The sequence below is a fragment of the Oncorhynchus tshawytscha genome, linkage group LG25, assembly GCF_018296145.1.
Source record: "Oncorhynchus tshawytscha isolate Ot180627B linkage group LG25, Otsh_v2.0, whole genome shotgun sequence".
In the NCBI taxonomy this organism is placed as follows: domain Eukaryota; kingdom Metazoa; phylum Chordata; class Actinopteri; order Salmoniformes; family Salmonidae; genus Oncorhynchus; species Oncorhynchus tshawytscha.
This window is the reverse complement of record NC_056453.1, coordinates 6,262,502-6,373,313: the sequence shown is the minus strand read 5'-3', so window position 1 is coordinate 6,373,313 and position 110,812 is coordinate 6,262,502. Positions and strand designations below refer to the sequence as shown.

The following is a 110,812-nucleotide window of genomic DNA, read 5'->3' as shown; positions in this document are numbered from 1 at the left end:
TGTTATTACTCAAACCTTGTGAAATTGACAAACTGAAAGGTATTAATTTTTGTCAAAAACAACTTTATATCAAAGGTGTGCCTTTGATTTGACAGCCTACACATACACAGCTTGGCACGAGACGACTGGTCGAGCCGATGACATGAGCTTTGCTAGCCAACGTCGGCATGATATCGCCTACAAGTGTGATCGGGGATTTCTAACGGAGAAGCAATTTTAGCCTCATAATGTACTTTCTTTGATTATATTGACCAGACACCAAGGGGCCGCTCTAAAAATGGAAGGCAGTCAGGAGGAGGCAACATAAAGTGGGATCATTCTAGCCAATGAGAGAGCAGATAAGAGTGTGACCCTTTCAGCCCTAGCAATAGCCACTTTCCTTTGGGGAAATCCCAGTCGAAACCGGATGCAGTTTAATTCCTACCATAAATGGAGGTCCAATTCACGAACGTTGCCCCACGGTCCTCGATTTAGCTTGAAGGAGCGAGTGAAGAACTTTGATCACTTGTGTGGTTGACGTGACCCACAATTGTGTCACAATCAACAAAGCTTAATTTTTGGCACATTAGACACATTTATGATGCTAGTTTGCTAAAATATATATACTAAAATATATATACTGTATATATATATATATATATATATCTACAGTTGAAGTCAGAAGTTTACATACACCTTAGCCAACTACATTTAAACTCAGTTTTTCACAATTCCTGACGTTTAATCAGAGTATACATTCCCTGTGGAAGGTCAGTTAGGATCACCACTTTATTTTAAAAATGTGAAATGTCAGAATAATAGTAGACAGTGATTTATTTCAGCTTTTATTTCTTTCATCACATTCCCAGTGGGTCAGAAGTTTACATACACTCAATTAGTATTTGGTAGCATTGCCTTTAAATTCTATAACTTAGGTCCAATGTTACGGGTAGCCTTCCACAAGCTTCTCACAATAAGTTGGGTGAATTTTGGCCCATTCCTCCTGACAGAGCTGGTGTAATTGAGTCAGGTTTGTAGGCCTCCTTGCTCACACACGCTTTTTCGGTTCTGCCCACAAATTTTCTATAGGATTGAGGTCAGGGCTTTGTGATGGCCACTCCAATACCTTGACTTTGTTTTCCTTAAGCCATTTTGCCACAACTTTGGAAGAATGCTTGGGGTCATTGCTCATTTGGAAGACCCATTTGCGACCAAGCTTTAACTTCTTGACTGATGTCTTGAGATGTTGCTTCAATATATCCACCTAATTTTCTTGCCCCATGATGCCATCTATTTTGTGAAGTGCACAAGTCCCTCCTGCAGCAAGCACCCCAACAACATGATGCTGCCACCCCCATGCTTCACAGTTAGGATGGTGTTCTACTGCTTGCAAGCTTCCCCCTTTTTCCTCCAAACATAACGATGGCCATTATGGCCAAACAGTTCTATTTTTGTTTCATCAGACCAGAGGACATTTCTCCAAAAAGTACGAGCTTTGTCCCCATGTGCAGTTGCAAACCGTAATCTGGCTTTTTTTATGTCGGTTTTGGAGCAGTGGCTTCTTCCTTGCTGAGCGACCTTTCAGGTTTTGTCGATATAGGACTCGTTTTACTGTGGATATAGATACTTTTGTACCAGTTTCCACCAGCATCTTCACAAGGTCCTTTGCTGTTGTTCTGGGATTGATTTGCACTTTTCGCATCAAAGTACGTTAATCTCTAGGAGACCGAATGCGTCTCCCTCCTGAGCTGTATGATGGCTGCGTGGTCCCATGGTGTTTATACCTGCGTACTATTATTTGTACAGATGAACGTGGTACCTTCAGGCATTTGGAAATTGCTCCCAAGGATGAACCAGACTAGTGGAGGTCTACAATTTTTTTTCGGAGGTCTTGCCTGATTTCTTTTAATTTTCCCATGATGTCAAGCAAAGATGGACTGAGTTTGAAGGTAGGCCTTGAAATACATCCACAGGTACACCTCAAATTGACTCAAATGATGTCAATTAGTCTATCAGAAGCTTCTAAAGCCATGACATCATTTTCTGAAAATTTCCAAGCAGTTTAAAGGCACAGTCAACTTAGTGTATGTAAACTTCTGACTCATTGGAACTGTGATACAGTGAATTATAAGTGAAATAATCTGTCTGTAAACAATTGTTGGAAAAATTACTTGTGTCATGCACAAAGTAGATGTCCTAACTGTTTTGCCAAAACTATAGTTTGTTAAAAATACATTTTTGGAGTTGTTGAAAAAATAGCTTTAATGACTCCAACCTAAGTGGATGTAAACTTCCGACTTCAACTGTATGTATGGCATTGATTTTAGAGTTGGAAAATTGGCTTAGTCTCGGAGCTAGCTTCATAAACATTTTTTTATTTTTTATTCTGAAATTGATTGGAATAAATTACCGAAATATAAAACTAGCTAGCCAGCTAGTATGTGTAATTGTTGCAAGCTTGCTACATTAGCTTTCTAGGTATATTAATAGCTTTAGGTTGGTTGTTTCTAATTTCAACTTTAAGATTTCCACCAAGAACGTTGCCTCTCCGATCATCACTCCCCCTTGCTTGGGCAAGGACATTAACATTGACTTTGAGTTTCCCTGTGCAATAATTTTTCCACAACAACCAATCCCAAGAAAGGATAAGTGGGACCTAAAGAGACCGTAGTGACAAGGACTCCCATTGTTAGGGCAGAGAGACATGTAGGCAATTTTATCAGTATTTTGCGTTCAAAACAACTGGGAATTCTGAAAAATAAAGGTCAAATCATGAAATCAGTGACCTTCAGGTCGGAAAGTCGGACCTCTAGAAAGAGGCCTGAGTTCCCGAGTTGGAATTCTGAGTTGGACGACCTTTCAAATTGATTTTTCCCAACCCGAGCAAATTGCTTTTAGAGTTCCCAGTTGTTTTGAACACGGCATAGGCTATATCCATAATCTTTGGCGCAGTTCACCTTTAATCCAGTCAAAAGATACGCTGTGTGTTAAAAAGGTGGATTTTGTGGCGTTCATTGCCACAGTTAGCAACTGTACGGCACAAGTCTCAAAGAAATCTAAGAAACTGGACAGCAGAAAAGTTTTTGTGACTCAAGGATTTTACACCTGAAGACTTACAAGAGGTACTGGCGTTGGAAGACCGACCCTAACAGGTTCCCCTTGAGCCTGTGTAGGGATCAGATCTGTTTAATTTTGTTTTATACAGAAAAGGTGTTTGATTTAGTTTTGTTTATTAATTTATTTATTGGTAGTTCTTATGTCTCAGGATCTGCCTCTTTTTTTCAATTTTTGCCCAAAGTGACATACCCAAATCTTTATTTTTTTGTATCAGACACACCTGCAGTAAGCTAGCTAATCAGACAGGTAGCTGGGGATTGGCTGTATTTTCCTTTAAAAGCCCTGTGTTTTGTGGTGTTTGGTGCTGATTCCTGTAAATCCACCATGGCTACTCCCGCCTCCAGTAGTTGATCCAGAAGTGTTGGAGAGACTACAGAAATATATGGAGGGTGTTGATCCATCTGATTGGTTTAAGAGACGTCTGGAAACTGTGTATCAGGAATTTATGGCCTTTTACACAGATGGTTCAAAAGATCCAAGGACAGGATGTACTGGGTCAGTATTTGAAGTGGAGGAACGTGGGTTCGCAATCAGGAAACGTATTACAGATCATCTGGCTGTATATAGGGCGAAAATTATGTCCATACTGTTGGACGTTAAGCCAGAAAGAGTAGTTATTTGCTCTGATTCATGTGCAGTGTTAAGGAGTCTCCAGTCCTTTATATCACGTAGCAGACAAGACCTGCTTTATGAGGTGCTACAAACCCATGGCAGGAGTAAACAAATGGGTATACAGATAATATTTACATTGGTCCCAGCTCATGTGGGAGTGGAGGGGAACGAGGCAGTTGATGTACTGGCTAAACAAGCACTTAGTAGTGGGGATGTGGTAGTTTTGATGAGCAAGGCAGAGGCAAAAAGAATGATATGGACAGTGATGGGGGAGAAATGGTAGGAGCAACTGGAATAGAGATACTAAGGGCAGGCATTTATTTCAAGTTCAGAGGAAAGTTGGGGAGGGGAGAACAACAGGAAGGGACAGAAGAGAGGTTATTTTTTACAAGATTAAGGGTGTGACAGAGCCAGTTGAACAAGACCTTAAATGTGATAGGAAAGCATCCAACAGGAAACAGAGACCGTGGAACATGTGTTGTCACAGTGTGAGCAATATCAGAGGGAAAGAGAGAGGCTGAGATCTAGTATGAGGGAGAAGGGGATACAGGAAATTAGTTTAAAGATGATGTTGAGTACAACGTCATTAGATGTAGTCTAAAATATTCATTACATTAGGTGGCGGTAACACACCATAACGTTGAATGCCAACCGCCGATAAACCACACCGAAGAAGACAGGCTCTCTTTCCATTTCCCCTGAGAACTGGGTGCAACTGGTTGCCATTGCCCCCCACAGGGTGCATTTCACGATAGGGCCAGTCAAAGGTGGTTTACGCAGGTGATGTTGTATTGACACTTCTTGATTAAACACACACACGGACAGAAGTAGCATCTAAAGTAGAATAAATAATTAATTCAACCCGCTAATTGAAATAAATGAGACAATTCTTTATTTATGAGCTGGAATAGGAATGGTGACAGCTGACACTACTAGCTAGCTAGTACTGTCTGAGAGAATACCAATGAATACATGTTGTAGCCAGTAACGTTACGTAGCTAACATACTATGGCTAGATTAGCTATGCCAACGTTAATTTTTTGCAGGTAGCTAGCTAGCTAGGAGTTTTGGTAGCTTGACCAATGCATAGGCGTTCAATGGATCGTCTCACGAAATTAACTCGCTATATTGACATGGATGAGTAATTTAGTCAAATATAGTAGTTCATTGTTTACAGATTGAATCCAGAGCCATATGGAGTCAGGGTGAATAGCTAGAATGAAATACTGGAATTCTGCCACAGGATATAAACAGTGCGTGTTAGGTCATGGGTTAAGCATATTATTGTTCTGTTAAAAATTTTCTGAAGGAAAACTTGAAAAGGTTTGGAGTGAGATGGCTGGAGTCCCACAGGCAGCCCTGAATAGCTTTGGTACTGTGTCAAAAATAAGGGCAGTGCAGGTTTGTGTCCTTTTCTCTAACCCCTAGACCACATTTGCTCTATGTTTAGGTCTGTTTGAGCAGTGATGCATTGCTGAGGAGATGATGGAGCCAACAGAAGCCGACCCTCTGAAGAGGGAGGCGGTTGAGGGTGGTGGAGCGGCACCATCAGCTCAGACCAAGAAGAGTTTGGGTCTTAGCAGTTGACCCACTGGAGGACGGCTGTCTTCTTCCTCTCCCTCTTCCTCTGCCTCATCATCTTCTTCACCTTCTCTTTCATCATCCCCTGTCCAGTCCGGCCGCAATATCTCACCTTCTGAACCAGCACCTTCCTTCAAGCAGGTGAAGAAGAGATACAGTAACACATTATACTTGAGAAGGCAAGTTAATAGGTGTCTTAACGCTGAACCTTTTTTTTCACTATGGGACGGTTTCCCAGACACTGATTAAGCTTTGTCCTGAACTAAAAAGTCTCTAAAGAGTTCAATTGACATAGGTTAAGCCTGGTCCTATACTAAAAAGCTGTGTCTGGGAAAACAGCCCAAGATGTAATGTTTGTAGATGTAAAATGTACTTCCTTTCTCTCCATCACAGCCACTTATGATTTCTTGGCTATAGAGGATACAAGCAAATACAAAGTGATGGATGTGCTGTTTGTCCTGAAGGGCAGTCAGAACATCAGCTGTTTTGGCGCAGGTACTAGGAAGCAGGTCTTACAGCAAAAGCTTCACGCTTTACCTTGTTAAAAGCATAATAATGAAGTGTATGTACAGTGCCTTCAGAAAGTATTCACACTGTTTTATTTTTCCACATATTGTTGTTACAGCCTGAATTTAAAATAGGACTAAACTGGCCTTAACACAATACCCCATAATGTCAGTGGAAATGAAAAGCTGAAATCTAATTGAGTCAATAAGTATTCAACCCCTTTGTTATGCAAGCCTAAATAAGTTCAGGAGTAAAAATGTGCTTAACAAGTCATGTAAGTTGAATGAACTCTGTGTGCAGTAATAGTGCTTAACATGGTTTTTGAATGACTACCTCATCTCTGTACCTCACACATACAATTATCTGTAAGATCCCTAAGTTGAGGAGTGAATTTCAAGCACAGATACAACCACAAAGACCAGGGAGGTTTTCCAATGCCTGTACAGAATAAAAATATTCCGAAACACGTATCCTGTTTGCAATAAGGCACTAAAGTCAAACTGCCAAAAATGTTGCAAAGAAATTAACTTTATGTTCTGAATACAAAGTGTTGTTTGGGGTTAAGCACATCACTGAGTACCACTCTTCATATTTTCAAGCATGGTGGTGGCTGCATCATGTTATGGGTAGTCGGCAAGGACTAGGGAGTTTTTTAGGATAAAAATACATGGAATAAAGCTAAGCACAGGCAAAATCCATAGAGGTAAACCTGCTTCAGTCTGGTTTCCAACAGACACTGGGAGACAAATTCACCTTCCAGCAGGACAATAACTTAAAACACAAGACCAAACATACTCTGGAGTTGCAAGGGGTTGTACCCCCCCCCCGACGCACGGCGCCTCTCAAGACCCTCAAGAGGGAAGGATCTTGAATAAGTGGGAGAACTTGCACAATTGATGGCTGACTAAATACTTTTTTGCCCCACTGTATGTTGCATAGTGTGAGATACCTTATCTACAGTAATTTACCATCCCTAAGAACTGCAATTGATTTATTTTCATAAATAATTTTTATGTGTATAAAATCACTTTTTTTCACATGAATTTTCCTGCCCTATTGGCTTAAACTATGTCCTGCCCAAACCTCAAAGGACCATATCCTCCCCCATTTATGATCGATGATAAATATGATTTCTGTTCCTGTTGTAATACTAAATCAATAGTAGCCAATTTGAAACCTTCACAGCCAATGTTTAAAACAGAATCCTGAACCTCTTCCTCTTCCTCACTAGAATTTATTCCCCCGCTCCCCATAATTTGTCTTGCCTCAATTCCACTTTCTCCTCTATGGTTCAAACTATAATTATGTCCAAGAGCTATAAACTCCATTACAATTAATTTACCTTTAAAACCAGGTATCGCCAATGACCACAAATTCATTATCCAAATGGCCCTCCCCTGTGGCTGATCAGACCACAAGGGAAAGCCATGATAGAGGTCAAAGGTTATACCACCCTTTTACAGCCGTGTTCCATGCTATATTAGACATTAAAAAAACCTTTATCTAAAGAGTTAACGTGTTTCGTGAAAAACTCAGAAAACCAAACTTCTAATATTCTATATGTGAGGGTATCCCTTTAAGATATCTTGTCGCTGGGCTGTACTAATGAAATACCCTCAAACCCAAACGTTTACTACAAACAAAACCTAATAATTATATTGTACTCTCTCAAATCATTTGTTTTAAATTTCCTTAATGGTCATATCTAAAACCCATTCAGTCTCTCTTCAAACAGTCTCCCCAAAATGCTTGATAGGAATACCCTGCCATTAGACACACACAACTGCGATAAACGTGCACTGTCCCTTTAACACAAAATAAACTCAGCCTGCAATCCACTTTGCGGACCTTTCATTGTTCCCAATAAGGAAAACAGATTCTAATGTTAGTATACCTTAACCTCCTGTTTAATTTCACTGGTGTTATCTGAACAATCAAACCAAAATCAATAACCGGGAACTATTACAAAACTTTTACGATACAACTATTCAGGCCTCCCTCTCTTATAGCCAAATATAGCCCAGTGTACGCCATCAATCAGTGATGGCCACCTAGCAATTTTGTTGCTAGTTTTAACATCTTTTCAGACTACCCTGACGATATTCAACTACTTTTAAAAATGTATTAGGAACTTTAAGCAGCTTTTGAAAAGTGACTCAAAGCTATGTTCCCTCTAAATGACACAAACAATTTTCTCGGAACAGGTCTTTTCCATTTTTCGTTCCAGCATTTCTAATATTCTACCGGGCTCCCCGTCGACTGGGAGTCTGTTGGGTGCAGTAATACTACCTTCCTCTATCCACTCCCTATACCACTTCTTTCCTCTCTTCCTCCATTCCTTTCTGTCTTTACCTTCGTTAGTTTCTAGTGTTGATTTCAATGTTTTCAACACCTTCTCAGCCTTCTGACTAGTCATTTCTACTGCGTTCTATTTTATTTAATTTAAACAAAATTAGGGTTAAATTGTAAGGTGAATTTAGGGTAAATTCCAATTTAAAATCGTCACTCTAATCTATGTTAATAGTCCCTGACTTATTAACTTCAAACAAACTTGATAACCAGTATTTAGTACATTACATTTACCGTCATATCACAAATTATCTGATCAGTTTCAAAATTGCATTCATCATCGTATACTTCACACGTGTTGTCTGTATTCCAAACTTTAAATCAACATAATTTGGTAACTTGCATTAAACAGGTGTCTCACAAAACTAAATTTGGATAATGCCAATATGCAGAACTTTAGTTATTCACAATAGGTGTCTGCTTACGTTTTTTAGTTGACCGGTCAGGATTTGTGAGGCACACCATCCGACGACAAGCAATGGCCAATCGGCCAGACAATTTTTCACCAATTGTTAGCGTTGCGTCAATCGAATCTGGCATCAGGACAGAAGGTGACACGGAGTTACCGAGAATCTTCTATGTTTTTATTATTAGTCAAGCAATAAATGGTAAATGCAATTTTCGTCTATACGGGTTCACTGTAACACCACGCAGGGCAGAACAGAGAACTGACTAGTTCCTGATAAAGTTCTTCTAATGTACTCTGATAGAAGTAGTTCCCGCTTCTGAGCTGGCCTATCAGAGTAGAGACTGGGCGTGGTTTAGACTCACTCAGCCTATCGTTGGCGCACAGGCTGGTCCCAGCCCCAGGCGCTCCCGTTAGCAGGTGTAGTTGTTGCTGTGCAGAATATCTAAGCGCTCATACCCTAGATACAGTTATCACACATCTGGCTCCTGCTATTGTCTAACAAAATGCAGTTTGTTTTCACAACACTATGCTCTGTATGTCTCCCCCACAACTCATGATAACTGCCTACACCCAAGGTTAGCCATAGCCTTCCCGCTAGTCACACCATATGTTGCAAAATGTTACTTCCAGCACACACAGACACCCTCCTGATAGGCCAAGTATATTTTCAACCCTCACATCACTCACTACTGTTTGACAATTGTGACGACCCTCCCACTCTGTCTGCCGTATTTTCTCTTTGTTCTTGTTTCCTTATTAGGATGCCCGTGGGCGGAGTTGGGAGGGTCGTCAGCTACATGGGAAACACCTGGGCCAGGTGTGTCCCAGGATAAATAGACCTCTTCCACATTCATGGAGGAGACTCTCCATGCAGACACCTTTCTAGATTTTGTTGTGTATCTTGGTGGCCTTTTGGTTGTTTGCTTTGGCACCTTTCAACACCCTGCATTATCACATTCATGCATGCAAAACACTCACTTACACTACTGATTACTGATTACACACACCATTGTATATTGTACTTAGTTTACTGTATTTAATAAATATATGTTTTGTTACTCCTTATCTCCACGTTGTCTCCCTTTTGTTACGGGCTTTGAGCCGGTTCGTGACACAATGTAGAGAAAAATGTGGCAATTCAAGAGGGTGCTACAAAATTAATGTCAAAACGTAGATTTCGCTGCCCTACAGTATGTCATAAATGACATAATTAATCATTATCTGGATTGTTCTCTACAATAATATAACCTTGATATTCTTGCCTAACACTGTAAGGTCATATTTTATAACTTAGCTAGCAGTGGAGGCTGCTGAGAGGAGAACGGTTCATAACATTGGCCGGAATGCCCCCCCCCAACTGTGGGTAGATTTAGGTATTGGCATATAAGAATGTCTATTTCACCAGGTGGTCAATTTACAGGGCTCTACAGTATGAGCATTTACATTTGCATTTGCAAATAAAAGTAGAGTAAAAAGTGAAGTATCAGCACATGTGCTAGTTTTTATTTCTGCCATTTTGTTTCATGTCTGCTAATCGCACAAAGAAATACAAATCATTTTTTTCCTTTTGTTTTACAGTGCCTTGCAAATGTATTCATCCTCCTTTGCGTTTTTCCTATTTTGTTGCATTACAGCCTGTAATTTAAATAGATTTTTATGTGGATTTCATGTAATGGACATACACAAAATAGTCCAAATTGGTGAAGTGAAATGAAAAAAATTACTTTATTCAAAAAACGATTTTAAAAAAACTGAAAAGTGGTGTGTGCATATGTATTCACCCCCTTTGCTATGAAGCCCCTAAATAAGATCTGGCGCAACCGATTGCCTTCAGAAGTCACATAATTAGTTAGATTGCACACAGGTGGACTTTATTTAAGTGTCACATGATCTCAGTATATATACATCTGTTCTGAAAGGCTCCAGAATCTGCAACACCACTAAGCAAGTGGCCAGAAAAAAAGGCATTGCTAAAGAAGAAAAATAAGCAAACGCGTTTGGTGTCCACCAAAAGGCATGTGGGAGACTCCCCACAAATATGGAAGAAGGTGCTCTGGTCAGATGAGACTAAAATGTAGCTTTTTTGCCATCAAGGAAAACACTATGTCTGGCAAAAACCCAACACCTCTCATCCCCACAGTGAAGCATGGTGGTGGCAGCATCATGCTGTGGGGATGTTTTTCATCGGCAGGGACTGGGAAACTGGTCAGAATTGAAGGAATGATGGGCTGCGCTAAATACAGGAATATTCTTGAGAGAAACCTGTTTCAGTCTTCCAGAGATTTGAGACTGGGACGGGGGTTCACCTTCCAGCAGGACAATGACCCAAAGCGTTCTGCTAAAGCAACAATCAAGTGGTTTAATGGGAAACATTTAAATGTCTTTCAATGGCCTACTCAAAACCCAGAACTCAATCCATTTGAGAATATGTGGTATGACTTAAAGATTGCTGTACATCAGCAGAACCCATCCAACTTGAAGGAGCTGGAGCAGTTTTGCCTTGCAGAATGGGCAAATATCCCAGTGACTAGATGTTCCAAGCTTATAGAGACATACCCCAAGAGACTTGCAGCTGTAATTGCTGCAGAATGTGGCTCTACAAAGTATTGACTTTGGGGGGGATGAATAGTTATGCATGCTCAAGTTTTCAGTTTTTTTGTGTGTCTTATTTCTTGTTTGTTTCACAATAAAAAATATTTAGCATTTTCAAAGTGTTGTGTAAATGAAATGATACAAATCCCCCAAAAATCTATTTTAGGTTGTAAGGCAACAAAATAGGAAAAAGGAGGGTGAATACTTTCGCAAGCCACTACCTCTAGAATGAAGCATCGATATGCAGTGGTGGAAACAGAATTTGAAGGAGTGAAATAACCCCAAAAAACAAACTGTGAACGACCTGACAAGAAATGGAAAATGCAACGGGACATAATTCTGGAGACCACAGGTAAAGTGAATACGTTTTGAGAGGGATAGTAGTATACAGTGCATTCGGAAAGTATTCAGACCCCTGACTTTATCCACATTTTGTTATGTCACAGCCTTATTCTAAAATGGATTAAATATCCCCCCCCTCCCCAATCTACACACAATAACCCATAACGACAAAGCAAAAACAGGTTTTTAGAAATTTTAGCAAATTTACCAAAAACAAAAAACTGATATCACATTTACATAAGTTTCAGACCCTTTACTCAGTACTTTGTTGAAGCACCTTTGGCAGCGATTACAGCCTCGAGTCTTAGATATGACGCTACAAGCTTTGCACACCTGTATTTGGGGAGTTTCTCCCGTTCTTCTCTGTAGATCCTCTCAGGCTCTGTCAAGTTGGATGGGTAGTCGCTGCACAGCTATTTTCAAGTCTCTCCAACGATGTTCGGGTTCAAGTCCGGGCTGTGGCTGGGCCACTTAAGGACATTAAAGAGGCTTGTCCCGAAGCCACTCCTGTGTTGTCTGGACTGTGTGCTTAGGGTCGTTGTCCTGTTGGAAGGGGAATCTTCGTCCCGGTCTGAAGTTCTGAGCGCTCTGGAGCAGGTTTCATCAAGGATCTCTCTGTACTTTGCTCCGCACATCTTTCCCTTGATCTTGACTAGTCTCCCAGTCCCTGCCTCTGGAGCTCTGTCAGAGTGACCATCAGGTTCTCTGTCACTTTCCTTACTAGGGCGCTTCTTCCCCAATTGCTCAGTTTGGCCGGGCGGCCAACTCTAGGAAGAGTCTTGGTGGTTCCAAACATCTTCCATTTAAGAATGATGGAGGCCACTGTGTTCTTGGGGACACAGGATGCACCTGAGCTCAATTTAGAGTCTCATAGCAAACTGTTAAAATTTTTATACATTTGCAAAAATGTCTTAACCTGTTTTTGCTTTGTCATTATGGGGTATTGTGTGGAGATTGATTTAACGATGTGGGAAAAGTCAAAGGGTCTGAATACTTTGCGAATGCACTGTATATGAAATCTGGATTCAGCATGACAATCTAATAGGGCACATTCAGTACGGGACTTTACATTGGGGTTTGGCCTATCATTTCAAACAGATAACCATTGCAGAATTATTTGTAACCAGATTATATATTTTTTAGTATCATATGACAGCCAAGAAAGCAAACTGGGTAGATTTAGCCACAGAACATTTCCCAAAAAATAAAAACCTTCCACTTTCGAGACTATCAAAGTCATGGTAATACCGGTAATCTAGCAGTTAACATTACAGTGCCCTAGCAGGCCCCGTTTAATTTATGTCTGTTACCATTGCATTGATTGTTTGTAACTTACATGTGCTTCGGTCAAAAAGGCAAAGAGGCAGAGCAGAGAAAGGAGATAGACAGTGAAAGTAAGCACAAGTGTAGGCTGTTTCTTGATATATACTGAAAAACACCTGTTTTATTCAATTATGGTGTGGACATTGAAAAAGCAATACATGTTTGATTCTCACTTTTATTTAATTGCATATTAAAGATGTATTACATACATTTTTTTTATTTTTTATAGATTTACACTTTTTTCCCCTAACATCTTCATTGTTGTTGCTATATTTATAGATTATCATTGGTGGCAAAAATCCATGGATGCTAAAGGAGTCGACACTGACCCATGTGACTGGTATAAGAGGATCTAAAAATCACTGTGCCACATTTCCTAAAAATCCTGAAACTAATTGGAAAGATTTCTGAAGTATTGATAACACAAATTTACCGTGGGTTTGTTTACTGGTTCACTGGTTTTGTACAGTATAAGGTGATGTGTCCACTGTTCAACCATACTGTTACACATTTTTCAGCATTCAAAAAGCAAAACCACAGGATATTATGTTACATAATGTGATTTGCTCACATGTACACAACTGAATTTCAAGTATGACATTTTTTTCTTAAAGGGGTCACTGGGTTCAAAGTGTTAAAGACATAATTTAGAGGGGGGTTTGTTTTCAACCAACTTTCAACTATTGCTGGTACAATACAGTACGTAAGCATTAGTGGAGAAATATTTGCCGTATTCTCAGCTAAACATGACTTTGGCCTTATTTAGTCAAGCAAATAAACCATCGTGGCAATACAAAGGCAAACTCATTAGTCAGCAGAGTTAATATTCAAACATCAGATTTCTCTTAGAGATTATTGACCTAGTTTGACCCATTACGAAATGAGTTATTAGTATTTGACAAAGTATTAGATATTGTACATAATCCAAATTCAAATCCTGCAAGATAATTGGCCTGTTATAACTACAACATTTTTCTTTTTTTTCCCCCTTCAGGCACTACTATGGTCTGTCAAGTAAATGTTTATTTTACGTGTTTGCCCCCAGATTCAGAAATGGGAAGACCAGAGGGAGGAATGGACTTTCCCGGGGAAATCTGAGGCATCTCCAAAGAACTCATCTTCATGGCAATGTTTGCATGAGTTGTAGAAATCTAGGTTGGTCCTCCACCACCTTTTCTCCAAGTACTGCTCCTCTAGAATGTGAGCAGAGTATAACTCAATACCATAGTCATTCCTTATCAAAAGAGAATAATTGTATTGTCTGACATCATGACACCAAGACCAACTCTGTCACTTGGTTTCTCAATTATTTAATTTATTAAAATGTACCTACATGAAATATACATGTATTTGAACAAGATTAAAAAAATAAAATATTTCAAAACAGAATGTCACACATCAAGTAATAGCCATCATCACTCAGGTGCAGTGTGAATACCTGTAGACTGACATTTTAAAATCAAATACATAAAACAGCATTTCAAAAAAACAATGCAACTCCTCTGTCATATTCAGTACAAGGGTATAAAGTAAGAAATAGGCTATATTGTGGCTCAACCGTGGTAACTTGTCCATGCAACAAATACTACTGGGTATAGGAATAAAACTGCAACTGGATTATACTCAAACATTTACTCAAACATTCAAGATAAAAACAAGATTTCATCAAATAGCCATCCCTTTTAAAGATCACATCTTCCCTATTTGAGGTATGGTTTCAGTGTTTGCATATTAAATATTAAGTTGTTTCTGGTTACATATTCTTAGGTGTTTTTCAACCAAAAGCAAACAAGATGTTCACACAACAATGTATATATTGGTAATATATCTCCAATAAACTTTTGGTATTAATTATATTTGACAACTTTCACAAACAAATGGGTCTCAAAAAATATTTTCACATAAAACAACTTCAATAAAGGTCACTTATTTTTCAAATAAGTTTTTCTAATAACTGTGGGTGTGTGTATATATACACACGTTCACTAATATATTCATTAATCCAAAATATTATAGATGAATATATTCAGTGCTGTAAAATATACATCTAAGAAGCAAGTGTACTGTTTCTGTGTTAAAGGACCAGTGCAGTCACAATTTTTTCCCCCTGTGTTTTCTATCATATTGTACAACAGTTGATGAAACTAACACTGTAAAAGTATGAAAAAATGTGATCAGTGTTATTTCCTGATAGGTCCTTCTAATCAGCAGGTCTGCATGGGCGGGATTTTCGGCTTTCCATGGTGATATCACCATGCGGTAAATTGTTTAATAGACCAATAACAAAGAGAGTTCCAAACCACTCTGCCAATAACAGCTAGTTTTCAGTTTCCTCCTCCCTACTCAACCCACTCCCATACAGTCCTAGGAACATTCTTGCTTGAGAAATAGTTATTTGCTAAAAAATGACTTTTTCCCATTTTAACAGAATTCTATTACAGTAAGGTACTTAATTGTTACCTAGAAATTATTTAAAATTGATATAAAACATCTGCATTGGGCCTTTAGGCAAATGGAGTGGTCTTGCATGGCTCAACTGTATCAGACCTATTGCTTCAATGTGACCAATATTCTGCTTGATTCTACTTTATGGAAAAGGCAGTCATATTCTCCACCCTTTGTATTAAAACCCCATCTGCCACCAAATGCACCTAGATAAAACAGACATGAGAAAACCTTAACAGGTTTACTGCATAGCATTCATGTGTGTTGGTGCAGATTGCAGGTCCATTACTACATTTCCATGTGTTATGCCACTAGGCTAGAGGCTAGGGGCTATCAAATCTATAGCCCACTAGGCTTTTCATGAATACAACTCATTTATAAATATAGGATCTAGATCCCATCTACTAAGAGTGTACTTGTTGCCACTGAATTCATATTTGAGTATCTGTGCATCAGTGGCAGCAGGAGAATGCAGCACAACATCACGAGAAGCAGCGACAGATAGGAGCTGTAATAGAACTAGGCACGAAGATGGCCGACATAGCAGCCTTATATAGGTTCACCCTGACACTGTGAAAAGGGCAGTCAAAACAGGTGCAACAACAAAGGTTCTATACATGTGATGTAGTACTGACATAGTATTACACAGGTACCGTACTCTTCATCTGATGTAGTACTACACAGGTATTATGTGATGTAGTAATACTACACAGGTACTATTAATCTGATGAAACGTAGGAGTCTAGAGAGAACGAGTGGCAAGAAAACCAATCCAATGAGACAATGGAAGGCTGATCCTGTGGCCAGATGGATACAAACAAAATGTGTTCTGTACAAGCTCTGTCCTCTTCTAAAGTAGACCCAACTTACACACAAGGGCTGTCACTAGGCAACACTTCCCTACAGTGTAATTACTGATGGAGGGCAATGGAAATGGTTCTTTTCAGCTGGTCAAGGCTTTGTATTAAAAGTCCCCCCGAGTGGGATAGTGCAGATTGTCAGTAAACCGTCATCCTTTCATTTCTGTTCCCTCCATTTGACCAGTGGGACTCCATCAACGTCCGTCTGTCCATCTGTCAGTACCTCCTTTTCCCGAGCTTCCCAGTGTCTGTCATGCAGGTTTTAGGCCGAAGCGCTGCAAGATTAGAAAGCAAATATGGTTTTGTTTCATTAGTGTCCAAAAAATGAAGGCTGCTTCACACACAAAAATAGACAAAACATCAGAAATTCAAATGTTCTGTTTTTTAATGTTTTCAGCAGGCAGGGGGGGAATTCAAACGTTTGTGCCTTTGATATGTTTGTATACAGTATATACTGAACAAAGACATTCTGGCTGAATTACTTACCTGGATCAGCTGTTTGTTTCTTCTTGTGGTGATGGACTATCTCGTTCTCATTGGTCATCTTCACATCTTGGTCCTCCACATAATTGCTGAAAAACAACACAAGGAGGGGATAACACACCAGTTTCACTTGAGTCTCTGCATAATCTGGCCAGGTATATGAAAGGCTGGAGCATGGGAGCTGCGGATAACACAAAAACTAAGGACGGACTGACTGACGGCAACAAAGCTTGACGCGAGCAGGTTCAAGTCGTGTCTTACAATGAAGTTACAGAAAGTTGGAGAGACAAGATACATGAGTGACAAGGGACTAGGAGGTCTGTTTGGAACTACTATAGAAGGACATGGCATCACAAGCCAAGCTGTGGGTTGGAGGTGACTTGGGAACATGAACACAACTTTTTATAACTGACTGACAAGGCTAATGAGGGACTCTGTTACTCACTGTTTCAGATCGCGATGTCTGCTACCGCGGGGGCTGGAGTAGAGAGAGCACATCTTCGTTGAACACGAGTCACAAAGGAGGTAGACTTCAGTGCCAATTACACACTGTTATAACTGATAGGAACATCTGTCCTTGAAAATACAGAGTTTGTCCCACTATGGTAGCCACGGTCTCCTGCCATTTGAAAAAACTCACATCATGTGGATATGGTAAATGATTTTGCATTCTCATGTTGACAGCGGCTAGACAGAAGAACCAATAAGCATGTGTGCATGTTGATGGACAAGCAGCCAAACATATCCGCACATGCGTGAATTTCGATGGACAGGGAAATAATTTGCTTTTATCAGGCTGCTGCAGCAGCCAATCCCATGCTGGGTTACCTGATGACAGTGTTCCTTTCACGGTGGGCAATGTGGGCGTTGTCGGTGAAGAGAATGGTGTGGTAGGGAACCGCCGGGTCACAGGTGGGCAGGATGCCCCGCGCCGCCTGGCTCACACTGTCCAAGATGCCGTTATACACCAGGAGGTCATCTACTAGCAGCTACACAAGGAAGGCTTACTGTAGTCATTCATTTTTTACCCCTTATTTAAGCCCAGAAAGTTTAACAGAGAACAGACTCTTGTTTACAGCAATGTGTATATAGATGTGTATATGTAGATATGTATTGATGTGTATGTAGAGTGCATTTGGAAAATATTCAGACCCTGTGACTTTTTCCACATTTTGTTACGTTACTGCCTTATTAGAAAACTGATTAAATTGTTTTTTTTTCATCAATCTACACACAATCCACATAATGACATACCAAAAATTAGAACGTTTTGCTAATTTATAAAAAATACAAAACTGAAATATCACATTTACATAAGTATGCATACCCTTTATTAAGTACTTTGTTGAAGCACCTTTGGCATGGATTACAGCCTCGAGTCTTCTTACCACTCTGCATCCCACTGCTGGCTTGCTTCTGAAGCTAAGCAGGGTTGGTCCTGGTTGGGAGACCAGATGCTTTTGGGTAAAACATTTTTTTGCTTGGTTGGCACACCTGTATTTGGGGAGTTTCTCCCATTCTACTCTGCAGATCCTCTCAAGCTCTGTCAGGTTGGATGAGCGTCACTGCACAGCTATTTTCAGGTCTCTCCAGAGATGTTAGATCGGGTTCAAGTCTGGGCTCTGGCTGAGCCACTCAAGTACATTCAGAAACATGTCCCGAAGCCACTTCTGCGTCGTCTTGGCTGTGTGCTTATGGTCATTTTCCTGTTGGAAGGTGAACCTTCACCCCAGTCAGGTCCTAAACACTCTGGAGCAGGTTTTCATCAAGGATCTTTCTGTACTTTGCGACGTTCATCTTTCCCTCGATGCTGACTAGTCTCCCAGTCCCTGCCACTGAAAAATATCCCCACAGCATGATACTGCCACCACCACACTTCATCATAGGGATGGTGCCAGGTTTCCTCCAGACGTGAAGCTTGGCATTCAGAACAAAGAGTTCAACTTGGTTTCAACAGACCAGAGAATCTTGTTTCTCATGGTCTTAGAGTCTTTAGGTGCCTTTTGGCAAACTCCAAGTGCGATTTCATGTGCCTTTAGCTGACGAGTGGCTTCCGTCTGGCCACTACCATAAAGGCCTGATTGGTGGAGTGCTGCAGAGATGGTTGTACTTCAGCAAATGTCTCCCATCTCCACAGAGGAACTCTGGATCTCTGTCAGAGTGACTATCGGGTTCTTGGTCACCTCCCTGACCAAGGCCCTTCTACCCCGATTGCTGAGTTTGGCCGGAAATATTTTGGTACCCTTCCACAGATCTGTGCCTAGAAAAAAATCCTGTCTCTGAGCTCTACGGACAATTCCTTCGACCTCGTGGCTTGGTTTTTGCTCTGACATGCACTGTCAACTGCAGGACCTTATATAGACAGGTGTGTGCCTTGCTAAAGCATGTCCAATCAATTGAATTTATAACAGGTGGACTCCAATCAAGTTGTAGAAGCATCTCAAGGATGCATATGAGCTTAATTTCAAGTCTCATAGAAAAGGGTCTGAATGGTGTATTATTGTGTAAATAAGGTATTTCTGTTGAATTATTTTGATACATTTGCAAAAACCTGTTTTCGCTTTTTCATTATGGGGTTGTGTGTGTAGACTGATGAGGACTTAAAATAAAAAAATCTATTTTAGAATAAGGCTGTAACGTAACAAAATGTGGAAAGTCAAGGGGTCTGAATACTTTCCGAATGCACTGTAGATATGTATAGATGTGTGTATTTATAATCTATAATGTAATTGTTCTTTATTGATGTTTGACAGGTCATCATTGTAAATAAGATTTTTTTTCTTAATTTAATTACCTGTGTAAATAAAAGGTGAAATAAAACTCTAGGGAAGAATTCCTAATATTAGTACTTTATTAGACCATTATAGTCTGAAATGATCCTTATTCTGCTTTGCTCCCAAGTCCTAAGATCTGGGTGGGTCTCTCTGATGAATATAGTCTGTGTTACTGTGCTGAGGAGAGAGAACAGAAGACTGACTTACCCCAAACTCCTTTACCCCCCTCTGTGGTGTCTTGGAGTAGTTCCACAGTTTGATCATGGACACGGTCACTGGCTGGTCAAATATGAGATACACGCGATTCACCAGTCCGGGGAGTACCGGTGCTAGCCACATGTGTATGCCATCATGAGAGTTGTTCACTCCATCCACCAGCTTATCTGGAGTCCTCACGTCACCGTTCACACTGTCCAGGACATTCACACTGTCTGGGAACGCAGCGACATCTAGAAGCATTGTTTAAAGAATGGACTCAGCCAAACTGTGTTGACTACTGTGTCATTACTCCTGCCATTTCCATTTCCTCTACTGGAAGCCACCCTTTTACTATTTCAGGGTACATTTATAGTTTGGGAGTTCACCAAACTTGGTCCAGGGATGGTACATGAGATTCCCACTATATGAACAAGCTACAAAATTGGCTATATCGAAATTCCATTAAAAAAAAAATGAAAACAAAAACTAGTGTGGTTAAGGTTAGGGTTAGGTTTAAAAACAGATTAGAAGAAGAGATTGTAGAACTAGGCGGTGCTTCCGACTTTGCAACTTGGCCAGATATTGACAACCGGTACAGGGAGAGCAGGCTTTCGTTCCACACCAGCACTAAAGACACCTGATTCAACTAATCATCACAACCTTGATTGACTGAATAAGGTGTTTTAATGCTTGGCTAAAACTAAAGCCGGTACACCCTGTGGATTTCTAGGACCAGGGTTTATGACCAGTCTTAGGCCAGACTTGAAGTCTCACGCTAGCTAGCTCAGCCAGTCAGGTCAAGTGAGACACTGGTTGTAAGTGTAGATTGCAGCAGTTCTCAGTGTGTGTGTGTATGTGTTTGTGGTGTTAACATTGTAGGTAGGATACTGTTGTCACTGAGGGGTATCTTCTTGTCATTTTGGTCATAGATCTCCAAGCCGTTCATGCCAATGTAGTAGGGGTCACCCCAGGTGGTCAGTAGCTGCAGCTGGAAGATGACTGGTGGGTCAAGGGTTAAGGAAGAGACGTGGAGCCGTGTACACACTTAGGACTTTTACAGTCAAGTCATTTAGTGATCACAGTATCTCAAGCAGGCAAAACTGGTTGTAATGACATTGAATATGTACAGTATGTATTTTATGAAAGGCAACATATATACTGTATATTGTCAATTCTATCTACTAAAAGGTGAAATATTTTGTTTGTAAATTTGATGCACTGGTCGCAGAATTTCTGTATGTCTATGTATGGTGACATGTTACGTCAGTAAAAGCAGCGGGCCAAATCTGTGATTTCTCAAGATTTGTAAAAATGTATATAACATTTTTGTTGTTGGACATAAAAGACTATACAATCACCAGTAAATCAGCTGAAAGTGATTTTCATTTAGAAAATATTCTAAATTAAAGTATTCTCATGCATAAATAGAGAGAAATATGTGATCTTAGCCCAATGTAATCAGGGTTTGATATGTTTTTGTCAAATACTATATCTGTTTAGGCTTCTTGTGTACAAATGATTTATAATTATGTTCTGGACTCCCGACCATCCGCTTAAGAAAAAAATCATCCAATGGCTGAATGTAGTTGGGGACAATATTCTGTGGGACTATGTCTTGTGTGCAGCAGGAGGAAGGATACATCCACAAGGCATGATGGGGGCCTCGTAGTCCATGCTGGCTTGCTCCTGTCTTCTGGAGCCAGCCCTGAAAACCATCGAAGACACAAACCTTAAAATGACATCCATATTGTATTGCATTACAGTAGTAGAGCATATGAATTATTGTATGAATGATTCATTTGATACATGACTAGGTGTTTGGCACAGTGGAGATAATAGCCAGAATGCTATTTTATGAGAGGCTAAAACAATTAGCCTGGTCCCAGATCTGTTTGTCCCATCTTGCCAACTCGTATGGTCATTAGTAAGACGGGCGGCAGGGTAGCCTAGTGGTTAGAGCATTGGACTAGTAACCGGAAGGTTGCAAGTTCAAACCCCAGAGCTGACAAGGTACAAATCTGTCGTTCTGCCCTGAACATGCAGTTAACCCACTGTTCCTAGGCCGTCAATGAAAATAAGAATTTGTTCTGACTTGCCTAGTTAAATAAAGGTAAAATAAAATAAAAAAATCCCAAACCGATATGGGACCAGACTAGCCTACAAGTAAGTAGTCACTTGAGTGTGTAGGCCGAGTCCTCTCCTGTACTCTTGCTGTTGACCAGGCCAGTGGTGGGGGTCTGGAGAAAGTCGATGAAGAGGATCTCCTGAGCAAAGTCAAAGTGACAGTTCCCTGGTCCCTTCCTGATGAGGAAGCCCTCTGCTGGAGAGATGAGCGTATCGTCCAGAGACACATGGATCACCTTCACCTGGAGCACACATGAATAGGGTTAATAAGAAATGGTTATCTTAACAAATGTGTTTTCGTAAGGAATAGGGATTCACCCCGTAACAATTTTTTTTTATCAGTCAATATTTAAATATCTTTAAGGATCTATGGCAGAGGATCTATGGCATTACTAATGTATAGTAATTCCATATATGTATAGTAATTGCGTATATATTTGTACAACTACAATGCACTGCACCTTTAATGACAAGACTCATAAATGCAAAAGCAACCTACAGGGCCCAGATATTTCATTTTGAATTGACACTTCCACCAGGCTACTAAAGCCAGTCCCAGTGACTCTCTCTCTCACCCCCCTGTAGGAGTCCTCTGGGGTCTTGTTGTAGTTCCAGATGCGGAGGCCAGCCACCGTCTGGGCCTTGTCAAAGTTCACCGTCAGGGTGTGGTGCTGGCCACAGGAGAATGGAATCAGCCACATGTGCTGGTCCTCAGTGGTGATGTTGTGGCCATCAATGAGTCTGGACAGAGGAGAGAGAGAGACACCTCACTGATTCAGGAATATGTTGGAAATTAAAACTTACAGTTATGAATATAACTACTGTTCCCTGAAGGAGGGAATAAGGTAGAAAAATATTACGGGGAGAGTCAATACCAATCACATTCACCTCACCGTAAGAACTGAAATCACACCCAATGGGTCAATGGATGCAGAGCCAGCCCTCGGAGACCCCGCCTTCCTTGCTATAATACCGGGGCTTGCATTCATTTCCTAAATTCAGTACCGCTCTTCAGCAAGCCCAAAACCCCTGACGGTGCAGGGCAAAAATATTTTACACCTCGTTCCTTCCTTCAGGGAACAGTAGTTATTCATAACTGTACGTTCCCATTTAGTCGGTCACTCAGTATAACATACTATGGAGACATACAATCACACCCTAAGCCAGCTTAGAGGGTACCAAAATAGCAGGCACACGGCAGTCCAAGCACACAGGTTTAACCGGCTCCAAAAAGGGGTTACAGAAGCCACCTTTCCCCTAATACTTATCTGAGAAGACTGAATTGTCAGAGCCTCATGAGGCCTGAACTGTCAGAGACCTATATAGGGAACCATAACCTTCTTTAACTTGGTTATGCTCACTGACACGCTGCCACTGCAGCCCAAGTCCATAGACCCCATGGTTCCAAGTAGAAGTCGACCGATTAATCGGCATGGCCGATTACATTGCACTGCACGAGGAGACTGCGTGGCTGGCTAACTACCTGTTAAGCGAATGCAGCAAGGAGACATGGTAAGTTGCTAGCTAGCATTAAACTTATCTTTTAAAAAACAATCAATCTTAACATAATCACTAGTTAACTACAGATGGTTGATGATATTACTAGTTTAACTAGCTTGTCCTGCGTTGTATATAATCAATGCGGTGCCTGCTAATTTATCATCGAATCACAGCCTACTTCGCCAAACGGGTGATGATTTAACAAGCGCATTCGCAAAACAAACACTGTAGTTGCACCAATGTACCTAACCATGAACATCAATGCCTTTCATAAAATCAATACACAAGTATATATTTTTAAACCTTCATGTTTAGTTAAAAGAAATTCATGTTAGCAGGCAATATTAACTAGGGAAATTGTGTCACTTCTCTTGCGTTCTGTGCAAGCAGAGTCAGGGTATATGCAGCAGTTTGGGCCACCTGGCTCGTTGCGAACTGTGTGAAGACCATTTCTTCCTAACAAAGACCGTAATTAATTTGCCAGAATTGTACATAATTATGACATAACATTGAAGGTTGTGTAATGTAACAGCAATATTTAGACTTCGGGATGCCACCTCGTTAGATAAAATACGGAATGGTTCCGTATTTCACTGAAAGAATAAATGTTTTGTTTTCGAAATGATAGTTTCCGGATTCGACCATATTAAATTACATAATGTTCATATTTCTGTGTGTTTATAACATTATAATTAAGTCTATGATTTGATAATTGATAGAGCAATCTGACTGGGTGGTGGTAGCCAGCAGCAGGCTGGTAAGCATTCAGTCAAACAACACTTTCCTGTGTTTGCCAGCAGCTCTTCGCAATGTTTGAAGCACAGCGCTGTTTATGACTTCAAGCCTATCAACTCCCGAGATTAGGCTGGCAATACTATAGTGCCTATAAGAACATCCAATAGTCAAAGGTATATGAAATACAAATGGTAGCGAGAGAAATAGTCCTATAATAACTACAACCTTCAACTCCTTAACTGGGAATATTGAAGACTCATGTTAAAAGGAACCACCAGCTTTCATATGTTCTGAGCAAGGAACTTAAACATTAGCTTTTTTACATGGCACATATTACACTTTTACTTTCTTCTCCAACACTGTGTTTTTGCATTATTTAAACCAAATTGAACATGTTTCATTATTTCTTTGAGACTAAATTGATTTTATTATTATATTAAGTTAAAATAAAAGTTTTCATTCAGTATTGTTGTAATTGCCATTATTACAAATATATATACAAAAATGTAAAAAATAATAATGAATACAAATTTGAAAAATTTTCCAATTAATCAGTATCGTTTTTTTTTTGGTCCTCCAATAATCGGTTGACCTCTAATTCCAAGAACAATATTTACACTACATGGCCAAAAATGAACAGCTTATTTCAAATTCATGAGCATTAATATGGAGTTGGTCCCCCCGTTGCTGCTATGACAGCCTCCACTCTTCTGGGAATGCTTTCACTTGATGGTGCAGGGACTTGTTTCCATTCAGCCACAAGAGCATTAGTGAGGTCGGGCACTGATGTTGGGCGATTAGGCCTGGCTTGCAGTTGGTGTTCCAATTCATCGAAAAAGGTGTTCGATGGGGTTGAGGTTAGGGCTCTGTGCAGGCCAGTCAAGATCTTCCACACCGATCTCGACAAACCATTTCTGCATGAACCTCGCTTTGTGCACGGGGGCATTGTCGTGCTGAAAACAGGAAAGGGCTTTCCCCAAACTGTTGGCACAAAGTTGTAAGCACAGAATACAATGTTGTTGATCCATCCTCAGTTTTCTCCTATCACAGCCATTAAACTCTGTAACTGTTTTAAATCGTCATTGGCCTCATGGTGAAATCCCAAAGTGGTTCTGTTCCTCTCCGGCAACTGAGTTAGGAAGGGTGCCTGTATCTTTGTAATGACTGGGTGTATTGATACACCATTAAATAAGAAATGTATAACTTCACCATGCTCAAAGGGATATTCAATGTCAGTTTATTTTTACATACAGTGGGGCAAAAAAGTATTTAGTCAGCCACCAATTGTGCAAGTTCTCCCACTTAAAAAGATGAGAGAGGCCTGTAATTTTCATCATAGGTACACTTGAACTATGACAGACAAAATGAGAAAAAAAAATCCAGAAAATCACATTGTAGGATTTTTTATGAATTTAGTTGCAATTTATGGTGGAAAATAAGTATTTGGTCACCTACAAACAAGCACGATTTCTGGCTCTCACAGACCTGTAACTTCTTCTTTAAGAGGCTCCTCTGTCCTCCACTCGTTACCTGTATTAATGGCACCTGTTTGAACTTGTTATCAGTATAAAAGACACCTGTCCACAACCTCAAACAGTCACACTCCAAACTCCACTATGGCCAAGACCAAAGTGCTGTCAGAGGACACCAGAAACAAAATTGTAGACCTGCACCAGGCTGGGAAGACGGAATCTGCGATAAGTAAGCAGCTTGGTTTGAAGAAATCAACTGTGGGAGCAATTATTAGGAAATGGAAGACATACAAGACCACTGATAATCTCCCTCGATCTGGGGCTCCACGCAAGATCTCACCCTGTGGGGTTAAAATGATCACAAGAACGGTGAGCAAAAATCCCAGAACCACACGGGGGGACCTAGTGAATGACCTGCAGAGAGCTGGGACCAAAGTAACAAAGCCTACCATCAGTAACACACTACGCCGCCAGGGACTCATCCTGCAGTGACAGACGTGTCCCCCTGCTTAAGCCAGTACATGTCCAGGCCCATCTGAAGTTAGCTAGAGAGCATTTGGATGATCCAGAAGAAGATTGGGAGAATGTCATATGGTCAGATGAAACCAAAATATAACTTTTTGGTAAAAACTCAACTCGTCGTGTTTGGAGGACAAAGAATGCAGAGTTGCATCCAAAGAACACCATACCTACTACTGTGAAGAATGGGGGTGGAAACATCATGCTTTGGGGCTATTTTTCTGCAAAGGGACCAGGACGACTGATCCGTGTAAAGGAAAGAATGAATGGGGCCACGTATCGTGAGATTTTGAGTGAAAACCTCCTTCCATCAGCAAGGGCATTGAAGATGAAATGTGGCTGGGTCTTTCAGCATGACAATGATCGCAAACACACCGCCCGGGCAACGAAGGAGTGGCTTCGTAAGAAGCATTTCAAGGTCCTTGAGTGGCCTAGCCAGTCTCCAGATCTCAACCCCATAGAAAATATTTGGAGGGAATTGAAAGTCCGTGTTGCCCAGAAACAGACCCAAAACATCACTGCTCTAGAGGAGATCTGCATGGAGGAATGGGCCAAACCACCAGCAACAGGGTGTGAAAACCTTGTGAAGACTTACAGAAAACGTTTGACCTCTGTCATTGCCAACACAGGGTATATAACAAAGTATTGAGATACACTTTTGTTATTGACCAAATACTTATTTTCCACCATAATTTGCAAATAAATTAATTAAAAATCCTACAATGTGATTTTCTAGATTATTTTCCTCATTTTGTCTGTCATAGTTGAAGTGTGCCTATGATGAAAATTACAGGCCTCTCTCATCTTTTTAAGTGGGAGAACTTGCACAATTGGTGGCTGACTAAATACTTTTTTGCCCCACTGTATCTACCAATAGGTGCCCTTCTTTGCGAGGCATTGTAAAATCACCCTGGTCTATGTGTTTTAAATTCATTGTTTGACTGAGGGACCTGACAGATACTTGTATGTGTGGGGTACAGAGATGAGGTAGTCATTCAAAAATGATGTTTAACACTATTGTTGTACACAGAGTGATACAGAGAAAGGGGAGCAGGCGAGAGAGAGAGAGAGTCAGAACCCTGCACATAGATTATATTTTGGTAATCTAGCAATGCCTCGTAAATCCCCCAAAATGTATATATGAAAGTAGGCTACATATTAGGCTATCAATGAGTATGGCTAAGCTATTATTCATAGTGCCAGTGAATTGAAGTTGAACATAGGCCTAATTAAACAGATGCATTTGGCTATTGTGCAATAAAACATTTGGCCTATAGCTTATTTAATGAAAACCTGGCTAGCTATTGATGTCTTAGGTCACGGGTCTCCAACCCTGTTCCTGGAGAGCTACCAACCATCCTGTAGGTTTCTGGAGTGAAAACCTACAGGATGGTAGCTCTCCACGAACAGGGTTGGAATGCCCTGTTCTTGGCAATAGATCGCAAAGTAGCATCCCTGCTAAACTTTGGAAATGGCAAGTTCACTTTCTCCCTTTCATCCACAAACACAGTCAAGTGCAAATACGGTTCAGCAGCTCAAATCAGCAGGATGTGGGGCATTGTTATTAGGAAGGACGTCTACCATGGATGGATCGCTAAAATAATGATTAGGATCACACTTCATCAATGTAAATTTTATGGGGAGACCTATACATTTGGCAGCCAAGCACGAGTTATCAGTGTAGCCTATTATCGTCTAGATATGACATTGAACTAACTTCACGCCTACAATAAAAACCTCCAGGCTTCCGTCACAAGAGTCAATTCAATAAAACATTTAAATAATTTCAGGGCAGTTTAGGAAAACAAATCCTGTGTGAATCATCCTCTGGAATAATGCACATGCTTGGACAATAATGACAAAACCAGCGTCTCTAGTAATACCCGTCTGAATAGGGATATAACATGGCAAAGAATAGGTTCATCAGCGTAGAGTGCGCCGCATCATCCCATGGGATCCGTCAAGGCTGCACACAGCAGAAATATCATTGAAATATTCTAGTTCTTACACAACACCACCTATATTCAAACAAAATAGGCCTTTTTATAGGCAAATGGGCAGCATTATGCTCATGCCAGTCCTCCTAGTTGAACTGCAACAATGAGAAATCCCAGGAGTCGACTAAAGTGGAAATTCCAACCGGATGCTTCAGGTGTATACTTCCGGTGAAACATTTGGCTCCTTGGGTCCAGTGGTGTAAAAATACTACTTCAGTAGGTTTTTGGGGGGTATCTGTACTTTACTATTTACATTTTTGACAACTTTTACTTCACTACATTCCTAAAGAAAATTATGTACTTTTTACTCCATACATTTTCCCTGCCACCCAAAACTACTCATTACATTTTGAATGCTTAGCAGGACAGGAAAATGGTCTAATTAACACACTTATGAAAAAACATCCCTGGTCATCCCTACTGCCTCTGATCTGTCGGACTCACTAAACACATGCTTCATTTGTAAATTATGTCGGAGTGTTGGAGCGTGCCCATGGCTATCCATAAATAAAAAAAACAAGAAAATGGTGCTGTCTGGTTTTGATACTTAAATAACATCTGGCACAGAATAAGGACTACTGCCAGAAAATAACATTTGTTTTTTTGAAGTTGGTCCAAGTGTGACTTGCTCGGAGATTGAGCTCCTCTGTCCAACTTTCATTACTCAAACTCTCCTGTTGGATTTATCTACAGCTATGCACATGCGCAAATGGGATTTATTTACAAAAGATAGGAGTCAAACAAGTTAAATCGACATCCATTAATGGAAAATGATCTGGCGATTTGAAAAACGTCAAATTATCTATTATCTTGCGACATATGTAAATTCCTTTATTACGTCACGTTAGCTTACAATAAATATTATTTTGATGGAAAACTGAATTTAGCTTCTTACGTCGCTACAAGTTACGTTGACATCCCTTCTTAAATCACTTGATAACATTATGAAGTATGACATGCTCCTTTATTTTCTTAGTCTGCTCATACTGTCTCATGATCCAATTCCTGATTGCTACCCAGTCACCATGGGAAATGTCCAGTCTCTCTCACCCAGCTATCAGGGAGGCCCGAGATGGGCCGGGCAGTGTGGGCCATGACACGGCTGTTCAGAACAGCAGGAACGCCAAAGGCAAGAACCTGAAGCGCTGCTCAATCATCAACATGAAGCGGAAGAAGGGTTCCAAGAAGGTGCAGCCCAACGGGATCAATGAGAACAGCGTGACCCACCTCAACAACAGACACTTGGAGAAGTCTCAGTCCTGCACCAACCTGTCCACTCTCACCCAGGACCAGAGTACCCCAGACCTCACCAAGAGCTCAGAAAATGTCCTCGCCAATTCCAACGTGGCCACCAACATGCCCAAGAGGGTGATAGTCCAGGCCTCAACTGGTGAACTGCTGCACTGGGTGAGTTCCTGTGTCGGCACTGCTACCGACTCCAGAATCTGTCCCCGAACGACCCAGGGCTGTGGCTGCAGAGTGTAGACCGCTTCCTGCTCAACCACGGCTGGGGGAACCAGAGCATCCTCACCCCAGCCAATGTGGTGTTTGTCTACATGCTGTGCCGCAAGGTGGTCTCCTCCGAAGCAGCCACCGAGCACCAGCTGCAGGCCATGGTGATCACCTGCCTCTACCTGACCTGCTCCTACATGGGCAACGAGAACTCCTACCCAGAGACCCTTCCTGGTGGAGAGCTCCAGGGACATCTTCTGGGAGAGCTGCCTGTCTATCATCAACCTGATGCATGGCAACATGCTCCAGATGACCACGGAGCAGCACTATTTCTTCCAACTGTTTGCCAACCAAAAAAACGAAAGCCAGGAGGAGAGGAGCCTCCTCCAGTCTGGCATTTCAAAATGGAGGGAGGAACTTTAATTCAGAGACTAGGAAAGGGGAAGTTTTGATGGGAAATGATGATTCACATATTTTGTGTGCTAAAATGAGGGTACATTTGGCTTAGATGAACCCCAAAAGTTAAAATTGAAAAATTCAAAACAAATAATGAAAAAGATATATAAAAAAGGAACACAAATCTACAGCTATAATTGAATGTGGAGAAGACCAAGGCTGCAGCCCACCAGCCACACGACTGTTTCTCTGGCTTTCTAAGATGTGCACTGCCTACCATAGGAGGGTGATTGAGCACCCTTGTGGGACTGGGCTAGTGCTCACATCACACTGAGACTGCAGCCTACCAACCTACTATCTGACAGTCAGATGTGCACTGCCTATCACAGGTGGGTAGATGAGCACTGCTATACAGCTCATTTGGAAAAGTATTCAGACCCCTTGACTTTATTCACATTTTGTTACGTTACAGCCTTATTCTAAAATTGATTCATTCACCCCCCCTCAATCTACATACATTAGCCCATAATGACAAAAAGATTTAAAAAATAAATAAAATAAAAAACATTTTTGCAAATGTATAAAATAAAGAAACGGAAATATCACATTTTCATAAGTATTCAGACCCTTTACTCAGTACTTTCTTGAAGCACCTTTGGCTGCAATTACAGCCTCAAATCTTCTTGGGTATGACGCTACAAGCTTGGCACACCTGTATTTGGGGAGTTTCTACCATTCTTCTCTGCAGATCCTCTCAAGCTCTGTCAGGTTAGATGGGGAGTGTTGCTGCACAGCTATTTTCAGGTCTCTCCTGAGATGTTCGATTGGGTTCAAGTCAGGGCTCGGGCTGGGCCACTCAAGGACATTGAGACTTGTCCCGAAGCCAGTCCTGCTTGGTCTTGGCTGTGTGCTTGGGGTCATTGTCCTGTTGGAAGGTGAACCATCGCCCCAGTCTAAGGTCCTGAGCGCTCTGCTCTGGAGCAGGTTTTCATCAAGGAACTTTGCTCTGTTCATCTTTCCCTCGATCCTGACTAGTCCTCCAGTCCCTGCTGCTGAAAAACATCCCCACAGCATGATGCTGCCATAACCATGCTTCACCGTAGGGATAGTGCCAGGTTTTCTCCAGACATGATGCTTGGCATTCAGGCCAAAGAGTTCAATCTTGGTTTCATCAGACCAGAGAATCTTGCTTCTCATAGTTTGAGAGTCTTTGGGCTGTCATGTGCCTTTTACTGACAAGTGTGTGTCTTTCCAAATCATGTCCAATCAATTTAATTTACCACAGGTGGACTCCAATTAAGTTGTAGAAACATCTCAAGGATGATCAATGGAAACAGGATGCACCTGAGCTCAATTTCTAGTCTCATAGCAAAGGTTCTGAATACTTATGTAAATAAGGTATTTCTGTTTTTTGAGGTATTGTGTGTAGATTGATGAGCATTTACATTTTTTTTTTTTGAATAAGGCTGTAATGTAACAAAATGTGTAGCTAATGGGGATCCTAATAAACAAAACAATTGGAGGGATGCGACACCATTCTTCCAAGAGAAATTCCATCATTTGGTGTTTTGTTGGTGGAAAACACTGTCTCAGGTGCCGCTCCAGAATCTCCCACAAGTGTTCAATTGGGTTGAGATCTGGTGACTTTCATTCAGTGACCACTCGTGCCCTGTTGGATGGGGACATTGTCCTCCTATGCGGGTATAGCCAAAATAATGGCCGGCCCAGCATTTTTATACATGACCCTAATTATGATGGGATGTTAATTGCTTAATTAAATCATGAACCACACATGTGGAAGCCCCTGCTTTTAATACACTTTATCCCTTTCCATTATTTCCTCACTTACCTGTACATTCTGTGGTCAGAAGTTACGCAGTTAGATCCATCTACATTGTCAGCAGTGTGAGGTCAGAGACACGCATGCACACACACAGACACACACACAGTACTGACTTATCGAGGGTGCGTGCTTCCTGGCTGTACTCAGGCAGGTTGTTGAGGTCCCGTGGCGAGGCATCCACCATGGTCAGGTCCAGATGCAGGCTGTCCCCCTCCTTCCCCACCACCTCTAACCCTGTCAGTCCCAGGTAGTGGGAGTCCCCCCACGTCATGCTCAACTCTATCCTAAGGCCTGAAGATGGGGAGGGGGGAGAGAAGGAGAGAGAGATCTTAGAGAGTCCGTATGAAACAAGCTGAGCTAGCAACATTTTACAGAGAGCAAAATACAGTCCTGTGTTTAAAATGAGGAATTAATCATGAATAACACTAACTTAGAAGAGAGTACTCACACTTTCCGTTGTACATTCCTGGGATCTGCTCCAGGGTCTCCTCAGAATGACCATCAGTAGGGTTCAGATGGAGTTTTAACTGAAAGATGGCAGTGAATAGAAACCAGAAATGTTAGTGCTGGGCTGGAAAAAAACCTGCACGTCTTGTATCAAATCGGGCAGGTAGCCTAGTGGTTAGAGCATTGGACTAGTAACCAAAAGGTTGCAAGATCGAATCCCTGAGCTGACAAGGTAAAAATCTGTCCTTTTGCCCCTGAACAAGGCAGTTAACCCACGGTTCCTAGGCCATCATTGAAAATAATAATTTGTTCTTACCTGACTTGCCTAGTTAAATAAAGGTTAAAAACATAAAAATTAAAAATAAATGTATCCAGGCTTTCCATGTTTTCACTGTACAGTCCCAGTCAGTCATGTTGTACTCACAGCGAGGTCGTCCTCGGGTCTGAAGCCAGCCTGGGTGAAAGGTCGTTCCTCCCCCTCTCCGTCAGCAGTGCGAGGCCTCTGCAGCTCCTCCTCATACCCCACCAGCTCTTTGAAGCCCTCCGCCTCCCCGCAGAACGTCTCGTCGTAGCGCGACATAGCCTCCAGGATCTCATCATCCGTGGTGAACAAGATGGTGTCCCCGAACTGGTCCAGACCTAAGAGGAGAGGGGTGGAGGTATAATTCAAGATGTTAGAGGCAAACATGTTTTAATGCATGGGCAACAAATGACATTAAACCTACACTGAGTGTATAAAACACTTTCCATGACATATACTGACCAGGTGAATCCAGGTGAAAGACATGATCCCTTATTGATGTCACTTGTTAAATCCACTTCAATCAGTGTAGATGAATGGGAGGAGACAGGTTAAATAAGGACTTTTAAGCCTTGAGACAATTGAGACATAGATTGTGTTTGTGTGCCATTCAGAGGGTGAATGAGCAAGACAAAATATTTGAGTGCCTTTGAACGGGCTATGGTAGTAGGTTTGTGTCAAGAACTGCAACGCTGATGAGTTTTTCACACTCATCAGTTTCCCGTGTGTATTAAGAATGGTCCCCCACCCAAAGGACATCCAGCCAAATTGACACAACTGTGGGAAGCATCGGAGCATATGCCAGCATCCCTGTGGAACCTTGTTAGAGTCCATGCCCCGACGAATTGAGGCTGTTCTGAGTGCAAAAGCGGGGGTGTGCAACTCAATATTAGGGAGGCTTTCTTAATGTTTGTACACTCAGTGTATTTTGTCACCAAACAAATGCTGTAGTTCTACGATCTAAATTAATATAATACATGAAGCTCGTAAAATAAGGACCTATTATAGGCCAACTGTGGTAGAACTATAACATGAGATACATTTGGGTGTCTAAGTAGAGAGGCTGCCCCTCACTCATGATCCCCCCTACCTCCAGACAGTGTCCCTGACGCCTTGGCGATCTCTCCCCTGAAGATGCACCTCCCATCCAGCAGCATCTCAGCCTCCTTCACCCCCCTGAACGAGTGGATCCTGGACTTGTTGTAATTCCACACTCTTATCATGGCCACCTGACATGGCCCAGTGAACTCCAGGTAGATCACGTGACTCATCCCCTGGGTGAACGGCGCCAGCCACAGGTGCATGTCGTCCTGCGTGCGGTTGATTCCGTCGATTAGGTTGGCAACCACGCGCGGGTCTTTGCCGTAGGCGGGCAGCACGTTAATATCAGGCGGGTCGGCTTGGATGTGGGCGGGACGGACGGGCTGACCGCTGGAGCTGAAGACTTCCAGACCGTTGAGGCCCACGTAGTGGCGGTCACCCCATGTGGACAGGATGTTAATGACCAGACGTTGACCACGTGGGAGGACCGGAATCTCAAATTCTGGCTCGGCGAAAAGGTCATCCACCGGGTCATCGCAGAAGCCCCCTTGAGGGGCGGGTGAAGACAGGTGGGACGAAGAGGGGAAGGGGCTGCAGGGGGGGCCTGCTGGGTCGGAGGTGATTGTGGCGATACTGGCGGCTCTGGAGGAACGCTGGAGGAACTCGTCAAAGATGTCGCCCTCGAAGTCCATGTTGGAGATGCGACCACGCTGGCACTGGTTGAACTTTGTGAGGGAGTCCCAGGACTCCATGAGGTTGTCATCCTGGGCCTGCAGGCTGTGGAGCGTGGCCCGGGGGGTACGATGCTGTCTCTTGCTGATGCTGCCTGACACTGAACTTGGCTCCTCTGTGGAATCAACACACTCTCATGTTACCTCAAAGACCATGCAGAGTACCTAATACAAGTGTAGTAGCTAAGCAAGCTTATTTTTTGACCGTTTTATACATTGTGGTACTCTATATCATTTTGCGAGTAAGAATTCTCAAACTAAAGTTATGGCCCACAATAATCCTAAAATAATTGTACATATTCCAGTTATGAAGAAGATACAACTATTATGGTAATGATTATGTAATTTTCACACTGAATAGCCCAACTCAGACAGCTGGTGTGATAACTTTCAGCTGACACGCCCACAACAGATATGGTCAGAACCAGCTGGCATGGGGGAAAAACAAGCTATTACTAGAGGGTCTGGGGGGGGAGTCTGTCTGTTGTCATGGAGATAAAGAGAGATTATTATAGGATGCAGGCCTAGATTTGATGTGATGCAGCAATCTGTCTGCTCTATAATCTCATTTAGGAAAAAAAACAAGATACGTCTGGTCTGCCGTTGACAAGAACAACGAGATTTCTCAATACCCTCAACATTGGGAAACCAATGGCAGATCCTGGGGGGAAAACATTCTTGAGTTGTATAATAAAGGCAAGTAGACAAACAGGCTACCACTAGAGATGATTCTGTCTCAAATCACATTAACTTCTCATATCTTGCCTGCACAGCTCAGTATGCAGAGTAGATAAAGGAGCCGCAAAAGTATTGTACAAATGAAATGACTCACACAGGTCTTAGGACCACACGTACACACACACACACACACAGTATATTATCCTACCTGTGGTCAGTCCAATGGCTCCATGCTGGTGCTCCTCTGCTGGTTTTCTGCTACTAGTGTTGTTGTTCATGCCTGAGCTCCTACGTCCACTAACAGGCCGGTCCTGGTGCTGCTGGTCACCTCCCAGGTCCAGAGAATCTGCACACCATTGGCCCTCGTTCACAGTCCTCTCCACCCCCCGACACACCCTCCCCGGGTTACAGCCCAGCTCCGGGAGCACCGAGGTAGAGGTGGATTGGGGGAGGGGAGGTTTGGGCTCCACAGACTGCTGGGGCACTAGCCAGAGGGGTCTCTCCCTTCCGGCCTCGCAGCCCTCGGGGGCGCTCCGGGCCAGGGGCTGTAGCCACTGGGGACTCCTGGAGGAAGAAGGCTGGGTGGTGACTGTGCACTCTGTGGGTTGACCCGACTGCTCCAGCTGCTGTTTCAGAGGGGGTGGGGGAGGGCCAGGTCCGGAGGGTCCATGTCAAAGGAGTCCCTCAGTAGGGGGGGACAGTTTGTAGATGTGGGGGAGGGGGGATTGTAGATTTGATCCTGCATGTCTATCCTGACCTGGGCTAGCCCCTCAGATAGTCTGTGGTTGGGGTCTCGATTCTCCCCTCTGCTTTCCACCCACGCGCCACTCTCGTCATGGCGCTGTGGGCTGGCACCCCGCAGACTGTGGCCGGACCCCACTGGGCTGGGAGAGAAGGATTCTGGGACTTGGAGTGCCTGGAGGTCGATGCTGGTGCTGTAATCAAAGATCTGGTTGCCACAGCCCTTGTCCAGCTCACCTTCAAACACCAGAGTGCTGTTGAGGTAAAGATTCACATGCCGGGCACCAACGTCCAGGTCCTAAAAAAGAACAGCACAGCTATTTCAGGCTCTAAGCAGGGCAATATTTAGATAATGCATGGATTTCGGTAGACCATATAAGAAAAGCAACATCGAAAATGAAAAATGAACAAGGAAAATGTCAAAGAGCTGGAATATTGATGTGAACGTGACATAGATCAACACTGAAACTGATACCATACTGTTAACCAAGGAGCTGCCTAGTTGTAGGCCCCAATATTCTTTCCCAGAGGTATGTAGACAGAGTCAATTAAGCTAACCGTGCAGACGTAGTCAACTGTAAAGCTAATTGTAATTAGTCTCCTTACCAACACACACAGACAGACATGGATGGCTAAATGGCTAAGACCAGCCTCAAATCTCCTCAATCCCTGCTCATTAAATCAGTGTATCCCCACCCCATGGATCCCACAGTATCAAACAGCTCCTTACCTCGCATCCTAAAACACACCACTAGAACCTGAAATAGGACTCAATGAAAAGAGACACTGCTAATATCAACCCATATCATCCACAGTTCCAGACAGACCCCTGGTTGCCTGGGCTTTGTGATTCCCGTCCTTCCCTTTTGTGACAGCAGCAGGGCGAGAGGCGAGAGCAGTAACCTGGGCGTCCCCTCATTAATCCTCCAGGTCTAATCTCTTACTGTTCCACATTTGGACTGACTGGTAGCTCACACAGACACGGCTTGAAGGCTATACCCTCCCTCCCAAAGCCTTCTGCCAATATGGTGGTCACCCTGTAGAATGACAGGGGCTGGCTGAAGCAAGCTGGATTTATGAGCAACTGTTAACAGATGAATGTGTTTATCTTAGTAAACCCTGAACTAGGAATAGTGTGATGAACCAATCAGAGGCTTTATATATGTAAGGGCTGCACATACAGTAAGTGCTAACAACTTAAGTACCATTTCTATCAAAATCCATTTGAATCATTACCTAATGCAACCCTTTTTACTATAACTGGCAACCTCTACTGCAAAGGCTCCAGCCAAAAGCAGTGCACTACAAAATAACGACTAGGGTGCCATTTCAGACTCAATCTGCCAGTTTGGCCCTAAAATGGGCTCTTACACTGAGGCTCCTGTTGTAGTTCCAGATCTTGATCAGGGATATCCCAAAGTCCGGAGAGCGCTCCAAGTTCCTGATGATGAAGTACAGTTGAACCGGGAGATGGAAAGGACAGGTCCACATATGACACTCCTTTGTGGTCTGGTGGTCAAACCAACACACAACAACAGAGATAAGCAGTCAGTTTAAGTAAAAAAATTAAAATCTGCATTTTTTTATTGGTCATATACACATATTTAGCAGATGTTATTGCGGATGAAGCGAAATAGATGAATACATTCACTTACAAAGCCCGTGCAGTCAAAATGTTCATGTATTTTATATACACTGCTCAAAAAAAATAAAGGGAACACTTATACAACACAATGTAACTCCAAGTCAATCACACTTCTGTGAAATCAAACTGTCCACTTAGGAAGCAACACTGATTGACAATAAATTTCACATGCTGTTGTGCAAATAGAATAGACAACAGGTGGAAATTATAGGCAATTAGCAAGACCCCCCCAATAAAGGAGTGGTTCTGCAGGTGATAACCACAGACCACTTCTCAGTTCCTATGCTTCCTGGCTGATGTTTTGGTCACTTTTGAATGCTGGCGGTGCTTTCACTCTAGTGGTAGCATGAGACGGAGTCTACAACCCACACAAGTGGCTCAGGTAGTGCAGCTCATCCAGGATGGCACATCAATGCGAGCTGTGGCAAGAAGGTTTGCTGTGTCTGTCAGCATAGTGTCCAGAGCATGGAGGCGCTACCAGGAGACAGGCCAGTACATCAGGAGACGTGGAGGAGGCCGTAGGAGGGCAACAGCCCAGCAGCAGGACCGCTACCCCCGCCTTTGTGCAAGGAGGAGCAGGAGGAGCACTGCAAAATGACCTCCAGCAGGCCACAAATGTGCATGTGTCTGCTCAAACGGTCAGAAACAGACTCCATGAGGGTGGTATGAGGGCCTGACGTCCACAGGTGGGGGTTGGGCTTACAGCCCAACACCGTGCAGGACGTTTGGCATTTACCAGAGAACACCAAGATTGGCAAATTCGCCACTGGCACCCTGTGCTCTTCACAGATGAAAGCAGGTTCACACTGAGCACATGTGACAGACGTGACAGTCTGGAGACGCGTAGAGAACGTTCTGCTGCCTGCAACATCCTCCAGCATGACCGGTTTGGAGATGGGTCAGTCATGGTGTGGGGTGGCATTTCTTTGGGGGGCCGCACAGCCCTCCATGTGCTCGCCAGAGGTAGCCTGACTGCCATTAGGTACCGAGATGAGATCCTCAGACCCCTTGTGAGACCATATGCTGGTGCGGTTGGCCCTGGGTTCCTCCTAATGCAAGACAGTGCTAGACCTCATGTGGCTGGAGTGTGTCAGCAGTTCCTGCAAGAGGAAGGCATTGATGCTATGGACTGGCCCGCCCGTTCCCCAGACCTGAATCCAATTGAGCACATCTGGGACATAATGTCTTGCTCCATCCACCAACGCCACGTTGCACCACAGACTGTCCAGGAGTTGGCGGATGCATTAGTCCAGGTCTGGGAGGACATCCCTCAGGAGACCATCCACCACCTCATCAGGAGCATGCCCAGGCGTTGTAGGGAGATCATACAGGCACGTGGAGGCCACACACACACTACTGAGCCTCATTTTGACTTGTTTTAAGGACATTACATCAAAGTTGGATCAGCCTGTAGTATGGTTTTCCACTTTAATTTTGAGTGTGACTCCAAATTCAGACCTCCATGGGTTGATAAATTTGATTTCCATTGATAATTTTTGTGTGATTTGTTGTCAGCACATTCAACTATGTAAAGAAAAAAGTATTTAATAAGAATATTTCATTCATTCAGATCTAGGATGTGTTATTTTAGTGTTCCCTTTATTTTTTTGAGCAGTGTATAATTCCACGGTAAGAGGTTGGACAAATACTGTAATATTGCAAAAATGATGATGATTCCCTTTTAAGTGTAAGAGCTGTTTGAAAAGACAGCCTGAAACTTCAGCCTGTTTTGGTGGGATGGAATTTTGGCCTGGCTGATGACATCACCGGGTGATAAATTAGTTAATAGACCAATAAGAAAGAAAGTTCCAAACCACTCTGCAAATAACAACTAGTTTTCAGTTTTTCCCTCCCCACTCAGACCACTAAGACAGCCCTAGCAAAATTGCTAGAGAACTTGCTCTTGCTAAGAAGCTATTATTGTTTATTTTTTATCATTTTAATTGAAAACAATCACAGTAAGGTATTTATCGTGAGTACCAAAGCCACAGAGCCGTGATAGTCCGGCAACCCATTGTGACATAGCTACACGGTTCTGAGACCACTGTCCGCGGGAACTCTGCAGAGTCGTGTTGGTTGGGAATTTGGGGGAGGTGCGCGGTCAGGCTGTGCGTTCCCGCGGACAGTGGTCTCAGAACCGTGTAGCTATGTCACAATGGGTTGCCGGACTATCATGGCTCTGTGGCTTTGGTACTCACGGCTCTATGGTACTCTGAGTGTTACCAGATTACACTATATTGGGTCTCTGGTCATTTTAAAGGCCCAATGCAGCCATTTTTTTTTATCTCAATACAAAATCACGCGTCTTCTCTTCATTTGAAATGGGGTGAAGGTTTGAGAAATTGTTCGAGCCGCACTGAGAAATCGGAAAGCAAACGGTCCAATATTCTAGAAAAGTGCTGTGCGGACCTGTACACCTTTTGGACTATGATAAGCATTTCATGTGTATTAAGCGTATTTACAGTGCTGTGAAAAATAACTTGCCCCCTTTATAATTTCCTCTATTTTTGCATATGTTTGATACTACAGTAAATGTTATCAGATCTTCAACCAAAACCGAATATTAGATAAATGGAAACTGAGTGAACAAATAACACAACAATTACATACTTATTTCAATTATTACATAAACAAAGTTACAGTTGAAGTCAGAAGTTTACATACACCTTTGCCAAATACATTTAAACTCAATTTTTCAACATTACTGATATTTAATCTTAGTAAAAATTCCCTGTCTTAGGTCAGTTAGGATCACCACTTTATTTTAAGAATGTGCAATGTCAGAATAATTGTAGAGAATAATTTATTTCAGCTTTTATTTTTTTCATCGCATTCCCAGTGGGTCAGAAGTTTACATACACTCAATTAGTATTTGATAGCATTGCCTTTACATTGTTTAACTTGGGTCAAACGTTTTGGGTAGCCTTCCACAAGCTTCCCACAATAAGTTGGGTGAATTCCTGACATTCCTCCTGACAGAGCTGGTGTAAATGAGTCAGGTTTGTAGGCCTCCTTGCTCGCATACGCTTTTTCAGTTCTGCCCACAAATTTTCTATAGGATTGAGGTCAGGGCTTTGTGATGGCCACTCCAATACCTTGACTTTGTAGACCCACTCCAAAAGGCTTTCGGAGCCATCATCGACTCAGTGGGTTTTGTCCAACATGTCTCTGGACCCACTCATTGTCACAGTCATACGCTGGACCTAGTTTTGTCCCATGGAATAAATGTTGTGGATCTTAATGTTTTTCCTCATAATCCTGGACTATCGGACCACTATTTTATTACGTTTGCAATTGCAACAAATAATCTGCTCAGACCCCAACCAAGGAACATCAAATGTCGTGCTATAAATTCACAGACAACACAAAGATTCCTTGATGTCCTTCCAGATTCCCTCTGTCTACCCAAGGACGCCAGAGGACAAAAATCAGTTAACCACCTAACTGAGGAACTCAATTTAACCTTGCGCAATACCCTAAAAACTAAAAACATTTCTCATAAGAAACTAGCTCCCTGGTACACAGAAAATACCCGAGCTCTGAAGCAAGCTTCCAGAAAATTGGAACGGAAATGGCGCCACACCAAACTGGAAGTCTTCCGACTAGCTTGGAAAGACAGTACCGTGCAGTACCGTAGAGCCCTTACTGCTGCCCGATCATCCTATTTTTCTAACTTAATTGAGGAAAATAAGAACAATCCGAAATTCCTTTTTGATACTGTCGCAAAGCTAACTAAAAAGCAGCATTCCACAAGAGAGGATGACTTTCACTTTAGCAGTGATAAATTCATGAACTTCTTTGAGGAAAATATTCTGATTATTAGAAAGCAAATTACGGACTCCTCTATAAATCTGCGTATTCCTTCAAAGCTCAGTTGTCCTGAGTCTGCACAACTCTCCCAGGACCTAGGATCAAGAGAGACGCTCAAGTGATTTAGTACTATATCTATTGACACAATGATGAAAATAATCATGGCCTCTAAACCTTCAAGCTGCATACCTGGACCCTAGCTGGACCCTATTCCAACTAAACTACTGAAAGAGCTGCTTCCTGTGCTTGGCCCTCCTATGTTGAACATAATAAACGGCTCTCTATCCACCGGATGTGTACCAAACTCACTAAAAGTGGCAGTAATAAAGCCTCTCTTGAAAAAGCCAAACCTTGACCCAGAAAATATAAAAAACTATAGGCCTATATCGAATCTTCCATTCCTCTCAAAAATTTTAGAAAAGGCTGTTGCGCAGCAACTTACTGCCTTCCTGAAGACAAAAAATGTATACGAAATGCTTCAGTCTGGTTTTAGACCCCATCATAGCACTGAGACGGCACTTGTGAAGGTGGTAAATGACATTTTAATGGCATCGGACCGAGGCTCTGCATCTGTCCTCGTGCTCCTAGACCTTAGTGCTGCTTTTGATACCATCGATCACCACATTGTTTTGGAGAGATTGGAAACCCAAATTGGTCTACACGGACAAGTTCTGGCCTGGTTTAGATCTTATCTGTCGGAAAGATATCAGTTTGTCTCTGTGAACGGTTTGTCCTCTGACAAATCAACTGTAAATTTCGGTGTTCCTCAAGGTTCCGTTTTGGGACCACTATTGTTTTCACTATATATTTTACCTCTTGGGGATGTTATTCGAAAACATAATGTTAACTTTCACTGCTATGCGGATGACACACAGCTGTACATTTCAATGAAACATGGTGAAGCCCCAAAATTGCCCTCGCTAGAAGCATGTGTTTCAGACATAAGGAAGTGGATGGCTGCAAACTTTCTACTTTTAAACTCGGACAAAACAGAGATGCTTGTTCTAGGTCCCAAGAAACAAAGAGATCTTCTGTTGAATCTGACAATTAATCTTAATGGTTGTACAGTCGTCTCAAATAAAACTGTGAAGGACCTCGGCGTTACTCTGGACCCCGATCTCTCTTTTGAAGAACATATCAAGACCATTTCAAGGACAGCTTTTTTCCATCTACGTAACATTGCAAAAATCAGAAACTTTCTGTCCAAAAATGATGCAGAAAAATGTATCCATGCTTTTGTCACTTCTAGGTTAGACTACTGCAATGCTCTACTTTCCGGCTACCCGGATAAAGCACTAAATAAACTTCAGTTAGTACTAAATACGGCTGCTCGAATTCTGACTAGAACCAAAAAATTTGATCATATTACTCCAGTGCTAGCCTCTCTACACTGGCTTCCTGTCAAAGCAAGGGCTGATTTCAAGGTTTTACTGCTAACCTACAAAGCATTACATGGGCTTGCTCCAACCTCTCTCTCTGATTTGGTCCTGCCGTACATACCTACACGTACGCTACGGTCACAAGACGCAGGCCTCCTAATTGTCCCTAGAATTTCTAAGCAAACAGCTGGAGGCAGGCCTTTCTCCTATAGAGCTCCATTTTTATGGAACGGTCTGCCTACCCATGTCAGAGACGCAAACTCGGTCTCAACCTTTAAGTCCTTACTGAAGACTTATCTCTTCAGTGGGTCATATGATTGAGTGTAGTCTGGCCCAGGAGTGGGAAGGTGAACGGAAAGGCTCTGGAGCAACGAACCGCCCTTGCTGTCTCTGCCTGGCCGGTTCCCCTCTTCCCACTGGGATTCTCTGCCTCTAACCCTATTACAGGGGCTGAGTCACTGGCTTACTTGGGCTCTCTCTTGCCGTCCCTGGAAGGGGTGCGTCACCTGAGTGGGTTGATTCACTGATGTGGTCATCCTGTCTGGGATGGCTCCCCCCCCTTGGGTTGTGCCATGGCAGAGTTCTTTGTGGGCTATACTCAGCCTTGTCTCAGGATGGTAAGTTGGTGGTTGAAGATATCCCTCTAGTGGTGTGGGGGCTGTGCTTTGGCAAAGTGGGTGGGGTTATATCCTTCCTGTTTGGCCCTGTCTGGGGGTGCCCTCGGATGGGGCCACAGTGTCTCCTGACCCCTCCTGTCTCAGCCTCCAGTAGTTAATGTGTCGGGGGGATAGGGTCAGTTCTCTCTCTCTCTCTCTCTCTCTCAGCCCCAGGACTACCTGACATGATGACTCCTTGCTGTCCCCAGTCCACCTGACCGTGCTGCTGCTCCAGTTTCAACTGTTCTGCCTTATTATTATTGGACCATGCTGGTCATTTATGAACATTTGAACATCTTGGCCATGTTCTGTTATAATCTCCACCCGGCACAGCCAGAAGAGGACTGGCCACCCCACATAGCCTGGTTCCTCTCTAGGTTTCTTCCTAGGTTTTGGCCTTTCTAGGGAGTTTTTCCTAGCCACCGTGCTTCTACACCTGCATTGCTTGCTGTTTGGGGTTTTAGGCTGGGTTTCTGTACAGCACTTTGAGATATCAGCTGATGTACGAAGGGCTATATAAATACATTTGATTTGATTTAGTCCTTAAGCCATTTTGCCACAACTTTGGAAGTATGCTTGGGTTTCATTGTCCATTTGGAAGACCCATTTGCGACCAAGCTTTAACTTCCTGACTGATGTCTTTTGAGATGTTGCTTCAATATATCCACATCATTTTCCTTCCTCGTGATGCCATCTATTTTGTGAAGTGCACCAGATGCTCCTGCAGCAAAACACCCCCACAACGTGATGCTGCCACCCCTATGCTTCACGGTTGGGATGGTGTTCTTCAGCTTGCAAGCATCCCCCTTTTTCCTCCAAACATAATGATGGTCAATATGGACAAACAGTTTTTATTTTTATTTTATCAGACCAGAGGACATTTCTCAAAAAAGTACAATCTTCGTCTCCATGTGCAGTTGAAAACCATAGTCTGGCCTTTTTATGGCGGTTTTGGAGCAGTGGCTTCTTCCTTGCTTAGCGGCCTTTCAGGTTATTTCGATACTGGACTCGTTTTACTGTGGATATAGATACTTCTGTACATGTTTCCTCCAGAATCTTCACAAGGTCCTTTGCTGTTGTTCTGGGATTGAGTTGCACTTTTCGCACTAAAGTTTGTTCATCTCTAGGAGACAGAACGCGTCTCCTTCCTGAGCGGTATGACAGCTGTGTGGTCCCATGGTGTTTATACTTACATACTATTGTTTGTACAGTTGAACGTGGTATCTTCAGGCGTTTGGAAATTGCTCCCAAGGATTAACCAGACTTGTGGAGGTCCCTTTTTTTCTGAGGTCTTGGCTGATATCTTTTGATTTTTCCATGAGGTCACTGAGTTTGAAGGTAGGCCTTGAAATACATCCACAGGTACACCTCCAAATGACTGAAATAATGTCAATTAGCCTGTCAGAAGCTTCTAAAGCCATTACATAATTTTCTGGAATTTTCCAAGCTGTTTAAAGGCACAGTCAACTTAGTGTATGTAAACTTCTGACCCTCTGGAATTGTGATACAGGGAATTATAAGTGAAATAATCTGTCTGTAAACAATTGTTGGAAAGATGACTTGTGTCATGCACAAAGTAGATGCCCTAACCGACTTGCCAAAACTATAGTTTGTTAACAAGAAATTTGTGGAGTGGTTGAAAAACAAGTTTCAATGACTCCAACCTAAAAGTGTATGTAAACTTCAAACTGCAACTGTATGTAACACCCAATGCCCCTGTGTGAAAAAGTAATTGGCTGCGTTCAGCTGCAATGACTCCAACCATACACTTCCTGTAGTTGTTGATCAGTCTCTCACATCGCTGTGGAGAAATTTTGTCCTACTCTTCCATGCAGAACTTATTTAACTCAGTGACATTTCTGGGATTTCAAGCATGAACTGCTCGTTTCAAGTCCTGCCACAACATTTAATTTGGGATTAGGTCTGGACTAGGCCATTCCAAAATGTCTAATTTGTGTTTTTCTAGACATTTTCATACAGACTTGATTGTGTGTTTTGGATCATTGTCTTGCTGCATGAATCAGCTTCCCCTTCAGCTCATAGATGGATGGCCTGGCATTCTCCTGTATAATTCTCTGATACAGAGCAGTATTCATCGTTCCTTCCATTAAGGCAAGTTGTCCAGGTCCTGAGGCAGCAAAGCATCCCTAAACCATCACACTACCACCACCATGCTTGACCGTTGGTACAAGGTTCTTACTGGGGAATACATGGTTTGGTTTTCACCAGGCATAAATGGGACCCATGTCGCCCAAAAATAAATGCAGTGAATTCGGAAAGTATTCAGACCCCTTGACTTTTTCCACGTTGTGTAACGTTGCAGCCCTATTGCAAAACTGATTTTAAAATACACCTACTCATTCAAGAGGTTTTCTTTATTTGTACTATTTTCTACATTGTAGAATAATAGTGAAGACATCAGAACTATGAAATAACACATATGGAATCATGTAGTAATATTTTAGATTCTTCAAAGTAGCCACCCTTTGCCTTGATGACAGTTGTGCACTCTTGGCAATCTCTCAACCAGCTTAACTTGGAATGCTTTTCCAATAGTCTTGAAGGAGTTCCACATATGCGGAGCACTTGTTGGCTGCTTTTCCTTCCCTCTGCGGTCTAACTCATCCCAAACCTTCTAAATTGGGTTGAGGTTGGGTGATTATGGAGGCCAGGTCAACTGATGCAGCACTCGATCACTCTCCTTCTTGGTCAAATAGCCCTTGCATAGCCTGGAGGTGTGTTGGGTCATTGTCTTGTTGAAAAACAAATGATTGTCCCACTAAGCCCAAACCAGATGGGATGGCATATCGCTGCAGAATGCTGTGGTAGCCATGCTGGTTAAGTGTGCCTTGAATTCTAAATAAATCACTGACAGTGTCACCAGCAAAGCACCCAAACACCTCCTCCACCATGCTTCACGGAGGGAACCACAGATGCAGAGATAATCTGTTCACCTCTGCGTCTCACAAAGACACGACGGTTGGAACCAAAAATCTCAAATTTTGACTAATCAGACCAAAGGACAGATTTCCACCAGTCTAATGTCCAGTGCTTGTGTTTCTCATGCAAGTTTCTTATTATTATTGGTGTCCTTTAGTAGTGGTTTATTTGCAGCAATTTGACCATGAAGGCCTGATTCATACAGTCTCCTCTGAACAGTTGATGTTAAGATGTGTCTGTTACTTGAACTCTGTGAAGTATTTATTGGGCTGCAATTTCTGAGGCTGGTAACTAATGCTCTGCAGCAGAAGTAACTCTGGGTCTTCCTTTCATTGTGGCGGTCCTCATGAGAGACAGCGCTTAATGGTTTTTGCAACTGCACTTGAAGAAACTTTAAAAGTTCTTGACATTTTCCGGATTGACAGACTTTCATGTCTGAAAGTAATGGACTGTTATTTATCTTTGCATATTTGAGCTGTTCTTGCCATACTATGGACTTGGTCTTTTACCGAATAGGGCTATCTTCTTTATACAAACACTACCTTGTCACAACACAAAGGATTGGCTGAAACCCATTAAGGAAACATATTCCACAAACTAACTTTTAACAAGGCACACCTGTTAATTGAAATGCATTCCAGGTGACTACCTCATGAAGCTGGTTGAGAGAATGCCAAGAGTGTGCAAAGCTGTCATCAAGGCAAAGGGTGGCGACCTTAAAGAATATCAAATTGAAAATACATTTAGATTTGTTTAACAGTTTTTTGGTTACTACATGATTCCATTTGTTTTATTTCATAGTTTTGATGTCTTCACTATTATTCTACAATGTAGAAAAAAACAACAACCTTTGACTGGTACTGTATATCTAATCAATCTACATACAATACTCCAATAATGACAAAGTGAAAACAGGTTTTTAGAAATGTTTTCTAATTTGGCCTTACTGAGGAGCTCAGTGACATTCAACGTGACTCTGTCATTGAATGCCACCTTTCCAACAAGTCAGTTTGTCAAACTTTGAGTTTTGGTTCAGATCTGATAACATTCAGTATCAAAAATATGCTAAAATAGAGAAAATCAGAAAGTGGGCAAATACTTTTTCACAGCACTGTATATCACCTTATGTGCTATGTATAATCCTTTATCATGCATGACATTACATTAACAAAAGAATATCTACTCATAGGAAGTGTCACCAAAAATCCCTACAAAATGTATAAATATAATGCACCAAAACCTTGTCAGAAAGGCTTGGGGGGGGGAAGACTTCCAACTCACCTTAGCATTCCCATTGACTAGCACTCCGAGGTTCCCAGGGGAGTCGGCGTTCCGGATGTCCAAGTCGTGAGGCGACACGTACAGCTTCCTGTTCCCTGGGCCGAAGAACTGCATCTCCGTCAGCCCCACCTGGCACCTGTTCCCCCAGTTACTCAGGATCTCCATGGTGACGTACACGGTGGGTGGTGCCTCCACCGAGACCCGCCTCCTCTGCCACCATGACAACGACAGAACTTCACGAGTCAAGCCAACCGTCACTTCATAAAGTACATCATACAAGTGTGTTTGGTGTTTTCGTGTGTGTCTGTCTCTCTCTCACTGTCTGTCTCACCTAGTTACTCACCGGTGGTTTGCTATTATCCGTCTTCACTGTCTGCGGGATTTCAAAGTTTGTGCCTGCCTCTAGTTTCTCCAACGCCTTTAGTAGTCTCTGCTGTTGCCTGAAAGAAAACGATTACTCATCAATTCTTTCACCACATCAATGGTATTTGACCCTGCTCTTGGTGATTATCTATGGAAATGGATGCATGGTCAAAGACAGTTATTGAAGACTCCCTACAGCTTTGTTGACTAAACATGCTTCAAGGTCAGAGAGGTTAGGTTATCACTTACAGGTTTCTGATCGTTAGAGAGCCTCGATCGAAGGTATACAATTACTGGTGCTCTGGCGTCGCCCATCCAAGACATTACCACGAGTTTTGTACTGTACTGCAGTCTGTACATGGTGTTATTCTCCCAGCATAGTACACAAGCATGACGGAGTTAGTAATGCCAGTGTCTTTCTAAACTGTCACCAGTTAAGACTATGTCTGGCCACTTCCCGATACGCAAACTAGCATACCTTATAGATGATTTCATTCTCTGTAGTATGCTATTTGTGGATAATATTGGAACATAGCCATTCAATGTTTTTTTCCTTTGTGACAGTCAAGGATAGAAGAGATTAGTATAGACCCGGATCATGAGATTAGTATAGACCCGGATCATGAGATTAGTATAGACCTGGATCATGAGATTAGTATAGACCCGGATCATGAGATTAGTATAGACCCGGATTTGACACCCCTGGTACAGACTTAGATTTCTGTCCTTATTCCTCTCTATATGCATAGAGTGTAGTGACAGCAGCGTGTAACGTTGCAGTACACTACCTGGGACCCATGAGGATGACTCTCTGCATGGCTCTGGTCACCCCACTTTCATCTTTGTCGTCATCGTAGTCATGCAGCGAGCCGTTCATCATCTGGTATCCCATCACCTGTGGATTTACAATGGAGGAGCACAATGGAGTTAGACTTAGAGAGGATAATAGCCTAACTATATTCAACTAAATGTAGAAAAGATTAGAAAATAAGAGACAGGGATAGGCTAGACTGTAAAACATGAATCACTACAGCAGACAGGTCACAAGAAGATAACACAACCCACTAGTTGACCCAGCACAGCACACTCTGGTTGTGCCCATAGAAATATCATTAAATTCACTCATTCTTTTTCTATGGTTGTTATCTGTCCTACCGGGGTGCGGCTGAAGGCCCTGGGCTCGGGGCTCTGCAGTGGGCTGTTCTCTCTCTGCAGGGCCTGGAGCACCCTGCAAGCCGTCTCCTCCGAGTCGCGCTCCTCTTGGGAGGCCTTCCTTGCTGCAGACAGGGGGCGCTCTACATGTTTCCACGGCACTGAGAGAGCGAGTGGGGTCAGAGAGAGAGGGGGGGGGGGTAAGAGAGAGAGGGAAAGAAAGAGTCATACTCTTGAAACACAGTTCAGGGACCATTGAACACTTGACTGTTGTTTACTATGCAACAGCTATTTTTCTAATAAGGCCTCTTAGGTTTATGAATGACATGAATACAGGGCAGAACATACGTTGAGGATCTCTGCCATCCCTGCACTCTTCTGAAGAGGGCCTGTCCAGAGTTTTGCTCTTCACCAGCAGAGGCTTGGTGGATATGTAGGTCTCCAGGTTGTCTTTCCTCTTGGCCGACAGCGAACTCTCGATCTTACGGCCTGCAACATAATGGAAAAAAGGTAAAGAAAGGTCAAAGAATAGAGACAACCTGAAGCAAATGCCAGGCTCAATAAAATCTCTAAAGTGCCGTCCTCTACTTGTCTCCTTCCTTTCAGCTGCAATGATATAAAAGATCTGGTGGGTAACTCCTCAGTAGGCAGCCACCATATTACTTTCACCAATCCTTTAATTTCAGATCAGTGCAAACGAAGGGGGGGACAAGGAAAGGTAGCCACTATAGTTGATGGTTAAGATGCACTCCTGGCTGAATAACATTAATACAGGATATCGTAATCCATATTGTTGAAGTACCTTTAGGAGAGGGCCCAAAGTCCAGCACTATAAGGTCTGCAGGGTCGTGAAGGCAGCCTTTGGGCCCAGTGGCTCGTGGATGGTTTGTGTTAGTAGATGTTTTGTTGGAGGAGGAAAGAGGCAGACCTAGCTCTTCCAGGCTCTCCGTGCTCTCCTCCCTCTCAATCTGCTCCTCCACCCACTCCTCGTCTGACTCCTCTCCCGCCGACCCCCGGCTGTCGCTGCTCCGCCGCATGCTCACATCCAGGCTCCGTCGAAGCACCTGAGCGCCAAAAAACACCAGGGGTATGTTCAATTGTGTTGAAATTATAATGAAAAGTACATGCATTTCCTCCTCTGTTTCAAAATGTTTTCAACCCGTTTTGTGACCAAATGAACACTACTCAGCTCTCACCCTCACGTCACTGCATTGTATGTAACACTAACCACAAACAAGGTTAACACTGAGCTATAACGCAAGTTGAAGAAACAGGGCAGTTCTAAATTTTACGTGCCATGATTTATATCGCTCTGAAGGGGAGTGCTTGCTTGACATAAAAGGAAATTAAAAATGTTGTAAATTAACACTAAAATCAGCGCACTCCGAATAGAAATCTATGACTTACGGCTACATATAATCTGGTGATGTGTAAATGGTGAAGATTGCTGTATTTCTTGCACTTTGGTTGCCCGGATCAGTGTCTTGGACACTAGCTTAGGGAGAGAAAAGAGGAAAAAGAGGGAGAGAGAGAGAGAAGAGGAAGCAGAGGAGGGAGAGAAAAGGAGAGAGAAAAAAACAGCTGATCTCTCACCTTGACCTCGTTAATGTTGAGTAGGACACGTTCGCTTTGATGTTCAGGCTCCACCTGGCTACCTCCTCGGCCATCACCCCTGGAGCCAAACGAACGTGACACCTTACAGGATTCTCGCCGCGAGTGGGGACTATGAGGAGAGCGTGGACTCGACCGCTGGAGAGGAACAGGGTGAATACAGAGCAGAGTGAGATGCAATCATGCAAACCCAGACTGACAGCTGCATTTGACACATACAGATACTGGCACACACCATGGAAATGTGGCAGAAAGAACAGTAAACGCCCACACACGCATGAGCCTGATGGGCATTGTTTTCTTCCTACTTTACCTCCATCTCTATGCTGTCGTAGGGCTCAAAGTCTTCAGAGTACCGTCTCTCTGGAGATATCCGCAAACAGGGTCCTTGTTCTGTTCGAATATTGATCGAGTTCTGCAAAGATGAAAATAGAAAACACAATATTATTCACAACACAAACAGTACATTCTATTCCATTTGTGTGGAAATGTCTATGATCATTGATTTGTTCGCTAGATCTATCCAACTATACATTAGGGTTAGGCTGTGTAAAGACCATTATAAATAGAATGACTAGATTATATTTCTATGATGTAGACTAGAATGGCTGTACCAGACCCCATTCTCTCCTCTGCACTTTTCCCAGGGCAGTGAGACTCCTCTTCCTGCTGTTCACCTCCAGATTGTGGATTTCCTCCTCTGCTAGCTGCGAACCCCTTCTGGAGGCATCTGGTGATGAGTCAGAGGCAGAGAGCGCAAAGTCACTGCACATGAGCAGTCAAATCCGCCATCAAATGAAGAGCAGAGGTTACATAGCACAGATGGTACCATAGCACACAGAGGGGGAAAAATGGGCACCGGTTATAACTGTCACTATCATTTATTCAACGGCCGAGGGCATAGGATTATATCATGCTAACTGAGGGGTGAGGTGGTGTTCTGCTGGTAATATGGCACAAGGATGCTACGAAGATTAGTTTAGTCATAAAGTATTTATAAACAGGGACATAATCTACAATAGCCTAACAAGGATTTAGTATTGTAGCCATGATGGTTTGTAGTCTATGCTTAGTCATGCATGCTGTGTACCAGCCGTGTGTGTAGTTCTCAGTGCGGGCGGTGGCGAGGTGACAGACTTCTGGTTGGGTCTCTTGGTCTGCTTGTTAGCATTAGCCCCATTCAGATAGATGGAGAAGCCCTGCTCCAGACAATCTAGCTCAATCTCCTTTGGCTCTTTAATTTTCAGTCTCTTTAAGATCCTATGGGTTAAAGGTCAAAGGGTTATCATCACTATGAAAAACACATTTTCATAATAAGTGGTTTATGAATCTTTGAAAATTAGATAAAAAAAAACATGTTTTAAGTCTGTTTTCATGTTTTTTTGTATGCATGTGAGAGAGCATAATATTATATATGCAAGCAGGTCAAACGAGCAGAGCCTAATCCCTAGAAACCAAATTGCCCTCACAGTTTGCGTGTCTGTGTCACTCATACATCATTTGTGTCACTCAATCTCTCAGCACAAGGACCTAATCAAAGTCTACCTTATCTATAAATTTGAGTATTAGACTACTGACATTCAGCTACTGTGTCCTCTAAGTGTACCTGGAACTGCCTCTCCTAATAAGGCATTTGCCCTACACTTCACCTGTTTTTGTGCTGAAGGGCGATTAAATATTCATTCAGTGCTTCTTCGGCAGCCGAGCCAAGCTTCCCTCCTTGGAACCTCTGGCTCTCCTTCATAGATAGGTAAACAACAACAGGAAGCCGTGTCAGAGAGAAAAGTCACGCGTCAGCCATTTCAGGAACACATACAGTATCACAATACACTAGGTCATGCTCCAGTGATCCCAATAGCTCTTTACACTCGTACGGGTCAAAAATGGCAGATTTGGCACTGATAAAACACCTACATTGGAACACAGTGGCTGTACAGTAACATGCTATGCATGACATCAGAGCTTTTGACTGGCAGCAGTTCTGAACTTGAGAACCTGGGCGACAAGAAGTTGCCCCATCCTGCTTATTTTCATAGACTAGATGGACTACTTCATAGCCTAGACTTGTGCAGTGTCCTACACCATGCAATTATCTTGCATCAAATGGGAGTAAAAACAATCCAAGGCTGAGATGAAATGTAAAAATCTTGACAACTTGATACTTCTTATCATCAGCATGCCATTCAATACGAACAGATAGGCCCTATATTTAATTGGTTTATGCTAAGGCTCATGCAATACACAAGAAATGCTAACATGCAGCAATAACCTTGGCATAGACATAACTTTGAAAGACGGAAAGGATGTTCTGGTACGAAATATTGAGTGAACTTTATAGTCTCAGTCTACTGAAGTTAAAATGTGATGAGAAAAACAAAAACAGAAAGTGTCAAATGATGACATAACTTCAAAAAATGTTGAATGGAGCGTTAGCATCAGACATCTTTGAAATTAAGATCATGGATAGGCTATGAGGATTATTCTGGTTTGAGTCCTGACAATAGCAAGACATTCAATATAGCCTAGCTAGAAAATTCACAGGTGCATGCAGGTTGTGAAAAGAGAATGAAATCACTAGCTCTCTTACATAAGTCTAGCAGCCAACTTGGCTTCAAAATATGCAGGAGCACTGGAGGAGCAGGAGGAATGGTGAAGGAAGAAAAGAGGAGAAAAACAATGAAAGAGGGAGAAGACGGGAGAACAGCAGCATAGATGCACTATAATATTATGTTATAGGAGGTGCAATACTGACTTTGGCCGAAGGCCATGTAGGCAACCTATTGAAAATAGTGTAATTCACACTCCTTATGTAATTCCAGATGCAATAAAAAACTAAATATTGCAGAAATAAACTTGTATGCACCAACAATTTTGAATGGAGTGTTAGCATCAGACATCATTGAAATTAAGATAATGGGTAGGCATACTTGTATGCACCAAACATTGAATCCATAGGCTGTTTATTTTCACAATGTACATCCGTAATCCAATCATCCAATCAATTCGTCAGGGACATATGCGGGATGCTATCCTCCACAGCATGGCCTTTGCTCCAGATCAAAACTCCAAACCTACAACCTAATATTGGCCAAAATTAACTGGAGGGATTACTGCTACTAAGGTTTCCTTTTTCCAAACTATACGGAGGGTACTCTGGCAAATGAACAGCAGAGACCTGAGGACACCATCCAACCTGGAACTGAGTGAGTAGTGTTTGGTCTCATGAGATTTCGAAAGCCTAGACTAAAAAGGAAAAATAAAAACAAAGTACGGTCACGGTTGATGAAAGGAGCGGACCAAGGTGCAGCGTGGTGAGCGTACATGTTCTTTAATTAAGAAAAAGACGCCGAACAAAACAATACACACTACAAAACCGTGAAGCTTAAGGCTAAGTGCCATAAAGAAAGTCAACTTCCCACCAAGACAGGTGGGAAAAAAGGCACCTAAGTATGGTTCCCAATCAGAGACAACGGTAGACAGCTGTCCCTGATTGAGAACCATACCTGGCCAAAACATAGAGATAGAAAATCATAGAAACACAACACATAGAAATGCCCAACCCAGCTCACACCCTGACCAAACCAAAATAGAGACATAAAAAGAATCTCAAGGTCAGGGCGTGACAAGTACATTACAATTATACAAACTACGCAAAAAAAGAAATGTCCTCTCACTGTCAACTGCGTTTATTTTCAGCAAACTTAACGTGTGTAAATATTTGTGTGAACATAACAAGATTCAACAACTGAGACATAAACTGAACAAGTTCCACAGACATGTGACTAACAGAAATGGAATAATGTGTCCCTGAACAAAGGGGGGGTCAAACTAACAGTGAATATCTGGTGTGGTCACCAGCTGCATTAAGTACTGCAGTGCATCTCCTCCTCATGGACTGCACCAGATTTGCCAGTTCTTCCTGTGAGATGTTACCCCACTCTTCCACCAAGGCACCTGCAAGATCCCAGAAATTTCTGGGATCCAACAGGTCCCAGACGTGCTCAGTGGGACTGAGATCCGGGCTCTTCACTGGCCATGGCAGAACACTGACATTCCTGTCTTGCAGGAAATCACACACAGAACAAGCATTATGGCTGGTGGCATTGTCATACTGGAGAGTCATGTCAGGAAGGGTACCACTTGAGGGAGGAGGATGTCTTCCCTGTAACACACAGAGTTGAGATTGCCTGCAATGACAACAAGCTCAGTCCGATGATGCTGTGACACACCGACCCAAACCATGATGGACCCTCCACCTCCAAATCGATCCCACTCCAGAGTACAGGCCTCGGTGTAACGCTCATTCCTTCGACGATAAATGCAAATCCGACCATCACCCCTGGTGAGACAAAACCGTGACTCATCAGTGAAGAGCACTTTTTGCCAGTCCTGTCTGGTCCAGCGACGGTGGGTTTGTGCCCATAAGCGACGTTGTTGCCGGTGATGTCTGGTGAGGACCTGCCTTACAACAGGCCTACAAGCCCTCGGTCCAGCCTCTCTCAGCCTATTGAGAACAGTCTGAACACTGATGGAGGGATTGTGTGTTCCTGGTGTAACTCTGGCAGTTGTTGTTACCATCCTGTTCCTGTGCCGCAGGTGTGATGTTCGGATGTACTGATCCTGTGCAGGTGGTGTTGTTACACGTGGACTGCCACTGCGAGGACGATCAGCTGTCCGTCCTGTCTCCCTGTAGCGCTGTCTTAGTTGTCTCACAGTACGGACATTGCAATTTATTGCCCTGGCCATATCTGCAGTGCTCATGCCTCCTTGCAGCATGCCTAAGGCACGTTCACGCAGATGAGCAGGGACCCCGGGAATTTTTCTTTTGGTGTTTTTGACATTTTCATAACTGTGACCTTAATTGCCTACCGTCTGTAAAATGTTAGTGTCTTAATGACCGTTCCACAGGTGCCTGTTCATTAATTGTTTATGGTTCATTGAACAAGCATGGAAACAGTGTTTAAACCCTTTACAATGAAGATCTGTGAAGTTATTTAGATTTTTACGAATCATCTTTGAAAGACAGGGGCCTGAAAAAGTGACGTTTCTTTATTTGCTGAGTTTATTTTACTTTATGGGACTGAATGCTGAGTTAAGGCTGCCAGGCCTGCATGGATAGACCAGATACAACTTCAATTAGCACTGAGGTGTGAAGTGAGAGGTGTCGAGGCCTTTGGGTCCAACAAGTGGCAGGAGTCTTTCAAGCCCCCTCCAGCTGTTCAAAGACCATCCACTGGCATTTTCTACAAGAAATCTGCCTCCAGAAATAAAAGTTTCTCCCAAGTGGGTGTGACGCCTAGTCCCGTTGCCTGCTGCAGTGCTGCTTGGATTTCACCTGGCGATCTGTTCACTGTCTGCCCGGCCCCATCTCCCCTGTCTGGTACAGGTACCCCCCCCACAACCCCCCCTTTCCCGAGCTTTCGCTCACCTCTAGCATACCCGCACTGTTGGGGCGAGTGACTCTGAACTTACAATGGCTATCTCCAAGTCGTTATGTACAGTGCCTTGCGAAAGTATTCGGCCCCCTTGAACTTTGCGACCTTTTGCCACATTTCAGGCTTCAAACTTAAAGATATAAAACTGTATTTTTTTGTGAAGAATCAACAACAAGTGGGACACAATCATGAAGTGGAACGACATTTATTGGATATTTCAAACTTTTTTAACAAATCAAAAACTGAAAAATTGGGCGTGCAAAATTATTCATCCCCCTTAAGTTAATACTTTGTAGCGCCACCTTTTGCTGCGATTACAGCTGTAAGTCGCTTGGGGTATGTCTCTATCAGTTTTGCACATCGAGAGACTGAAGTTTTTTCCCATTCCTCCTTGCAAAACAGCTCAAGCTCAGTGAGGTTGGATGGAGAGCATTTGTGAACAGCAGTTTTCAGTTCTTTCCACAGATTCTCGATTGGATTCAGGTCTGGACTTTGACTTGGCCATTCTAACACCTGGTTATGTTTATTTTTGAACCATTCCATTGTAGATTTTGCTTTATGTTTTGGATCATTGTCTTGTTGGAAGACAAATCTCCGTCCCAGACTCAGGTCTTTTGCAGACTCCATCAGGTTTTCTTCCAGAATGGTCCTGTATTTGGCTCCATCCATCTTCCCATCAATTTTAACCATCTTCCCTGTCCCTGCTGAAGAAAAGCAGGCCCAAACCATGATGCTGCCACCACCATGTTTGACAGTGGGGATGGTGTGTTCAGGGTGATGAGCTGTGTTGCTTTTACGCCAAACATAACGTTTTGCATTGTTGCCAAAAAGTTCAATTTTGGTTTCATCTGACCAGAGCACCTTCTTCCACATGTTTGGTGTGTCTCCCAGGTGGCTTGTGGCAAACTTTAAACAGCACTTTTTATGGATATCTTTAAGAAATGACTTTCTTCTTGCCACTCTTCCATAAAGGCCAGATTTGTGCAATATACGACTGATTGTTGTCCTATGGACAGAGTCTCCCACCTCAGCTGTAGATCTCTGCAGTTCATCCAGAGTGATAAGGGGCCTCTTGGCTGCATCTCTGATCAGTCTTCTCCTTGTATGAGCTGAAAGTTTAGAGGGACGGCCAGGTCTTGGTAGATTTGCAGTGGTCTGATACTCCTTCCATTTCAATATTATCGCTTGCACAGTGCTCCTTGGGATGTTTAAAGCTTGGGAAATCTTTTTGCATCCAAATCCGGCTTTAAACTTTTTCACAACAGTATCTCGGACCTGCCTGGTGTGTTCCTTGTTCTTCATGATGCTCTCTGCGCTTTTAACGGACCTCTGAGACTATCACAGTGCAGGTGCATTTATACGGAGACTTGATTACACACAGGTGGATTGTATTTATCATCATTAGTCATTTAGGTCAACATTGGATCATTCAGAGATCCTCACTGAACTTCTGGAGAGAGTTTGCTGCACTGAAAGTAAAGGGGCTGAATAATTTTGCACGCCCAATTTTTCAGTTTTTGATTTGTTAAAAAAGTTTGAAATATCCAATAAATGTCGTTCCACTTCATGATTGTGTCCCACTTGTTGTTGATTCTTCACAAAAAAATACAGTTTTATATCTTTATGTTTGAAGCCTGAAATGTGGCAAAGTTCAAGGGGGCCGAATACTTTCGCAAGGCACTGTATATATTTTTAAATGATTTTCCATTTTGCTATTTGCCTCATTACTTTTTTATTTCACCTCTATTTAACCAGGTAGGCCAGTTGAGAACAAGTTCTCATTTACAACTGCGACCTGGCCAAGATAAAGTAAAGTAGTGCGACAAAAAACAACAGCAGAGTTACACATAGACAAACGTACAGTCAATAACACAAAAGAAAAATAGAAAAATCTATGTACAGTGTGTGCAAATGTAGAAGAGTAGGGAGGTAGGCAATAAATAGGCTATAGAGGCAAAAATAATTAAAATTTTGCATTAATATTGGAGTGATAGATGTGCAAGTAGAGATACTGGGGTGCAAAAGAGCAAGAGGGTAAGTAGTAATATGGGGATGAGGTAGTCGGGTGTGCTATTTACAGATTGGCTGTGTACAGATACAGTGATTGGTAAGCAGCTCTGACAGCTGATGCTTAAAGTTAGAGAGGGAGATATAAGCTTCAGCTTCAGATATTTTTGCAATTCGTTCCAGTCAATAGCAGCAGAGAACTGTAAGGAAAGGCGGCCGAAGGAAGTGTTGGCTTTGGGGATCACCAGTGCAATATACTGCTGGAGCGCGTGCTACGGGTGGGTGTTGCTATGGTGACCAGTTGAGGCAGGGGGTGCTGAGATGTTGGCCAGGGTAGGGGTAGCCAGGTGGAAAGTATGGCCAGCCGTGGAAAAATGCTTATTGAAATTATCGATTAATGTAGGTTTATCAGTGGTGACAGTGTTTCCTATCCTCAGTGCAGTGGGCAGCTGGGAGGAGGTGCTCTTATTCTCCATGGACTTTGCAGTGTCCCAAAATGTTTTGAAATTAGTGCTACAGGAAGCAAATTTCTGTTTGAAAAAGCTAACCTTAGCTTTCCTAACTGACTGAGTATATTGCTTCCTGACTTTGCATATCGCCGGGGCTATTCGATGCTAATGCAGAACGCCGCAGTCAAGTCTGTGGTGAACCAAGGGCTATATCTGTTCATATCTGTTCTTTGTTCTACATTTTTTGAATGGGGCATGCTTACTTAATTAAGATGGAGAGGAATGCACTTTTGAAGAGAAACTAGGCATCCTCTACTGACTCGATGAGGTCAATATCCTTCCAGGATACCCGGGCCAGATCAATTAGAAAGGCCTGCTCGCTTAAGTGTTTTAGGGAGCATTTGAAAGTGATGAGGGGTGGTCGTTTGACCGCGGACACATTACGTACGCAGGCAATGAGGCAGTGATCGCTGGGGCGATGAAGACAGCAGAGGTGTATTTATCAAATCAAATTTACTTATAAAGCCCTTCTTACATCAGCTGATATCTCAAAGTGCTGTACAGAAACCCAGCATAAAACCCCAAACAGTAAGCAATGCAGGTGTAGAAGCACGGTGGCTAGGAACAATTCCCTAGAAAGGCCAGAACCTAGGAAGAAACCAGGCTATGAGAGGTGGCCAGTCCTCTTCTGGCTGTGCCGGGTGGAGATTATAACAGAACATGGCCAAGATGTTCAAATGTTTATAGATGACCAGCAGGGTCAAATAATAATGATCACAGTGGATGTCGAGGATGCAACAGGACAGCACCTCTAGAATAAATATGAACAGTTTAGGGTTCCATAGCCACAGGCAGAACAGTTGAAACTGGAACAGCAGCAAGGCCAGGTGGACTGGGGACAGCAAGGAGTCATCATGCCAGGTAGTCCTGATGCATGGTCCTAGGTCTCAGGTCCTCCGAGAGAGAGAAAGAGAGAATTAGAGAGAGCATACTTAAATTCACACAGGAGACCGGACAAGACAGAAGAAGTACTCCAGATTTAACAAACTGACCCTAGCCTCCCGACACATAAACTACTGCAGCATAAATACTGGAGGCTGAGACAGGAGGGGTCAGGAGACACTGTGGCCCCATCCGATGAGACCCCCGGACAGGGACAAACAGGAAGGATATAACCCCACCCACTTTGCCAAAGCTCTATTGTGCCATAGCAGTCTCTTTCTGCTGTAAAGTGAGTATCAACAGGTATAATAAACAGATATATGAGTACAGGGAACATAAGGATGAATATATTATTATAGACCTGCTAGATCTACTGTCTCTTTTATATTATGACAGACCAGCTAGATCTGTCTTTATTATATTACAACAGACCAGCTGTATCTACTGTCTCCATTTCACTTTGGCCATTGTTGTGGGCCTGCCCTCCCCTCAACAGCCTCAAATAGGCTATTTCATGTGGGTTGGGGTGGGGCGGCAGACACACGCATCTCACATTTAATTTACATTACATTTTTATATACTGCTTCTAAAAATAAAAATACCTATTTTTTTTTATTATTAATTTCAAACAAGGGCATTAGCATGAGAAGAACTTACCAGCCCAAAACATTTCCTCTCCGTTCAAAAAAATATTCCTCCACTTGGGAATCGCTAAATGAATTGTCCTACAATCTGTCTCACTTTTCCGATCAATTTCTTCTAAAATTGTGTGTACACCTGTATATCTAGAATTCGATTTAGCTTTCCCTGACTCAGTCGCCATACTGATTGATATATAAACAGCTGAATCTGCGCGTTTACCAAACAATGCAGTGCGTAATATGCGTAGCTCCTTCCGGTATAAAACTTCAATAGCGAATGACTCATGGGTTGGTCTTCCAACACATAACCATTGCATATTGCAGTTTACCTCAGCTCATTGGCTATCTACCCAGCTAGATTTCAAGACGATCAGTGGTCATTGGGTTAAAATACAGTCAATCAACGAAACAGTGGTCATATCATTGGTGGACAGTGATGTCATTACTTGTTGTCAAACAACCAGTTGTTTGCAATGAAACCAAACATGACTGGAAAAGTCACGTTTTGTGTGAGTATTTACATCGAATGTGTCGTCGAAAATGGAATGAGATGGAATTCACGACACAAGCGGTTCACAAAATGTTTCGTGTTAGGCTATAAAAACAGATTTTATCAAACAAAAGATAATTCATTGTGTAACAATGAGCATTGGGATTGCAAACAGACGAAGATCTTCAAAGGTAAACAATTTATTTTAATGCAGTTTGTGATTTTGTTAGCCTGTGCTGGTTGAAATAGTTTTTTTTTTATGGGGCTCTATCCTCAGATAATTGCATCGTATTCTTTCCTAGTAAATCCATTTTTAAATCTGACAACGCAGTTGGATTAGCAAGATTCTAGGCGTCGATACATGTGAGACACTTGTATTTTCATGAATGTTTAATATGACTATTTATGTAGCGATCACCGTATGTTGTGGAATTTCAGCCCGCTACCGGGTTCCGTGCGCAGAGAGGTTAATGTTGATGATGTCAGTAATAACCACAGGAAGCTATGGCTGAGCTCTTTAATCACCACTTCATTAAGTCAGGATTCCTATTTGACTCAGCCATGCCTCCAACATTTTCTCATCTCCCACCCCTACTAATGTGACTATCCCAGATACCTCTTTTTCCCCTGCCTGCTACAAAGTTTCTCTCTGCGGGCAGTCACTAAGCCTGAGATGCTAAAGGAGCTCCTGAAACTTGACCCCAAAAAAACCCATCTGGGTCAGATGGTTTAGACCCTTTCTTTTTTAAAGGTGCTGCTCCTATCATCGCCAAGCCTACCTCCGACCTTTTTAACCTGTCTCTCCTTTCTGGGGAGGTTCCCACTGCTTAAAAGCCAGCCATGGTTCGTCCTTTATTTAAAAGGGTGAAAGCTGATCCTAACTGTTACAGGCCTATTTCTATTTTGCTCTGTTTATCAAAAGTGTTGGAATAACTTGTCAATAATCAACTGACTGGCTTTCTTGATGGCTATAGTATTCGCTCTGGTGTGCAATCTGGTTTCCGCTTAGGTTATGGATGTGTCACTGCAACCTTAAAGGTCCTCAATGATGTCACCATTGCTCTTGATTCTAAGCAATGTTGTGCTGCTATTTTTATTGACTTGGCCAAAGCTTTTGATAGGGTAGACCATTCCATTCTTGTGGGTCGGCTAAGGAGAACTGGTGTCTTTGAGGGGTCTTTGGCATGGTTTGCTGACTACCTCTCTCAAAGACTCCAGTGTATAAAGTCAGAACACCTGCTGTCTCAGCCACTGCCTGTCACCAAGGGAGTACCCCAAGGCTCGATCTGAGGCCACACGCTCTTCTCAATTTACATCAACAACATAGCTCAGGCAGTAGGAAGCTCTCTCATTCATTTATATGCAGAAGATACAGACTTCTACTCAGCTGGCCCCTCCCCGGATTTTGTGTTAACCTCTCTAGGGGGTGTGGGACGCTACCGTCCCACCTGGCCAACATCCAGTGAAATTGCAAAAACAGAAATACTCATAAAAATTCATAAAACATACAAGTATTATACATCGGTTTAAAGATTAACTTCTTGTTAATCCAACCACAGTGTCAGATTTCAAAAAGGCTTTACGGCGAAAGCATACCATGAGATTATCTAAGAACAGCGCACAGCAGACAAATCATTACAAACCGTAACCAGCTAAGTAGAGGAGTTACACAAGTCAGAAATAGCGATAAAATTAATCACTTACCTTTGATGATCTTCATATGGTTGCACTCACAAGACTCCCATTTACTCAATAAATGTTTGTTTTGTTCGATAAAGTCCCTCTTTAAATCCAAAAACCTCCATTTTGTTTGCGCGTTTTGTTCAGTAATCCACAGGCTCAAAGGCAGTCACAACAGACAGACGAAAAATCTGAAAAGTATCAGTAAGGTTCGTAGAAACATGTCAAACGATGTTTATAATCAATCCTCAGGTTGTTTTGAGTCATAATAATCAATAACATTTCAACCAGAAAAAAAACCTCACCCTCCTTTTCCACAGCAACCAGTAATCCGGGTCACGGCACCAATGTAACAGTATAGCTTCTGTCCCTCTCCTCGCCCCTACCTGGGCTCGAACCAGGGACCCTCTGCACACAACAACTGACACCCACGAATCATCATTAACCATCGCGCCAGGGAAACAATTACTTCAAGGTCTCAGAGCGTCACCAATTGAAACGCTATTAGCACGCACCACCGCTAACTAGCTAGCCATTTCACATCGGTTACAGATACACTGTCCTTCTCCCAGCACATGTCAAAGCTGCAGGCTAAAGTTAAATCTAGACTTGGTTTCCTCTATCGTAAGCGTTCCTCTTTTCACCCCAGCTGCCAAACTAACCCTGATTCAGATGACCATCCTACCTATGCTAGATTACGGAGACATAATTTATAGAGCGGCAGGTAAGGGTGCTCTCGAGCGGCTAGATGTTCTTTACCATTCGGCCAACAGATTTGCCACCAATGCTCCTTATAGGACACATCACTGCAATCTATACTCCTCTGTAAACTGGTCAACTCCATATTCCCGGTTGCAAGACCCACTGGTTAATGCTTATTTATAAAACCTTCTTAGGCCTCACTCTCCCCTATCTGAGATATCTACTGCAGCCCTCATCCTCCACATACAACACCTGTTCTGCCAGTCACATTCTGTTAAAGGTCCCCAAAGCACACACATCCATGGGTCTCTCGTCCTTCAGTTGCTGCAGCTCACGACTGGAACAAGCTGCAACAAAACACTCAAACTGGACAGTTTTATCTCAATCTCTTCATTCAAAGAATCAATCATGGACACTCTTACTGACTGTTGTGGCTGCTTTAGGAGATGTATTGTTGTCTCTACCTTCTTGCCCTTTGTGCCGTTGTCTGTGCCCAATAATGTTTGCACCATGTTGTGTTGTCATGCGTTGCTGCCTTGCTATGTTGTTGTCTCTCTTTGTGAAGTGTTGTCTCACTTTTCATTATGTGTGTTTTGTCCAATATTTATATATATTTTAACCCCAGTCCCTGCAGGATGCCTTTTGCCAGGCCATCAATGTAAATAAGAATGTTTTTAACAGACTTGCTTAGTTAAATAAAACAGCGTCCTCCACTTGAGCGTGAGGAGTGAGCACGTATATCAGGCTTCATGGCAGGGAGACGCAAAGCCATCCCTTTTTGTAGTGTACGTCCATTCACATGACCTCAGCTACTCAGTGTTCTCCAATTATTTGAATGAGAAAGAATATTATTTAGCTTACCTCTTTACCCATTGTATATCTCAGACACTGTTTTTCACATTGCCCCAATTCCATATGAGAGGATGATGTCATTCCATGATGTCCGAAATCAGCTCTGAAGCAAGAAAAATAGAAACGGACCGAGATAAACTTTTTTATGAGGACCGTCCGTCTGCAGATGTCGGCGCTGCTGGATGTGAGCTTTGCCGCAGCCGGATTCTCTTTTACCCGCATAACGAATAACTCATTTCCGCCATTGTTACAATACCAGTCTTTTACATTTCACATAGTTAAGTTTCAACAATGCACTCCAGACGTTGAAGTTAGCGCACTCGGTGAATGAATCAGTATAGATATTCAGTTGGATTTCTGCTGGATTTCTAGCAAATCGGCGCTAGCTAACTGACGTTGCTGGCTGCACGAGAACCACTGGACGCTGTAGCTGTGTGGCTAAACTAGCCAGCTACACTAACGAATGGCTAGGCTTCTCACCATTTTCCATCAACTTGCTGTTTTTAGACGAAAGATACATTTTCGTTTTATGTTTAAATACTCACAATCCATATCATCTCTATTCACGGGTATTATAGCGCAGTTTATCGTATATCCAGATTAAGTCCGATTCTCATGTGTCCTGTGTGTTGGTAACAGCTGATGCTAGTTACCAGGAGAAACATCCACCAATAGCGAAAGCCCCTTTGTGTTGGACACACCCATGAGGAAGAGCACCATGTTTTGTGTACACTGCCAGTCTAAACAGACCAGGCCTACAACAGCGGGGAAGTATACTTTGCCTACCCTTACTAACTATAATAAATTATATTCTGGCCATATCAGAGCTACAACTTTTTTTTTCAATAAAAATGAGAAATTTAAACAGCTAATATTTAGCTTGAAAAGTAAGAACCAGGGCAGGGAGCAGCCTGGGACATAGAGAACAGAAGGTTTGTTAGATTAGATGCCCAGTTGTGTCCAAATGTCCTCAAAAGCCATACTGCAACCCTGAATCAGAGTGGGAAAATGACACCACAAAAACATAATTAAACTCCCCAAATGCATTTTGTGGAGGACTGTCAAAAGTTGAACACTGTTTTATTTTTTATAAATCAATGCATTTATATAAAAAGGGCAAAGGGATCTGAAATGAAACCATTGTAAATGTAAACCTCACAAGAAGGGCACCACCTGACCTAGTTACAGATACTCAATGAGCCAATACACCTGGTTAACGATCCACTGTCACCAAAAGGCCTGGGCTATGTTCAAGTTCATTCAACAGTTGTGAATGGTTTAGAACCGAGTGCTGCAGACATAAATGAATGAGAGCATTACAAGCATGGCGACTAGGAGGACTATTGTGTTTTGTGCACTTAACACAACAGTCACTAGCAGCCAACACACATTCTTGACATGTTCACAAAACTACAGTGAATAGCTGTCCAATGGTATAAGATTGTTGAGAACTTGGAAAGGTAAACGAGACAAAAGCTTTGTGTAACGCCCCAGTCCTGAATGTAGCCCAGGTACAGCCACCTTCTGTTTGCACAAGACCAGGGCCAACCCATAACACCTACCTACCCTAGGGTGTTCACAGATCTGAAAGAACTAGATGTGAAAGCTATAGGCATAAGTCCACAGGCCAAAACCATATCGCTTAGATGTGTCCAGTCATTTGGGATCTGTGAACACGAAAAGGGACTGGGGCTAGGGACCAACATGGAACCAAGCCCTGGTTGTTAGTTAGAATAAGCTAAGACACGGTTGCAGTCTAGAGCACTCAAAGAGCAGAAGAGAGCATAAAAGAGTGGGATCGTTTTCAAAGAAATCAACTTGACATTTGAAAGGACTTATTGGTACAGTGCATTCAGAAAGTTCAGACCTTCACTTATTCCACATTTTGTTACATTACAGCCTTATTCTGAATTTAATTCAATTGTCCCCCTCTCAATCTACACACAATACCCCAAAATGACAAGGCAAAACCAGAAATGTTTGCTAATTCATAAAAATAAAACTTAAGTATAAAACGTACATAAGTATTCAGACCCCTTACTCTGTACTTTGTTAGAGCACCTTCACTGCAGATGCTCTCATGCTCTGTCAGGTTGGATGGGGTGTGTTGCCACACACAGCTATTTTCAGGTCTCTCCAGAGATGTTCGATCGGTTTCAAGTCCAGGCTCTGGCTGGGCCACTCAAGGACATTCAGAGCCTTGTCCCAGCGCAACTCCTGCGTTGTCGTAGTTGTGTGCTTATGGTCATTGTCCTGTTGGAAGGTGAACCTTCAACCCAATCTGAGGTTCCGAGCGCTCTGGAGCAGGTTTTCATCAAGGATCCCTCTGTACTTTGCTCTGTTCATATTTCCCTTGATCCTAACCTGGCAGTCCCTACCGTTGAAATACATCGCCACAGCGTGATGCTGCCACCACCATGTTTCAACGTAAAGATGGTGCCAGGTTTCCACCAGACCTGACTCTTGGCATTCAGAGAATCTTGTATCTCATGGTCAGAGTCCTTTAAGTACCTTTTGTCAAACTGCAAGCGGGCTGTCATGTCCTTTTTACCAAGGAGTGGCTTCCGTCTGGCCACTCTACCATAGAGGCCTGATTGGTGGAGTGCTGCAGAAGGACAACCATCTCCACAGAGGAACTCTGGAGCTCTGTCAGAGTGACCATCGGGTTCTTGGTCACTTCCCTGATCAAGGCCCTTTTCCCGATTGCTCAGTTTGACCGAGCGGCCAGCAGTAGGAAGAGACTTGGTGGTTCCAAACTTCTTCCATTTAAGAATGGAGGAGGCCACTGTGTTCTTGGGGACCTTCAATGCAGGATACATTTTTTGGTACCCTTCCCCAGATCTGTGACACAGATCTTGACACAAACCTGTCTCGGGGCTCTATGGAAAATTCCTTCGACCTCATGACATGCTCTGACATGCACTGTCAACTGTGGGACGTAACATAGACAGGTGTGTGCCTTTCCAAATCATGTCCAAGCAATTGAATTTACCACAGGTGGACTCCAATCAAGTTGTAGAAACATCTCAAAGATGATCAATGGAACAGGATGCACCTGAGCTCAATTTCGAGTCTCATAGCAAAGGGTCTGAATACTTATGTAAATAAGGCATTTGTTTATTTGTAATCAAATTGCTAAAATTTCTACAACATTTTTTGCTTTGTCATTATGAGGAAATAAATTAACTTAATTCATTTTAGAATAAGGCAAAATGTAACAAAATGTGGAAAAAGTGATGGGGTCTGAATACTTTCAGAATGCACTAAACACTTTAATTTTAGATAAATAAAATAAACATTTTAGGAAGTAATTGGTATTGTCACTGTCAAATAAATGAATAAATAAATTTACTTTAGGACATTACTCAGTCTTAGGACATTACGCACGCTTGAGTACGACCACATCTTTGAACAAATCATGGTTGGCCATCACAACTACAGGCAATAGATAGGCCAAGAATAACCCTTTAAATAGTCCACATTTCAAAACGCAACCCAATTCATCCACACTCAAATATTGTTCCAAAATAAAAACATTATTTAAAATCAAGTTGATTTCACTGACCCCAAAAGGTAAAGCTCAGGCTATGGTAATAAGGTGTTATTTGCAGACAACTAGATTTCCCTTAATGTAATATGAGAATTTAATAGGCCTGCGTCTTTGGGTGAGAGGTCAAATCACCAGTGTTTCCAGGTCAATGTAAGCTGTAAAAATATCAGACTTTGGGGTATGGCTTTCTGGCACCTGGCTTAAAGCAACCTTATATACTGAGCTTGTTTTGTGAGTTTAGGGAGGGTGGGGAAAGATTCAAATGGACCACAAGTCCAAATGACCTAAAACACATATTAAAGAAAAATAAAACAAATAACTTAAATAGAAGTGCTAAAACAATAGTTATTTGAGCCCTTTCATTAACCAGAAATAAAGCAGGGTGGAAGCGAATCCCAGCCCACCCCAACAGAAAAGGAGAGAGAGGAATAACAGTAATACCATTTTGTCATCAAATGATTCATAGATGTACAGTTCACTTAGGTCAGACTCCGCCCACCCCAACCTCCCTTCCCAGAATTCTATAGTCATTGCCCCCCCCAGGTCTGTGAGCCCCGTCCACCCTCTGTTTCAAGTCTGTCTGTACTGGAGGGAGAGCTCTCATCTGTCTCAGTGCATCCCCTGTCCTCCTCCTCTGCCCTCTTTAACTGCTCTTCTTTTCTCCTGCGCTCCATCTCCCACTCTACAAAGGTGTCAAAGAGGCTTGGCCAGGCCTCGTCCTCGCTGTAGTTGCTCAGGTCCGGCCCGATGGCCTGCGTGAAGTTGAGGAACATGTTCCAGGTGTCCCGCGAGATGCCTCGCACACCTGACGGGTTCTCGCCCAGGAACTCCAGCCAGTGCTCGAGGATGGCTGGCGTGTCCTGCGTGAAGACCAAGCGCCACAGCGCAATGGCGATGTCACGCTGCAGCGAGCGCTGGCCTTCATCAGCGTCCAGGCCGAACTGGAAGGTGAAGCGGTACAGCTCCTTGAAGTTCTCCTCACCCTGCGCCTCCAGCAGCATGAAGGGGAACCGGGAGCAGATGCCCTCGAGACTGTCTGCCTTGATCGCCCTGCATCCGTCTACAAACTCCTTCCTATAGACAGGTGGAGGAAAACAGGGCTGCGTTATAGACCACAACACAAGGTTATTATAAAAAAGAAAATTAATCATGAAAAAACTATTTAGACAACTTAAATAAAATAATTAACAACACTGAGACGATATTTGACTTAAACGAAATCAAATCATCATGAATTGTTCAGTTTTATTGTAAACTTTTTGTTTAGTTTTATTGTAAACTTTGGCAAAAAAATCTAACAGGGTTTTCAAGAGATTCAAGCTACAGAATCTGGCTGGTAAATGCTGCCAGAAGATGGTGTTGTTTCAAACTTAGTGCGTCACTATCACTTGCTAACAGGGTGGGAAAAAAATGTAGCTAACTTGACTCTTCTTACATGTACTACCAAAGTTAAAAAGCATTGGATTGGTGTAAGCATGGGGAGAGTTTGCTTCCACCATATTTTTTTGCACCAGTCTTGGTGCTATTCCTTTTGAATCCAAGTCACATTGAGATTTACTTTGTAATTTCAACCTAACCTATGACCTGACCGATCACCTTTAATATTACTGCCTTCTCTGTGGTATTTGTATTTATTAAAGATCCCAATTAGCTGCTGCCTTTCCTGGGGTCTAGCAACATAAAGGCAGTTATATACCCTCAGGCCACTACCCTACCACATATCTAGAATACAAAATCCATGTGTACGTGTGTGTAGAGTGTGTGTCTTATCAGGTGTATGCGTGTGTGTCTGTCTCTTCACAGTCCTCGCTGTTCTATAAGGAGTATTTTTTGTCCGTTTATCCTAATTTCCTACTGCTTGCATCAGTTACCTGATGTGGAATAGTTCCATGAAGCCATGGCACTATGTGGTAACATCCCAAAAAACACAATAACAAACAACTCTGACAAATGGTTCCGAGCCTCCACACATGATTTCTGTCCAACACTAAAACTATAACTGCAACTAAATAATATTAAAAAAACTAAATATAAATATTTTTGCGAAATAAAACTAGCAAATCAGGTCTGAAAACTAACAAACTAAATTTAATAGAAATAAAACTAATATAAAAACACAAAACTTTAACCTTGCTGCAACATAATGTCAACCTTTGAACCAGGCAATAAGCCTTAAATAAGCCTTATGGAGAAAAACCTGTCCGTGACAACCTGGGGCAATTTCAAGCCAATAAGCTCAGTTGAGAAACTCTTACCATCAAACTGATAAAACATCACCTAGGCCTCACCATAAACAAGTCAGGTAAAGTAAGCAAGGAAATAACTGTGCCGTCTTGGTCTCTCAACTCTTTGTCAGTATGATAACGTGCAGCAGGCCCAGACACTTTACAGCACAGGGAGAGAAAGGGCAAGATACCCCTGAGATAAACTTGACCACATCCTGTCAACCTGCCATATTGTGCTTCTGTCGCTTCAGCACATGACACCCTGGCCAGATATGTCCTCTGATATGCCTTTTTTCCCCCACCCCATTTTATACTGCAGACATTAAATCAGACCTGGTCTGAACAGCAAAGCAACAGTAAAACTTTCAAAGTTTAGGTAGCTCAGATGGGAACATTTTGTTTTATGTAAAATGATTGTAATAGGTCAAATTTTCAGACTAGGTACAACATTACATGACAATTGATGAGACAAAATCATCTGAGGAATAGACCATCAGAAAGACACACTGTCCACTCCATACTCATCTCAGCCACTTATTACAGAGTGCAGTGTCAGAGCCAGAGACTGATTCTATTTGTGCCCCCTACCTGTCAACTATAAAGTGTGAGCTACAGAGCTGCTGAAGCGAGTGGGGGGGCAGCCAGAACAATGTTAATTGAAACACTGCACAGTAACAGGAAACTAGCCTAAAACAGACAGTGCATGGCAGCCGTAGACATTTCTGAATTTGATCAGAGTTTAGCATCAGACATTATGAGCTAATATGGTCTCTTTTGAACCAATACTTCTCAGAAGATATTCTCTGAATATCAGCAACAACACATTGATGTAGCGTTTTCTTTGTCTCATGCCTACCCCTTCCCATTCACAACCCATCTCTCACCTTGTAAACTTGCACATGGTGGCAGCCTGAAACTTCCAAGCGAGGACCAGCACACGGAACTCGGCGGGGTCCACGTACAGGTCGTTGCAGAACCTCTCCATGCCCTCCTCCAAGATAGACTCCTCCTGCGGGTCCTTGTAGCAGCAGAAAAGCTCCTCGATGCGCAGCAAGGATGGCCCCTCCCTATCTGCCCCCGAGTGCTCCTCATTCCTCAGGTCCCCAATCATGGCCGATGTGGGGATCATCGTGGTCTCCACGGTAACCTCCAAGGCATTCTTGGTGCCATTGAACATGAGCTCACTGGAGGCCTTGCTGCTCAGGGAGCTGGGCTCCTCCTTGTGTCCTCCTCCCCCACTGCCTCCCGTGCCCCCGCATTTCTTGTGGTGGGACTTGGACCCAGGCTCCTTGTCGCCACTCTTGCTCCCGAGCGAGGACGATGGGTTCTTACACTTGGTGACACACTGGCCCATGTCGCTCGCTTTGGTTCTCACGGTCTGTCCTCCCCTCCTTCAGGCCCTGCCTGCCCCACCTAGACGCCTCTGCTCTGGCCTGGTGAGATGTCTCAACATGCCCTTGGGCCCTGAGACAGAGGAGGAGTCCAACACAGTCACACAGAGTCAACAATAACAGTGACAATGAATCACTGGATCAACAAAGCTGCTAGTCACAAAGGGTCAAAAGCCACAACACTAAGGTGATAATTACTAGAGAAAACAACCACTAAATGCTAGTTAGAAAAACATATGAAGATCATACAGTAGGCTACATCACCACCAACGAAGAAGGGTGGAGGGCCTGGCAGCTTTTTGAAGCCTGGCCCTGGTACCATAGAAGCTGGTACTGTACCATGGAGAGGAGGGGGGGTCCAAATCAAACTGGAGGGCTGTATAAGTACGAAACACTTATAGAGAGGAGCCTTATATAGCATGGATTATCATAGAAACAGACTAAAATACTTAACAACAAGATGTTTTTAACCATAGAAACCACAATATAAAACAATTAGAAGTGGTCTGGCTCATACATACTACTAGCCTACACAATACCCTACCAGAGTAGTTCAGAGATAGAGCAAGAAAAGGGTTGGTGCTGAGAAATACTTACAGACACTTCCTCAGAATGCATTGACCACTCTAGATGAAGGTGTCATCTTTTTCTGCTCCATTGTAGTGACCGCAATGCTGAATGACACACACCATCTTGTCACCATAAGCATATGTCATACAGGGGTGTTGTTCTCCCACATGTAGATTCAGTTTGTTTACTTGCTGTGAATTTGTCATTTGAGATCGAGAAAGCAGTCAGTTACTACGTAGCAGGGTATTCCCACAGCAAACTATAGCAACAAATATGCCTAAACCTTCTCCTTTGTGAGAGCTTTTAATTATATACATTTGAAATATTCTGTGACTCATGAGAAATTCATGATAGCTTCCAGCTGTCTCAAGATTCACAAGCCACCTAGCAATAGTCATGATTTGATGATGAAACACTTAGCTACAAGAGAACCGCCCCTGATCACATTTAGCTATTGAAACTATTCATGAGGAATGGAACCTCCGATCTAGTTCCCCGTGGACATGTACAGGTAAAAGCTTGCAGTGCTTTCAATTATAGAATGGGGTGAACATTATGGCAAATGGAGATGATTGTTTTAGCTAGCTGAATAGGAACACATCTACCATTTCAATACTGACGGGAATATCTAGTTAACATAGCTATCTACGTAACTATTTAGTTAGCAACCCATTTATCAAAATAACACTGCCAGAAATAATCTAAACTAGCTAGTCTAGCTAACGTTAACTCATCTGAACGCGGCGTTGGCAAGTTGCGTCTTTTAGTTTGACCAACTGACAACATGCTGACCTAATCAACATGACTGTCTAACAACTTCAGTAGCTAAATTCCCTTGGCTTGCTATACTTCGCCATCATCATACCCTAGCTAGTGGCTGTCTAACTAGCACGTCATCATGTAGCTAGAGCGCTAACTTTACAGATAACGTTATCTAGCTAGCATGCCAAAGCTAAACACTTGTTTAGATAGTGAACAACAAACGTACCTTTTAAAAAGAAATGATTGTCTAGAAAATCGCGTACATCACTCCAATAACATTAGCTAGTAAAACAAAACGTTAGCTTGCTATCTTGGGACACGACACAAACAAACATCCCCACATAGCTAAAAAGATAGCCAGCTAACGTTAGCTAGTCAGCATCATAAACAAAACCGAGCGTTTCAGTTGACTTTCGCCTGATAAGAACGCACCTGGTTTGCAAACAACCGCCATAAACGACTGACTTCTACTTTAAATTGACTGCTAAATCAAACAACTCAGATGAACCAGTACGAAAGGCTTACAGTTTCTTTGTGTTTCGCCCTTATGTGGACATTAAGGGAATATTCCCTGCATCACTTCCTCCCCGCAGAGCACCCCACCAGCGAGACGTCTAGAAAGCTATGATAACCACTGATCTACATGGATAAGGATGGGCTCCCCTGTTTAGATTTAGTTAAACCTTGAAGTGGCTGGCAAAAAAATCAAACGAACAGGAATCAACATGATGTAATATTAGGTGAAATCTTCTTCCTCTTTTGGTTTGAACTTGAAGGGCTTTGAAAAGCGAATTACATTTGGACTTTTGAGCTCCCGAGTGGCGCAGCGGTCTCAGCCACTACATGTTTGTGATAGAGGCATCACTACAGACCCTGGTTCGATTCCAGGCTGTATCATAACCGGCCGTGATTGGGAGTCCCATAGGGCGGCGTACAATTGGCCCAGCGTAGTCCGGATTGGTCGTCATTGTAAATAAAGGTTAAATAAAAAATTAAATGGTTTCGGAGCGACTTCGCAACCCACTGATTGCTGCGAACACGTTAATAAAATTACGTCAGTGTAATCGTCATCTCTATGCGACATGTTGACTAAAAAGCGCACAGCAGGTAGGTCAAGTAATTCATAATACGACTATTCTGCAAATCAGCATTAGGAATTAATGTTATTCTAATGTTGACATACACCGTTAGATATTCCTGTCCTATATGTTCCAATTACATTAAAGATAAACATGTCATCATTAGCCAGGTATATTGGCTTGTCACCCTGCTAGCTCTTTTTTAAATGTTGAAAAACCAGGATACATACAAGAAGTATACAAATAGATAATGATAACATATGCTAGGGGGTACAACAAATGACATATTATACAACAACCTTAAAAGAAACACATATTGATTGTTTTAACAGCTTTCTTAGAAGGATGCTCAAATGTACTGCTCGAATTACTTATAGAAAACACGGAAGTGTTTTTTTATTAGTGAATTTATGAATATGACATTTTTCCATTAGCACAATTAGATTTATGAGATAAAATAGTTTTTCTTCATCCTTATTATGGTTAAGGAAACCCGAGCAGCACATTCTCCCATAAAAAAAGTCACCCTGCTTGCTCACGTTTGCCCGTGTTCATCAGCGTGATGCAAACCCCAGTGAGCTAATCAAAATTAAATATACTTATACACTTTTCTGAAAATCAGTTAATTTAATTCTAGTGTACATACGATCAATGTCACCAGGGATGGTCTGTATGTGAAGGACTCTACTAAGCTGATAGCTATCTTGTGATTCTAGTCCCTGCTACAATGAAAATAAAACATTTCCGATGTTATATTACCACCTAGTGGTTTATTTAAACATGCGAGTACATGTATTATTTTCCCACACTTTCCAGCAGTAAACCTACTTCTGTTTCAGTAATAATTCAAAGCAGTTAACTCATATCCATATATATATATATATGTGTTTTCACCTATCCAATGATGTTTGATCAGTGGTTATATCATTTCAAACAGGGTCCCAGTCTGACTCCCTGCATATATTCTTCATATTCCCTGCTTTGTAATTGTTTTTAGACCAAATGACATCTGCCACACGTAATCAGGTCCTGTCACTGTATATGAGGGTATTTCGGATCGCCCGGGGCTGGCAGTCCACACTCCCACAAGAGACTGAGAGCGAGAGACGGTACATTGTCCAGGAGGCCCAGACCCTCTTCAGACAGAACCAACAGGTACAGATAGTAGGGATGGGCATTTGAAATTATTTGACTGTTCGCATATATATTTTTTCAAGTACTCGGAATGGAAAAAGCATTTTTGGAGAACGATCAATAATTGTCCAAGACCATATATCAGGCTATATATCAGATATAGGCCTTTTCTAGTCCATCCCCTTCTATCGGCAATGCCGATAGTCCCTTTACATAGCAAAACTGCTGCTATGCCAGCCACCTCTGGCATAGCAGCACTGCACAATGCTGAGGAATGTCTAGCTGGGAAAATCAGTAGTAGTAGTAAGCTTGCTCATTCTCCAACAGAACAGTGCACTGTTGAGAAATGGATTCATTGAGACAGTGACCAAAATCAAACTCCTGTTGCAAATATTAGTTTAGTTAATTCACTAACAATAAGTCTTGTGTCGACGTGCCCGGACATGCATGCATTAAGCAAGCTAGCTAGCTAAGCAGATAAATATGACTTGCAGTGGTGGAAAAAGTACCCAATTGTCATACTTGAGTAAAAGTAATGATACTTTTATAGAAAATGACTCAAGTAAAAGTGAAAGTCACCCAGTAAAATACTACTTCAGTAAAAGTCTAAAAGTATTTGTTTTTAAATGTACTTGAGTATCAAAAGTAAATGTTATTGCTAAAACATACTTAAGTATCAAAAGTAAAAGTATAAATAATTTACATTTTCTTGTTTTTTAAATTCATGGATAGCCAGGGGCACACTCCAACACTCAGACATAATTGACAAAACTTTATTTGTCACATGTGTAGATTTTAGCGTGAAATGCTTACTTACAAGCCTTTAACCAACAATGCATTTCAAGAAGATTTAAGAAAATAATCTCAGCAAAAAAATAAATGTCCTCTCACTGTTAACTGCGTTTATTTTCAGCAAAGTTAACATGTGTAAATATTTGTATGAACATAACAAGATTCAACAACTGAGACATAAACTGAACAAGTTCCACAGACATGTGACTAACAGAAATTGAGTAAAGTGTCCCTGAACAAAGTCAATATCTGGTGTGGCCCCAGCTGCATTAAGAACTGCAGTGCATCTCCTCCTCATGGACTGCACCAGATTTGCCAGTTCTTGCTGTGAGATGTTACCCCACTCTTCCACCAAGGCACCTGCAAGTTCCCAGACATTTCTGGGGGGAATGGCCCTAGCCCTCACCCTCCGATCCAACAGGTCCCAGACGTGCTCAATGGGATTGAGATCCGGGCTCTTCGCTGGTCATGGCAGAACACTGACATTCCTGTCTTGCAGGAAATCACGCACAGAACGAGCAGTATGGCTGGTGGCATTGTCATACTGGAGGGTCATGTCAGGATGAGCCTGCAGGAAGGGTACCACATGAGGGAGGAGGATGTCTTCCCTGTAAGGCACAGCGTTGAGATTGCCTGAAATGACAACAAGCTCAGTCTGGTAATGCTGTGACACACCGCCCCAGACCATGAAGGACCCTCCACCTCCAAATCGATCCCGCTCCAGAGTACAGGCCTCGGTGTAATGCTCATTCCTTCGAAGGTAAACGTGAATCTGACAATCACCCCTGGTGAGACAAAACTGTGACTCGTCAGAGAAGAGCACTTTTTGCCAGTCCTGTCTGGTTCAACGATGGTGGGTTTGTGCCCATGGGTGACGTTGTTGCCTGTGATGTCTGGTGAGGACCTGCCAACAGGCCTACAAGCCCTCAGTTCAGCCTCTCTCAGCCTATTGTGGACAGTCTGAGCACTGATGGAGGGATTGTGCGTTCCTGGTGTAACTCGGGCAGTTATTGCTGCCATCCTGTACGTGTCCTGCAGGTGTGATGTTCGGATGTACCGACCCTATGCAGGTGGTGTTACACTCGGTATGCCACTGCGAGGATGATTAGCTGTCTGTCCTGTCTCCCTGTAGCGCTGTCTTAGTTGTCTCACAGTACGGACATTGCAACTTATTGCCCTGGCCACATCTGCAGCACTCATGCCTCCTTGCATCATGCCTAAGGCACGTTCACGCAGATGAGCAGGGACCCTGGGCATCTTTCTTTTGGTGTTTTTTAGAGTCAGTAGAAAGGCCTCATTAGTGTCCTAAGTTTTCATAACTGTGACCTTAATTGCCCGTCTGTAAGCTGTTAATGTCTTAACGACCGTTCCACAGGTGCATGTTCATTAATTGTTTATGGTTCATTGAACAAGCATGTGAAACAGTGTTTATACTCTTTCCAATGAAGATCTGTGAAGTTATTTGGCTTTTTACAAATTCTTTGAAAGACAGGGTCCTGAAAAAGGGATGTTTCTTTTTTTGCAGAGTTTATTTACCAATTAGACTAAAATAAAAAGTAACAATAACGAGACTATATACAGGGGGCATCGGTACTGAGTCAGTGTGTGGGGGTACAGGTTAGTTGAGGTAATTTGTACGTGTATGTGGGGGTGAAGTGACTATGCATAGATAATAAACAGCGGGTAGCAGCAATGTACAAAAGGATGGGGGGGTGTCAATGTAAATTGTCTGGTGGCGATTTTATTAATTGTTCAGCAGTCTTATGGCTTGTGGGTAGAAGCTGTTGAGGAGCCTTTTGGTTCTAGACTTGGAGCTCCGGTACCGCTTGCCGTGCGATAGCAGAGAAAACAGTCTATAACTTGGGTGACTGGAGTCTCTGACAACTTTATTAGTTTTCCTCTGACACCATAAACTATCAAAATAAAGTTGCACACTCCATGTATAAACTCCCAGCAATTTATTGGGTATTTACCACTGTTTGGGCATCACTATGCCTTCCTCAGGGTAATGTCATGAATACTTGACCCAGGTTATGTAGACAAACAGTGCAATTAGTGCAACCAATGACAATAGTGAGGAGTGTGTCATAATGATTAAGTTAATTCAAATTAATTAATGAAACTGTAAAAAAATAGTATATGGCATATTAAATCTACTACGCTATTGTTATCATATAGAAACATAATGGAATATTTTACAACATATTCACATCAACATACATTGTTTCATTCAATTTCACATAATTTTCTATTTCATATTTCTTACATGTAATCTTTTGGTTCAACCTTAATGTTTAAGGAGCATCATCAAACAGGGGGAACATATTAGGTGTATGCTAATAAGCTGTTGAAAGAATATATCAATATATAAGACTTGTTCATAAAGGAAAAATGTTGTTCATAAGAAGGGCCTGAGATCAAAGTCCCCGCCTATTTTATACAGGCCCTGGATGGCAGGAAGCTTGGCCCCAGTGATGTACTGAGCCGTTCGCACTACCCTCTGTAGCGCCTTACGGTCAGATGCCGAGCAATTGCCATACCAGGCGGTGATGCACCGGTCAGGATGCTCTCGATGGTGCAGCTGTAGAACCTTTTGAGGATCTGGGGACCCATACCAAATCTTTTCAGTCTCCTGAGGGGGAAAAGGTTTTATCGTTCCCTCTTCACAACTGTCTTGGTATGTTTGAACCATGATAGTTTGTTGGTGATGTGGACACCAAGGAACTTGAAACTCTCAACCCGCTCCACTACAGCACTGTCGATGTTAATGGGGGCCTGTTCAGCCCTCCTTTTCCTTGAGTCCATGATCAGCTCCTTTGTCTTGCTCACATTGAGGCAGAGGTTGTTGTCCTGGCACCACACTGCCAGTTCTCTGACCTCCTCCTTATAGGATGTCTCATCGTTGTCAGTGATCAGGCCTACCACTGTTGTGTCGTCAGAAAACTTAATGATGGTGTTGGAGTCGTGTTTGGCCACGCAGTCGTGGGTGAACAGGGAATACAGGAGGGGACTAAGTAAAAACCCCTGAGGGGTCCCAGTGTTAAGGGTCAGCGTGGCAAGCGTGACGTGTTGTTGCCTACTCTTTCCACCTTGGGGTGGCCCGTCAGGAAGTCCAGGATCCAGTTGCAGAGGGAGGTGTTTAGTCCCAGAGTCGTTAGCTTAGTGATGAGCTTCGTGGGCACTATGGTGTTGAATGCTGAGCTGTAGTCAATGAACAGCATTCTCACATAGGTGTTCCGTTTGTCCAGGTGAGAAAGGGCAGTGTGGAGTGCGATTGAGATTGCGTCATCTGTGGCTCTGTCAGGGCTGTTTGCCAATTGGAGTGGGTCTAGGGTGTCCGGGAGGATGCTGTTGATGTAAGCCATGACCGGCCTTTCAAAGCACTTCATGACTACTGACATGAGTGCCACTGGGCGGTAATCATTTAGGCAGGTTGCCTTCGCTTCCTAGGGCATAGGCACTATGGTGGTCTGCTTGAAACATGTAGGTATTACAGACTCGATCAGCGAGAGGTTGAAAATGTCAGAGAAGACACTTGACAGTTGGCCCGCGCATGCTTTGGGAACATGTCCTGGTAATCCATCTGGCCCAGCGGCTTTGTGCATGTTGACTTGTTTTAAAGTTTTTGTTCACATCGGCTACTGAGAGCATTATCACACAGTCATCCAGAACAGCATGTGTGTTCAGTGAGTCTGCCAGATCAGAGGCAGTAGGGATGACCAGGGATGTTCTCTTGATAAGTGTGTGAATGGACCATTTTTCTGTCCTGCTATGCATTCAAAATGTAATGAGTACTTTTGGGTGTCAGGGAAAATGTATGGAGTAAAAAGTACATTGTTTTCTTTAGGAATGTAGTAAAGTAAAAGTTGTCAAAAATATTAAAGTAAAGTACAGATACCCCCAAAAAAGTATTAAGTTGTACTTTAAAGTATTTTTACTTTTGTACTTTACACCACTGGTGACCTGTTAGCAAAGATTACGATAACTAACCCTTTTATCTGTAGTGTCAGCTAGCTAGCTATATTGGCTACTGTGCTAGCTAGCTGGCTAGATAAACATTGTGCTAAGATATCAGATAGAAACTATTAGCCAATATCATTTTGAACATGCTCCATTTTCGGCAACAAGCCATCTGACTTGCGGTGTAACTTTAGCTATTTACTGGTGTGTTTATCTGGCCAGCCGCAATCATATCCGTAAATTGACAGTATTGTCGTAATAGGGAAATTAAGTGTTTTTAAAATGCCTAAATAAAGGTTGACAATAGGTTTAGATACCTAAGAATATTCCTGCATATTTATAGACCAAAAAAATATGTGGATCAGCGTGTCCACAGTTTTTATGTGAGTGAAGTCATACGTATAAAAAAAATCACAACCGCTGTGATGGAAACAGGAAGTTACGGTACAGTTTTGTAAATGCCGACAGATTATTTGTTAATTTGAAATTGATCTTTTTGCGTTGGTAAAATGTGTTATGCAAGAAATGGCAGTGGAAAGGCCATTATGCGCAAATATTGATATGACTTGGAGTCACGTGATGATATGGTGTGTGGCCCTCACACTTTGACTCGGGAACCATGCAGTTTATTGGGCTACAGATGAAAAAAATAAGTATACTGAACAAAAATATAAATGCAACAATTTCAACGATGCAACAATTTCAACGAGTTACAGTTCATATTTGAAATCAGTCAATTTAAATGGACTTCACAGAAGTTGCAGGGACGCAACCATGGGTCTGAGAGGATATAGGCCCATCCAATCAGAATGACTTTTCCCCACAAAATAGCTTTATTACAGCCAGAAATACTCCTCAGTTTCATCAGCTGTCCGGGTTGCTAGTCTCAGACTATCCAACAGGTGAAGAAGTCGGATGTGGAGGTCCTGGGCTGGCGTGGTTACACGTGGTTTGCAGTTGTGAGGCCGGTTGGACGTACTACCAAATTCTCTAAAAACGACATTGTAGAGTTGGCTTATGGTAGAGAAATTAACGTAAAATTCTCTGGCAACAGCTCTGGTGGACATTCCTCCAGTCAGCATGCCAATTGCATGCTCCCTCAAAACAAACTTGTGACATCTGTGGCATTGTGTTGTGTGTCAAAACTGCACATTTTAGTGGCCTTTTATTGTCCCCAGCACAAGGTGCACTTGTGCAATGATCATGCCTTTTAATCAGCTTCTTTCTATGCCACAACTGTCACGTGGATGGATTGTCTTAGCAAAGAAGAAATGCTCATTAACAGGGATGTAAACAAATTTGTGAGAGAAATAAGCCTTTTGTGTGTGTGGAGGGAACGGTTAGAACGCAATTGAGTGATTGAGACACAGGGGAAAGTGAATTTAGGGAGATGAACGGTGTGATGCTTGGCTTGGTTTCTTTTTTGTTGTGCCCCGCAAATGCACATGTACAAATTGAACTCTAGAGTCGAAGCAAATTCACTTTGTCTTCAAGACAAAATGTAACTTGCCGGTTCAGGTAGCCACAAAGCTCATTCCACCAAATAATTTTACAATATTTGAAAAAAAATGTGATCTTTGGTTAAAGATCGAGATTTGACGGCTGTTCGAGTACTCTATTATTCATGCCTATCCCTAAAAGATGGCCCTAAAGGTTGTCTGGTGTAGCTCAAATTCTTCTTTATCTGTTCTGTGTATCCCCTTTAGCTGACAGATCATACATCAATAAAGAAGTGCATAGACGAATGTGAGGCAAGGATAGGAATTGGTAAGTGTCAACGACAGCCTGGTTGATGTTTTTAATGATTTAATTTAGCAATGTATCAGGTGTGAGAATGTGACATTTTTCTCCACTCTAATTTGCAGGTCTTCATTACAGGAATCCCTATCCAAGACCTGTAAGTGACAGACATCTAAACCAGAACAAATGTTTCTCTTTCAGGAACTATTGTCTAATGTAATGGTTTTATTTTGGTTCTTTAATTGCAGCTCTACCTGCCTGTAATGGGACTGGCAACCCAGAAAGGCAGGAAGCTGAAAGCACAGCAACGCATGAGGAAGCAGGCCAAGCCGGTTTACTTACAGTCACATGACGAAGACAATTGAGACTAGATTAACTCATGTTGCCAAGGACAGGAAGACCGTCACTGGCTGATCTCAGGAGGAGTTGAGTTCATATGACCACTCAGCTGTAGATGACAAAAGTAAATTATATCCAATGTTCATCACGCACATCAATGTTCATCAAGCACATTTCAATGCGCACTGCAGGATCCAATCCATCATGTCTGTGCAACAGTATACTTTACCGAGTATATGTATGCATGCATTTCCTGACAAAAGCTGTTATGTAAATGTCAGTCTTGTCTGTCCCGTAAGATAGTCAGCCAAAAAGATGTATGATATTGTTTTGACTATTTATTCTTTCAATAAATTGAGTTTTGATAAATGCCACTCCTCTGCATTCATGCTTTCAATAAATAAATAAAAAGACAGATGAAATCTGTCAGGTAGAAAAATACTTAGATTCCTCAGTACTTTTCCGATACTTTTTATCCAGTAGTTCTGAAAGTGATCCCGATAATGTTGTACTTCACCATCACATCATTGTTCTCTAGCCTCTGTAGCATGCACAAAGAGAATTAAAAAATAAAAACTCTGTAGTGTTCATGAGCTGTGCACATGCATGGCTTCACCCCACAACCTCATTGGACAACGCAGTGCCAATCGGACCTTGCGTCCCACTTTAACCTTGCAAGCTCATTGGGCATAATTCCACCTGCAAATCAACATTGTCTGTCATGCTTGGTTCTGGCTAATTCCCTTTGTTGTACAGACTGGTAGAGCAATCAAGCTATTGTGATAATGTAATTTATACAATGGAAAAGTTATAACCTACTTACTGTATGTTTGCATCAAATGACCTATCCTTTAAAGTCATGTAATGATTACAGTGCCTTCAGAAAGTATTCACGCCCCTTTACTTTTTCCACATTTTGTTGTGTTACAGCATGAATTTAAAATGGATTAAATTGAGATGTTTTTGTCACTAAACACAATACCCCATAATGTCAAATTCAAATGTTTGACATTTTTTACAAATTAATTCAAAATGAAAAGCTGAAACGTCTTGAGTCTATAAGTATTCAACCCCTTTGTTAATGGCAAGCAGTAAAGATTTGCTGAACAAGTTAAAAGTTGCATGGACTCAAAATAAGCAGACATTGAATATCCATTTGAGCATGGTGAAGTTATTAATTACACTTTAGATGGTGTATCAATACACCCAGTCACTACAAAGATACAGGCGTCCTTCCTAACCTAGTTTGCCGGAGAGGAAGGAAATCCCTTATATGGATTTCACCATAAGGCCAATGTTGATTTAAAAAAAGTTATAGTTTAATGGCTGTGGTAGGAGAAAAATGAGGATGGCTCCACAACATTGTAGTTACTCCACAATACTAACCTAATTGACAGAGTGAAAAAAAGTAGCCTGTACAGAATAGAAATATTCAAAAGCATGCACCCAGTTTGCAACAATGCACTAAAGTAATATTGCAAAATATGTGTCAAAGCGATTATGTTTTTGTCCTGAATACAAAGCGATATGTTTGGGGCAAATCCAATACATCACATTACTGAGTACCACTCTCCATATTTTCAAGCATAGTGGTGGCTGCATCATGTTATGGGTATGCTTGTAATTGTTAAGGACTGGGGAGTTTTTCAGGATAAAAAAATTAATGGAATGGAGCTAAATACAGGAAAAATCCTAGAGGGAAAACCTGGTCCAGTCTGCTTTCCACCAGACACTGGGAGATTAATTAACCTTTCAGTGGTACAATAACCTAAAACACAAGGCCAAATCTACATTGGAATTGCTACTAAGAAGACAGTGAATGTTCCTGAGTGGCCGAGTTAGTTTGGACTTAAATCTACTTGAAAATCTATTGCAATACCTGAGAATGGTTGTCTAGTAATGACTAACAACCAATTTGACAGAGCTTGAACATTTTTGAAAAGAATAATGGGCAAATGTTGCACTTTTCCCGTAGACTTACCCAGAGACTCACAGCTGTAATCGTTGGCAAAGGTGCTTCTACAAAGTGTTGACTCAGGGGTGTGAATCATTATTTAAATTAGATCTTTTTGTATTACACTTCCAATAATTGTAAAGACATTTCTAAAAACATGTTTTCACTTTGTCTTTATGAGGTATTGTGTGTAGATGGGTGAGAAAAAACATATAATTAATCAATTTTGAATTCAGGCTGTAACACAGCAAAATGTGAATTAAGTCAAGAAGTATGAATACTTTCTGAAAGCACTGTATATATAGGTCTAGTATTTGCCTACATGATGAATGATGATCGCTCCATTCATGAAAATGGATCACTACTACAGACTGAGTCACGTGGCCGTGGCTTGCTATATAGAGCAGGCATTCAGTCACTGTTCGATTGGACGTTAGAATTGTCCAAACGAGTGACCTAAGCGGCTTTGAGTATGATATGATCGTCGGTGCTTGGTACGCCGGATCCAGTATCTCAGAAACAGCCCCCCTTCTGGGCTTTTCAAGCATGACAGTGTCTAAGGTTCACAGAGAATAATGCGACAAACAAAAAATATCCAGTCAGTGGCAGTCCTGTGGGTGAAATCAGCTCGTTGATGAGAGAGGTATAAGGAGAATGGCAAGAATCGTGCGTGCAAGCGAACAGCCGGGCCATAAGCAGACCAATAACGGCGCAGTACAACAGTGCTGTGAAGAACGGCATCTCGGAATGCACAACTCGTCGATCCTTGTTACAGATGGGCTATTGCAGCAGACGACCATCCCGGGTTTCCCTCTCAGCTAAAAACAAGAAAAAGCAGCTCCAGTGGGCACGCAATCACCAACACTGGACAATTGAGGAGTGGAAAAACATTGCCTGGTCCGATGAATCACGGTTGCTGTTGCATCATGCTGATGGCATGACACAGACAGGATTTGACGTAAGCAGCATGAGCCAATGGACCCCTACTGCCTGGTGTCAACGATACAGGCTGGTGGCAGTGGTGTAACAGTGTGAGAAATGTTTTCCTGGCACACGTCGGGTCCCGTGATACCAATTGAGCAACGTTTCCATGCCCCCAAAGTATTCAGGCTGTTCTGGAGGCAAAGTAGGGTCGTACCCGGTAGTAGATGGGTGTACCTAATAAACTGACCACTGAGTGTATATTGTTGTGAGTGTACATAGAGTCAGTGCAAGATAGGGTCAATGCAGATAGTCCGGGTAACCATTTAATGAACTATTTGGCAGTCTTATGGCTTGGTGGTAAAAAGCTGCAGAGTGAACAGTCTATGGCTTGGGTGGCTGGAGACTTTGGCAATTTTACTGACCTATTTCTGACACTTCCTGATGTAAAGGTCCTGGATGGCAGGGAGCTCGGCCTCCGTGATGTACTGGGCTGTTCGCACCACAGTCTGTAGCACTTTGCGGTCGAGGGCAGTGCATTTGCCATACCAAGTCGTGATGCAGCCAGTCAAGATGGTCTCAATGGTGCAGCTGTAGAACTTGGATACAATGCCAGCATACAGTCATCTGTGAAAGTGTGAGACATACGACAGACAAGTTCAAATGTGCACTAGCACACAAGCAGGTGAAAAGCTACGAAAGCTTTGACAGAATGCGCTTCTGTGGAGAAGCATAAAATGTTTATAATGATGACATTAGTGCACAGTAAAGTGGCCGGTATTACTTAGTGTTGATTTTTTTTGTACATTTCTGGTGTTGATTCAGGACTTAAATGAACTCCAGGTTTTACATTAATACTCATTGGTGCAAAAGAACCCCAGTGTTTGTATTAATACCCAGATTTGAACCAAAGCCACGCCCATCATTATCATATTTCCCAGGATGCTCTATTGCAGGTTGATTTTTAGAATTGTTTGTTTCAATATCTAGTATATTTTTGCATGTACATTGATTGATTGATTAATTAATCTTATGCTACTCAAATATAAATAACATACTTGTCACGCCCTGGTCTAAGTATTTTGTGTTTTTCTTCATGTATTGGGTCAGGCCAGGGTGTGGCATGGGGTTTTTGTATTGTGGTGTGTTTTGTCTTGGGGTTCTGGTGTGTTTGTATCGGGATTGTAGCTAGTGGGGTTATCTAGCAAAGTCTATGGCTGTCTGGAGTGGTTCTCAATCAGAGGCAGGTGTTTATCGTTGTCTCTGATTGGGAACCATATTTAGGCAGCCATATTCTTTGAGTTTGTCGTGGGTGATTGTCCTTAGTGTCTTTGTTCCTGTCGCTGCGTTAGTTGACACAAGTATAGGCTGTTTCGGTTTTCGTTACGTGTAGTGTTTTGTGTGTATTCGTGTTACGTTTGTTTGATTAAACATGAATCGCAATCTACACGCTGCATTTTGGTCCGACTCTCCTTCACCACAAGAGAACCGTTACAATACTTTTAAAAAAACTAATCCAATCTGTTGCTTGGATTTATTGCACCCGTTACTGAAATGGTTATTCCAGTTTAGATTCTTTGGGTAGTTTTATGTATTACTTTTCCCAACCCGAGCAGTCATTCAGAATGCAGGTTGCTGGTGAATTTTGTCTGGATTCCAATAAGAATTTAAAAAACTCTTAGCAAGACAACATCATGTGACTTTGAGGCCTTATGAAATATGTATTGTATTGTTGTAAATAATTACATTTGAATGATAACATATTTGCATAGGATTTCACTTGGTGAAGGTCACAGGACAGAACATGAATAAATGCAACAACCATGTCTCTGTCACTAACAAATAGTCCTTGGTGGTAACTGTACATTTCACTCAAAAGGCAAAGCATACTGGGAAATATGCAAATAAGGCTTTACACTACGCAACGTTTTAATTTAAGACAGAAGATTATGGACCTGAATAGGACAGTGTTAAATGTAACACACTCAGTGTTGATTTAACACTGGAGAATTTTCTGTGTGACAATGACAACCTTGGTTACCTAGATTAGAGAAATCATGTAAAACAACTGCCTAATAAGATATACCAAATCAAAAAGTGTGACAAAGCTGAAGAATGCTGAAACATAAGCAACATTACTTGAAAGTGAAGCACATCCTGGGCCAGAAACTTGGCCATGTTGACGTCCATCAGAGCTCTGAGCAGCAGAACACTCGTTCTTATCAGGGTATGTCAGTTTTAAGTTAACTGCGGCAGTCAGGACTGATTTGACGGCGCACATTGTACCATAACTCATAGTGATCCTGTGAGGACAGCTGCTCTGAACACAGGCGGTAGGCCACCAGGTTGTTTGATTTATTTTACTTTTTTGTATTATCTTGGTTCCCACCCCCCACTTCCCGCAAAGGAATAATTGTTTTATTTCAATACCCTGTACAGTAGGTGGTGGCAACACGTCAATAGATGTAGTCTGCCATAAAACGTTGAAGAAGAAGAATGTGGTCACCAAGGCTGGCCCTAGCCTTTTGGGGGACCCTCCACCAAGTGGTTGTTGTTGTTGTGGCCCCCCACTTGACAGCAGGGAGAAAAATGTACATTTTAAAGTACATTTCCTGCAGTTCTAAACATTTTGCAATGGGGAATATAAAAAATGTTGAAGTTGGCGTAAAGATCCCGAACAGTCATTCTGATTCCCATGTAAAATAGCCTTTTAAATGACTAAAATATCACCCATAATACAGTATTTGTTTTGGATAGAAAAGCTCCCTTCCAAAAAGTTGCTGGCTGAAGACCTAGCTAACCAGTAACTAGCCAATACCAGATAAAGATGAAAGGGTAAACATATAAAGTACCAATCAAAAGTTTGGACACACCTACTCATTCAAGGGTTTTTCTTTATTTGACAATTTTCTACACTGATCTTTTCAGGAAACTTACTGATCGCAACAGTTTGTTGAGGGCTGATAGTTGTCACCCGCTTCCCTTGGAAAACGTTTGCCCTACAGCCAATTCTGTCGAATCAAAAGAATTAGAAAAAAACTATCAGATTTCAACAGAAATATGGCTGAGACACAAAGACAATTCAAGGAGAGGGGTTACAAAAATGGTCAGATTAATATTGCCATTGAGGAAATTCAAAACAAACCGAGACATGATCTTTTTCAAGGACAGTCTCGCAAAAATAGCATTTATTGTGTTCTAACTGCCCGCTATTCAAAGTGCTCTGAACAAATGAAGGGAATCAGTTCACAAACATTGGCACATTCTAAGATCCTCGGTAACGTGTTTTCAGACCCTCCCTTGGTCGTATTCTCGCGGGGCAGAAATCTCAGAGATCAATTGGTAAACTCTGATTTACCACCCCAAGATATCCCTGCACAACGTCTGTTTGCGCCCCTACTGGATGGAAATTACAAATGGAATGGCTGTGCTCAATGCAATGGCACTTATAAATGTAGATCCTTCAAACAACCCTAACAGGGAAACAGATCCCAATCAAAGGTGTTATGATGTGCTCCACTAAGGCAGTTACTTATCTTATAACTTGTAAAAAACTATGTGGGTAAAACAATGCGCAAATTAAAAGTACGAATCTCAGTGTGTCGTAGCACCATTAGGTCCAAAAACTTGATTTACCCAGTTGCGGCTCAATTTTTGGAAGCAAACCACTCGATTTCGTCCCTACGTTATATCGACATCGAACATGTCACCCTCCTTGGGTGAGGTGATGACCTCGACATTTTATTGTTAATACGAGAGGCTGGATCTTTAAAGACCCTTGCTCCCTTCGGTCTTAACGTATACTTTGATCTGAAGCTCTTCTTGTGATTATTGTGATTTTGCTATTGTAAATGTTTGTAGGCCTATGTAGCCAAATTTTGTCTATGATCATATGCTATCCTTTCATGTTTTTGGTAAGTTTATTTATTTATTTTTTAAATATCTGACAATTAACCAATGATATCAGGCCACACCCAGCCTCTGATTACAGACACCTGTGTATGTTAAATTATTGCGTCTGAGCTCCTAGAGTGTGCGGCTCTCCTTTAATTTTTCAAGCGTTATACTCTGCTAGCCAGCACCTTGTCTAAATAAGTGTGCGTTTCTTCCACCTCTAGAATAATAGTAAAGACACCAAAACTATGAAATAACACATATGGAATCATGTAGTAACCAAAAAAGTGTTAAACAAAATATATTTTATATTTTCGATTCTTTAAAATAGCCACCCTTTATCTTGATGACAGCTTTGCACACTCTTAGCATTCTCTTAACCAGCTTCATGAGGAATGTTGTTTCATAGTTTCGATGACTTCACTATTATTCTACAATGTAGAAAATAGTAAAAATAAAGAAAAACCCTTGAATGAGTAGGTGTGTCCAAACTTTTGACTGGTACTGTAAGTATCCTCGCCATAGATGAATAGGGTAAACTTTTAATTATATTTTAGGACACCCTACAATCAGATTTTGGCACCAGTAGAGTAGCTTTCTAGCTATATAAACCTTGCTCCTCAGCAACACGCCTTCTCCGATGTTGGTAAAAAACATGATTTTGACTGTTCAAGACCTTTAAAGCAATTTTTCATGCAATTCTATTCATTTTGCTATGGCTTGTGCCATGTTAATGATACCTGAGTGAGAGTGACTAACAAAATCAATGGGGGCCCCCTGGAGTTCAGGGCACCTGAGCACGTGCCCTGGGTGCCCGGTTGGTATTTGTCTATGATTACTACAAGTTTAGATAACTGACTAGACTAACTTACCAATCTAAAAATTGTTAGCTGACATGACTAATTGTGTGAAGAGGAGAAAAACTGTACAACCAAATTTCGAAGTTGCACCTTGTGTATTCTACTATTCTAACTCTTAACAGTCGCCCCTGACCACTTATGCCTTGAGCCGGCCCTGATTGCCACGATCTTCCCGGCAAGACTGATAGGAACACCAAGATAGGGATTATTTTGAGTCAATGTGAGGAGTTAGATAACTATGTATGACTAGACAACCATTGTAGATTAGTTATATATCAGTATGATTTATACCTGCGAGACTCAATAAAGCCCATGTCATTTAGTGAGATCTCACCAATGAGACCGTAGTCTGGTATTATCATAGCCACCGCACCGAAAACAACCTGCAAGAGAAGATTGACAGCTCCACACTCCCAGTCTTTCTTGCAACAATCCTCATGCTTAATTTGTTTAACTATACAATGAAGTAAATTATAAAATGGTCAATTGTGACCTATCCCTTTAAGTTTAACAAAAACAACTATAGTCAGTGGTAGGTGTACTGTATCGTGACGTTGTCTGGGAGCTCGGCCCTGCCTGCGTAACCAGGGTTCATGGTGATGAAGTTAGAGTAGGTAGGAATGAGGACAACTCGGTTCCCTCAAACATGAAGGTCTTCAGGTCCCTGGCGATGGCCTGCTGGATCCTCAGCACCTGCTGGGCCACCACAGACAGCACCTCCACTTCGATTCGGTTGAACTAGTTGAAGCAGACCCACACCCTGGATTGTGCCAGTCCATTGAAGAACTTACTCATGGCCTTGCAGATCAGGCTGTCAGAGCAGTTGAACACCACACACTCAGCGAAGCAAAGAACAAGACAAAACAAATCATATTGTAGTGGATTAATGCAATGAAATACGATATGCCTACCTGAAGACTATCTGTTAGCTTAGGGTGAAAGTCAAGACACAGTAATGCACTATCATGTACCTGCTTAGCCCTCGGGGGCTCCTACCAGGTTCAGTTTCAGAGCACCCATCAGTGTCCTAGGAGTACACAAAACATGCAACCTCCAATATGACATGACTGTTCTCTTTTCATGGACATATAGTACCTTTCAATATCCTTATGGAATAATGTATTTCCAGCAACTGTGCCCATGTATGCATAGCTTTGGGAAGTTGTTTTGAGTAGGTGGTGCTGAGTACAGGGGCTGAAAATAATTACCTTTATAATAAAGGCTAAAATTTACAGGCTAACAAAAACAACATTTCCTAATGTGATGAGTAGCCTAAGCATAGGACAAGATTCGGTAACAGTAGCCACTGCAGCCTAAAGTAAATTGAAATACATTTGCCAAAATTATATAACTACTCCTGTCTGTACAGAAATAAATCAAATATTTCAAAATACTTAACCATCAGAAGGACTATACCTACTTGGGAAGCCCGCAATTAGGGCAGCACGCGTGGCAATAGGCCTAGCCGATTATTGAGATGAGGCTATCAGTGAAAAGCAATGCATCTAAAATACAGTGCCTTGCGAAAGTATTCGGCCCCCTTGAACTTTGCGACCTTTTTGCCACATTTCAGGCTTCAAACATAAAGATATAAAACTGTATTTTTTTGTAAAGAATCAACAACAAGTGGGACACAATCATGAAGTGGAACGACATTTATTGGATATTTCAAACTTTTTTAACAAATCAAAAACTGAAAAATTGGGCGTGCAAAATTATTCAGCCCCCTTAAGTTAATACTTTGTAGAGCCACCTTTTGCTGCGATTACAGCTGTAAGTCGCTTGGGGTATGTCTCTATCAGTTTTGCACATCGAGAGACTGAAATATTTTCCCATTCCTCCTTGCAAAACAGCTCGAGCTCAGTGAGGTTGGATGGAGAGCATTTGTGAACAGCAGTTTTCAGTTCTTTCCACAGATTCTCGATTGGATTCAGGTCTGGACTTTGACTTGGCCATTCTAACACCTGGATATGTTTATTTTTGAACCATTCCATTGTAGATTTTGCTTGCTTTATGTTTTGGATCATTGTCTTGTTGGAAGACAAATCTCCATCCCAGTCTCAGGTCTTTTGCAGACTCCATCAGGTTTTCTTCCAGAATGGTCCTGTATTTGGCTCCATCCATCTTCCCATCAATTTTAACCATCTTCCCTGTCCCTGCTGAAGAAAAGCAGGCCCAAACCATGATGCTGCCACCACCATGTTTGACAGTGGGGATGGTGTGTTCAGGGTGATGAGCTGTGTTGCTTTTACGCCAAACATAACGTTTTGCATTGTTGCCAAAAAGTTCAATTTTGGTTTCATCTGACCAGAGCACCTTCTTCCACATGTTTGGTGTGTCTCCCAGGTGGCTTGTGGCAAACTTTAAACAACACTTTTTATGGATATCTTTAAGAAATGGCTTTCTTCTTGCCACTCTTCCATAAAGGCCAGATTTGTGCAATATACGACTGATTGTTGTCCTATGGACAGAGTCTCCCACCTCAGCTGTAGATCTCTGCAGTTCATCCAGAGTGATCATGGGCCTCTTGGCTGCATCTCTGATCAGTCTTCTCCTTGTATGAGCTGAAAGTTTAGAGGGACGGCCAGGTCTTGGTAGATTTGCAGTGGTCTGATACTCCTTCCATTTCAATATTATCGCTTGCACAGTGCTCCTTGGGATGTTTAAAGCTTGGGAAATCTTTTTGTATCCTAATCCGGCTTTAAACTTCTTCACAACAGTATCTCGGACCTGCCTGGTGTGTTCCTTGTTCTTCATGATGCTCTCTGCGCTTTTAACGGACCTCTGAGACTATCACAGTGCAGGTGCATTTATACGGAGACTTGATTTACACACAGGTGGATTGTATTTATCATCATTAGTCATTTAAGTCAACATTGGATCATTCAGAGATCCTCACTGAACTTCTGGAGAGAGTTTGCTGCACTGAAAGTAAAGGGGCTGAATAATTTTGCACGCCCAATTTTTCAGTTTTTGATTTGTTAAAAAAGTTTGAAATATCCAATAAATGTCGTTCCACTTCATGATTGTGTCCCACTTGTTGTTGATTCTTCACAAAAAAATACAGTTTTATATCTTTATGTTTGAAGCCTGAAATGTGGCAAAAGGTCGCAAAGTTCAAGGGGGCCGAATACTTTCGCAAGGCACTGTAAGCAGGCTTTTTGTAAAATAGGCTTTTTGTAAAAAAATAAATATCATTAGCCTAATGCTGACATTTGTTGGGTATGGTAGGTACTGGTATGGTTGGCAAAATAGCCTGTTCAAAACTTTTTGTTTTGTTTCATTCTGTTGAAACAAAACTGTACTGTCTTTAACCTGTACTGTTGTGTTTACCACGATATAATATCCTGCTTGCATTTCACTTATAAACAATGGCTTGACTTACTTTTGATATTACCCTAATAAAGTTTAGAAACTTTGTGAAGGTTTGGTGTGGCTATTACACTGAGTGTATGAAACATTAGGAACACCTGCTTTTTCCATGACAAATACTGACCAGGTGAATCTAGGTGAAAGCTTTAGCCTTCATGTCACTTGTTAAATCCACTTCAATCAGTGTAGATGAAGGAGACAGGTTAAAGAAGGATTTTTTTTAGCCTTGAGACAATTGAGACATGGATTATGTATGTGTGCCATTCAGAGGGTGAATGGGCAAGACAAAACCTTTAAGTGCCTTTGAACAGGGTATGGCAGTAGGTGCCAGGGTCACCGGCTTGAGTGTGTCAAGAACTGCAACGCTGCTGGGTTTTTCACGATCGACCGTTTCCTGTGTGTATCAAGAATTGTCCACCATCCAACGGACAACCAGCCAACTTCACACAACTGTACGAAGCATTGGAGTCAACATGAGCCAATATCTCTTTGGAACGCTTTTCGGCACCTTGTAGAGTCCATGACCGAACAAATTGAGGCTGTTCTGAGGGGAAAAGGGGGTGCAACTCATTATTAGGAAGGTGTTACTAATGTTTTGTACGCTCAGGGTATACTGCAGACCTATGATATGAACTGACTCCAACAGTTGAACTTGAGGTGAGAGGAAGAAAGTTTTAGGCCTACCAGAGTTACTCCTAAAATCTAACAATATAATATCTTTATAAAAAAATATTGGGATAAAAAGTTACAAATTAACCTCCTTCTGCATGCCTATATCTGTATAGCAGACGGCTTATAGGATCGCACTTTTTTTCAATTTTAGCCTAAAATGACATACCCAAATCTAACTGCCTGTAGCTCAGGACCTGAAGCAAGGATATGGATAAACACTTTGACGTTTGTGGAAATGTTAAATTAATGTAGGAGAATATAACACATTAGATCTGGTAAAAGATAATACAAAGAAAAAAAAAACGCTTTTTTGTCATTTTTTTGTACAATCATCTTTGAAATGCAAGAGAAATGCCATAATGTATTACGTTAGCCCAGCCGCAACATTTTGGCCACTAGCTGGCAGGAATGTATGTGCAAAGTGTTAGACTGATCCAATGAACCTTTGCATTTCTGTTCAAAATTTTGCATCAAGACTGCCCAAATGAGCCTAATTGGTTTATTAATACATTTTCAAGTTAATAACTGTGCACTCTCCTCAAACGATAGCATGTATAGCATGTGCTTTCCTAAAACAATTGTCCACCTCACGGTTCAGCTGTCAGAGATTTGAGCACTAAATGCATCAGGCACGCACGCACGCATGCACATACACACACACACAATACATATATCGGTTGAAATCGGAAGTTTACATACACTTATGTTGGAGTCATTGAAACTTGTTCTTCAACCACTCCACAAATGTCTTGTAAACAAACTATAGTTTTGGCAAGTCGGTTAGGACATCTACTTTGTGCATGACAAGTAATTTTTCCAACAATTGTTCACAGACAGATTATTTAGTTTATAATTAATTCACTGTATCACAATTCCAGAGGGTCAGAAGTTTAAATAGACTAAGTTGACTGTGCCTTTAAACAGCTTAGAAAATTCCAGAAAATGATGTCATGGCTTTAGAAGCTTCTGATAGGCAAATTGACATGATTTGAGTCAATTGGAGGTGTACCTGTGGATGTATTTCAAGGCCTACGTTCAAACTCAGTGCCTCTTTGCTTGACATCATGGGAAAATCAAAAGAAATCAGCCAAGACCTCTGAAAAATAAAATGTGATTTCGAACCGCATTAAGGTACCACGTTCATCTGTACAAACAATAGTACGCAAGTATAAACTCAATGGGACCACGCAGCCCTCATACCGCTCAGGAAGGAGACGCGTTCTGTCTCTCGTTATGTTTGGAGGAAAAAGGGGGAGGCTTGCAAGCCGAAGAACACCATCCCAACCGTGAAGCATGGGGGTGGCAGCATTATGTTATGGGGGTGCTTTGCTGCAGGAGGGACTGGTGCACTTCACAACATAGATGGCATCATGAGGCAAGAAAATTATGTGGATATATTGAAGCAACATCTCAAGACATCAGTCAGGAAGTTAAATCTTGGTCGCAAATGGATCTTCCAAATGGACAGTGACCCCATCCATACTTCCAAAGTTGTGGCAAAATGGCTTAAGGACTACAAAGTCAAGGTATTGGAGTGGCCATCACAAAGCTCTGACCTCAATCCTATAGAAAAATTTGTGGGCAGAACTGAAAAAGCGTGTGAGAGCAAGGAGGCCTACAAACCTAACTCCGTCAGGAGGAATGGGTCAAAATTCACCCAACTTATTGTGGGAAGCTTGTGGAAGGCTCCCTGAAACGTTTTACCCAAGTTAAACAATTTAAAGGCAATGCTACCAAATACTAATTGAGTGTATGTCAACTTCTGACCCATTGGGAATGTGATGAAAGAAATAAAAGCTGAAATAAATAATTCTCTCTACTATTATTCTGACATTTCACATTCTTAAAATAAAATGGTGATCCTAACTGACATAAGACAGGGACTTTTTACTAGGATTAAATGTCAGGAAATGTGAAAAATTTAGTTTAAATGTATTTGGCAAAGGTAAACTTCTGAGCTGGAAGACCGGTCAAAACTTATTTTGAGCTCACTGAAGTCTGAGATTTCCCAGTTTCCAGACCCTTAAACCCAGACTTAGACCACACATCCACTCCACTGAATAGCAGGCTAGTGATTTTTTGCAATGCTTGCAGTTAGCCACTGATCCTTCTAATCCACTCATTGTTGAATTTGCAATTTCCAACTTGTTGTGTAATGTTTATGTCAAATGGCAAATGAGCACCGATACACTTTATCTATATAATCATATAATCATCATTTCTTTTCATATGACAAGAATTGAAAAGGATTTGCCAGTAGATAGTCGACTTGATTCATGATGATTGGCTGCTAGCTTGCTAGCTAAGATTTTGAAAGTATGATGTTGACATGATCAGTCCAATCAAAGCTACTGTAGATATAACGTGATTTGACCATTTTATCTATGGAGAATGACCTTGAGCCTTCTTGGATGGGCACTTCTAATGTAACTCTATGGAAGCACCCAAGGGGCTTGAATTTTCAAGCTCTCCCCGTAGATTTAGCTGTGATGTAGTGTCCCCACGAAATTGTTAGATTACTTGTTAGATGTTACTGCATGGTCGGATTAACATCTGCTAACCATGTGTATGTGACCAATAACATAAAATTACATTTTATTTGATTACATTTAATACCAGTTGGTATTGAACGGACCTCACCTTTTCATCCTTCTTCATGAAATTGATCTCAGGCAGAGGTTGACCCTCGCTTTGAATTCTTTTCCGTGTACCCCGGAGAATGAAAGGGGTTCTTCAACAAAAAGTCCACAACATTTTCGGCAGCGTTGGTCATTCTTGTCACACCATTTTCTGTTTCACCTGTCCTTGTCTCCACCCCCCTCCAGGTGTCTTCCCCACTTTTCCCCTGGGTATTTACAGTGGTGGCTGTATTTAGTCAGCCACCAATTGTGCAAGTTCTCCCACTTAAAAAGATGAGAGAGGCCTGTAATTTTCATCATAGGTACACTTAAACTATGACAGACAAAATTATTTTAAAAATTCTCCAGAAAATCACATTGTAGGATTTTTAATGAATTTATTTGCAAATTATGGTGGAAAATAAGTATTTTTTGCCCCACTGTATACCTGTGTTTTCTGTCTGTCTGTGCCAGTTCGTCTTGTTTGCCAAGTCAACCAGCGTTTTTCTCTCAGCTCCTGTTTTTCCCCAGTCTCTCTTTTTCTCCTCCTCCTGGTTTTGACCCTTGCCTGCCCCTGACCTCGGGCATGCCTGCTGCTCTGTACCGTTTTGGTCTCTGGACTCTATCCCTTGGATTATAATAAATACCAGAGATCAAACAATCTATAATCCTGTCTGCATCTGGGTCTCGCCTTGTGTCGTTATAATTATACCATTCTGGCGGAGAAAACTGCACACTCGCGCTGGTATCTAGCTATTGAATTTTTTCAAGGCAAATGTAAATAAATTGCACTAACTGGACACAAAAATAAAGTTCTAAACCCGAGGAAACTATTTATAATATACCTCCATCTTCTGTTTTTGAAAAAACTAGTTTGAATTGAATAATATCCCAAAAATGCTCATCACTCTTAATCTCTATCCAACAATGTTACCAAGCTTCTCAACACATATAACCCCCATAGTGCTCTGTGGCACAATCCCAATACAACACAATAGGTTCATTCTCTGATCCTACTTCCATGATTGGATGGACAACATGTCAGTTCAAACTGAAAAATCTTTGATTGGTTGGAGGATGTCCTCCGGAAGTGGTCATAATTACCATGTATGTCCATGGAAGGGGGTGAGGCCTACCAGCCTCCTAGATTTTGTATTGAAGTAAATGTAGCCAGAGGAGGATGGAAGCTAGCTGTCCTCCAGCTACACCATGGTGCTAGCCCAGACAGTGCGGTTGACGTTACTGTACAGTCGTGGCCAAAGGTTTTGAGAATGACACAAATATTAATTTTCACAAAATCTGTTGCCTCAGTTTGTATAATGGCAATTTGCATATACTCCAGAATGTTATGAAGAATGATCAGATGAATTGCAATTAACTGCAAAGTCGCTCTTTTTCATGCAAATGAACTGAATCCCCCCCAAAAATTCCACTGCATTTCAGCCCTGCCAAAAAAGGACCAGCTGACATGTCAGTGATTCTCTTGTTAACACAGGTGTGAGTATTGACAAGGACAAGGCTGGAGATCACTCTGTCATGCTGATTGAGTTTGAATAACAGACTGCAAGCTTCAAAAGGAGGTTGGTGCTTGGAATCATTGTTCTTCCTCTATCAACCATGGTTACCTGCAAGGAAACACGTGCCGTCATCATTGCTTTGCACAAAAAGGGCTTCACAGGCAAGGATATTGCTGCCAGTAAAATTGCACCCAAATCAACCATTTATCGGATCATCAAGAACTTCAAGGAGAGTGGTTCAATTGTTGTGAACAAGGCTTCAGGGCGCCCAAGAAAGTCTAGCAAGCACCAGGACCATCTCCTAAAGTTGATTCAGCTGTGGGATCGGGGCACCACCAGTACAGAGCTTGCTCAGGAATGGCAAAAGAAAGGTGTGAGTGCATCTGCATGCACAGTGAGGCGAAGACTTTTGGATGGCCTGGTGTCAAGAAGGGCAGCAAAGAAGCCACTTCTCTCCAGGAAAAACATCAGGGACAGACTGATATTCTGCAAAAGGTACAGGGATTGGACTGCTAAGGACTGGGGTAAAGTCATTTTCTCTGATGAATCCCCTTTCCGATTGTTTGGGGAATCCGGAAAAGAGACAAGATGAGCACTACCATCAGTCCTGTGTCATGCCAACAGTAAAGCATCCTGAGACCATTCATGTGTGGGGTTGCTTCTCAGCCAAGGGAGTGGGCTCACTCACAATTTGCCTAAGAACACAGCCATGAATAAAGAATGGTTCCAACACATCCTCCAAGAGCAACTCTCCCAACCATCCAGGAATAGTTTGGTGACAAACAATGCCTTTTCCAGCATGATGGAGCACCTTGCCATAAGGCAAAAGTGATAACTAAGTGGCTCGGGGAACAAAACATCGATATTATGGGTCCATGGCCAGGAAACTCCCCAGATTTTAATCCCATTGAGAACTTGTGGTCAATCCTCAAGAGGCGGGTGGACAAACAAAAACCCACACATTCTGACAAACTCCAAGAATTGATTATGCAAGAATGGACTGACATCAGTCAAGGTTTTGGCCCCGATATTAATTGACAGCATGCCAAGGCAGATTGCAGAGGTCTTGAAAAAGAAGGGTCAACACTGCAAATATTGACTCTTTGCATCAACTTTATGTAATTGTCAATAAAAGCCTTTGACACTTATGAAATGCTTGTAATTATACTTCAGCATTCCATAGTAACATCCGACAAAAATATCTAAAGACACTGAGGCAGCAGACTTTGTGGAAATTAATATTTGTGTCATTCTCAAAACTTTTGGCCACGACTGTAGACCTTCATTGCAAAACAGTATATTTTAACCAATTATTTGGTGACATAGTTTTATCTAAAAAGGACAACTTTAATGTTTCACTTTTGTAATTTTAGAAAATGTCACTGAGGGATGGTCCTCCACTTCCTCCTCTGAGGAGCCTCTGCTGCAGATCCTCTCAAGCTCTGTCAGGTTGGATGGGGAGCGCTGCACAGCTATTTTCAGGTCTCTTTAGAGATTTTCGATCTGGTTCAAGTGCGAGCTCTGGCTGGGCCACACAAGGACATTCAGAGACTTGTCCCAAAGCCACTCCTGCGTTGTCTTGGCTGTGTGCTTAGGGTCATTATCCTTTGGAAGGTGAACCTTCGATCCGGTCTGAGGTCCTGAGCGCTCTGGAGCAGGTTTTCATCAAGGATTTCTGTACTTTTGCGCCGTTCATCTTTCCCTCGATACAGAACAGTCTCCAAGTCCCTGCCGCTGAACAACAGCCCCACAGCATGATGCTGCCACCACCATGCTTCACCGTAGGGATGGTTCCAGGTTTCCTCAAGACGTGACACTTGTCATTCTGACCAAAGATTTCAATCTTGGTTTCATCAGACCAGAACATCTTGTTTCTCATGGTCTGAGTCCTTTAGGTAACTTTTGGCAAGCTCCAGGAGGATTGTCATGTGCCTTTTAGCGAGGAGTGGCTTCCGTCTGGTCAACCTACCATAAGGGCCTGATTGGTGGAGTGCTGCAGATATGGTTGTCCTTCTGGAAGGTTCTTCCATCTCCACAGATGAACTCTGGAGCTATGCCAGAGTGAACATTGCGTTCTTGGTCACCTCCCTGACCAAGGCTATTCTCGATCGATTTCTCAGTTTGGCCGGGCGGACAGCTCTAGGAAGAGTCTGGGTGGTTCCAAACTTCTTCCATTTAAGAATAATGGAGGACACTGTGTTCTTGGCCACTTTCAATGATGTAGAGATGTTTTTCTAACCTTCCCCAGGTCTGTGCCTCGACACAATCCTGTCTCAGTACTCTACGGACAATTCCTTCCACCTCATGGCCTGGTTTTTGATCTGACATGCACTGTCAACTGTGGGGCCTTACATAGACAGGTCAATGTCTTTCCAAATCATATTCAATTAATTGAATTTACTGTATGTGGACTCTAATCAAGTTGTAGAAACATCTCAAGGATGATCAATGGAAACATGATGCACCTTAATAACATTTTTAATACATTTGCAAAATGTTAAAACCTGTTTTTGCTTTGTTATTATTGGGTATTGTGTGTAGATGGATAAGGATTTTTATTTAATCCATTTTAGAATTAGGCTGTAATGTAGCAAAATGTGGAAAAAGTCAAGGGGTCTGAATACTTTCCCGAATGCACTGTATATGCAGTGTTCAGATAAATGATTGCATGAATAAGCTCACCAGTTGAAAAAGTATATGGCTTCAATAGCCAACTACTGTATAAGCATGCCAACTCGTAAAAGAGCAATCAGTCAGTCACTTAGGTCTACCCTGCGGAAAGAAGGCTTTTTCCCCGTGTCTTGCCTCATCGACTTGCAGCCACAGCTTCGCACGGGCTTCCCTGTTGCATTTGCTCAAATCTTCTGCAAAGCGAATGCCTTTCTCCCTGCAGATCGGCGCCAGTTTCGCAGCTCTCTACACCTTGTCTCTCACGTTCCTCAACGCAAACAGCCGGATTACCTGTTTGTATCTGTTCATCTCTTTTCACTTGTCTCTGAGACGGTGTACAACATCTACAGCGATGTTCAGGATAGCAGGGGGATATGGAACAATCTTCTCGGTAATGTCAATCACAATCCCTCATATTCTCACCATCAGTTTCAGGCAGCCCCAGTCGATGTTTGTATCAGCATTTTCTTTTGTCAGTGCACCAATTTGAGTGCTTTGTAATTTGTTATATGCTGTTTTTAAGGACATGTAAATGTGGTCACTTGCTGGCTGCGTCAGTGGATGCATTATGGGTTTACACACCTAATGCACGTGGATGATCGGTACATTTCTCAAATGTCCCATAAATTCCCAGTCACTTGTCTGGTGCCGAATTTTCCTAATGGAAACCCTGATATATATAATATATAGGCTACAGTAGGTAACAAAATAACCTTTTTAGTGACACTGGCTCACCCAATGATGAAGATGAAGCATAGGCTACTCAACGTGATGGCCGATGCACTCGTGCCAATATCTCCAGATAGACTAGTTTACTTTGAAAAACAGTGCTGTTTCTTTTTTTTTTACAGACAAATTACTCTTCTCTTTTCAGCAGTAGGCATTTGCTTCCCATACGGTTGGTCTATTTTTACATTCCTGAAAGGCAAACTGACAGCCACAACCAACCATATAAATATAATCCATTGATGGCAATTCCCATTCAAAACCGGATTGGCAGCCATTGCTAGTGTACCCATGAGTTTAACAGTCAAAGTGTCAAGGTTAGAAATCTCGAAATCTTTTAGATTATATCTATGGACACAATGTAACAAGCTGTTCTATATTTGGCACACATGCTGCCCAAATTGCAGCCTTCCTGACTGTAAATGCTTGTGATGAAACTTAATCCACAGATTATTTTTTTACACAACTAAATGCATCTTCTGCATTTAACCCAAGCCCTCTGAATCAGAGAAGTACTTGGGCTGCCTTAATCGAGGTCAAGCAGTTTTTGTTGGAGGGTAACTGCCTTGCTCAAGGGCAGAACACAGATTTTTCCATCTTGCTGACTCAGGGATTCAAACCAGCGACGTTTCGGGTTATTGGCCCAACGCTCTTTACTGCAAGGCTACGTGCCGTTATTGATCTTTGTAGCTCTCCTGTGTAGTATCTAGAAAATGTTTTATTTATTTAGACAGGAGTAATAACATTTTTTGGCGAAAAAAAAAATGTATATCCTAATTTCGGCCAAATGATTTCAAATTATCAGGGTTGCTGCAGGTCCCACAGCACCCCTACTGCCCACGGCTGTGCATGTATGTATCATTGCATTATAACCATGGCCAGTTCATAACCATGGCCAGTTCATGACAAAGCTAGTGGTAAGTCAACCAAGTCGGAAGTGATGCGGAAGTGCCACATCTGCATATGTGGTGAATGAGAAGCATCCAATGTAAAAACCCCCCAGATATCTCTAAAACCAGATATTGCTTAAACTGACGTATTTATAAGGGGATTTTTTTATTATGCTAATTAGATTTCAGCAGTGCTTCGGAAATCGACACCAATTGTTCAACCTTTTTACAACAGATTAATCACATCATACCATATAAGGTCCGGAGTTTACCTGGGTTGGTTACCAGATCATGAAATACTACAGGCCCCAGAATTTTGTTTCCGCCACACTACTCTGGGACCAGTGATGCCACATCTGCCCCCAGGTACTTGTAGCCGTACTTGACAGTGGTGGTGATCATACGCAGGCACACATCTCCATCCTCCCAAAAGTACCTCAGCTGACTAATCCAGGAGAAGCCATTCTGTAACGCCCTTGCCTTAGTTATCTTTGTTTTCTTTATTATTTTGGTTAGGCCAGGGTGTGACATGGGTGATTTATGTGTTTTGTCTTATTCTAGGTTTTTTTTGTAGATTTATGGGGTTGTGTTCTTTTAGGTGTCTAGGTAAGTCTATGGTTGCCTGGATTGGTTCTCAATCAGAGGCAGGTGTTTATCGTTGTCTCTGATTGGGAGCCATATTTAGGCAGCCATATTCTTTGGGTATTTTGTGGGTGATTGTTTCCTGTGTCAGTGTTTGTGCCACACGGGACTGTTTCGGGTTTTCACGTTTCTTGTTTTGTAGTTGTGTTCATGGTTGAGTTTTCCTATTAAAACCATGGACACTTACCACGCTGCGTTTTGGTCCGCCTCTCCTTCACAGGAAGAAAGCCGTGACACATTCAGGGAGGAGATACGGTCCTCAGCAAGTTTAGCTACCATGTCCTGAGCTGGGAGAGAGAGGAGAGAGTGTGTGAGTAAGAATAATTAGTGTGTGTGTGTGAGAGATTTGGCACTGACTTCCTCTGGGCTGAACTCAATCTGTTCACGAAAGAAGAACAACGAGAACTAGAAGAAGAACAACAACTAATAAAGAGGAAAACGTCTCTAGCTAGGTTTCCATCCAATTGGCAACAGATTTTCAGAGTGTCTAGTTTGAGAAACAGACGATTCACAAGTTCTCAACTGGCAGCCTCATTAAAAGGTACCCCCAAAACACCAGTCTGAACGTCAACAGTGAAGAGGCAACTACAGGATGCTGGCCTTCTAGGCAGAGTTCCTCTGTCCAGTGTCTGTGTTCTTTTGCCCATCTTAATATTTAATTTTTATTGGCGAGTCTGAGATATGGCTTATTCTTTGCAACTCTGCCTAGAAATCGAACCTCTCCTTCCTTCACTCCCGTAGTCGCCCATCGATCCGAATGGTCAAGGCGATGAGCGAGTCGAGATCCGTCGGTAGTTCCCGGCCTGCAAGCTCGTCATTTACTTCCTCCGATATCTCAGCCGCCAACGTGCGAAAATCCACCGCGTAGTCTGCCACACTACGGGAGTCTTGCCGTAGCTGAAGCAGCTAACGAACAGCCTCTCTCCCAGACAACAGAGAATCAAACACCTTCCGAACTTCCTCCACTAACTCCTCCAGAATGAGGCAGACAACGTACTGTTTCTCCCACACCGCCATGGCCCAGTCGGACAACAGCGTTATGATGTACGCTATCCTCGAGCAGTCCGAGGGGAACGAAGAAGGCTGCAGCTTGAAAATGAAGGAGCACTGGGAGAGAAGCCTGGTTCCAGAATCTACAGCGTAGTGCTCCGGAGGAGGTAAGCGGGGTTCTTGGGACACTGAGGTAGGCTGGGAGAATACGCATGTGACCCGCTGCCCAGTGGGGAATCCACTGAATTTCTCCAGCCAAGTATCGAATGCCTGGTCATGGCATTCTGCCAGGGTATGGAGTCCCTCCATATGACATTGAATTAACTCCTCGTGTCTTCCAATGGTGGCTCCTTGCAGGGAGACAGCATTGTGGAGCTGGTTTGAGTCTGCTGGGTCAGTTCGTACCCTCACATTTCAGGAGAAGACCCAGATGCAGGCGATGTCGAAGTAACAAAAGTTTATTACAAGAACAGGGGGCAGGCAAAACGACAGGTCAAGGGCAGGCAGAGGTCAGTAATCCAGATTAGAGGCCATAAAGTACAGATCGGCAGGCAGGCTCAGGGCAGGCAGAAATGGTCAGAACAGGAAAAACTAACCAACAGGAACTAGAAAAAGACAGGTGCAAGGGGAAAAACACTGGTAGGCTTGACGCACAAAGTAAACTGGCAACAGACAACTATAAATACACTGGGGATAATGGGGAGATGGGCGACACCTGGAGGGAGGTGGAGACAAGCATAAAGACAGGTGAAACAGATCAGGGTGTGTCACGACTGGTGCAATGCTTTAGCATTTCAACAGAGCCACACGAGAACATTATGTATTTTGGCTATACTGTGGTTGGCAAGGGAGACTGAGATTTCAGAGAACAATTGTATCCAAGCAGGCACAAAAAAAGGAAAAAATCTACAAATAGACAATTTTGCGAAATTCCAATGGCTTATATTTCTGTCACAAATCTTGTTTACTGGACCCTTGCTCTAAACACAGTGGGTTGCAATGGAATCCTTAAGTGAGAAGACGGCCAGCTAATCTCCACGGAGACATGACAGGGGTGTGACACGGGCTTAACACAGTGGACAAGAAGGAAACAAGAGCCTCTGGAATTAGCTATGCAAACCTTGGCCTAACTGTTTCCCATATGTCAACCTTCCTGTCTGTCTACCTGGCTGCCTGACTGTCTTACAGGCTCTGACTGTCTGTCTACCTGGCTGCCTGACTGTCTTACAGGCTCTGACTGTCTGTCTACCTGGCTGCCTGACTGTCTTACAGGCTCTGACTGTCTGTCTACCTAGCTGCCTGACTGTCTTACAGGCTCTGACTGTCTTTAGCTGGTTGACTTGACTGACTACTGACTAGCTCACTGTCTTTATGTCTGTCTGTCTGCCTCTACTAATGTTTTGTCCAGGTCGTCCCTAGTGATTTTTTACGGTCTCTAAACCAGATCCTCAGACTCTGTGGGCAGCAGGGGGAGGTTGGTAGAGAAAAGGTCCTCAAGCCTCACAAACCTCAAAGAAGAGAAACTGAAAGAAAGAAAGAGAGAGATACAGGGTTAACTTGTATAATCTGAACCTTGTTCTAGTGGCAGTGGTTGTAAATGCTATAAGCAGTGCTTATCGTAATAGGAATATTGTTTGTGCTTTATGATTCATTACAAACTTGTCACACCCTGATCTGTTTCACCTGTCCTTGTGCTTGTCTCCACCCCCTCCAGGTGTCGCCCATCTTCCCCACTTATCCTCTGGGTATTTATACCTGTGTTTTCTGTCCGTCTGTGCCAGTTCGTCTTGTTTGTTCAAGCCTGCCAGTGGTTTGTGTCTCAGCTCTTGCTTTTTCCAGCTTTGCTTTTCCTCCTGGGTTTTTTTTTTTACCCTTGCCTGTCCTGACCCTGTACCTGCCTGTCTGTCCCTGCCTGCCTGTCCCTGCCTGCCATCCTGTACCTTTGCTCCACCTTTGGATTACTGACTTCTGCCTGACCTGAGCCTGCCTGCCGTCCTGTACCTTGGCCTCTTATTATCGACCACTGCCTGCCTTGACCTGTCATTTCCCTGCCCTGGTTGTTACATTAAACATAATTACTTCACAGTCTGCACTTGGGACTTACTTTGATTCCTGATAAAACTAAAGATATCTGAGGTCTCAGCTTAGAGAGGAGAAGCCTCGTGGGGTGTTGTTCTGTCACATGTTATGAAACAGTATTTGTCAGTCACATGAATGAAACAAAACGGTAATGATTGATTCATAATACCAAATCATGCAAATATAATTTGTCTGTGTATAGCCTATATAAGACAACTGTTGGGACTGCCCCTGGAGAGCTTCTGACAGATGTGTAATGTGGTGCATTGAGTGGGTTGGAACCTCTCCAGCGCGCTGACAATGAACAATGATTAATTTAAGATTGACTTCGGGTGTCCCTGTGTAAGAATTTTTGCCACAAGGTTAAAAATGCTCTTTAAATTAAGTTTGATTTGATTTAGTCCTATTCTTTAACTTATATTTTTGGTTGAAATGGAGATGTGAATCCAACATATTCACTATTAACTTAAATTTGACATCAACCAAAGCTTGAAACCCTAGGCCTACATGTACTGTCTATTTTTAGATGAACTCTGGGTCGAATTGAAACAACATAGTAGCTGTTGATGACTTCGCAAATGCTACATAGGCCTAAATAGTATCATTGATGATATATGACTTACAGAAAGAGTATGGCTACATTTCATTTGCTCCGTTAAACCCTTTGGAATGACGTCGATAGCAACAGTGAATCGATTCAGTCATTACGAGATCTCTCAAACAAATATCAAAGCTGGGCTTGGTTAATTAAGGATCGTACCCTTTTTTTTCCAATTTCCGCCTAAAATGACATACCCAAATCTAACAGCCTGTAGCTCAGGCCCTGAAGCAAGGATATGCATATTCTTCATACCATTTGAAAGGACACACTTTGAAGTTTGTGGACATGTGAAAGCAATGTAGGAGAATATAACACAATAGATCTGGTAAAAGATAATACAAAGACAAAAACAACTGTTCTTTGGTATTTTTTTTAACCATCTTTGAAATGCAAGAGAAAGGCCATAATATATTATTCCAGCCCAGGTGCAATTTTGATTTTGGCCACTTGATTTTGGCAGCAGTGTATGTGCAACATTTTAGACTGATCCAATAAACCATTGCATTTCTGTTCAAAATGATGTATTAAGACTGCCCAAATATGCCTAATTTGTTTATTAATAACTTTCATGTTTAAAATTGTGCACTCTCCTCAATCTTTCCCTGTAATAGCTACTGTAAATTGGACAGTGCAGTTAGATTAACAAGAATTTAAGCTTTCTGCCAATATCAGATATAGCTATGTTGTGGGAAATGTTCTTGTTACTTACAACCTAATGCTAATCGCATTAGCCTACATTAGCTTAACCGTCCCGTGGAAGGGACACTGCTCCCGCAGAAGTAACCCTGGATGGGAGACCAAATGGATAGCTGTAGAAAGATGAACTCTCCAGTAGGAAGTACTGCCCAGCCTATTGTTTTTTTTAATAGTTGAAATAACATTGAAGATTTTATGTTGTTTTAAAGGTTCAAACTCAACGTATTTTAGACTAGGCTTGTCTATGGTGATAGACAATTGGTTACCATAATGACATAATTCTGTGGTTGAAATTTCACTCTCAAAATAACAGTTTATGTTGATGACTTTTTGCAAATACAATGTATTTTCCACAGATTCCACGTCACAATACCTTGACAAATTACATTGAAATAATATTGATTCGTCCAGTTTGTAACCAGTGGGCGTACTCAATATCTCTATCAGTATTGAGGGTCTTCTATACCATGGCAACAGCTGTCGTTACTTTGCAACGTGACGCACGAGAACTTGGAGGAAGAAGCTTCAACAAAAAAATAGTTACTAGAATAGTATCAAATGTTGTGCTTGAGCTGGACATTAGAGACAGTGCTTAGCCTATCATAAGCTTTTCATCTGACTTCGAGAATCTCTGACAGATCATTGTTTTTATTGACAGAATAACCTTTATTGACCCATACATTGGGATTTGAAGATTCATTTGAGCATGCAGTCATCCACAATCATATCATGCTTCAACATGAGCTGATTGTTGATAGGGAGATGGACAAAGGAGATGAAGGTTGATGTTTATTGGGATGAGTCCTTGAGGCAGAACTGAGCTATTTCCGCTAGATGGCAAGTTGCAAAGTCAAAATTGGCTTTATTGTAAGAATGAATGAAAACAAAAATGTGGCTTTTGGTTTTAATTTAAGGTTAGGCATTAGGGTTAAGGTTAGGATTAAGATCAGGGTTAGGTTTAAAATCAGATTTTATGACTTTTTGACTGTGCAGCTAGTGACCACTCTGCAGAGCTGCCTCCAGGACATGATTCATGACAAAAAATGCTAACCTGCAAAGGGGAAACGATGCATATGCATAAAATCTGTATACCTGTGGAATATTGACATGCAAAACTTTTCTCATGCCCACCAGGGGTCATACCAGACTAGTTACTGGTCCGCAGTGAGGTCAGTGAGGGTTTGGGTGCTCTGATGTGACAAACACATTTGAAAGTGAATAGTGTTGCCTCAAGTTCGCACTTAAGTGACATTGAAGACCTACATCTAAATTCACGAGAGAGTAGACAAAAAAGGACATCTCATCCTATATTTCAGGTAGGCATAGGTCAACTGATGCCTGCTTTTGCTAATGTTTTGGTTTTTTTTATGCCTGCTTTTGATTAATTACCATAGTGATGAAACTACAGCGACTGCAATATGACTCCTAATTGTCCTCTATTTTGTGTGTTGTTCTGGCTCCTCTGGTCGAGAGATAAATGACAGTTCAGTCCGTGCTGTGCATTCTGGGATACCTGTTGCTAAATCTATTATAAAATAAAACAAAAAGCACCTTCAACACCCAACATGGTGAAAGCAACTCAGGTAAAACGCTAACCAACTGGAGCCAGGGTCATTCCAATTGTGTTCATTTTTTCTAGCATAAGTACAATACAGGAAGGCACAATTTTACAGTCCAATAATTACACGTGTTTTGGGGAACAGGGGATTGTGGAGCAAGTGTTTAAATTGTGCAATATTTAGCAATCACAATAAGAGTCTGGTAGCAGCAGTTGTGATGTGTGTGTGTAGCACGAATACAGTTGAAGTTGGACGTTTACATACACTTAGGTTGGAGTCATTTTTACTCATTTTTAAACCACTCCACACATTTCTGGTTAACAAACTATAGTTTTGGTAAGTCAGTAAGGACATCTACTTTGTGCATGACACATGTAATTTTTCCAACAATTGTTTACAGAACGATTATTTCATTTATAATTCACTGTATCACAATTCCAGTGGATCAGAAGTTTACATACCTACCTTCAAACTCAGTGCCTCTTTGCTTGACATCATGGGAAAATCAAAAGTAATCAGCCAAGACCTCAGAAAATAAATTGTAGACCTCCACAAGTCTGGTTCATCATTGGGAGCAATTTCCAAATGCCTGAAGGTACCACGCTCATCTGTACAAACAATAGTACGCAAGTATAAACACCATGGGACCACACAGCCATCATACCGCTCAGGAAGGAGACGCGTTCTGTCTCCTAGAGATGAACGTACTTTGGTGCGAAAGTGCAAATCAATCCCAGAACAACAGCAAAGGACCTTGTGAAGATGCTGGAGGAAACAGGTACAAAATATCTATAACCACAGTAAAACGAGTCCTATATCGACATAACCTGAAAGGCTGCTCAGCAAGGAAGAAGCCACTGCTCCAAAACCGCCATAAAAAAAAGCCAAAATATGGTTTGCAACTGCACATGGGGACAAAGATCATACTTTTTGGAGAAATGTCCTCTGGTGTGATGAAACAAAAATAGAACTGTTTGGCCATAATGACCATCGTTATGTTTGGAGGAAAAAGAAGGAGGCTTGTAAGCCGAAGAACACCATCCCAACCGTGAAGCATGGGGGTGGCAGCATCATGTTGTGGGGGTGCTTTGCTGCAGGGGGGACTGGTGCACTTCACAAAATAGATGTCATCATGAGGAAGGAACATTATGTGGATATAATAAATAGATCTTCCAAATGGACAATGACCCCATGCATACTTCCAAAGTTGTGGCAAAATGGCTTAAGGACAACAAAGTCAAGGTATTGGAGTGGCCATCACAAAGCCCTGACCTCAATCCTATAGAAAATATGTGGGCAGAACTGAAAAAGTGTATGCGAGCAAGGAGGCCTACAAGAAATAAAAGCCAAAATAAATAATTCTCTCTACTATTATTCTGACATTTCTCATTCTTAAAATATAGTGGTGATCCTAACTGACCTAAGACAGGACATTTTTTACTACGATTAAATGTCAGGAATTGTGAAAACTGAGTTTATATGTATTTGGCTAAAGGGCATGTAAACGTCCGACTTCAACTGTATATACAGTATATATATTTGTGTGTGTGTGATGAGTGTATATCTGTGTGGGTGTGTGCTAAGATCTATAGAGTCAGTGCAGGTGGTTAGTCCAGTTCAAGGTTTTAGCAGTCTGATGGCTTGTAGATACATGTATAAACTATCTCTGTCGTTTTTCCGTAAGGGCAGCTAATGGGAGTTTTGATAAAAAGTTGATTGCCGCTTTGTAATGATGTGAGGAAAATAATAAACAACAACTTAGTGAACACAGTTAAAAAAGCATGTTTTGTGAACATGACATCTTGTCCTTGTCTTTTACAAGACAGGAACAGAAGAGAGCTGGACTGGTGGAAAATAGACATTGCGTGATTTGCTGTGTTCCTCTGTTTTCATTTAGGGTTTGTTGTCTGTGTTTTGTCTGTGATGTATAAACAGATCAGTTAAAGAGCAGTGGTGTTACTGCTTCATTTACTCTTCTCTGTTGTCTGTTTTCTCTGGGGCCATCATTACCTCAATGATAAATAACTCTATTCACTGTAATTGACGACTGATTGAAACACAGAGGACTTGGACTTTATACACTCTTTTAAAGAAAGGCTTGGAGCATACTTTCATTTAAAATTGCCAGTACACAAGTCATTATGTTCATATTAGCAAGAGTAACTACTATTTCTCCATTACTTTTCTATTATTAGGAGTGACCAATGAGGCCAATAAGTGCTGGTTGCAGCATAGCTCAACCTTACCTTGAAAGTGTGACTTTTCAAATCAAATCAAATGTTATTAGTCACATGCGCTGAATACAACAGGTTTACAGTGAAATACTTACATACGGGCCCCTAACCAACAATGCAGTTTAAAAAAATATCAGTAAAGACACTTGCCAGTTGGTCAGCGCATGCTCGCAGTACACGTCCTGGTAATCCGTCTGGCCTTGCGGCCTTGTGAATGTTGACCTGTTTAAAGGTCTTACTCACATCGGCTGCGGAGAGCGTGATCACACAGTCTTCCGGAACAGCTGGTGCTCTCATACAGGTTTCAGTGTTATTTGCCTCGAAGCGAGCATAGAATTAGCTCAGCTCTTGGCTGTGCTTCACTAGGTAGTCTGTAATGGTTTCTTGGCCCTGCCACATCAGAGCTGGTGTAGTATGACTCGATCTTAGTCCTATATTGAAGCTTTGCCTGTTTGATGGTTTGTCGGAGGGCATAGCGAGATTTCTTATAAGCGAGGATAGAATTATGGTAAGATTTGCCAAATGGAGGATGACGGAGAACTTTGTATGCGTCTCTGTGTGTGGAGTAAAGGTGGTCCAGAGTTTTTTTCCTCTGGTTACACATTTAACATGCTGATATAAATTTGGTAAAACAGATTTAAGTTTGTCTGCATTAAAGTCCCCGGCTACTAGGAGCGCCACCTCTGGGTGAGCGGTTTCTTGTTTGCTTACGGAATACAGCTCATTCAATGCCGTCTTAGCGTCAGCCTCCGTCTGTGGTGGTATGTAAAACAGCTACAAAAAATACAGATG

At 42.2% G+C, this 110,812-nt stretch overlaps 3 protein-coding genes, 1 long non-coding RNA gene and 2 pseudogenes across 8 annotated transcripts; 2 read left to right on the top strand and 4 right to left on the bottom strand.

The window, feature by feature from the left end:
• Nucleotides 1–4,577: 4,577 nt before the first annotated feature.
• Nucleotides 4,578–8,797, bottom strand: LOC112224106. Its single transcript, XR_002949425.1, has 2 exons — nt 8,571–8,797; nt 4,578–5,420 (listed from the first exon to the last, which is right to left on the bottom strand). It is a non-coding gene; the product is annotated as an uncharacterized LOC112224106 (long non-coding RNA).
• Nucleotides 8,798–14,105: 5,308 nt separating this feature from the next.
• LOC112224105 (katanin-interacting protein-like) lies at nt 14,106–64,223 on the bottom strand. Its single transcript, XM_042305894.1, is given in 27 exon segments — nt 14,106–16,391; nt 16,603–16,688; nt 17,428–17,588; nt 19,581–19,822; nt 20,460–20,570; nt 21,212–21,276; nt 21,747–21,937; nt 22,271–22,436; nt 31,723–31,900; nt 32,058–32,136; nt 32,481–32,695; nt 33,448–34,245; nt 35,016–35,440; nt 35,443–35,846; nt 36,920–37,057; nt 47,260–47,469; nt 47,603–47,699; nt 48,411–48,517; nt 48,778–48,935; nt 49,123–49,263; nt 49,577–49,838; nt 50,368–50,523; nt 50,699–50,800; nt 51,000–51,115; nt 51,476–51,645; nt 52,035–52,123; nt 63,593–64,223. Coding segments are annotated over 27 exon segments (4,938 nt in total). The 5' UTR covers nt 63,605–64,223; the 3' UTR covers nt 14,106–16,332.
• Nucleotides 28,796–29,793, top strand: LOC112224104 (annotated as a pseudogene).
• Nucleotides 64,224–66,679: 2,456 nt separating the features above from the next.
• LOC112224101 (DCN1-like protein 3) lies at nt 66,680–72,932 on the bottom strand. 4 transcript variants are annotated; one of them, XM_024387415.2, is made up of 4 exons: nt 72,308–72,932; nt 71,347–71,423; nt 70,243–70,822; nt 66,680–68,207 (listed from the first exon to the last, which is right to left on the bottom strand). In XM_024387415.2, the coding sequence occupies exons 3-4, from the start codon at nt 70,710–70,712 to the stop codon at nt 67,661–67,663; spliced, it is 1,017 nt and encodes a 338-aa protein (XP_024243183.1). In that variant the 5' UTR covers nt 70,713–70,822; nt 71,347–71,423; nt 72,308–72,932; the 3' UTR covers nt 66,680–67,660. The 4 variants fall into 4 exon arrangements, with proteins under 4 accessions (XP_024243183.1, XP_024243184.1, XP_024243182.1 ...); XM_024387416.2 differs by having other exon boundaries at nt 72,607–72,932; XM_024387414.2 differs by lacking the exon at nt 72,308–72,932 and adding an exon at nt 70,999–71,125 and having other exon boundaries at nt 71,347–71,475.
• Nucleotides 71,751–81,499, top strand: lyrm1 (LYR motif containing 1). 2 transcript variants are annotated; one of them, XM_024387419.1, is made up of 5 exons: nt 71,751–71,830; nt 74,158–74,315; nt 80,753–80,813; nt 80,912–80,943; nt 81,035–81,499. In XM_024387419.1, the coding sequence occupies exons 2-5, from the start codon at nt 74,163–74,165 to the stop codon at nt 81,149–81,151; spliced, it is 363 nt and encodes a 120-aa protein (XP_024243187.1). In that variant the 5' UTR covers nt 71,751–71,830; nt 74,158–74,162; the 3' UTR covers nt 81,152–81,499. The 2 variants fall into 2 exon arrangements, with proteins under 2 accessions (XP_024243187.1, XP_024243186.1); XM_024387418.2 differs by lacking the exon at nt 71,751–71,830 and adding an exon at nt 73,074–73,188.
• Nucleotides 81,500–86,243: 4,744 nt separating this feature from the next.
• LOC121840845 lies at nt 86,244–89,774 on the bottom strand (annotated as a pseudogene).
• Nucleotides 89,775–110,812: the final 21,038 nt, after the last annotated feature.

Coding starts and splice junctions, on each gene's coding strand:
- lyrm1 (XM_024387418.2), top strand. CDS start 73,164: ATGTTGACTAAAAAGCGCACAGCAG. Junction 80,814..80,911: donor TGAGGCAAGGATAGGAATTG/GTAAGTGTCAAC, acceptor TCTAATTTGCAG/GTCTTCATTACAGGAATCCC. Junction 80,944..81,034: donor GGAATCCCTATCCAAGACCT/GTAAGTGACAGA, acceptor CTTTAATTGCAG/CTCTACCTGCCTGTAATGGG.
- LOC112224101 (XM_024387415.2), bottom strand. CDS start 70,712: ATGGGCCAGTGTGTCACCAAGTGTAAGAACCCATCGTCCTCGCTCGGG. Junction 68,208..70,242: donor ACCATGTGCAAGTTTACAAG/GTGAGAGATGGG, acceptor ACCTGTCTATAG/GAAGGAGTTTGTAGACGGAT.